The sequence below is a fragment of the Nyctibius grandis genome, chromosome 3 (assembly GCF_013368605.1).
Source record: "Nyctibius grandis isolate bNycGra1 chromosome 3, bNycGra1.pri, whole genome shotgun sequence".
Taxonomy (NCBI): Eukaryota; Metazoa; Chordata; class Aves; order Nyctibiiformes; family Nyctibiidae; genus Nyctibius; species Nyctibius grandis.
The window spans coordinates 98649651-98758817 of NC_090660.1; the positions used below are offsets into that span (position 1 = coordinate 98649651).

Below are 109167 nucleotides of genomic sequence, written 5' to 3' on the forward strand. Positions count from 1 at the left end.
TCTTCTACTTGGAATATTTCTTTCTTCTCTTACGAAGATATTCCACTTGTCTCAACTCTTCTGCTGGAGTCCGAGCAGAATAAACCAAAATTCTCCAAAAGGCCGGGGAAAAAACAAACCAGAGAACAAATCAAAAACTGATATACACAATAAATGAAACCGGGTACTCCTTTGAATTTTACAGTACGGAAAACAACAATTTCAGGAAAACACGTCTGTGTTAATACTGCCATTAAATAGAATGCAAAGGTCGAATGACTCATAACTCATACACCAGATGCAAGACTTAAACATTCCCACTTTTCTCAGCAATAAATCTGGTCCGAGGATCAGCCTGATCAACAGCCTTTTTTTTTTTTTGGTCTGGATTTTTACGATCTACTAGATGTATTCTGTGACATTAAAACATAAGCAAGTAGACATAAAATGAAAAGCGTACAAAAGTATATCACAATGGAATTCTCAGTATTAGGCCACATCATTTATTCAGTAGTGTTTATGTTCCCAAATTACAATTATGTCTATCCATGTAAGACTACAAAAGTTACCATTAGAATTGTCTGTGCTTATAAAATACCAACATTTTCTTTTACTGTTATATACTCATTAACACCAGTCTGCAACGACTTACATATAATCATAGGCACTTCAAAGGCTTTAAAAGACGTTTACAACTTAAATGCATTTTTAAAGAACAAAAATTTAAACCCCTACTTGTACCTTCAAATTGCAAATAATTAACAAATACAGTGGCCATAGAAATCTGCAGCAACTTCTCAAAATACTGTTAGAGTCTTTGGGTTTGCTTAGGTTTGTCAGTAGCTTACTCCAAATCTTCCTTACAGGAGATTTGTTTAGTAAGAATACGACTATACAGTTTGTAGTAATAATCCAATTTCACACATTAATTTGCTGTTATGAATCTCACTGAAGCTACAGGTACGCTGAGAAACAATGCAAAGTGTAAAATTGATATTCTGACACTTAAATTTATACAAAGTGGAGGTTAAAGTTTACATAGCTGAAAAATTACATTTACACTAAAAGTTACTGTTATCTGAATTATCTGAAGACAAATTGCACAATGACAACTACAAAAAGGCATTATTTGGAAACAGATAAATTAATGAAATAAAAACTAACTTGTAAGATCAATCCGAGACATGCTGACAAAAATTAAACAACTTTCATTGAACCATAGGATAAAACAATCATTTTCATTATTTTAGATTTATGCATAAAGTTTTAAAAATGAGTCAGTGAACATCAATGGTTTTATAAAATAATGCTTTGCCACTGTTATTCACAGAACACTGCAAATGTTAAGTTTTAATTTTACATTTTTAAAGGAATACATGAAAAGTTTTAAATACAATGGGATTTTATCATAAAGGTGCCGTAATGGCTCTTTAATGAAAAAAAAAAAAAAAATCTTCATTATTCTATGCAAAAGCTTTATTTAAAAAAGTTCAGTGATCTCATAAATAGAGACACTAAATAGGAATTTTATGCATAAAACTCCTTAGTAGGTGCTTTTTGATAGGCAGCACAGGATGGTTTACGTTCACCAAGGTCGTAACTGCCTTCATCCTTCTTTCTCATGCGATATACCAGCAGCAGGATAAGGAAGATTGCGAAAAGAAAACCGATAACTCCTCCAGCAATAACAGCTGTAATCAAAGAAACAGAGATTCACAATATGCCGGAAAAACAAGTTTAGCACCGTCTTTCTTTTTCATCTCACACAATGAGTTTGCCATTGCTTTCAAATTACAGAAAAAGGCTCCCACTATGCAACTGACTTGATAATTAGTATCCTGAAATATATTCTCAGGAAGCCTGTTTGTGCTTATGAAGGCAATCATTTAAAAGGACATTCCACCTACAAGTGAGTGATCCAACAACTCACAGTTCTAAAAAAGTTATTAAAAATTTTCCAAAACCTCAATTAAGAAAGCCACCCATACTGCCAGAGCATAAAGTTGTCTTAATTTATAATAATAACATTTAAATTTCTTTCAAACTCACTTTTCAACAGTTAACATTTTCAGCCTTAAAACAACTATTTTGTTACACTAGCTAAGAAATGGGTTTTCCCTTTTCTCCACCAGTTTTCACTCTGGTGGAGTGAACAAATTTCCTAATGATGAGTAATAGGAGAGAACATTTCATGGAGCTGTAGGAACAGAGGCATTACATTTATCACACACTTGCGAGAGTGTAAAAGTATCAACTGGAACTAGGCTTCAAGAGCAAACACGCATGCTTCCACTGATGTGGATATTAAGGCTATTTCACGTTTTGGTGCTCAGAGGAAGATGTGGTCCAAAACTGTGTGACCTTCATGTCTCCCAACACCTCCTCCAAGGACACAGGGGAAAAGTATACCTGTAACACTGTTCTTATGCCAAAAAAAAGCCTCACATGTAGGAAAGCCATGTGAAAACACTGGTGGCCAGCCTGTGCCTGCCTTGGGTTGTGAGAGGGAAACAGACCCTCTGCATCCTAAGGACAGTGCTCATCCACCCTTCTCCGTCCACCCACCCCTGCTGTGAGCTCCTCCCAGGCAGTGTCCATCTGCACCAGCCAGACCAGACAGCGATGTGCTCTCGGAAGTGTGGGTGAGAAATACATTTCTGCACCGCAAGCTTCAATCCAAATTGCAACTCCCTTTCCGAGCTGTGGAAGCTCCAGATATTAAGCAGGCAGTATTCAACTTGTGGGCATCAAATCAATTAGCAAGACTTCACTATTAAATAACTCCAGAAGATCCCCATCTCATTCTCATCAAATCAACCACTGCTACCCCATTAATGTGTTTAAGAATCTACCAAGAAAACACAAATGTTGAGTTTGCATTCTTCAATATGGAACCCCTCTGTTTTCTGTGGCATTTCTGGCGCAATGGACCTTGGCAAATGATGCCTCACCTGCCAGAACTTCTGTTCTCTGGAAGAGGTTTTCTGAATGCTTCTCGGTGAACACGTCAGTGTCGTCCCCTGGCTCATCACTCTTTTTCTTGGCATCCGTCTCGGGCCGTTCCTCTTTATCAATTTCTTCAGGTGACTGTGGCACAAAAAGGAAAACAGAGCGTCGCTTACAGACAGGGCGCACTGCAAGCCTGCACAGTCACTGCCCGTCACGGGCAGCCACGAAGCTGTGGCTCCACACACATACCCCACAATACCCACAAACACAACACATGGGAAGCTTTTTCACCGCAGAAAGCTGTGCTAGACATTGTAACTGGATATATTTGTCATCATGATGTCAGAATGAAAAAAAAAATCAAACCTGTCCACAAGTTTAAAACCCCCAGAAGTATATTTAGCAAACAGCTGTTAAATATTGCCCATGTTTATCAGAATAATGGCCTCTGAATGAAATAACAATTCTGAAATTAACATATCAGGTACGTTATATTCAGAATGCCGTTGAGAGTAACTTAGACACTATTACCTATGGTGGTAGAACGAAATACTGAAATAGTAGATGGAACCTGGCAAGTGTTCAAACCACACAGCATTCTCCTTTGAGAAGTGAAGTTTCATGCAGAATTTTTGAATAACAGTTCGAGAGATGTAAAAAAGGTACAGCTCGGACTCAAAGGTATCATGAGAAACTGTCTTGTGTATAATGAGATATTCTTTTTTGCACCTCTTTTCTTTCATGTGAAATCCAGAAGTCCCTACATAGACTTTCTAGTAGGAATGAAACCGAGCAACTCTGTATGCATTTAACAGGCTGCATGAGCGTTAAGTAAAGTTTGGGGGGGGGGCTTTTTAATCCATATAAATCAAACAAAGTTAACATCAAGCCATCAACGGGGTACAGCAGAACCATTTTAAACGGCATTGCTCTCCAGCCATGTACCTTTGTTTGTGCAGGCACCTTGGTCTGCATTTTCACCGTGGTGGTCTCAGCCCTAGATGTATCACTAGTTGGCGGTAACTTTGGAAGTGTTCTGGATGTTGTTATCACTGCGCTATCTTCATCTTCTTCAGCACCTGCAGACAAAAAAGGTGACATTTCATTGACCTGTGAAATTCTTCCAGACCAATCACATTTTTTATTACAACACCAAGGTAGGGGTGACTGCACAGCCCACCCTAAGCAAATGGCCTAGATGACAAGGCCTGCTAAGATAAAGATGCGAGAGCAAACAGTGTGCCCTAAACTGTGAGGGGGATATTTGCCCCAAGTGATCCCATGAACGAGAAAGGGGGGCCCATCAGCCGGATTAAGCAGTAACCAGGAAATTACCATGATATTCCTGAAACAGAAGAAGTATGAAAAAAGCATAAACACCTGTAACAGGAGAGAAACCCTGGAGTGGAAGCAAAAGCCGTCAGGGCTGGCGTGACCCTGTCTGACGTGGCACCGGGGGCTCCACTGGGGCTTTGCAGCGCCACCCCCCACCCCATGGGTGCCCCCAGCAGCCACCTCCAGCTCTTCCACATCCACCACAGGGGCACCCCTGGAACCTGCACCCTGGGGGTGCAGGGTCACCTCCTGGGGGTGGCAGGAGGTGGTGGGGACCCAGAATCACATGGGGCTGGGGGCACCTGCATCTCCCACAGCACAGGTGTGTGGGCAGAGTGTCCTGCACACCCAGGTGAGGGGAGCTTGCACACCCCATGGCCTGTGAGAGGAGCGTGTGTGTGCACACGGATCTGTGTGTGCGTGTAGCACATGTTGGGATCAGTTACAGAAGGGGGGCTGGAAATTTGTAGTTGCACGTTACAATTTTTTAAGTGGCTGGTATTGTGTTTATCTGATGTATTGCTGATATTAAGCCCAAAAGTAGAGTCCAATGATTGCCAGTTAATTGCATATCATAAATAAATTGATCAATAAACTACTTTATCCTGACTTGACTAGAACAGTTTTTCCCTGTAAAACACTGCTTCAACAACAAAATCTCTCCTCTACAGCAAATCTGTTAAGCCCTCCAACACAAAAAAAACAAGTAGTTTCTATCTGCAGGAAGACTGCTATTGCTTTATGTTTCAGTCACTAGGAATTCACATGTTTTTAAACTCCACATAATACAGAAGCCTTTTTATTTTGAAATAAAGAGTAAAAGGACAAAAAACTCCCTAAAGATAACCTTAAATTTAATTTCCTCCTCATTCAAAGCCCTGCTGGAGTATTAAGGCTCCTTTAGAATAAGATAATGGACATGTATAATAAATATCCTTTAGTGATACGGGAAGGAAGAAGACACAGACAAGAGACTAAATTATTGCAAGGCCTGAAAGAGGAAAAGAATCAACCTATTCTTGGACCACTCCTTAGGAATCTCAATGTGTTCTGCTCATTACAGACACTGGTTACCCAAGTAACTATTGGGTAATAAATCCAGCAAATGTACATAAGAGTAATTCCTAACAAATAAAAATACATCCTCTTATAACAGAATAGTATGAGCCACTCATTCCTAAATGACTTTTTATCTTATTTTTGTAGAGAAAGAAAACAGGCTGAAAATACAAGCGCAATAATGAAGTTTTGAACTCACGATCAAGAATTATATACATTTGGCATTGAAAGGAAGGGCATTAAAAAGCCAATAACTAAACTAACTTCTGTACTGTAGAAAAGAAAATTTGGAATCGTTTAAGAAAGTACTACATTAAAGCTACCAGCACAGAATAATACTGGAAAAACCTTCAGAGGTAGCAGAATTACAGCGCAACCTCCAGAATAAAGACCTCACAAAAAGAATCAGGTCTTTTCCTGAAATGCTACTCAAAGATCAAAAAAACAACACCCTGCTTCAAAACAGAGGTGAAGAAAGGCATCCAACAAGAAAACTTTTCTGGCTTTGCCTCAAGAGTTTTCTTTGAGAAATAAAGGCCCAATGGATAGCTCAGCCTCCTTTACCTTCCACAGTTCCTCCAAATTACACAAGACTTACACAGGCAAGGAAATTAAAATTGATGATCAGATTAAAGATATGATAAAACACACTTTGAGAGTACAGAACTTTATTTTCTTCTTTTTTTATGAAACGATAAGTCCCATTTAATCACAATTGCTCCTCCAAATCCTTAAATGCCACCTTTGCTTCAGGCAATAGTTGTGTCTGCCAGATAAAATGGGGAGTGTTACAGGTCTGAACCTCTCTGGAGACAGAGGATGCAGATCTCTGGTCTCTCAACAAACGGATGACTAGTCTAATTCCTGGACTAGTTACTAGATTTGCATTAAAGGTACCCAACTCCTTTTCTATATGGCCTCAGGGGAATCCTGACAATCCCAAAAACATCAGGGCACCTATCATTTAGGCCTGACTCAGGTACCGGCTCAGACACATCCTCATGGTTCCTGCTTTCTAGTTAGCTTTATCTAGACAAGTCTCTGCTTGGCTGGCATGGAGTAGGTCTAAACAAGGGGAAGGCATTTTCCTTGCTAAACTGACAGTAGTATTGTCAGAATCACCTGTAAATAGGACTGAGGGATAAAAAAAGCAAAAAAACTCTCTAATGCTCTGCAGAACATAGCAATAACATTTTACACAGTATCATGTTCCCTAAAAGGCAAAAAAAGAGAACTACTCTACTCCCTGCATCCAAATAGGATTGGAAAGAAAAAAACCTACAGAATGTCATGAGTGTAACTTCCAACTAGGTTGTTAAGAGGAATACTGTGAAATGTTTGGAGTATAAGAGCCTACTTCTTCCTCTTGAAAGTATCACTTTCTCTTTAGATGGTTCCTGGATTTGGCCAGCTTGGGTAACAATTCTAGGTATTAACTGCCTTGAGTCCCTCTACAAATAGACACTGCCCTCTTAGTGAGGGCAACACAAAAACCCTGCAGCAATTAAACCCATAGCCATCTCTATGGTAAAGAGTTGAGAGCTCTCAACGACCACACACTGTCTTTTATTCCCCTTCAGCTTCTTCAGGATGCCCAACTGCTGTCTTCATAGTGGTCAAAATAGCTCTAAATTGTGCTGTAGTATTGGAAATATCTAATATAGCCCTCAGTCTGTTAGCTGCCCCTTGGATGACAGGAACACAAATGCTCTTTCACACTCTTGGTGCTTGAGGAAACTTGTCAGGAAATCAAGACTGTGCCAGCTTAAATCATTGTATACTACAAAAAGCCCATGGTAGTTAAGACTCTTACTTGCAAAGCAGCCAGTGATTAACTCTTCCTACCAAACAAATCCAATAATTTCACCCTATCTTTTGGCATCATGTTTCTTTGCTGTTGCACATCGCGCACTGGGAGTACTACCACCACAAGTAAAATTGTCATAAGGTGGGCACACACATACCCACCATCTCTTTCACACCTTCTATCTCTATCATCGATGTGGCACATACCACAATGACATATTTTTAGCTGCTTTATCTCACCCCCATTCACATGAAAAGCACCCAACACGACCCTTAATCAACACAGCATTAGGCAACCAGAGATGACACTATAAACATGATACTAGTGCCCTATCAGGGAACTGCAGCTGAAATAATTGGGGACAGTGCAAGGACGTTGTGTCTCTGGTAATTCTCATCTGAGAAGGGGAAAAAAAAACAACAAAACTTGAATAAAAGGAAGAGTCCTAACTATACTGAAGCATACCCAAGATTCTGTCCAGCACAACAACAAAAACACACTTTCAAACAGTATCACAGTAGGCTTTTACATTAAAGGACCTGGAGAACCAGGAAGTCAATGTCATGAAGCATGCTTGGGGTTGCTGTAGCAGGTGGACAGAACAATCTTTTGCTCCAAGCCAGTCTGAAAGGCACACAGGAATGGGACCTTAGGAAGCAGAAAAATGAATATTTGCTGTGTTGCCTGCACTACAGGAGGGGAAGTACACCAGGAGAGGGTGTGTCGCCCCACCTGGAGTGCCTGCCGGGCACACTGCCACCAGGGCCAGCAGCACCCAGCGTCAGCCATGGCCCCTGTGCCAGCTCCTGCTCAGCACCTGGGAGAGTGCCCGTGGCTCCTCCATCCAGAACCACGGCCCCCGGCCCAGCCACCACCTCTCACCCAGCCCCACCCCACACTCCACGGGACTCCTAAACTGCCTTCTGGCCTTGGAGCGTAACTTTGGCTTCTTGTTAGGTCAAGAGCCAAAGAAGATCTGCTCTTGTGTTTCTTGGAGGAGCTCCAGTCCCACCACCACTTTCCTCCAAGAACAGTCCCCCGTCACAATGCCAGTCTAGACGTAGTTCATCCTGAGCTAACCTTCTCAACTTCAGCTGCTATTAACTGAGAAATATTAGGTTGGGGGAACAGAAGAAGGGGCAGGAAAATCTGCATCAGATTCTGATATGTATTGCATAGACTTGTCTACCAGGAGTAACTTAAGAGATGCAAGAATCAGACAGTTTTCTAATGAATGCGTAGATAAATCTAATAGAGACGGTGGCTTTCCTTAACACAAGGGTAGTCCTGCTGCTCAGCAGCTACTTCCAGGTACCTGCAAGACCAGGGCTCAGTTAAGATCTTTTATGCCAGAGGAAAAAGCAACAGTAGTTATAAAAGCATTCCAAGTTGTATATAGGCAGGAAAACTTATTTTTACTCTTTTTTTATTATGCGATATACAAACACCTACACTAAAAAGAGTGATGACAGACTGAGGCACCTCCTCAGAGATGGAGACTGCAAGAAGGAAACAATGGGCTAATGAATTCACTATGGACTTTCTGCTGTTGATACAGGACGATCACGGAGCAGGCATGGCTCCTTCGGAAACTGTTGACCAATGGATTTGGACTGAACACTTGGGCAAACATGCAACAGTAGCTGAATGTACACGAAGACTAAAGAGGAAAGGGAAAGGGAAAGGGAAAGAAAAAAGCAGAACACCATCATCTTTTTTTTTCCTTAGAAAAAGCCCTCAGCCAGTTTCTAGTTTGAGATGTGTCATGCTTGCAGTGACTTTTGTCCATGTTAATGCTGCTTGCAGACCTGCAAAAGCATTAATGGTGGTGCTGACAATTCCCGTTTATCTCCATAGGCCTGGTGGCAGCTAACAATTTTCATACCAAGGGAAGGAGTCAGCATGTTGTCATCTTGGATCTGTTTGCTTGGAGTGGAATTACATAGCAAGAAAGCCACTCTGGAGTGGGAAGGCTCTTCCTGCTAGGAACACTACATCACTGAGTATCAAGTAAAGAGAGACACATTCAACATAATATGAGGAAAATTGATCATTGGTATATCTGCAGGACACTTTCTACGTCATAAAATGGAGACAGCAGTAAGTATAGGATGAGTAGGGTGAAAGGGATGCGAATTTGCTTCCCTCTTCAGATTTTTTCCTTAAGTGAATAAAACTGGGCTCACAGATTGCTTGGAAGATTATTTAAACTTAGAGTTCTTCCTCTGTTCAAAAGTATTAGATTTTGGTACTGTCACATGCGCTCTCTGGAGGGGCATCTAGCTCGTCTCAGTCTACAATGAGACTTTTCATGCTTTCTTGTAGGAAAGAAACAGAGATTGCCAGAGGTAGCAGGAGTGCCTGTTATACACTCCATCTTCCACCCATGGCTCAAGGCTGAGCACAGGAAAAGAGAGAAGAGAAAGCCAAGGTGTTACTGTTGGTGAAGTCCAGAGGTAGTTTCTGTCCTCCTGGATCCACTTTTATGACTGACATGGGTTAATAAAATCTGAAGCCAGTTCTTGTATAGTCCTTTCCACTTCAAAAGCAGGGCTGCATTTTGAACCATGCATATTAGAAACAGCCAAACAAACTCTACAGAGGGATGGAAAAAAAAAAACCAAAACAGACCATTCTCCATATTGCTATTTATTGTCAACCCATCTCCTTTCCTGAAGCTTACAAAGTCACCAGCATCTGAAGACATGACAGAATGGGATGCTGACTGAAAGGGCAATTTTCTCAGACATCAGAATTTTCCTTAGACAGTCCTGGGAACTGGATGAAATCACTGACTTATTTAATTTTTTTTATCAAATGAAATGTTGAATTTCTCCTCAAATAATTCCACAGCAAGGAGGCTTGATTAAGCTGCCCCTATGAAGGACTCCCAAAATGCAGGGTATTACCCAGGTGCCAATGAGGGATGGGCCTGAATTTGCCTGGCAGCACCTCTGCTGACTTCATTTTAACATATCTTTGAACCTCCAAAAGAAAGGAAAACCAAAAATCCGTCTGAAAAATCTCAGCTGTGGCTTACAAGGTAACAAAGACAAGGTGCTACGAGAAGGGCTCACCCTTTAAAAATTCACAAGTATATACAAACATCACAAGACAGATTACAAAAAGTGCAATAACAAACAATTAAGTAACACACTCAGAAAATAAATAGAATTTCCACAAATGCTCACAAGAATAAGGAAATTTATCTTCCAGAACTACCATAAAATCCTGCACTTAACTTTTAATGGCTGTAGCCTCCCAGTGAGTCTAGAAGATATTCCACAAAGAGGCTTTCTAAGAGAAATGATTAATGAGGTTTCACTGACAGTTTTTTGAAAAATGATGAGCTAGCTACATGTCTCTAATAAGTGCTTAAGTCTGAGAACTCAGTATGTTATGTTTAACAATTTCCTTATTCACTATATGGATGTAATTACCTCAGAGAAAACCATCAAGTTTTTGGCAGTATCTAGACTTCTAAATTTAAAAGAACACAACAGAAAAGGAACAGACACCATGTTTACGTGAACCTGAATGCATATAAGAGAAAAAAAGTTTGCTGCTGCTATGTTTTCTTACAGACTACTAAATTAGCATTATGCTATGGGAGAACTAAGCCTTTTCTAATCCTTCTATACTCCAGAGAGATCTACAGAGAAACCAGAGGGACAGCAGAGAGATGCAGTGAAATGATGCAACTAAGGAGGAAGAGAAAAGAGCAGAAAGTTACCATTTAAAACTCAGCCCATAGTGATACTCAGTGCTCTGTAAGTAGAGAGCCAAGCACTCATGGTACTCACTGAAAGTATCATCTCCAGCTTATAAAGGAAAACTGCACAGCTTTTCCTCAAATAATTACATTACTTCTTACACTTTTACGAGTAAATTGTGACATGTTGTCTCACCTGAACCTGACCCAGAAGAATAATCATCATCATCAATTGGATAGACGCCTGATGCTTCTTCAACAGAGCTGTTGTCAAGGTATAAATCTTTATCAGAGGTCAAATCTGTTCTCTGGAAAACAGATAAGAGGGAATGGTTAAAAAGGTAACAGTTCTCCAGCGTAGCACTCTCTTAATCTTCACTCCTGTTTCTGAAGTTGATGATGGCACAGTAAACAGTTTATACTTTCTGCTTATGCAATGCATTCATTTAAGATGTTAAAGAAATTTGTAAAAAATATAGCATTAAAAAAAATCCAAGGCTGCACAATGAAAACTAAGAAACCACCCAATCTTCAGGAAGCAAGCCCCTTTCAAATCACACTTCATCTCAATAAATGCATGAATGAATAAATAGGATTTGCAATATACTCTGCAGAGCTTCTGAAACAAGAAAGAAGCAAATCCCAAGACTGAAGCCCTCTGTCAAGATCTCAAATATACAGACCTATAGGCTGTCAAGTGAAGTCTGTCATTTGATCCCAAATGGGAAGCAACAAGAGCACGTACTAAAAACCATCTCATAGGTATATCAAGCCAAACCTCATGAAACTCTTTATAAGTTAGAATGAACAGCTGGGACTACAGAACACAAATGTTTCCAAGACAGTGCTGTTCATTAAGGATTATGGTATTTCCAGTCAGATCAGACAGCACATCTCCAAAATTCTGGTCAGGCAAGATGCTCCAATTCCTAAATGAATGCATCTCTCCTAAAATTTAGCTTCAACGGGCTAAAAGTTGGCTTCCTGTGACTTTCACCACATTTTTACGTCTGCAAGTATTTCCCCACTGAAGAGAGATTCTGCTACAACAATCTGATAATAGAACAAGTTATCAGTCATCCTTTTAGATTGACAATTCAGGCTTTGAAAGACTAGAAATTGTCTTCTTCCACAGCAGCTTGCACTTTCTCAACAGAGCACAAGTCACCTTATGGGAGCCATGTATCTTTGCTGACTGAGAAGGTACCTGCTGCTATTGCTACTATCACTTTTACCAGCATCTCTGTGAACGCCCATTTGCCATGACTTGTTGAAAAAGGTATGACAGCTGCAAATGGAGTTTTAAGTCAAAAAGTCAAACACCAAAATGCTATACCAAAATGCATCTGTTCTGTATTTAATATAAGTGCCCAAACCTGCTGCTCTGAGTCCCAAGGGTTTCCACCTTACTTTTTACTGCACAGCACTGATGACCCATTTTATTCAACCCAACATTCACTGTAGCTTTTGTGAAGGGGTACTAAACTGTGAAAGGGGTAACTCCTGTATGCAAAGACCCACATCTGGCTTGGCATGGTAAATTTTTTCCCAGAGGTCCAAAAACTATTGTTGAAGACATTTGTGACTTTTTTTAGGAGGTTTTTGGCAACGGATTCCTATTCTAAGCTTCTTCACAGCAGAAAACTGCTCTTCAGTTTGATCTACAATAAAAAATGATTCTTCATGAGAAGCAGAAAAGCCATCCTGATTATTAGAGTATTTCAGAGTAAAAGACCTTTGCACTGAGGGTACCTAACATTTCTCTGAACAGCTCTGAACTAAAACAGTATTACCCTGTTTTTCTTCTACACAGGAAAAGAAAAACAACATGATACTTGATCAAAGTCTACTTTTGCTACAGCAGCTTTTACCTGTGGGATGTGTGAGGGGGAAAAAGGTCTTAAGATAGGTTTACAAAAGGCCTGCTCTCATCTGCTGCTGCTAGTTCACATGGTCTGCCTGGAACTGGCTGCAGTCCAAAGCAGAAATTCAAGATGATGTCTGGTCACCATCAAATGACTTAATCACTTTAAAAGATGTCTCCAAAGGAAGGCCTGAAGTACCTCAGTAGGTGTATAGGTGGTATTGTAATTAAGACGCAGCTGAGACTGTTTCCGTATAGGAAAACAACTCCCTGTCACAGGACAAATATCCTGCTGTTGATCAGGCTGCCACAATGGATCAAGCCACTTCGCCCCATTTTACTTTCAGCCATAATCGTGGTACAAAACAGCCCACTCCTCAACATCAGGCAGGAAAAAAACAAAACATATTTAAAAGGAAACGCAGGTGGCTGCCCATGAGTATAGAAAAGGCATACAATACACAAAAGGTATCAGAGGTAGTAAATATTACCCAATGCCAAGCTGGGAAAAAAATTTTAAGACCTACCTGGACAAATTTCCTAACAATGGAAATTGCCAATAGCATTTGGTAACAGCTGAGAAACAGCCTGAGTTTGCAGATGTTAGTAAATGAAAATTAGTTTGCGTAGAGAACAGAAGCATCACACGTCCATGCCCAGAATTTTTAGTGTTGAATAAAAATATGAACTTAGCAATCAATTTATTCCCTAGGCCATTTCCCACTTCTGTCTATATCTGAAGCAAACTTAGTACAATTCAAAAAATGAACAAAAACCCAAAACACCCCCCCCTCTAAAACAAACAACCCTGTTTTTTTGTTCTTTCCAGACTCACAGGAGTCAGAGAAGACAGAAATGATCCCTGACAGTTCTCCTAAGGATTCAGTTTTTGTAAGACAGCTGAGCAGCTAACCCAACCCAGCCCAAGCTGCAAGCGCCCGGTCAGCCAGGCTCCCCACCATCATATTCACTCCCTTTATTTCAATGAATTATGGCTTTTCAGCTGCCAAAAGCTTTCATTTCTAGCTATGTTGAGATGTTCTGAAGATTTAAACCAGCTGAAAACAGAGGAACAGAAATGGAAGAAAAGCCTGGGTAGTTTTCAGCAGCAATTTGAGCATCCATTGTATTTTTTTCTGGGGATGTAAAGGATACAATGTGAAACATTATTTAATATCTAGTATTGTGGATGGCACAACTCCATCAGAATGAGAAAACTATTCCCCATGGTCTTATAGATCCAGTACAACATTTACTATAGGGAGAAATATATGGTCTAGTGAACCCCAATTGCATTCAGAGTAGATATCAAGCTCTATCTGAGGAAGATGCTCTGCAGCTTCTCTGGCCACAGCCCCTTGCTTCAGACCATTTCCAGTACGAATGATTCTCGTCTAGTGGAACTCGGGCAGGACACAAGAACCCTTTCAAACCACAGGCACGAAGAAGCATACTCTATCTTAAAAATCACCAGGTATTTGCACAGATAAATGCATTGCACTGTCCCCAAACAGACTCTCTTTGCAAGATAGCTAGAAGACTTGGGTTAGGGGCACCCCCTCTACACCCACAGCTTTGTACCTCTTTTCCCAGTTGGTCAGAGGCATGTAGCTGCCTTAGGCCACTGGGAATGAAAACTGCCTTAAGGGTAAGAATAAAAAGAAAAGTCCAACAGTTAACAAAAAATGCACAGCCATTAAAAATAATTCCGTGAAGATTAAGCTTAGGAAAATGAGAGATGGTTAATGAAAATAAAAGAGTATTTCATGGTGCTTAAGTGAGTATCAAGCACTGAAGCCACGCTTTGCAATTTTATGCTACGTAAAAATAAATTTGATTTAATGTTTGCTCTAGAAATGTTTTCTCTCTTGTCAGATGGGAATCCATGGGGGCCCATGGACTAATCCCAGGGTGTTCACAAAAGATAAGTTGGAAAAACAAGTCTCTTGTCAGTAGGCTCAGACAGAGAAAGATCTGTACTAAGACTTCAATATGCTTAGGAGGAAAAATAAAAAAGTTTGCAAATTCTAACTCCATAAGTCTATTTCTAGGTATTATGAAGGCCAAATATTTAAAAGACTATTTCCTATGGCTAAAAATTGAAATGAGGGCCCTCATGTCACTTTTATGTAACAGCCTTACATTCAGATCTATTAAAACGGCAGGAACACCAGGCAAGGATGTCTCTGTTATCAGTCCTTTAATCTGGCCCTGAAGCCACAAAAACCGCTCATTACCTCTTGACAGAGATTGCATTCTCGTCCATCATTGTTATCCCACTTATTTTTATTCCAAGAATATAATGCTGCAAAATCCTGTGACCTAAATACTTCACATGCTACATGCCAATGATCACCGACTCCTGCCTGGTTATTGACTACACTGGCATAAATCTAAATCTCATGGATGTAGTGTAGATTAGCACCCATTAAGTACTAGATAAAAGATATTCCCATACCAGTTATATGTTGAATTGGAAATCTCAGTGTCTTTATTTTACTAAAGCTTACATTTTAAATTATTTTTAATTTAATAAATTTAGATCATCCAGGACATATTTTAAAAAATCCCTCATTCTGACACTAAATGAGAAAGGAAACAAAGCAAAAAAGCTTCTTCTAACTCATCATCTCATAAAAGGCATAAATCAATCATCAAAATTACAATGGCAAAAAATTGAAAACAATCTTCAGACAATAGAAGGGCTAGGAAAGGATGGCGCACTTCATTTAAAAAAAAAAGTACAAAGTGCCCTGTAATAGCCATTCCCTTTTCCAGCGCCGCTGTTACAGTCAGTCCTCCCATTACGTGGGGATGATTTAGGATTAAGGCATTAAAGACTTCTATGCCATGTGGATGAAACCAAGAAAGCTGGTGTGAGGAGCAGTGAAGAAGTTAACGTCTACCATGGCTGTCGTGGCTGTTCAAAACTCAGATGGAAGAGCGATGAGTAACTGACATATGGAAGGAAACATTTTATTACTCACAGATGCACTCAAATTTCTGTTCTCTGCGGTTTTGGGTATATGCATAGGACAGAGAATTTGAGGTTTGCAGCTGGGTTATTAATGGTACCTTGCCTCCCTTTTTCCCCAGATGGAAGTCTTTTATATGTAACCCATTTAGTATGCACAGAACCAGAGACTAATATTTTAAAACTGATGTTATATCCCAAATACCTAAGCCAGAAGGCTCTGAAAATTTGCTAGCATTACATCTGTTGATTAGGCAGAGATCTTACACGTAAGAAGGAGAAAGAAAACAGATTTTCCTCTTCCATTAACAGATCGTGCTGTTCTATTAGTGCTTGTATAAAAGCATGTTCAGCTGGTGAGTCTGAGCTCACTGAAGTGATGCATTCTTCATATACACTACATTTTTGGAAAGCTAACTGCCTGAATGCATTCCTCTAAAGCTCAAGGGCCATTGCAGAGACTCCCACTGAAGGCAGGAGAAAAGACAGTTGTAGTTGTAATTTGCCCTAGGCTTCCTGCAAAAGGAACTATGATCTGCCAACCAACAGGAGTTAGTCCTAACAGACCTCAGCACTGCCGACCCCGAAGCTGGCAGGCGTTTTGCTATCATTGCTCACCATTTCTTTGTTTTCCCTCACCACACCAGGAAAGCTATTTCACCAGTGAGACTGTCCCATTAAGAGTTCCTTAACCTTGTCCAGGAATAAGAATCGCGGACTTTAAAACAAAAAAACTCTACAGTGCAAAACTTGAAAATCAGATTTACACCTCAAAGCACTAGTTTTTTCCAGAGAAATGTGCTACCCAGAAAAGCATCCACCTTCCATTTCTCATTGTGTTACTGGTTCTCAGAGATGAGCTTCTGCTGGCTCTGACAGCGCTCATCAACCTCCTTCAGCCTGCGCATCCTTACACTGCCTGCGTGTACCCTGCTACAAACACCTAATTTTGAAGTAGGATTTTATGTTACAAGGTATGTTTACCACTAGTTGTCTTATTATAGACGTCTTCCTTTCCTTTCACTGTTACATCCTACAGCTGGGCACAGAAGAAAAGGGAAGGAAAGAAGTAGCCCCCACTATTTTCTTTCAAGGTGGTGGTGGCCACTTTTAAGGACTCGCAGGCCAAACTCTTCCCAGCAAACCCTACTTCATTGCATTGTGCCAACTGTGGTGGGGCCTTCGGCAGAGGTGGCGGTGGGAGGCATGGTTGTGGGCAGCTGTGGGATTTTTTGAGAAAAAAAGATGTTAATAATCAGTGACACAGTTTAAGGACAACACTCTAAGGTCTCCCCGTTTTCTTCCCTGGAGAAGTCGTACTGCCTGCACAACAGTGCTGTTAGTGGAGTGGGTACTGGCAGCAGGAAAGCTGCCCTACACCATGGTCTGGGTAACTGTGATCATAGCAAAAATATTCTTTCCATAACAGGCCCCAGATTGAATTTTGCAAGTTTGAGAACAAGGGTTTCATACAGGAGCCAACATCTGCATTGTTCATTTCCCCCAAATAATTTTGCCATTGTTACCATCTCCCATTTTTACCTCGGAACAGCTTAAAACCCTCCAAGCACTCCCCATGGCTGCTGCCTTTCCGTGCCAGCCCTCCTGCTCATCTGCATGTCCCATGTGAAAAACAGCCTTACGATGGAAACTGCCTGGGCTGAATTTGCAAAGCCACCGCCTCCTCCACCGCTGGCTTTGGCCAATTAAATAACAAGCTTTGATTGCCGTGACTCATTCTGGATGGCTCATTTCCAAAGGTATTTTTAAAAATACCTTAAAAGACGTTTGCTGCCCTTTGTCAGGTAAGGGTGGAAAAGGAAATCAGCTTTGTACAGGTGTCCCTAGCAGCGTTATAAGTCAGGTGTTCGCCTGTGAGGACAGCGCCGGTGATGGCAGCAGAGCGGCAGGCTGAGACCCTGTCTGGTGTGGCGCAGAGCCACTACCGTGGCTGGAGCACACACCAGAAAGATTATTCATGCTCCTTGTACCTCATGTAGAAGAACTTCCTGATGCTGCACAAAACTATAGCTTTAGGCCTCCAATCTCTCACGACAGATAAAGAAAGGGTTTGACCACTCATGGCTGCCGAGGAAAGGCAGAGAGCCCAAAATAAACACAAGCACTGCAAACTGCTTCTACTACTGCTAGCATCAACAATAGAGGAGTCTACCAAGAGAGCTGATTTACAGAGATCGCCTCATGTCAGAGCCAAGAGTCAAAATATGCTGGCTTTTAAGATGCACACAGTCTGTTACGCCAGACTAATTACCAAAACAGAGGCATATCTGACAGGGATGGCATTAATAAAACAACTCTTGCCAGTGTCAGGCATTTCAGCACTCTATGTCATGGCTCACACTAAAGAAAATACACTGCATCCATGGTGCTCACAGGGAAATGCTCCAAGGCAAAGAGCCCCCTGGGGTAAGGAGACACCAACAAGCCACTACCACGTCAGCTACTGTTCACTTACGGCCATGCACCAAAGAAATGACTGTGCTGCCGTTGATTGATTCAAGTTCAGACTTCATGAAGTCATAGAAACACACATGCCTGTTTTCTAACAGTCATCTGTACCTTCAGAAATATTCCCTAATGTGTAATTACATGCCATATGGTACATTGTGTGATAACAGAACTTAAAATGATAACAGGAGAACTTGTTCAAGCTTATTTGAAAATGTTTTTCTTCCCATTACAAAGGCTCACAGATCTGTATAGCGGGTCACTGGCCTGCTTACAGTTTTGGAGCTGAGGCTTGTCCTGCCTTGAGGAGAAAGATAAACATCCTATAAAGTTCTCACCTGTTTGAGGTAAAGTCCAATGGAATTAGCTTCTATTTTTCCACTTCTTTTCATGAGTCTGATTTCCAGTTGTGCATCATTTATGTACTAGATGCACACAGAGACCAAACTTGAGTCTATTAACTAATCCCTTGTCCAGAAACTGTGCTGCCCAGTGTGGGACAGAGGTTGCTGTATGAAGATGCAGGACGGAGGCGAGCAGCATGGCAGCAATTGCGATCAGGCAGAGCTTTCTATCCTTATGCACAAGTACCAACAGCATGATTTGTGATGAAGGGCAGATCAAACAACTTGCACCATGCTTTCCAGCTACAACAGATATTTAGTAAATGAAGAAAAAGAGATCCTCATCAGTTACCCAACAGCCCTCCTAGGCTACCCAGCCTAGGCTCAAGCCCATGTGAGGTAGTATTAAAGGACTGCTAGCTAACCGAGACCATAGTTGGGTCTGCCCCTACAAAAGATGCCTTCACCATCTACCCTGCAGGAGATACCTCTATCTTCATTCAGTCATGCAGAATTTTCTGGAACAACAAACCTTTACCTCTGTGGATCCCTGCCACCACCACACCCCAGTGAAGAGCAGTTCTTCACCTGGGCAGAGTCTCCTCAGAAGTCCCACAGCCTCATCTCACAACTCAGCAAGTAAAATCTACCTGGATCACAGGATATGAAACTGCAGCATTTTATATTCTTTCTCCAGCAATGAAAGCTTCCTGCAGTTCTACAGCAATTCATGCTGAAAGCCCATGCTCTAGAGGGGACCAGCCCTGTTTGTCCTTCCCTAGGCCTACAGCTGGAGATCTGCGTGGTCAGATCACCCCCACACAGGCTACAGGTTAGGACCTCCTAACCCAATGATTACATAAACTTACTCCAGCTCAAAAATGGTTACGTAGGATGACAGACAAGCAGGGCAAATCTGATAGACCAGCCCAAGCGAACAGTGCTGCTGTGTTGTTTACGTGAACCCCTTGATTTGACAGTATGTCACATTCCCTGACTCCACACCAATAGGTCTTTCTCTCCTCATACACGAAACCCGGAACTGAATGCTGCAGTTTATTCATCTCCTTTACCTTGAAAGCCTCAAGACTGCTTAACAGTCAGAGTACAGTACACAGCAATTCTCCTTTCCCATATAAAACTAGAAGTTTAAAACCAAAGTTTCTCTGGGAATCCCAAAATTAAAAGATTCAAAGCCCTTTCAGCTTTCATGCCAAGCCATCAATTGGTGCAAAGAACAGTTTATTCTTCAACTCTGCCTTTGACGTAGGCACGATACGACAAGGAAACTATTTTAGAAGGGCTACAGCTGAATCAGCTTCCAAAACGCCACTCTAGACTGAAATATTAAAGGGCAATGTGCAGGCGAAACAGCATCAGAAGCCAACAGCCAGCAATGTGCATCACAGACTGATTTATCTCAGTTAGCATAGCAATCTTCTGCACGTTTTCAAAAAAGCACCCATCGGTTTCACCAAAAATAGGATCAAAACCACCATGCAAACCATCGTCACAGTTCAAAACGCTAATCAGTTTTTTAAGGACACATCAGCCCATGTGCAGACAGGTTAAATTTAAGGCATAGCTGTGACCAAGAAGCTAAATGTCCTCCTTTGAAAATGCTGAATGAAGAGGTTAGCCTGTCTTTGAATCACCAGTCACAAGCCTGACAGTAACAGAAGACGCAGGTAGCTTTTGGTACAGAGGTCACAACTACACACACCTGCCCCAGTCAGTGCTTTTAAATCTAACACGCAATGGCTCTTCCAAGCACACCTCCCCTCTCCTTTCATGCTTTACTGATCCTTTTTCCTAATCAATCACAAGAACTAACACTTATATTCTCCTCCCTCCTCTTGAGAATGTGGATGAATGATTAAAGCTGCCAGGGTAACCTCTTTGGCATGCATGCCAATAACTCCCCACCTAATAGCCTTTCCTCTGCCTCGCTGCCCTGGCCCACTGGTGATTACTGCAATCCCTTCAAGTGGTCAAATTGCAGGGCAGCCCCCATGGAAACCTATTTGGAGCTGTTCGAGTTCATACCAAAGAATGATGTTTTTAATACAGATTGTTCTTTTTTAAGCCCTACAAAAGCAGCTGTAATCAATCGTAGTGGGAGCACTGCAAACCCCCACCAGTTTCAAAAGCCCCATATTGATTCCTTTCCAGTCCCTGGATTTCAACAAAATAACCCCATGTGAGGAACCCAGAATCAACTAACATGAAATCATTTAAATTAAGATATTTTTGCCATTAGTAGCAAGAATTGGCAATAAGCTATCTCAATTACATTCCTTTCACATAAACAGGGAAATTACATATAAAACAACTATATTATTAAAGTTACGTTAAGCACCAATTAAATATTACCAGCAAAGGTCATGTATGGCAACTGAAGTCTGTCAAAGGAGAAACCAGACTTCACAGCTCAAGGAGTGAGCATTTCCAATTCTTGAATGCATAATCTATTATTCAATAGGGACTTAATTGTTGAACAACAAGGTCCGCGAATCTCTCAGTGGACACTTCTGTTTGCCACCCACAGCCAGCAGACTCTTGGTGACGTCTCACCAAAGCTCCCCACAGGTGGAAAAACAGCCAGTGATAGATCTGAAATCTGTCTGATCCTTCCAAAATTGTGTGCTATTGCAGCAATTAGCTGAAGGAACTTCCTTCCCTCCAACCAATACATACAACCTATTTCAGAAGATGGTCATAAACTGCTCTAAATGAAGAGAAATCCTGGATCCTCTAGAACTGAGATGAATGGTGTTGGTAACACATTCATATCCCAGGTTTGCTAGATTCTTACTTAAGGGAAGTAAAGCTCAAGTAAGTTTTAAGTATGCTTAAATGAAACATCTTTGTACCAGGACTCCCAGTTTCATTACAACAGAATATGCAGGCTGTGCACTCAACACGAGAGGAAAGAATCACCCTTTAAACAAATATCTTAAAAACACCCCAACAAATAAACAAACAACTCCAAATCATCATCTTTATACTACTTCGGGTGCTGACAGAGATGATTTTCTGCTCAAAACTGGTACTGTCTAATGATGCAAAATGCAAAGTGAACTGCAGATCAATGTGAACTTTGCATTAGCTGGCAGAACGTGCTGTATGTGCCAACTTCGTTTTCCAGTGCATGAAAATGATCACAACTTCATTTATTCAGGTAACTACTTCCAACTTGTTAGGTGGTGGCTGGAAGCACAGAGCTTGGGGATCAGTTTGTTCTCTGGCAGGAAAAGCACTGGTAAATCCAAAACTTGCTTAAATTAGGCCAGAAGCCATAATCTCTCAGCCAAAAGGATAAATGGTATCACTGCTACTCTTCACACTGGTACAGTCTTCTCAGACAGACACAGTAAACTCAGAAAGCATTGAGAGACCAAGTACATGCTTGTGAGATACCTCTTCGTATCCCAGATCCCCAAACAGTCAGACAACAAAGATGACTTTATTGCTGTTTCCAGGTGCCAACTAGTCTAACACCCACTCATCTCACCAGTCTATAAGATTAAGTTGTTGGTTTCGGCACTCTGATCCTGTCTTACTTAACTGAATCTTTGCTACAAAGCCTTGGTGTTCATATCCTCTTTGATGCATACAAAGATAAGAAATGAGTTTACTTCAGATGGGATAAAACATCACTCTAATAACTTCTGCTATAAAAGCAGCTGAGTGAAATCAGAGATACGGCAACTTGTACAGGCTATGTGGCTTGAGAAGCAGTCTTCTGTCTGGTATGCTGCCCTTCAGGCACAACTCCCCTCCTTCACCAGGGAGAAGGAATGGGTGCATCACCGACACAAGCCCGCCTGACTCCCAGGCCAAAGACGACAGACAGGTTGGGCTGGGGGGGACACAGCACCCTGCCTGCAGTGTCAGCCAACTTCCTAGCCAGGTGGGGCTGTGGCAGGAAGGAAGGATTTTCCCTCCTGCCCTCCCCCTGCCTTTGACTCTCCTGACAGCTCCCTGGGGCTTGCAGTGAAGCATCACAGAATCACAGAATGTTAGGGATTGGAAGGGACCTCGAAAGATCATCTAGTCCAATCCCCCTGCCGGAGCAGGATTGCCTAGACCATATCACACAGGAATGCGTCCAGGCGGGTTTTGAATGTCTCCAGAGAAGGAGACTCCACAACCTCTCTGGGCAGCCTGTTCCAGTGTTCGGTCACCCTCACCGTAAAGAAGTTTTTCCTCATATTTATGTGGAACCTCCTGTGTTCCAGCTTGCACCCATTGCCCCTTGTCCTGTCAATGGAGGTCACTGAGAAGAGCCTGGCTCCATCCTCATGACACTTGCCCTTTACATATTTATAAACTTTAATGAGGTCACCCCTCAGTCTCCTCTTCTCTAAGCTAAAGAGACCCAGCTCCCTCAGCCTCTCCTCATAAGGGAGATGTTCCACTCCCTTAATCATCTTCGTGGCTCTGCACTGGACTCTCTCTAGCAGTTCCCTGTCCTTCTTGAACTGAGGGGCCCAGAACTGGACACAATATTCCAGATGCGGCCTCACCAGGGCAGAGTAGAGGGGGAGGAGAACCTCTCTCGACCTGCTAACCACACCCCTTCTAATACACCCCAGGATGCCATTGGCCTTCTTGGCCACAAGGGCACACTGCTGGCTCATGGTCATCCTGTTGTCCACTAGGACCCCCAGGTCCCTTTCCCCTACGCTGGTCTCCAACAGCTCTGCGCCCAACTTGTACTGGTACATGGGGTTGTTCTTGCCCAGATGCAGGACTCTACACTTGCCCTTGTTATATTTCATTAAATTTCTCCCCGCCCAACTCTCCAGCCTGTCCAGGTCTCTCTGAATGGCTGCGCAGCCTTCCGGCGCGTCAGCCATTCCTCCCAGTTTTGTGTCATCAGCGAACTTGCTGACAGTACACTCTATTCCCTCATCCAAGTCATTAATGAATATATTGAATAGTACTGGTCCCAGTACTGACCCTTGAGGGACTCCACTAGACACAGACCTCCAACTGGACTCAGTCCCATTGACCACCACTCTCTGGCTTCTTTCCTTCAGCCAGTTCACAGTCCACCTCACTACCCGATCATCCAGACCGCACTTCCTCAGTTTAGCTGCGAGGATGCTGTGGGAGACCGTGTCAAACGCTTTACTGAAATCAAGACAGACCACATCCACAGCTTTACCATCATCTATCCACCGGGTTACGTCCTCATAAAAGGCTATCAAGTTGGTTGAGCATGACTTCCCCTTGGTGAAGCCATGCTGAGTGCCCCTAATGATCCCCCTATCCTTGATGTGCCTAGAGACAGCACCAAGGACAAGTTGTTCCATCACCTTTCCGGGGATGGAGGTGAGGCTGACCGGTCTATAGTTACCCGGGTCCTCCTTCTTGCCCTTTTTGAAGACTGGAGTGACATTCGCTTTCCTCCAGTCCTCAGGCACCTCTCCCGTTGCCCACGACTTAGCAAACATGATGGAGAGTGGCCTAGCAATGACTTCCGCCAGCTCCCTCAGCACCCGCGGGTGCATCCCATCAGGGCCCATGGATTTATGGACGTCCAGGTTGCTTAATTGGTCCCTGACCCAGCCCTCATCTACCAAGACAGATTCCTCCTCTATCCTACTTCTTCTGGGGCCTCAGGGGTCCGGGGCTCCTCAGGACAGCCTCCAGCAGTATAGACAGAGGCAAAGAAGGCATTCAGTAACTCCGCCTTCTTTTTATCCTCTGTCTCCAGGACCCCCACCTCATTCATCAGTGGGCCTACATTGCCTCTAGTGTTGGCTTTACCTGCAGTGTATTTGAAGAAGCCCTTTCTGTTGTCCTTGACCTCTCTTGCAAGGTTTAATTCCAAGGAGGCCTTAGCTTTCCTAGTTGCCTCCCTACATCCTCTGACAACAGACTTATATTCCTCCCAAGTGGCCAGCCCCTCCTTCCATGATCTGTACACCCTCTTCTTCCACTTGGGTTTGCCCAGCAGTTCCCTGTTTAACCATGCAGGTCTCCTGCTACCCTTCCTTGACTTCCTACCTGCTGGGATGCTCTGATCTTGAGCTCGGAAGAAGCAGTCCTTGAATGCTAACCAACTATCTTGGGCCCCCTTACCTTCTAGTACCCTGTCCCATGGGATTTCCCCTAGCAATTGCTTGAAAAGGCCAAAGTTGGCCCTCCTGAAGTCCAGGGTTGTGATTCTGCTAGATATTCTGTTCCTGCCACATGAGATCCTGAACTCTACCATCTCATGGTCACTACAACCAAGGCTGCCCTCAACCTTCACCTCTTCAACCAGACCCTCCTTGTTAGTAAGGATAAGATCCAGCAGCGCTCCTCTCCTAGTTGGCTCATCCACCATTTGCATCAGAAAGTTATCATCAATGCACTGGAGGAACCTCCTGGACTGAGGATGGCTGGCTGAGTAGGCCTCCCAGCAAATATCAGGGTAGTTGAAATCCCCCACGACAACCAGGCCCTGTAATTGCGAGACTGCTCTCAGCTGCCTGTAGAAGGCCTCATCACCCTCCTCATCCTGATCCGGTGGCCTGTAATAGACACCCACAACAGTATCACCCCTGCCAGCCTGCCCCTTAATTCGCACCCACAAACTCTCAACTCGCTGTGTTGAGAGTGTGCCCATCAGACTGGGCAAGGGAACCAAGGGGACAATTTCTTCTGAAGGCAAGTACAGACCAGGGCTGCATTTGGCAACTAGGATATACTGAGCACAACCACTAAACAAGAATTTGAACCATATCGTTAGGAATTTCTCCCCACATGGTTCTGCAGCTTGGTGACCCCATATCAACTGCACAGCAAGAGAAACCGAGGCAGAGCCTTGGTGAGGCAGTCTGCTGTGAGCCTCCATACCTGCTGCAAGACATTGCCGCACACCGTAACAATTAACATGCATTCATATTCCTGAGAAGAACCATCTAACATATGGCTGCTCTTAAAAAGCCCCACTGAAAGCATCAAGCTGAAACTGCATAGTATAAGGTACACTAAAATAAAAGAGTTACTCCATGAGCAGTGGAAAGGCCAACACCTGATCTTCCATGGAGGTTCTCCTCCCCTTCCCACCACAACATCAGCCCCTGCCCCTTTCCCCTGTGCTACTCCCTCCCTATGAGCTGTACATGTGGATGTGGTAGAACACGCATCAAACAACTCTGAAGATGAACATATAGAAATTTCTCAAAATAAAAGTTTCAACTGGAATTACATAAGGGACCACCTTCAAACAGCACGTTACAATTTTTTGGTTTAAAGCATGGTCAAGAAAGCTGCTGCTGTAATTGAAGGATTAGTGAACTGATAACATAATCTCTCCCAGTTAGCATGAGTGGCTACCTTTAATGAAAACTGGCTGAAATAATCTTCATATGGATTACCTTCAGCTGATGTTTTAAAAATAATAATGCTACATAAAACTAGAACCAAAACAATTACATTCATAATGAAGGTAGGGATAAATGACACTGTATTTGATGAATTAGCTTCCCTTGATTTAAAGGAAAGCAAGACAGGTAAGTTGTTTGACAGCATTTTTAACAGTCATAGATCTGACTGAAGGGTAAAATACAACAAAGACTCCAAATGGTATTAAATACCAGTTAACAAAGAACAACCCTTTCTTTCTAGCATTTGTACTTTAGATCAGAGTTCTGCTGAAGGGAACAAAGATTTCAGTATTTCTACAGCCAAACTCCAAATCTTCATAAAACTGTCCCAGCACCATCAATACAAGGTTAGCAGCATTCTACAATCTTTACCGCCTTCTCAACGGTCTAAAGCTTTTAAAAATCCATATGCCTACAAAACCTCCCGGAGCTGTTACACACGGAGGATTTCACAGCATTATTGACCTGGGCAGCCTCTTTATCCTCAGTAAGTTATTTTAAGCAACTTTCTGCCAGCAAGCAAGTCTCTTTGTTAGGCTTTGCCTGTATTACTGCTAAAGCACTGCTTACAATACAGCACAAAACAGGGAGGTACTAAACAGAAACCAGAAAGCAGTCTGTCAAGTTCCCTTTATATTTCTTCTTTTCTCTACTTTCCTGATATGCTTTTAATACCCTACAGATCACTGCCCTGCTGCCAGGAATCTGGCTACGCATCTAAGTCACCTCCTGAGAGGGAGCAACGTGAACGCACCGCAGACAAAACAGACCAAATCCACATATTTTTGGGACCATGCTATTTAACCTGCACACTTTCTTCTGCCTTGTTGGCACTTTTTATATGTCTATATATATCTCCCTCTATATATAGAGAGAATATATATCTCCAAGAAACACAAGCTAGCAAGTGTATTTACCTGCTGAGTAAGAAAACACATCATCTGGCTTGGGACGTGAAGAAGGGAAGAAGAAAAAGAAAGGCAAGTTTCTCATACTTCAAACTCAAAAACCAAACACTGCTTTATTCCTAAATCCCTTATCAGATAAAGATCTCCACCTTGAGGACCACATTTCTGTGGCATGGTAGGAAAAGCAAACCTCAACCTGACACATATCATCACACATTAAAAAGCAATCTCATGGTCTTCTGCAGGCTTGTGCCTGAAGGTATCAACCGAGAAGGCCAGTGCTAACACAGCAGTCTTCCTTGGATTGAAATTTACAGAATGGCCGCCGTCAAGCAGCTACATCCATGCTGCTTCTACTTTCCTACTTACCAAAAATATTTATGGGATGATCCTGTTTGGTGAAGCAACCCTTGCTCATCCTTTTACTTTGAAGTTTCATATCTTGAAAGCTTGTGTGGCCAGTGACCCATACTACTCCTTGGTGTCACCAGAACTACTAAAACCTACCCTGTTTTAATCCAAGGGCACACTATAAAATGTACTCAACTGACAGCCCACTGAGGCACAGAGATATTCAGATTTGATACCAACTTCTGTATCACACTTGATAACTAGACTCTCAGCTGAGGGCCAAGACATACAGAGGAAGCTGCCCAGGGAGAAGGGTAAAAGAAAGAGATCTGAAGTGATAATTTAAATTGAGTCCACAAAATCTCTGCTAGTGATATTTTATTTCTGGATGTCCGATCAACTTTCCTATTTCTTTGTTAAGCCTGTACCTTGTAGAGTGAACGGACATAACAGATGTTTTCTAACTTATCAATTCAGTAGTTTTCCAGTATTACAAGAACACCTTTTAAGTAATGTTTTGCCGAAGCAATTAATTCAGCACTGGCATCTTTATGCTACTTAACATGGTTGAGTGTTAGCAAAAATAGGGGATACAATGGATAAGTAATCTGTCAACCCTGAGTTATTCTAAATAAAGCAGGAATGTATTCCAATTATCTGCACCTTATTTCTGACAGTTCTGCTTCAAAAATATAGCACATAAGCTGTATCCATATAGCTGTCAATCAAATGGACAAATTCTCTTAAGGTTTCATTGCGGATAAATCCAAAGCAATTGCACTTTACAAGGCTAACCCCAGATTAATAACAAAAGTTTAATTCAAACCACAGGTTTTTCTCTGCAAGCAATAAGAGGTTGCTACACTGATGGCATTAAAAAGCTTCTTAGTTCCTGTTCGTGTTTGCTTCAGCAAAAGGGTCACTCGGAAATGGAACAAGCAAAAAGCGGTTTCATCAGCCCAAGTGTTACGGATGTCGGCTGCTTAATAGACCTGACCTCGCACAAACCTGCTCGCCTCCCTAGGTTCTGGGAGCTTAAAAAAAAATCCGAGGACAAAGAGGGGAGGTGTAAAGACTCTGCTTAGGGAGACCATACGGCAAGACATTCAGATCTGCCACAGCAAGACAACACAGAATAGTTTTGTAACATTACTAGTACACTTGCATATGTATATCTAAGAAAACAGAGCAGTCAAGAACTGCGTTTCAAATGACAGCAATGCAATGCAAAGGAGCATTTTAACACATGCATCTGTACAGCTAGATAGAAGTATGCGCCCGTAATGTGGTTTCTGTAGAAAGCATAGAGGAGGTTTCCATCACAAAACAATACTGTATTTAAGTTCTTCTCAAATTAGACACTTTGATCAAGAATAAACCTCTTTATTCTTGATCAGGCATGAAGTATATAAACAAGGTTTTCTGATAAACATACTTGAACAAATTACATCAAGAACATGTTGATAAATACAATTATTTAAATAATATAAATGAAGGATGCTTTTTATGGCATGTTGGCGAAGATGACTGCAAGGAGGTAAATGCAACATGTTATACCACAGCAAGCAGCATTTGTTTACTCACTTTGAACAGACTGGAGATTTTCTAGAAAGATACTTTCATATGCGGTTTTCTGGGACAATAATTGAAAGAAGGCAGACAACAACCAGGAAGCATTTGAGAAACGAGAAGGTGAAGATCATTTCTGCTAAAAACTCAATTCATGTCAGTAGCTGACTCTTCTTAAAAGTCACTCAGAAGTTCATTCAACTTCATAACGACATGATAAACAAACCATTAGGCAGAAGAATGCAACAGCTACTGGCGTTCTGATAAAGCAGAATCATCAGCTCATTTAATTTCTTTAAAAACATGAGTCCAGATCAGACACATCCCACAAAAAACTAGTGATACTCATCCAGTGAAACACACAGCTGCACTTCCCTTGCAGAAAAATTGACTTATCGAGATAAACTGGCACCCCAAGAGTTTGCTGTGCTAAAACTGCTCGCTTAGCAGCCTGACAGAGCACGGGCCCTTCTGCACAGCGAAGGCCTTGGTCCAGCTCCTGGCTGGGGCTGTCCTTCCTCCATTAATTACGTGTCTGCACACGTAGGCCCATGCTGCAGTCCCCCGGGGAAGCCTCTAATGGGCTGGGAGAGCAGATTACTACCGGCTTATGGCTCAGATACAGCACGTTATGCAACCGAAAGGCTTAACAAGCCTCCATTTCATTCTTTTAAAATTAGTTTGAAGGGGAAAAAATAAGCGGGCACGAGGAAGAACACCAAAAAAGTGACATAAACCCCCCAAAACCCAGTGCAACACTGTAGGATAATGCCTCAGTTTTCAATTACCGGGGGTGAGGGCAGAGTCAGGAGGCTCTGCCAGCAGCCCCATCCGCCACAAAGCCTGCCAGGAAGCCTGGACTCGCTCTTCATTTTCTGCTCAAACGCCATCTCCTTCATGAGCCTATTCAATTTTTAAAAAAAAAGGCCAGGCCATGCTCTGCAAGTCTAATATTCTTGAAATCTGTTTTGGAGGTCACTCCATCTTCCACCACAGGCCGCGGAGGCACAGGGAGAGGGACGGGTCTGTCCCATCTGCCCCGCGGCCTGTGGTGCCAGCAGCCATGGGGCGCCGGGGACGCTGCCTGTCATCACACCCATCGGTGTCAGGCAGGCAGCAAATGGTGCCGGGAGCCAAAGGTGACCCTCTGGGCAAGCCACAGCCTGCCTTTACATACAGTGTGGCGTTTTCTTCATCGCTTTCCCAGTAGGGCTGGTTTGAAGTGGCACACCATTTGCATTCACAATGAAAAACCTCATTTTGTGATCAGAAAGCTGGGGAGAAGTTTCCAGCAAGCCGTCCCCAGACACGTGCCCACTGGATGTTAACCTGTCCCAGCCCACTTTGTGCCGGCTCTGCAGCAAGTCCAGCGAGCACTGACTACCCAACAGGGCCCCGTTTTTCAAAACCCCATTTTGTGGGGATAAAAGAGGGTTGTGCTATTCCCCTCTCTGTGCTCATTACAGCCGTGATTCAGAAGCAACACAAAATGGAAAGTGCTTCGGTTTGTAGCAGCCAACTGCAGTCCTTCAGCATTTGCTGAAGCAAGGTATAAAAGTGGCACTTAAAGATCTGACCAGAAAACCTCGGTACTTATAGCCTGTATGCTGAGGGACAGGCTGCAGTAGTACTGTTTTTGTCTTTTCTTTCTTAAACCAATACACAAGATTCAAATAAAGGGACAGTTTAGAATACCTCACACCACTTCTCCACCATACACTATCTTAGGAAATCAACTTAATATCCTATTGTTGATTTATAACCAGGATACACAGTATCCTATATATCCTAGGATATATCATATCCTATTATCAATTTATAATCAGCTCTATCATCTGAAAGTTAAAGCTCACGTTCACCAAAGGAGCCACTAAGAGGAGAAAGCTTCTGCCTCACTTCCAAGCCTGCTTCACTGGATCAGGCAGCTGAAGGTTTCCATTTTGCTGACGAAGGTTGTCATGACATTATGCAGCGCTGAAGCAGCCAAACAGATTAAATGGACATCTGCCTTTCCAGTCTGCTATAAAAGTGGCTTAATACCAAGCAGTGTTTCAACAGTAAAACTGTCTGCAATTGCTGCTCTATAATCTGTGAGTAATCAATCAATCTCTACACTGAGCTTCCATTACTGCTTCTCTGCAAGCAGCTAGAAAAATTTCCAGGGCACATACTCCTTGTTTATACCCCAACGTTAAAGAGGCATTAAACACAGATTCAGTCTGCATTCACAGTGATCCGGGCACACGTCAAGTCTCAGGCTTATATTTTCAAAGCAACGCACAGAAGATATTATGAAACCTCCAGTTATGGCAGCTATTTGCCATGTTACTTCCCCTCTGAATGCATTATTACAATAAATATTCCGAGGGCTTGCCAAAGGAAAGCGGAGTTTCCCATCAGAGCCCTCATCCTTCTGCTCTTTGACACCTCAGCACCTCAGAAGAGAGCGCAGGACACAGCTGTGGTCCCATGCCACCCATGGAGCTCGGCTGCTCCGGCTTGAAGCCGTCCCAAGCAACAGCATCAAACTCGACATCTTTTTCAGACTTGTTGCTTGATGTTGTAATGACTGTGAGATTACAACTGTCGTGTTGGGGATTCAAAGGCTTACTTCTTTTAACAACATAATCTCTGTTGACACGTTTTAGTTAAGATGTAAGTGCCCCTCTCTCTCAGAGCTACATGGACCCTGCCAGCAGAAGCTACACACACCAGCGGCTGACATCCCTGCTCAAGAAAACTAAAGGCATTTCCATTTAAGCAGTGGAAGGCTGAGAAGGAGATATGGCACTCCAGCCTAGCCATGGGATCCGGGCTGGAGTGAGGCCAGAGCTAAAGACAGGTAGCTCCCGGAGGCTGGGCACACCTTGTGACAGGGTCACACCCGGATTACCCCGCTTCCCCAGCTGGACGTCAACAGGCCCAGGCCATCCCTCTCACGCAAGAGATGGCTTCTAGGGTGGATTAATGCTGAACCTTTTCATGTTCCTTTATTCTGTTGCGCATAGGTTGTTGCACAGTGCTCTCTGACATGGTATATAAAGCATGAGACTAACATCCATCACCTGTTCCCCCCTTCATCCCCTCCCCAAAGCCAGGATTTCAAGTGGCAGAGCCCCTTGCTTCATTTGGAGTGGGCGGACAGGTTGTCCCACAAATGCACAAGTCACGTCATTCGATTTAGATGCAGCAAAAGAAAAATCAGTTCACCGTAACAGGGTTATAAGTCACTGATTTCACATCTCTCAACGGACAACTAGTTTAAAGGCAGCTCCTGCCCCACATATTTATTCATCCATAAATTCTGAGTTTCCAGCAAGCACTCGGCTCAGCAGCTGGTCAGGACAAGTAGTCCAGCAGAAGGGCACCCCTCCTTGCAGTGCCGGTGCTCACTGCTGGTGCCATCTGCAGCCACCCAAGCTCAATGGTGCCTGCTGCATGGGCTGAGGGTTTCAGCTGGCCTGGTGAAAAGTGCTACGGCCTAAAATGTAACATTGGCCTTAGATGATACCTAAAGTATTCTTCCAATGTTATCTGCATCAACTCCTACTCTTTGCGTCCCTCTGCTTGGCACAGGGATGCAAAGGACCAAAGTGAGTTCCCAGTCACGTGCACATTCCTTTCCCTCTCAATATCTCTATACAGTTAGCATAATCACTACAAATAGACTTCACTTGCAATTTTGAACCCATTGGACTCATACTGGATTATCCAATTCAGGGCTTTAATACAGCAGCTCTCAGATGAGACTACAGAGATGAGGAGTCAGAAAGTCACTCTGTATTTTGGGTACCTAACTTTACTTCAGTTCAGAGTAGCTAAGTTTAGGACCAAAAGGTCCTTCTACAGATCAATGGAAAGAAGTATGCTTCTCCAGAGGGCTGGTCACAGTCCTGATTTTATAATGTCTGAATTCAGACTCCTCAGTTAACAGCTGAATAGTCCTTCCAACACATGTTAAGCAAGGCAGTCAATCTCTGACTGAAATGGCACCTATAACGTCAGGTTCCAGTAGGTCTGAATGAGTTTTGGAATCAAACAGTAAAGACAAACATTGCAAAGCCAGCAGATCTTCTGCATTTTCCAAGGGAACAATTACTGTGACAACACCATATTTACAAGACTCGGAAAGAAACCTCAGTATCTCAGTGCTGCCATAAGCTGCACTGAAAAAAAACCCAAACCCCAGACCTTCAGGCTGCAGACCCATACTTTTGCAGCTGACAGTTCCAATAAGAGACCTCTGTTTATCTGTAATGACATAGTATAACCCAATCAAGTAGGTGACTTGTCCCTGGACTGGGACAGTAGGTACTCATTTCTCTGGATGCTTTAAAAGGAAGAAAACAAAAAAGCAACCGCAGCATATTCCTGACTGCAGAGCTCTTTCAGCAAGAAGCAGCTGTATTTCTCTGGCCATGTACAACGGCAGCTATTTCAGCTCTGAAGTATACAAGCACCCAGACATCACTGTCACACAACTAAATGCATGGACCCTGCTGTATAGAAAACCAATTCTGCTGGCTAATTAGCACAATACTATGTGCAAAAAAAATTCTTCCAGGTAAACTTTTTACCTCTTCTTATGCTGCTTATAGTCGCTTGATGACTGCTATGGAAGTTATATTGTTCCACACTTGGAGCACTTCAACTCTCCTCCAGTTGTTAATTCTATCCTGTACAGACATTAAATGAATGGCAACATATATCAGGTCCTTTCTTAATACCATCCAGTATCTACAGGAGAACGCACACTGAACATAATGCTTTAGAAAAAAGATTTTCCACATGCCACTTTGAGGAATGGAAACAATAGAAGTAGCTGCATTGTGATACAGTAATCAAAATCCACAAGATACAAACCATTAAATCCTCCCGAGATAGTGCAGGTCTGAAGAGTTGTGTAAAACCTGCAGACTCTGTATTTTACTTTATTTTCTCACACACAATTAGAATGAAGTGTAATCTACTAAGGCTTAAAATTAAACATCCCATATCGATCATGCAATGAGACAGAAACCAGTCAAACCAGTTCAAAATTCACAGTTCTTTTCTATGTAAATTCAGCTTCGTTCCTAAAATCAACAGAGGTAGTAAGACCAGCATCCAAACACAAGTGAGACAGCCTCTTGAAATTCTGCAACACAGTTAGGATCAGAAATCTCCCAGGTGTGAAATGAGAAACTAATGGAGTTTGCTAGCAGTGAAAAGAATCAACCTCAAATTGCATAGCAGGAAACATGCTGATTATCATTTTAGCAACATTTCACCTACCAAATCCTTCATGGGCCATAAGTATATGTAATGCTCTTCAGTAAGAGCATTGTATACCTATCAATTACAGAACAGCAGAAAAATTGACCTAAGGCCAACTTGTAAATGTGAGGTGTGCCTGTGTTAAAAAGTGCTTGACATTTCTGGTAATTATACACCTGTTCTACCTATGGACAATAAGGATCTATTCTGTCAGCGTACGACAGCACTCCCATTCCTATTCCTGTGTCACCTTCTTCTCTTTCGAGACAGGCTATTCATAAATGCCCACACAGTATGAAAACTCCCTAAGGATACCCGCATATAATGCACTTACAGACAATGGTGTCCTGGTCAGCAAGATGAAATTACCTTACAGTGCCTTAGAAAACCTTCCGAGAGGGACATATTGTCCTAATGTAATAGGAGGCTGTGGGAACAAACAAGCTGAGAACAAAACAAGACAATTATCAAAAGCAACTTCCCCGCTAACTCTGAGAGGCAATTACAGGATATCAGCGTGCTTCCTGGCCCCAAGCTGAAGTACCATCACTGTTCGTCAGCGATAGGGGAAAAGGAAAAGAGAAAAAGCACAAACAAGCATGGAGAATTTAAATCTCATTCCTGGAGAGCCCCAACTGCCCAGAGGGACAGGCTTAAAGTGAGGGATTCAGCTCCAAAGACATCTACGTTTAGGCAGGCATTTGTCTTGAGCTCAAGTGTCCAAAATCCTATTTTAATCAGTGGAAATCTAGTCACTGCAGCCAAGGATGCCCTGTTGAGCTTCCTAAACACAGGCACGTGGCACTGCTTGGGATGCCTCACGCACCCGCCTTGTCCCCAGCTCCTCTCCAGATAGACATGTGCCTCCTGCAGGTCCTATCGCACCTTCCAGGGCTGTGTGGACCTCCCCAGAGCTGGAGGTATCTCAAATGGCACAAAAAGTTAAGATCATTTGTCTTCTCTGTCCCACACTGGGAGGGCAGGAGTTGCAGGCAGGAAGAGGAGGCTGTCTCCAAACTGGGGACTGGTCCATAGCATACAAGACAAAGGACCCTGAATGAAGGTTGCGCAGATGTCTGAAACACTTCTGGAATGCTCAGCACACACTCTCTATACACAGGTATTGAATATAACATGAGCGAAGCCTGGCTTATCCCTTATCAGCAACTCCTGCACAGCAGGGCAAGCTTTGGAGAGCACTCCAGGGTGTCACCCAACAGGTCTTCTAGAGCCCACTTACACCACCTAGAAACTCCTCAGATGACGAGGTCTGGGCCAAACCCCTGGATGCTCCTCACAACCGCAGATGTCAATGCAGACTTCTGTATCCCATGTGTGCAAGATGATTGCACCAGATACAAGAACTACGCTCAAAGAATTTTTTTCTCTCAGGTTGCCTTTTCTAACTAAAAATCATAGAATCATAGAATTATTTAAGTTGGAAAAGACCTTTAAGGTCATCGAGTCCAACCGTAAACTGAACACTGCCAAATCCACCACTAAAAATGCCAAGCACAGAAAAAGTTTCCAAACCTTCAAAGATAATTTAAATAACCTGTTGCTTATAGAAGTGAGAAGAACACTAATGTCTTTGTAACACAAATCTATTAGACAATTTTGCTAATAACTAGAAAACCAAGAACCCAAATCTTTGCCTTCCTCACCACAACTCAGAGTTGCTTAAACTGGTTCCCCTTGCTGCTGTGGGAAAGACCCTGAGAATCAGCAATAGCTCCCGCACCAGTGAAGGAGCATGTCTAAGCTGTGCAGTACCCTGTTGAGCTCTCCTACAGATCACCAAGTCCCCCTAATCCCCTGCCTCCTCCAACACATCTATGTCAGAGTCTGTGGGAGTGCAGGGTGCTACAGCAGCCACAGCTCCTTCTGGAAGGAACAATCCTCCCCCCCTCTTTGCCATGGCGAAAAGCTAAAGAGGGCATGGTGGGAAAGAGGAGGGCATCCTTCTCACCAGGCTTGTGCTGTCCTGGCTCCACAGTCAGAAATCAGTGTTTTCATCAGCCCTGGGCTCCACAACTACACAGCAAATCATTTTCAGTCTTATGCCTGTAGACACAGGCATGGAATTAGAAAATGTCACATTAGTCGTACCTACAGCATAAAATCTGGAGAATATATTGTGATTTGGAGCAAACTTTACTATCATTTCAGTGCACATAGCTACAAGTTGATTTGCACAGATTTACATGTAGCTTTTCAGCAGTTCTCAGCCACATGGTAGTCCCTTTGCAAAACCAAGCCAAGTCTTCAAAGGACTTTAAAAAGGACTTGCAGGTTACAATCCTGAACTGGATCCTGAACTCAGCAGCTGAAGACAACAAAGTGAAGCACTACCAGCTGGCTTTGTTAAAACACCTGTAGACCTCCGACTTCCAGAGTTTCTCACTGTACAGATCACCAGCAATATCTATACAGAGATTAGTAGAAAATCTTGGTGAACATCTCATTCCTTCTTCAAGGCCAGAAAGACAGGTCCAGGCAGGATTTGCAAAGGCTGATGCATTATTAATGATGTTTCCCTCTCGGCTGGATGAAGCCACAATTTGGCCAGGCAGGGGAGTTCATGGTAGCTCTCCCCTCCTCATCAAGGTGTTGATGAAAGCTCCAAATAAAGCTTCCAAAATAAATGCTATTACAGCATTTTTAAGGTGTAGGCACACCCCAAAACCTCATAAACCAACACGAGGGTTTTTGTTCTCTTGACTGAAGGCCAAGCATTTCCTTCCTTCCCAGGCTCTCAAAAACACTAGCAAAGGTATTTTTCTTCAACCATAAATCAGACTGCATACTAACACGCTGCAGCATGGTATGTAGAATGTAATTTGTACAGGCAGTCAAAGAAAAAAAAAGAAAAGCATGACTGTACTCCGTACTGCACTCACTTCATTAAAAATAGGCATTTTGCTTTATTGCAATAATTCTGAAGGGGATAAAAGGATAATTTTAGAAAAAAATAAAGCTCTATACATAAGACACACAGACACAAAAATCCCTCACAAAATCCAGCCACCACCGAGGAAGGACAAGTCCCAGATTTTAATTCCTTTATATGCTTGAGGTTTGTGATTAAGTTAAACGTAAGAGCAATTACCTTTTGTGCAAGTAACACATAAGCTTTACTGCACATACAACTAGAAAGCCTTGACAGCTTCCTACAGAACAGGCATTCCCACAGGGGCTCTTAATTTCTTTTAAATACAAGTACCTCCTGTGCGGAACAGAAAACAATACACAAACTCCTCACGACTGCTTGAGGATGAGAACATGGCCTGCGGGGACAGAGATTTTTTAAAAATCTTTATCTGGTTTAGAAAACTTGCAGATGCTTCTGCATTTCCTTGATTTTCACACAAAGCATAGCTGCTGCAATAACAACAGTCACCGCTAACTAGAAGTCACCGCTAACTAGAAGTCATTAGCAAGCTGCATACTCCATGCATGTTCTGTCATTTTCAAGCAGAAAACACGTTCCCAGCTAAAACTTGCTCAATGAACTCTATTTTCTGGGGCTAAAATTTTTCCTGTGTGAAGCGAGACACCATCTAAATGTTTCTACTCCTTTCAAATACACAGGCAGGACTTGTCTGTGTCTTGCTGATAAAGACAATATACCTTGAACCAGTACTATTAAATCGAATGTCTCTTACTTTAGGAAGGAACGAGCATTATTTTCAGAATTGATACAGCATAAGCGTAAATTTAGACTTAGTTATTTTAGGGCAACTTTCCCCAATAGAAAAATCCTAAGGCTGCTTCTGACAACAGGAAAAAAAGACCTTTATTTTATTGGAACTACTGACTGAGACATGTTCCCTCTTTAGCATCTGTAATGAAACCCACCTTGTGTGGGTTGAACCCACAGCACAGGTAATGTTACTGCCCTTGGAAGGAGCCTTAAATTATGGAAATTTGCTCCTGATCATTACCGATGAGAGAGGAAAAATAAAAGCTTAGCCAAATTCAGGCTTTAGCATATTCCTCTAAGATTATAGGTTGCTGAAACACTGAAGCTAAACCAGACAGGTTTTTTTCCCCCTCAGAAATAATTAAATCACATTAGGGGGAAAAAAAATGAGAGCAGAGGTAGCCTACAAACCTATCTTTTATATTGGACACTAATTGAAAAAGATACAAAACCAAATAAGTTTAGGAAAACATTAACCTTAATTATACTGTGAAAATCCATGGCCATTAAACAATCATCTATATCTGATACTTACCTTATTATGTGCCTTAAGTAAAACTGAGTACCTAGCTCAAGGGAATCCCTGCTTAAAAATTAAACATAAGTAAACTGAAGCACAATAAGCCTCCATGATTTAAAGGCAATAGTCTTAAGTACAGTCATGAAACAAAAGTTGTACTACAGCATCTCATTTCAGATTGCGTTTAGAAACACACAGCATTAGAGGACCGAACCTGCTAGCAGAGAATGCAGCAATTCCTGCCAAGCTGTTTGATAGAAACCAGGCACTGATATAACCTAATCTGTACAACTTCCCATTAGCAATACCACTTCCTAAAAGGAAGGCATTAAGGTTGAAGGGCTCTCACAGCATCTCCCGCAATTCACTATATAGAGCAAAGCAAATCCAGCAGAATTACTTTTCTAAAACGTAAAATGGTCATCCCGAGATGTCTTTCCAAATCAGAATTATTTAACGCTCCCTACCAGAGACGGACTTGTAGCATACTATAGAATTGCAAGTAATGTAGTTATTTACTTTTTACAGGCACTCAGATGGGACTTGTTATCCAGTCACCCTCCTTCTACCTTAGCTCTTGGCCGTGCTGAAAGCAACACTGCTGTCACTTCTGGTTTAGATAGAGACCTCAGTGTTCACCCTGTGCTGTGGCAAGAAATACTCTGACACAGCGCAGATCTGTATTTTTATCTCTCCGCAATCTCATCGAAGACTACAGCTTTCTTTTATACAGCTGGAGTATCAAGTTTTAGCAAGGAGGCTGTAACACTGAGCTCTTAGTACTCACCTCTCTTGAAACTCAGATTACCAGGAAAAAAATGCTCCCCTCTTATTAGCCTTTTATTACGAAATAGCTATTCAGAGATTCCTGAAATACCTGCAATTCTTTTCATTCACTAAGAAGAAACTCTTAAAAATCTTAATGAATTGCAGAAACATTATACGCTAACAAAGGCAAGATGCTTCAAGAAATAGGAGGAACATTCATTCAGTATCAAACAACATTGAAGAACATGACATAGGAAGTTAGTAACGAAAATAAAAGTATATTTTTATAAAAACTTCGCACAGAATGTAAAAGATATAAAACCAGAAAAAATAACTTTATAATGCATACACTTTCTAAAATTAAGCAGTTCAAGGTGAGTTACAGGAAGACAAAAATACTGTTCTATGGTAATATGTTGTTTCCATATAAACGTGTCATAAACTACAAATTATACTTTTCTTGTCAATTTCTTCAAAAGGCTGGAGAAGCAGGGTGAGGTGACATGCTAGCAGAAACCCCACATGCAGATTATACTGTGCTTTCAAACTCATACAACGCCTTTTCTGAGGTGTGCTCCCTCGATGTATCTGAGGGGAGAGAGGTCCGAAGCTGAAGCTTCACTTGGAGAAGGGGAGGGGGAAAAACTTCTTCTGCATATTTTGCTTTTATGACCATTACACAAGCAGGTGTCGCACACTTGAGGGACAAGTACGGGTCATATTGACTGCTGGCACCAGCCAAGTCACCTCACCAATATGATTTGGAAACTTGCTTCCCCAAAAGCCACGCACGAAGCACGACTGCTAGAATTTCAGTCAAATAAAACAGAGCTGGCAAAGTGGTTTTTCTTTTTGGCATGCAGCCCACATCAGTTTCTGCTACTTTCCAAGACACCAGTCTCCCTTTGCCCCTGGTGAGGCAGCCTCAGGAGGGGACCAGCCCTCCAACACCAGACAGACCTGCCCACGGGAGAAGCAGACACCACAGCGAGCACCTCACACACCCAGGCCAAGGTTTGCTGTGCAACGTGTAGCATCCTGGTGCAGCTCGCTGCCTGCTGGCTACTCCACAAACGGGCGGAAGGACTCACTAACAGCGAGCAAAGGAGGTCTCATCATCTGAGCTCTGAGGCCAAAGTGGTATGAGAAAGATGGAGAGAGAAAGAAAGGAAGGAAAGGATATACTGGGGCAAGTGTACTAAAGGTATAATTTCTTCTTAATCACTTCTTAAAGGTGTATAGCTTCTCTTCAATAGAGTACCTCCAATTTTACAGCAGCAAAAGCCACCTACTAGCAAAGATGAGCAACATAAAGGCTGAGCAACTGCAGAAACAAAACATGATGAATAAAACTGTGACCACAGAAGGGTGGCTTTTCATCGCTAATACACCCCAAGCGGATAAATTATGGTGGAAGTCCTATTACATGGAAATTCAGCCACCTGGGAATTCAAACAGTTAGCGGCTAGATCTATTTTTAAACACATTCATCTGCCAGGCCTAACAGGAATGATTTGGCGAAGCCAAATCCTCAGCAATGGAGCAGAACTGACTACAGGCTTCGGAGGTACGATCTCACTGCACTCACCACCGGGTATGTGCCTACAAATCCTGCCAGCTCCCCACTCCAGGGGCAGAGCAACCAGCTTCGGAGGGACATAGGAGTGAGCACAGTTTCAAGCGAAGAACCCCACCCCAATAAACTAGACCTCATCTGTGCCTGATCTATATGGGACACGACACCAAAGCTTCTCTGGCAGGAAACAAAGAACAGAATCAGAAATACAAACGACTTCCAGGAATGGTGAGTATGTAAGAGCAGAATAAAGGCCTCAGTCCACATCTGACATGGCATCCACTTCAGAGAACACACAGAGCAATGTCGCTGAGGTTCATGTGCACAACCTCTGCTAGACCAGTGCCTACACCTGGTACGAGTCGGCCAACTCAACACTACACCAAAGTCTACACCTGGAGATTCCAAGGTGCTACAGCGCAATTCCAGCCCTTGCAAACACCCACTTCTTGTGCTGTACGGAGTATCCTCACGTGGTGGCCATCCAACAGCCTGGGCTTCAGCCAGGCTTGGGCTGCAGCTCCAGAGACAGTCAAGATGCTATGGGTTTATTCCTCCACTGCTTAGTAGTTTGAGTTTAGGGCAGGGGGAGGATTCAGGAGGAGAAGAGAGCAGGCCAGTTATCAAGTAAGAAAAACAAGAGTATTTCACAAATAAGTCTGCAAGGAGACCTTGGGATGGAAAACATTACTTAACCGAAATGGGGACATCCCACACCTGTTGTGCTTCACTCACACTCAGAAACGATGGGTAACAGAATTACACAGGCAATGACGACGACTGCTTTCCTTCACATAAGGCACAGAAGAAACACCCTTTCTTCCAGTTAGGATGGCAGAAACTTGTCAAGACTCACAGGCTTCTGTCATTTCAATTGCCTTTCTGAAGGGTTAACTAAAATAAGTGAGCCACTTGTACAAGACTCTCTTCTGGAGTTACTCATCTTTTCCACTGAGACAATTCCATGCTCGTCTGCAGCGATCTGCATCCCCCCTCTGAGCTGCATTCCTAACTTTAATTGCCAAACACAGCACATAAACTGCCTTTGGTATATATAATTTGATTCATTCTTTATTTTTTAAAAGAAGCCACAGCTCCTAGGACAACCTTGCAAGGCAGCCAGCTGCCTCTTTGCCTTTCTCAGCTCCTCCTGCTCAGCCTGGGCTACGCAGGCTGCTCCTCCCAACACAACAACTGGTGGGGTTTGCTTCCTCCTCAGTCTTTTCACCGAGATACAATGCAAGAGTAACAAAGAATAACACGTGGGATCCATCTAACCTGAACATCACCACCAGCCTCCCCAGAGAGCATCTACTGCAGATATCTAACACATGAGGCCCAGCTGGAGCCCAGCTTATAGCTGTCACAACACAATCTGTATCACAGTCACACAAAGTTTTATTTAAAGGTTGACAATCACCAGAAGCTGAAGAGAGCCAAGCGAGGCGATGGATCAACCACTATTTAGTGTTATGCAACCAAAACACATCCTTCAGCAGCATCTAGTCATAAGTAAAGTAGAGACTGGGGTTGTTCTAAATCCCAGCAAAATAAAGACCATCATCCAGCAGAGAAAAGCACACGCACTAACTGATACTGACTCCTGCAACAAGGAATGGCTGCCAGCTTGACCTCTCTCCCTTGATGACTGAAATCCTCAAGCCTCCTGATTTAGCTTGGCTTCAGCTACTAGGCCACACGGCCAAGTCATGGCCCCTGGCCCATAGGCAGACCCCAGGCAGTGCTCATCCCGCATGGCCATCACGCACCAAAGGCAAGGCAGCCCAGACCCTCAGCCACAGGAGAAGGAAAGGGTTGGTGCGGCAACCAAGCAGGGACACGGTCCCACATGGCAGTGCGGGGCACCCAGCTGTGTGCCCAGCCCACCTGCTCCCCATCAAGGACACAGCCGTCAGCAGAGCCGGGGAGCCTCCGAGCCACCCCAGGCCTCCTCCACCTCTGCAGACACGCCACAGGGGGCTTGGGGCACCAGCCCCATAGGGAGCTGGCAGCAGGGCTCAGGAAGGAGGGCTGCCCACCCCACTGCTGGCACCAGGGACATAATCGGGAAATTAAGACAGCCACATTTCTCTGAATGCCATTCTACTCCAGTCTCATGAGACCCCACCTAGAGTACTGTGTCCAGCTCTGGGGCCCCCAACATAAGAAGGACATGGAGCTGTAGGAAAGAGTCCAGAGGAGGGCCACGAAGATGATCAGAGGGCTGTAGCACCTCTCCTATGAGGAAAGGCTGAGAGAGTTGGGGATCTTCAGCCTGGAGAAGAGAAGGCTCTGTGGAGACCTTCCTGCAGCCTTCCAGTACCTGAAGGGGCCTACAGGAAAGCGGGAGAGGAGCTTTTTACAAGGGCAGGTAGTGACAGGACGAGGGGTAATGGTTTTAAACTGCAAGAGGGTAGATTTAGATTAGATATTAGGAAGAAATTCTTTACTGTGAGGATGATGAGACATTGGAACAGGTTACACAGAAAAGTTGTTGCTGCCCCCTTCCTGGCAGTGTTCAAGGCCAGGTTGGATGGGGCTTTACGCAACCTGGTCTAGTGGAAAGGTGTCCCTGCCTGTGGCAGGGGTTTGGAACTAGGTGGTCTTTAAGGTTCCTGCCAACCCAAACCTTTCAGTGATTCTAAGATTCTAGGATTCTCTGATTCAAGCATCCACTTAATTTGGGGATTAATTTCCTTAAGCCATAACCATGAAACAGTCAACACTCCTCTGCATCCACCAGAGTCACTGCTGGATACCTAGCACGACCGAAGCACTTTCCTAAATAAATGAAATTCTGTGAAATCTACGTCCTATGGGCACACAGAGATACAGTAAGAAAAATGGCTTGGAAGAGGGGTGAAGAGAGCTGTGAACAAGTAAGGCACTACTTTTGTTGTTTCTTTTTTTCCAAAGAATCACTTTGGTGTAGCCTATTAAAAAAAATCCTTTTTGAAAGGCATAGTAATGAATGAAAAGTTTTGCATGCTTGTCACTCTGCACCTGTACAGGACAGACTTCAAAGCATTTCCTCTCTTGCACCTAAACCTTTCTCTGACATACTGTATTTATTTTCATTGCTCAAAGTTTATTCCTCTAAAAATCAAAAGAGTAGAGAAATAGCTGTGTATGTATCCATTATCAAAACAAGTAACAGTAAGAAAAACACCACCACCATTCTGTATTTCCCTTTCTACCTGAGATTATTCCATCCTTCAGTGTCTCCAAAACCACAGCTTTTTTTTTTTTGTTTGTTTGCTGGAGTAAGATCTCCAATTACTACAACACAAACTTCACAAGTCCATGGCACTTGCTCAGATATAACCAAGAATAAAAGCAAGAGTATCCCAAATTTCTTAATGGAAATTAAGAAATGCTCTAGAAAATTTTGCTCAGAAGCAGACAAGGAAAAGTTTTCTATTAACATTAGCTACTTTATGCTGCCCTTCGTGAATATCCAACAGTGAACACATCTTGATCCCAACTCTCCATTTTTGGTGGCAGTAACAAGTAACACTGATGTGATGGAGAGGAAGGAACAAGTACTGGTTTGTGGGAAAGAGGAAAGGAAGAAAAATACATCACGTAACAGTTATATAGTTTACAAAACTGCTTTCTCCTATACAAATTCAGAACATAATCATTTTCTATAAAGCTTGAAGCAATATATTTTCATCCATTTGTTCATTTCTACTCTTTGCTTTGCATTCAACCAAGACAACATCAGTTAAGTTTCCCCATGACTTAAGTGTCTGCAAGGTCAGCCTTTACTTCGCCAAAAGCAGAGGGGTCCGTGGGTGCCCCGATGAGGCTGCCAAGCTGCCCGTGTCATCCTTAGGGCACCTTTCCCACCAGGCACAGGACAGAAGAGGCTGAGCTGGCAATGGGCACGCGAGCGCAGGCACCGCAGCCCCAGAGCTGCCGTTTCATCCGCAGCATGCTCAAAGGAGCCATTGCCATTTACTGTATTGCATGAATGCCTGCTAGCTATGGGATGAATTATGCATTTGGGATAGCACCAGTTTCTATTTTCACGGCACTGAGACGGCCATGTACAGCTGGAGGACTGAAGTGTATTTTCTTCAGAGCAAGAGACTTAAAATAAGTTTGCTGCCTGAGGGTGGGAAAGCGACTCATGCTATAAAACAAGAACCTTTTCACTTTCTTACCAGAGTTTCTAATTTAATGTAACTGGGGTAATGGGTAGCCAATTTTAAGCATATGGTTTGGTTTAAATATTAACTCTGGTGGTACATAAGGCTTCATTCAAGGGGTAAATTCAGCTGCATAGCGACAGTTTACAAAACAAGTGTAATGCGGCAGAGCGCTGCATTGTAATTACACCCTTGAAAGTTACTTTTAATCCTCAAAGTTCCATATGCTGTGGTCTCTTTAAAAAAAAATAAATAAAACCTCACACAGAACACACTGACTGAAAAGGAAATTAATACAGTATCTACTGTTCCTTATACAAAATTGCTAAGAAGTGTTGACTTTTTAAATGGTAAAAGCATATAACTAAATCCGGCTTCATAATCCAGGCAGATCATGCTGATGCATGGAAATCCCTGAACTGCTACGCAATAGAAACTTCACATTTGCAAAAGTAAAGTCCCTAACTCGTTTTGATTCCCCAAGGCTGTTCTGCAGCCAACCACCACTTAATGCATCAGCAAAATACCACTTACCAATCATTTATTTTTAAAAGACCCAGCAGCATATCCCAAGCTGTTGTTTGAGGCTAGCCTGCTAGGCCGTCACTGATCATGGTAAAATCAGTTAAGACTTTGGGGTGGATATCTCCTTTTGGTGGGTTTTTACCTAGGCTGTTGTTTCTTAACAAACCAAGCAATACAATTTTGGCCAATTCTTTTTAGCTCCCCCTTGTCCTGCCTTTTTTCCCCCCTTGTAACATATGATGCTTTCATATATAAATGGAGTTTTGCCCTTGCCACCAAACAGCCATAATGCATACAGATGAATTATTGCTTTCCTGTTCTGTATAAAATCCTGCCCTTCCCACCTTGAACTTAACACGCATTTGTACAGAACCATGGTGTCCTGGAAAATGGCATCCATAGTACTCCCAGACTTGTCATCCCCCAATGCTAAAGCTGAACCAGCAATTCCTAATAGCCTGACGTTTTATTTTAGTACTGCCTTCCTACTTGCCTCTCCACAGACAGTCTAGTACTAAAAAAACATCTGTCAATTCTGGATGCTTAAGCTTCAGAGATGAGTTTATTGACATTTAAAAGCAGATTTTAAAAAGAAAAATGTGTTCAGAAACTCAGCTGTGTGACATGCATAATATCCACCTAAATTCCCAAGGAGAAATCACAGCATCGCTTGAGTAATGATCCATTTCAATCCTCCCTGCGAAGCAAACCAATTCACATCTCTAAGAGGATTTGTCCTGGAGAACTGGCCCCTTTCTGAGTGCTGGGAAGTGCAAGACACCCACATCTCCATCCAGACTCGGTGACAAGCACTGAAAAGGGACGTTCCAGCTGCAGGCAAAAAGCAGCAGGTGGGAAAGACATCGCTTAATGCAGAACTGTGCAGAGAGGGCAGGAGAGAGATGCCTTCCCAGCTGAAGCTGCCTCCTGGAGAACCTCATTTATTGGGCATGAATGACTGATATTTAGCAGCTAATAAATATTTATTAGGTAAAAGTTAAATAAGTTTTAATAGCTCATATAAAATATTAGCTAATTTTCATCATATAAGTAAGAACATTATAACCATATGCACTGCGATGCATAACCTTTAACCTGGTTAATTCATATGCTGAAAGCCCTGAATGATACAGATTGCCAAAGATTAACCGATAAAATACAGGTACTTCACTTTATACATGAGGGTAACAAAGCAGTAACTGATTTGCTGGCGTTGCAACAGGAGCTAGAAATTTCTTACGTTATGCTGAATTATTGCCATAACAGCCATATCAGTTTGTGTATTTTCACATCAGTTCAGATGTGAAATACCACAAGGGGTATTTGTTTTTTTCCCACCAAAATAGTCTGCTCCAACCTGCCACTCTGTCCCGCTTCTCCTAGTGAAAGCAGTCCTCTGCTTTCCACAAGAGCAGCTACAGTAGCAGACACACCTTGAATTCCCCAGATCTTTTTTTTTTTTGGAATCCCACAAATAAATCCACCATCATCTTTGCCCTCACCTCTCACAACATTACTTACAACACTGTCATGCTTCCCTGACGAACCACCAGTTTGAAGGAAGTGAGCGGCTCAGGGACTGGTGAGACAATGCAACTCCTTCACCTTCAGGCACCTCTGCTGGGAGCAACGGTGCTGGGTATCCACTCACCCTCCATCAGCGCTTCGCTTGGCTCTTGGGCAGAGTACAGCAAGGAACTGACTGTAGTCACATTCTCCATGTAACGAAAGAAAACCAAAAACCAACAAAAACAACAGTAAAAGGAATCAAAAGTTACAGCAAGTGGGTTTTCTTGGGGTTTTTTCCCCCCTTTTCAGGGAAAGCTGCCTCTCTCCCGTTGCTGCAGCCACTTCCAAAGCATGCATAACTGTCTGGAATGGTGCTAGTTGGTTGTGAGCAGTCACAGGATGACTTTTCAGCATGTGAAGTCACACTGTGGCTCTTCTCTCCTCTTGCCCTGTGTCTCTCTGACTTTCTCTATGCCCTCCATACCCACAAGAGATCAGCAGCAGCCGTGCAGCATTACTCCATCCCCTCTACCAAATTTTCAGCAAAGTTTGTCATTTTTCATTACTTGAGGGCAGAGCCCTCCACGTCGGAAATACAAATGCCCGAATAAACTCTGTTAGCAACAGTTTCAGCTGAGAGATAAAAAATGAAGTTGGTACTCAGCTACCTCTTCCTCCATAGAAAAGTGCCGAGACACCACTACTGGAGTTCCAGGCTACTTCATCCCTAACTTGTGCTAATTATACTAGAAATCCAGTGTATTTACTGTGCAGCAATCCAGACCTTTATCACAGAATTAAAAAGTAATTTTAAATTCATGAAATATTAAAAAAAACACAAACATGTTGGATTTGACATCTGTGGTGTTTCCAAGACTGCCTGGAATTACAAACACACTAAGGAGGGTATGACAGGACAGATCCATAGATATTTTCAAAATTAGGCTCCTTACCAAAATACATATTTACTTGTTTGACCATGACACTGCCAAAAGAGACATGCTGTCCTTTTGGAAAATGTCATCCATTTCACAACTTTCCCAAAAATACACTGTCTTATGCTTTTGTGGACACCTTAGCATACAAACACAAGCATCAAAAACACAAGAAAACAAACTAAGAGTCACAAACCGCCAGAGTTTCTTAATCATGAGCTGCTTCTTCCAGCATCGGAAAAAATAAATCCTGCTCTGCTTGGCATGTCAGCATATTATTTTAAATAAGTAGGAGGGCTGAAAGAAAGTTCCCCTTCATCTCCCAAACCCCAAAAGAAAATGAAGGAGTTATTTCCAGAGCATGTACTCAAGACCATCCTATTCATTTTGGTCAGGCTTCACAAGTCCTGCACCACACCTAATGAACACACTGCTGCCTTCTGATGCCTCTTACGCTGCCAGCAGCAGCAGATTAAAAATAATTATGGAAAAAGAAAACAAAATAGCCCTAAAAAATTCTTATTGGAATACTTTTCCCATTCATTTCCTTGGTGTTTGTTCCTTCTCCCTCAGAAGAAGCCGTCACCTCATGCAAGAGGTCAGCCTTACAGTTTCACCTTCTACTTGCATTGTAAGGAAAAAAAACCTCAAGAATTTTGAAAACGGAGCCGTGCAGGATCTGTGTTGCACAAGCGGGGACTTGGCACATCCCAGCCATCCTCTTGCAAGGGTTCAGGTTAACTAGTCCCCCTGGGAAAGCCTGGATGCAACCATGGCTGTTGTGGCCTACACCGCTTAGCCTTCTGCTCGTAGAATTGTTATTGGGCACCTAGTGCTCCAGATCTTCTAAGAGTAAAAATCATGAGGTACCAAAGCTGTTTGTCAGATATTCATGCTTCCTCACTACTGAGCAGTTTCTCCACTTCAAAATGCATGTCCTCCAACAAGGTCTCCACACAGCTTCGCCCCAGTTAGGTGCGACTGAGAAAAGATAAAAGGCTAAACTAGGTGCTTTGAAATAATCAAGCAGCTGCAAGCCAGGAAACACGGAGTTCGTGCTCTACCAATACCTTAACTCTCACCTCATTTCTTTGCCCTGACGGGAGCATCAGCGCTGCTCAGGGCATACTCTCAGCTCTGGAAACATTCCACGTCATTGACCACAAATGAAGTGATACAGACGTGCTTTTCCATAAGCTGGAGAAGGCTCTGTGGCCAGGGAAAGAGGAGGTTTCCATTTGCACCGGCAGCCTGGTGGAACGGGAGGGCTGTGTGGAGGGAGCTCGTGGTGGGGAAGGAGCCTCCTGCAAACCCTGCAGCTGGACACTGCCCACCTTCCCTCCTGCTGCGGCTCCGCCTGCCTCAGGCTTCTACAGCCATCTCTAAAAACGCACTCAGTGACAGTCCTGGTGCATTTTATCAGACCTGTGAGTCAAGTTTAATCAAGATGATTTTCTCAGAGTCCTTTCACTCCTTGTTCTTGCCTGTCCTAACCAGAAGCGGGATGTGGCAGTGGGCACATAACAGCTAAAGCTACACTTGCCGTACAGTGAGGCTCAGCAATTAGAAGACAAAAATTGCGGAGGGGGAAAGGCAAGAGCAAAGCCTCTCATCCCTGCTGTCTTTACAGATTCAGGCTTCCCAGTTCAACCACCCTTTTTCTGATGCTGTCTGTTGCAGCAGACCCTTCTGCAGGTGCCTGGGAAAAGGTCCCTCTGCCTTGAAGGAAACCAGGGCTTACAGCCCTCTGCCTGCTCTGGGAGAAAGCCTCTGGCAGTCCAACAACTAAGCCCAAGACCAGTTTTCTACAAAAAGGAGCCTATTAAGAAAAGGCTTTGTACCAGAGAACGATTCCCAAAACTTTAGCCACAGTCCCACAATAAAGCCCAGGACTAATCATTTCTTGTGATCTTCATTTATCTTATTCTTTCACATAAACCTCTTCCCCACACATGCATGCCCTTCATCACTGGAAACAAACTGCACCCCAAACCCAGCAAGGTATTTTTGTATTTTTTCTGTGGCTAAGACACCCACAGGAGTTCTTGTTTAAAAGAAAATAAAATAAAATCAACTGGTATTATTAGAAAGGAGGCATAAATAGAGCTCAGAGAGGACTCTCACAGCCTGCTCCTCAAACATGCTTCTCCCAAGCAGCACATCAAGGCTGTTTCAAGTAGAACCTCCTTTTTTTTGCTCCTGAGTATCTCTAAGTGTGTCAGCTTAAGTAGCCAAAGAAAAAAATAGTTACTTAAGGGCAAGTGTAAATACCTCAGAAGTGGTGGGAGGGAGAAAGAGTTGTGTTAACAGGTTGCTCACCACGAAGGGTATGGAGAAGCGAGCATCCAGACAGCAGCTGCCGAGCCACAGATAATCCCCCGGCCATGCTGGAGCCCACCCTTCCTCTGCCCCTCCATGCTACGCTCAGCACCTACTGTGGGCGCACAAGCACCCCAGGGAGAAAACGCTCCCCTCCCTGCACCATTTGCCTTGAAAACATTCATGGGTGCAAGCACACATCACTGCTCCCGGGGCAGCAATACTCAACATTTTCCCCTCTGGTATCCATGGAAAGAGATTAGCACTCCAGTATTTCAGCAGCCAACAGTGCTAAGTATTCCACCAACTTGTGGAAAGAGTAAAAGCACTGAGGTGAATGTATTTGGTAAGGCTCTGTAGAGGGGTTTGGGATATTTTGTTTCAGTATAGCATAAGGAAAGCAGCTGTCACCTTGATCTCAGTGCCCCCAGTAACCTGACACTTCTCCAACTAATCCCAACTTCAGCCGGCTCCCAGTCCATTTCAGCAAGCATAGTTACTGGTCACTTAAACAGTCAAACGGTCATTTGCACAAAAATAAGTTCCGAAGTGATGCTGTAGGTCACAGGAGGAGCACCGGCTTCATCAGCACCTTGCACCCACCATTCCCCAATCTGAGAGGACAATACAAAGGCTTCCAAGAAAATCTGAAGAGCAGAGGGAAATGCCAAGCTGCAAAGTTTGGCTCCACACATTCACTTTCCAAAAACCAAAGGGGATGAGGGATGCAGTGCTCAAATCATCCACGTCTGCTTAAACACTTGGTTCGCGTGCTCAGCGCTGTCAAAGAGACACAGCTGACAAGTCAAAGATGGAGCCGGTATCCCTAACGCAGGGACTCTTTTCCACCCCAGACCAGTCACCTCCAGGTTTTTCCTTGAATGACGCTCTGGCCAAGATGTGCCAGCAGTACAGCATCCCCTCACCGCCAAGAGTTCTGCCAGTACCTCGGTCACGCCCAACCGTCCCCTCTCCACTCCCCCCTTTTCACTGCCGCGAGCTGAGTGAGCAGAAGGATTCCTCAGGGTGGGCAAAGGACCAGAGCAGGCCCAGTTTTTCATGTACCTTTTCTTCTGCTCTTGGATCTTGCACTTGCAACACGAGACTGAAGCGTGGTGCCAACGCTAACAGTTAACCTGGCTTGCCTGACAGCACAAAAGCAGCAGGGAGGGGAAAAAAAAAGAAATCAGTCTAATGAGGTTGGAAGCACAAGAGATTGCAGAGAAAAAGAGCAAATAAAGAACTTACTTAAGATACAAACTACGATTAAGTGCACTATAGTTACCATGTGCTGTGCAGTATTGCTCAGAAATACCATTAGCACAAGTCAAAAAACCCACACTGAACAAAAAGCAACATTTCTGGTAGGAAACCGGTAGTCTTACACCACCACTGCGGTGATAATGGCATGAGAAAACGTACAAGTGACAGGTTAGACAGAATTTAAAAGCCATCAGTTCAGATTGCTTTGTTTGTTTTTATCTTATGATAAAAACAGCCTACCCCTACACAGGCAATAACACTGAGCACTACCCATCGCTGCAGTACGCTCTATCGTACCACTGCTGAAAACAGACTCCTTTTTTCCCCGTTTTCTTCTGAAGACAAAAGCCCATTAAGACATAATATCATTATATTTGCTTTGATTTATCCAAAGGAAAGTCAAAGCACTTATGCTATATGCTTTAACTGATAAATTTACATAGCTCCATGGACAATGTTTTGTAATTTAATGAATTATTTCCCTGGAAAAGAAAGCAAACTTTTATTTATAAGCTGCTTCACATTTTTGAGATGTTCACTGAAATAGGAGTTCAGTGTAACATGAAGTCTTTACTCGCACACTCATAGCCAGCACTGCACTTCAGGCTTTGCAATTAGTCACAAAAAGACACAGCAAATAAAAAAAAAAGTCTTAAGGAAAGCTAATTGACAACTGCAAAGTGCAGGAGAAGGGCCTGCCTCTGCTTAATTGAAGGTCATTTCTGCTAAGCTGCATGCTATATTTACCACCTGGCTCGTAATGGCTTCGTTTATTCAAATGCTCTGCGGTAAAATATATGCACATGTAGGGGATGAAGACTTTGTCATTGAAAGCTATTGCAAGAAATTAGGGGAATGAGGAAGGCTCGCAACACTGTCGCAGCAAAATTAGGTCAGGACGCCTTTGAACGGGCTCCATCTGAAGGCTGTGCCAGACTTCAGAACAAATACTTTTTAGTGCATTAGACCCAACAGCTTAAGAGATGAACTTCTATACTGCTGATAATTCTTGCTAGTATTGTGCATTGCTGCCTCCCTCTCCACCTGTGGATAATTATAAATAGCCTACATTTTCCACTCCCCGACATATGCCACTCAGTTAATAGCACTTCCAAAAACCATCCTTTATAACCATGGGTCACACATTTCAGATATGATGACCACATAATTCCGCACAGATTGGGAAATTATGACTTGCCCCACACATACTCTTAGCTAAACGCTCCCTGAATATACATGTATGGCTAAATGATGTTACCATCACAGTAATTAATCATGTGAAGCTGGAAAGTGCCAAGCTGGCGATTCAAATGCAAACCTGTCTTTGCCCTGTAGTACCTACGTACAGCCCTGAACCGCGTGGCCACGGAGCATCACTGCCATAGGCTCCATCACCTCCTGTCCTGCTTGGCCATGGTCAGCCCCAGGGACAGTGCTCTCTTCCATGCCAGCTCCTGCTCTTAACAGGCTTCAGGGCTATCCCCGAATAAAGCACACTCCAGTAGCCAAGCTGGGAGGGCAAAGGCCAAAGAACTGTCCCCAGATATATAAAGCAGTTAATTATACACCTCTTCCCCATGCAGCTTGACTGCTCACACCCCGAGGAATGGTCAGTAGAGCCCAACAGCCCCCATATCCAGTCAAGTTTGTGTAAAATTTCATTAATAAATTAATCTGTAAATTAACTACAACAATGCCCAAACCCCAAAATTGAATGCTTCAAGGAGTAAGAGGGGGCTATATAGCCAAAAGAGTAACTCTGAGGACAAACACCCCTTCTGTGGAATCTAACAGCATAACAAGACTGGCTGGAAGAAAATCGAGGCATTCAGAATTTTACGTCTTCAGACTTTTCCTTTTTTTTTTTTTAAGCTCTTAGAATTCACAGCTGAGTTCACTCTAGCAAGCTTGGCTGTTGGGAGGGTTGTTAACGTACACAGAAACATCCACCTCCAGTTTCCTACAGCTCCTTGTTTTGTTCTCCCATTAGGTGACACTACTAATTGTACAGCTGCTCCAGCTAGCTGCCAGAGATTGGTCTAAGGAGGTTTTCCAATTAGGTTAGCTGAATTAAGTAACGAGAGAGAAAGAGAGATTAGCTTTTTCTATGCATCTCTAGGAAGCCACAGAGAAATTCCAAAAAATATTCCTGCTAATCCTCCCTTAGGACCCCCTCATCTATGATCACAAATACAGAAATGCCATATGAGCTACTCTACTACACGGGAACTGTGCCAGCTCTAACTGTCTGTACAGCCACAATCTTCATGACAAGGGATCCTACCTACTTTTTTTGAGACTGACTGCATCTGCCAGAAGAAGTTTTCTCCTCAGTCTTCCTCAGGTTCCTGATGTCAAATACCTTTACACATTTAAATCCGTGCAGATAAGATCCTCAGATGTTACATGAAACAGCAAGAAGTACCATGGTGAAGAAGTATCACGGAGACTCCTGTATATTCTATATATAAGAACCACATTTTTTCCCAAACTAAGATTTTTTTTCTGCCATAACCCAAAGCTGCCTAATTCTTCCAGGGCAAATAGACAAGGTCAGAAAAACAAAAAATAAGACAATAGGCACGTGACCTTGGTAGCATTACTAAATATTCACAAACACAGAAGACTTCTTTAACCCACAGACAAGAGTAATGGTTCTCAAAAAAAAGTATCAGGAAAACTTCATGACTATTAAGTTTATCTGAATTTTGCTATATGACAATTTATGCCACCAGGTAGAAGACCAATTACAGGTGTCCACCAGAAGAGACCTACATCAAGATACCAAGTCATCAGCTCTTGGTTAAGTGGGAGAGATACAATCAAGAAAGCAGCATTAGTGAAAGCACAAAACCCCAAACCAGCCAAGGGTAGAATAAGCTTTTCAAGATTTGAATCACAGTAAGAACAGGAACAAAAGGAAAGAAAGGTCATTTCCCCTTTCTAATGCCCTACAGTTACAAAACAGACAAGAAGTTTCAGCACAGCAATACTATTGAGTACTGTCTCCATCCATTTTAGACCCAATGCTCTTGTGTTATCAGGAGCTCAGAGGTTCCCTCCACCCAGTGAGGCCCAGCATGGTGGCATGGGCACACCTCTGCCTCTGGACCCCAGCAGAAAGGCTGTTCATTACCGAGGCTCAGCCTCAGCAAAGGCACAGAGATCCCCACTTGCAGAACATAACCCTGCTCTTCAACTGTGCATGGGTGCTTGGGCTAAACACCACCAGAGAGAAAAGCATTTCTGATATACAACACGACTGGAGACACAGACAGTCATACTCAGCTTTAACATTCTGTCTCCTCCAGTAACTATTGTTACCTGCGTGCTTTAAGGAGGTGAGTCTGTTTTTAACAGGTGGCCACAGTATGTACTTTCCTCACCCCTCAAACCCTGCACAGCCAGGCCACTAAGCCACAATGGTTTCCAATCATTATTGAGTATGTTGGAGATAAGGCTGTTAAATGGTATCAATTCATCTTTTTATAGTCAGTTTTCAGAGTTGCTGCTTCTTCAACACCCTCATGTCATCCCTCCCCTCTGCACCCCAAGGGATGCCCTATGCCACCCCGCAGGAAAGACCACAGCTCCTACCAGGAGAGCAGAACCTATCTCAAGATTTGCCACAGGGCTTCCTCACCCACCTCCTGCTCACTGCCAAACTCTCTGGAAACTTCTGGAGACCTCTGCCATGTTTTCATGCAGCAGACAGATGTGTCCACCAAAGCGTTTTGGTCAAAAGGGATGAAAAGACAAACTCCATCAGCCCAAGCTGCAACATGGACAGACAATTCCAGCTGACCCAGGAGTCCCTTCGGGCCACAACAGTTCTGGTGTGACCTCCCAGCCTGGCCAGGTCAGGTACAGACCTATGCTAGCCATTAGTCCCAGATTTTCTCTTTAGAACAATATTTTTCCAACTCATTCACATTTTGTAGCGATGAACGTGCCTGTCCCCTTACCAGGGCTTTGAGGGCAGAGGGAAGGCTGTGCTGGAGATTTACACCAATTATTATTAGCCTTCCCCTGCAGACACCAGTCCAAAAAGCAAACAAGAGTCAGCTCTTAAAGCCTAAAGAGATCAAGCACACGGGGCTTGGCTGGTCACAGCTGTGCCCTCCAGCTGCTGTGTCCAACCAGTTGTTCCTGCAGGTACTGCAGAGTCACCACAGCTGGAATTAATGCAGCTCAGCCCAGAGAAAGAGGAAAGTTCGCTTCTACTTATATAGCTAACAGAGGGACAGGAGCAGACATACCAGAGAGGATCCTGGGGAAGGCAAGAGACATGGTAGACCTAGTTAGGTTATTCATTCATGTGGCAGCAAGTACATTACATTTTTTCTTCTCTCTCAAAATATCCTTAGCCTTGAGGCCGCACTAGGCACACACCCAACTGCTCCCCAAGAAGTTCTTCACCCCCCAGGCTATATCACTTTAGCATCACTGTTTCCTACAGCTCTGCGAGACCATTACAGTCACACTTCCGAAATACACTTCAAAAAATAAGGATGGGCCACTTCACACTGTTCTGAAAGCTGACAAGTGACCTCCATTGGTGTGGAAGCACCTCTAGAGAAAATTCTGCTTTATTACAGTTAATCAAGCAGGAACAAAACACGTCTGACAACATAATGTTTAAATACAGACAATACATTCTGGTTGTTAATCACAATGCTGGTTTATAAACATTTTGATTCAGTTCCTGCATATACCACAGGCCATTTGACCTTCTGCAAGTCCCTTTGTCTCCTTACCATTAACAAGAGTACAAAGTATGTATTTATCTTCATGCTCACAACTCAAACACAGCCAAACAGGTTTTTATTTGAACTTTCCCAAATCAATTCACCTTTGGAACAAAACAATTCAGCTTAGAAGGGAGATTTCTGAAGAAGCTGTTTATATATAAACTAAAAATAGTGATTTCAGATGGAGTGTCCAGCTCAGGCTTTAGTTAAGCACAGTTTACGTGACACACTAATAGCATATCTACAGACAAGGCCAAGTTCTGCAGATTCATCCCCGCCCTATTAGTCATTATTTCACTTTAAATGAACCCCCTACTTGAGACATCAACAAAAATCATTTGTTCAGCGCAAAAGTACTTGTTGCAAACAGTTGTTAAATGCTACGTTTTCTCCTACTGCAGTTTTCCAATACTTTTGAGGATTACACGTATTTTGTATTTCTGCCTAAATATCTAGTATGCTTTTGAAAGCATCCCTGAGGGCTGAGCTAATCAAGAAAACAACATACATACAGAGAACTGTCATTATTACAGGGTCAAACACTAACGCAGGCTTTACTCGAGAGATTGCAAATTATACTTCAATGTGAGCGAGAGAAATCTTGTTCCCAAATCACTTAATAGTGCCATGTAACCTATGAATAAATTACTAGTCCTGAAAACATTATAGACAGTGGTTTATTATCGTCTTGTAAGCATGAACTGAAGATAACCAAACAAGCTGTTCGCAGAAAAGCCTAGAGTAGTTCTCATGCTGGCTACAACACGGAGAGCAAAGGAACTTGAACGTGGACCAAATCGCTTGCTCATGACTCATGCATCCTCTCTCAAATGTGGCAGCACAGAGGGCATCTTTATGACTTACATTCAAGTAGGGTCTTACATGGGGCTTTGAATAAGCTTGCCAGTCTCAAACACAACATTTCTGTTAAAAATCATAGTCAGTCAAATCTATTGAGAACAGAAAAGAGTACTTTTCCGTAACTAGACAAGAGCCCTTTGTTCAGCCGCTGAGCCTTACTAAAGCCTGTAATTCTTTGCCATAAGGAAAATGTTTAAACTGGTCAATGGCAAAAGTCAATTTGGTGAGATAATGTAATTAATAAATGCCATCCATATGCCTCTGCTTGACGTTTTATAAAGACAATTGGCCATGAAGAGCAGGGTAAACTGAGAGCTCTACAAATGACTGGCTGCTCCGTGGGGAGCTCAGCGGCTGCAGGGAGAACAAGCTCTTCTGCAGGCTTAGGATTCCCTGCCAAACGCCGTGTTCCCCACCCAGCACGGCAGGTAGCTCTCCACCATCCTCTCTGGAGGCATTAGGTCATAGCTGTGTGTTTGAAATTGGGCTTTTTCATAACTCGCACCTCTGCTAGCCAAAAAATTAGGCTTTGACCTCTGCTGGTCAAGAAATTAGGCCTTGATATGGTCATCCTGAGATTACACTTAAGATTAGGACCACAGAGATCCACCACAACTTCAAACAAACCTGAGGCTTACAGCTCATTCTCCAAAGTCCACTATCTTTATCCCATTAGCTGCAGCAATTGCCTCAAACCTACCACAGAGGTATCATCTGCCCAAGAACCACAATCCCAGCACCCGACTTCAAACCCCAAGATATTTGTCCCGACTTGTTCCTGAAGATGAGGCTCTCATCTACTTTCTCGATAAGGATCTAAAAAAAAAAATGCAGAGAAAACATCTCTGCACTTTAGGCCTGAATATTAAGTCAGTTCCAATGCAGACCTAGGGGCTAAGATATTAAAAAGAGAAACTGCTTGAGTGTTTGATCTCAGGTCAAGAATCATCTGCTCTTTAATTTTTAAAAGATAAGCTAACCTGGGAGGGAAACCTCTTCCCAGAAAGTGGCTCCTGAGAACATCCAGATAAGGGGCGGCTTCATTGCAGCACCAGACTCTTAATAGCTGAGACTGCTGGCAAAACCCAGAATTCCCCCGAATTTCCAGTGCACAGCAGCGCTGGCAGCTGTTGGATGGGAGCACCCAGATGTTCAGCCAGAGCAAGGGAAGCAGCCATGGCAGATGCTGCTGGCTGATTCCAGGTGCTGCCAAGCCACAAAAAGCAATGGACGGATATTTATTAGTTCTACAGTGAGAGGAAAAAGCTCACGTGAGTTGAGGAAGGGTGGAAATAAATCAAGACTAAAAAATGTCTTACCTTTCTTTGGAACTTACTTGGCAATGCAGATTTAACAAGCTTAGGAGAGACACACGCGGCATATAAATCTGAAACACCACCTATCTCTTCAGCCCTTCTTCTCTCTTCTAATTACCATCTCCAAAATCTAGCTGCATTTTTCAAAAAAACATTCCTCCTCTCCGATACACTATTAATTTTCCAAATTCCAAAAGCAAAGTAACCATTGGAAACAAACTATAATTATAGCTTCGTGCTTCTAAAATACTAAATATTTCTGAAAAATATACCAAATATTACTCTTGGATCATCCTTCAATAACTACATTTATGCCAACAAATGAGCGCTCAGACGCTTACAGAGAGAGAACCAGAAAGACCACCCAGTTGATGTTGATGCCCCAGTGCTCTGTTTTACTGAAAGCCTAAAAAACAACCCCATACGTGCACTGCTGATGTGAAGCAACATTTCCAGACTCCAGAAACATGAGGAAGAGGAGAGCCGCGATTAACCCTTCTGTTAGGAGGGCAGCACTATAACGCTGCTGTATGCAGAACAACCTGCTAGCCAGCAGAGTTTCCCAACACGCACTTGGGCTTGCAGAGAGGATCAGACCATCACACAAGCTCTGGAAAACTATTCGTCCCACGGCTGCGAACCAGGATGAAATGGAAAGGTTCATCAGCCTCTTCCGAATGGGAGCTGACAAGTACAGCTGGATACTTGGTGCTGCTCTCTGGTGCTATTAAAATCAGCAAGAGCTGACTGCCGCTATCATCAGGACTGGACCCAACCTCTTAAAAGGCACATCAGGCCTCTCACAAAGGGTTTGCATTTTCTTTCCAGCTGTTTTACGTCACGCTCTTTCCCTCTCCTAAAAGCAAACCAGGAAACCTTGAAGGTACCTAAAAAGCACATTTTTTGCTATTCAGCCAAGCCTGGGTGAACCCCGCACGTCCTTCCAGGCCCACTGTGGTTACCGGACCCCACACTAATCTGGCATCTCACCACGCACTGCGCTGATGGCAGCAATCCACCCCACAAGCCCTGGCTGCGATCCACCAGCTTTGATGTGGGCAACGCTTGCCACCACGCGCAGGTTGGCATGAACAGGTCAGGCTCCTCCTCACTCTCTGCGTCCCGTGTCCCCAAACGGCTGCTCCCCCAGGGCAGCTGGCACAGCACACCGGAGCGCATCCGTGGCATGACAGCCCACGTCAGGGCACACAAGCATGCACCCAGCATGGACAAACCACTCCCAGGTTCAACAGCAGGTCTCATTTCCAGTATATTTTTAACATGGCTCTGACATCTACTTGGCCCACCCCAATAAAGAGGTTTGTTGGTTACAAGAAGCAAACACAGGGAACTCACTGCTTTAGGAAATAAAATCTCCTGCTGCCTTCACCTCCCCCGCTCAAAAAACTCCTGGGTAATTTGCTTCATCAGGAACGAGATTTTTACCTTACAGCTTTGCCTAGATAATAATAATAAATAGCAGAATCAAACAAAGGGGAAGAAATTTAGACCTAAAACCACTTGACAGTGCTCCGGAGAGCCAGCGGGTTTTTTTCAGGCATCCATATAAAATTCCTCTTATGACCAGGACAGCCTTCTGCAGAGACGACAGATTTGGCATCTCTCTTTTCCCAGAGACCAGTCTACAAAATCCTACCTTAAGGGACCAGGTAGCTGCTGGTACAGTGAAAGAAAAAAAAAAAAGGGGGGGGGAGAAAAAAAAAGAAAAGGAAAAAAAACACCCTCCCTTTACTTTTCCACTCTCTCCACAACTTTCTGGCAGCAGTGAGAGTGCTGCACCAGGGCCAGGCAGGCTCCCCCCCGCCTCGCTCTCCCCTCTGCCCCCCGAACCGCACTGCCCCACTACGCCCCGACAACCCGCCTCACGCTGCCGCACCGCGTTCATCCTAAGGCAAAAAACCATAAAACTTAATGCTTTACTAATTACTGTGACAGTTTAATAGTTACTACACCAGAGAACTTCGTGATAACAGCATTTCTACAAAATTAAAGTATATTGTCCCTCATTAGGCAAGGGTGTTTCTGCAGCCCAGTTACACTGAGCGGAAACAGGAGTCGGCGTTCTCTACACAACCCTTTTTTAATTAGTCCTTAAGAAAAGCCTTTTGCAATTCTATCCTTAGAAATCCCTAATGACGAGCCAGATCTCACGAAGGCTGTGACTGGGCTAATTTATACAATAGCTAGACAACTTCAAAAGTTAACCCAAGCTAGTGACATTACTTAGTTCAGTGAAGCGGCTCATTTTAATTGGATTAAATTGTCACGGTTTTTTAATTTCATACTGAAACCTCAATTTATTATTTCCTCATATTTGCCCGAACACTGCAACCGTGCTATCTGCATGCCCCCTTCCCTCAAGACACGGAGGGAAAGGACTAAAACCCTCTCGCCAGCCTTCACCGGCTCCGTGCCGCGAAAGGGCGGGAGCGCTGCGCCGGGGAGCGCCTCTTCCAGAGGCACAAATCCCGGCAACCGAGTTAATTGCATTAAGCGGAGGTCCCCGGTTAACGAACACACTTGTGGCTCGGTAAAAGTGTAAACAGCGGCATTATCCCGAGCATCTCGCAGCGAGCCCGTAGGGGAAGGGCTGGCGGGGCCCGGGACAGGCGGCTGGCCGGGAGGCGCGCAGCGCTGCGCACCCGCGCAAGGAGAGGCGCGGGCAGCACGGCGTACCCGAAGGTTTTGGGGGGTCCTGAGCCGCGCAGCCAAGGCTCGTTACAGCTTTTTTTTTTTTGCCTTTTTTGTTTTCCTTCTCTTTGAAGCAACCGGCCGGGACGGGTTGACGTTGCAAGGACAGGCTCCCACCTCGCCGCCCGCGGAGCCGGGGGGAGGTGGCGTTTTCCTCGGCCGGTGCTCGGACACGGTGCGTCCCAGCGGCTCCGAGTGCTATGCCGGGACGGGCACAAAGCCCCGCGCGACGCAGCGCCCCGAGGGCTCCCGCACCCAACCCCGCGCCGCCGCCGCCCCTCGGGCGCCCCACGGCCGCCGGGCAGCCCCCCTCCCCGGGGCGGCAGAGAAAGAGGCACCGGTGGGGCTTCGGGGCTGGCAGGCGGCTGGGTCGCCGCGGCAAACTTCGGATGAGCCTCGCTGGAGGGCGGCAGGGTGCTCCGCTTGGCTTTTTTGGGGGGGTGCCTGCTGTTTGCAGAGTGCTCAGCTATTCAACAGATGCTCCCGGCGGGCGTCGATGCCTCGGGGCAGAGCCGGGGCTGCGCGCCCCGCGCTCGGCAGACGGAGCCGAGGCGGCCCCACCGTCCCGTTCCGTTCCGTCCCGTCCCGACTCGCCGCGCGGGGCTGCCGCCCCCCCCTCCCCTCCCCTCCGCCCCGGCACTCACCGGCTGCCCGGAGGCGCAGGCCACGAAGCTGACGGTGAGCGCTAGCCACACGCCCCGCATTATTCCCGCGGAGCCGGCACGGCGGCGGCGGCCGCCTGGGGCCGGGCACAAAGGAGAAACCGGGGAGCGGCGCCGGCGCTCGGCAGCGCGCGGGGGGGCGCGGGGCAGGGCCGCGGGCGCCCTCCGGGCCGCCGCGCTCCTTCCGCTCCTTTCCGCGCTCCGCTCCGGCGGGCCCGATGCTGCGCGGCGCTGGGGCTCCCGGGCTGCGCGCTGCCGGCTCCGCTGTGCGCCCGCTCGCCTGCCTGCACGCCCGCCCTCCGTCCGTCCCTCCACTCCGCCCCGAGTGCGCGGCGGCGGCGGCGCGGCTCCCAGTTAAACCCCGCAGAAATTCCTGCAGGATTACAACACAGATTGGCAGCTCCCCCAGCCAGTGGCAGGAGGCGGTGCGCCGCCGCCGCCGGCTCTCCCCCTCGCAAATTCAAGCAACTTTCTCCTCTCCACCCTCCTCCTGCTCCTGCTCCTCCGCCCCGGTCTCCCCTCTCTCGTCCTCCCCCCCAGTGGAAAACATGAGCAGTGCCGCGGGCCGACCGAGCGAGCGAGGGCTGGCCCGGTATAAAAGGGGGGACGTGGAAAGGCCCCCTCTTGTCCAGGGAAATCTGGCCGCTGCCGCGTGTTTTCAGCGCTCTGCCGCCGGATTTCGCACCGCTGCTCCCTCCACCCTCCCGAGTTAGCCCGGCTGGCAGCATCAAGTGTCAGAAAAAACAGGACAGAGGGGTTAAAAATCACGGGGAATATCCCAAAATGACAGCCCATTTTGGATCCCCACTTGGCTTTCTGCCCCAAGAGTCAATTTTTTGGACTTTTCTCCCTCAATAAGAAGACTAGAAACTTTTAGGGGTGAGGGGGTGGCGAGTGAGAGACAGCTGTGATTTGCACGCAGTTACATGGATCCAGGAGCTCTGTCTTCAAAATAAGTATTGCAGGAATTGACAGCCCCAAGAATGTACGCTCCAGAAGCCAAAACAAGAAGTCTTGCTATGACTAGTCCCTGGTATTTCTAAACTGGGGAAAATGGTGGTATTGCAGAGTTTAGGAGCCTCAGTCCGATATGCTCGCCTATGCCAGCACGTTTCCACTGCTGAACTTCTCCATATATTACATCAGCCATTGGACATGGGAAAGGACCAATAACCAGGAAAGCAAAATATATCAGTCTCGCTTACAAACTACCACTTGTGATTTCATTCAGAAGGCTGCAGGCAGTGTTTTATAGCCCGAGTCAAATGGTCACAAGGACTGTAATGGTCTTATTTGTTTTAGCAAAACCTATCCCTCCTAGAGGACCCCAGCCCTGGAGGGGGTAAAAAGAGCCCAGGCAGATCCCCTAGGCAGGTGTTTTTCCCGCACAGATGTTTTTCCACGCCCTTTGACTCACTTGCCGTGTGCTCTGTGGCACGCTTTTGGCTGATGGGCGGTGTTGAGATCCCAACTGCCTTCGGTTCCCATTCTGGTTGCCTTCCTATCAAAACAGGAATGCTATGTAAGAAAATAAAATAAAGTTAATTTGGCATAAGCAATCACCCACCCCACTCATCACCTTCCCGACCTCTCCCAGGCAAACGCACGCCCCTGGAGATCCCTGTGTGGTGTGGGTGCAGCGGCTGGCTCTGTGCTGGGAAGCAGCAGGACCCTTGTCCGCAGAGGAGTAGGTGGCCATGTCTGTAGCGCTCTCACTGCATGCGACCCAGTCCCAGGAACGTGATACCTCTCAACAGTTACCACGCTCGCTATTTCTAGATACATCTTCCGGACATTCCATGTCATTGATTTTTAGGCTGCATTCCCCACTGAAATCTCATCAGATTTTCAGCGGTGTGCTCCTCATGGGTGTCACACATGTATTGTATAATATATGCCTTATAATATTAATATATTCCTTATCCTATATATTAATATTATAATATAATATATTATAATATATATTATAATATATTAATATTATAATATTAATATATTCCTTATATTAAACAGATATTTTTTAATATAATCCTTTTCCTTCAAAGTATGTTGCAAATACTTAGGACCCAATTCTGTGTATCCTCTTCCTTGGTAGGCAGGAGGATTTTAATCCAACTAAGCAACAATTTCAGTGCTGTTTGATGTGGGTGAGTGAAGTGCAGTGAAGCAAAGTGAGGAAAACTCCGGCTGGGCTAAATCTGTAGGACCTCACATAGGCACGGGGTCTTACAGGCATCCCCGTCTGCGGGGATGGGAGAGATAAAGAGGTTGCGACTTGCCCCAAGTCAAAGCGGAAACCAGAAATAGCATTCCTCATGCTGGCAGGATCCTTAACAGCAGGAAAACAGAACACCACATTAGAAACAAATAACATAAAAGAGTGAGTGTGAAGACAGAGAAGCTGAGTACAGGAAGCATCCTAAGAGTTGTGAGACACCAAGGGGCAGGTGATTTACTACAGTAGGGTAGTTTTTTAGCATTCAGACCTTCCAGGAGCGTCTTTAACAAATAAACCCAGCTCACCCTTTCTTTCATGTTACAATCCATGATTATCAGGGATTATCAGGGGTTTATGTACTTGGTAGAATCCATCAAAGACCAAAAATATCATCTGCAAACAGTGAAGGGAAGGCCTTCCTTAGGCAAAGGCAACAGCAGCTAATGGGCTCCTCATGGGCCACGAGTGTCCATATGGGCAGTGCCCGTGAAGGACTCGGGGCTAAGAGTTGCAAAACCTCCAAATGCCTACACACATCCTTAAACCTGTGTAGGGGCAATCTCTGATACCAAGCATGAAGGTAAGCACACGCACTAATACTAGGAGCAGAACTGAAGACCAGAAGCCAGATGGATGATTTGGAAAGATAGAAATGAGCATGAGGAGGAAAGAAGTGAAAAGAAGTTACACTTATAGGTCACAGAAATAACAAAAGATTGTCTTGGGACCCACTTGCTGCCTCCCCACACTCCTGAGCCCTCCGGCCCGGAGCACTGTACTGCGGTAGGAGCATTTCCACGTGTGGTCCCACGGAGAATGGCTGTGCTACCTAATCACAGCCAAGTGCTCTGGCACCTGCTCCTCTTGTTGCCCTGATTTTATAGGGACAGAGGCAAGTGGAAAGCCCAGCAGGAAGCTGAAACCAAGTGCTTTTAACCCAAAGGAATTACGTAATAAGAACTGCAATGAGAGGGTAATAGGAGCCAGGCGATGAGACAGAGCTGCCAAGAGAAAATGCAGGCCTGGCCCTTTCTGATGCAGACTGTCAGGCAGCGATCACCACACTGCCTTTGTGCCACCCCGAGTCCCCCCAGCCCTCCGATGGGCACAAGCCACCCGATCACAACCTGACATTGAGTCAAACCCGGCTGGAGTGGGATTAAGGGACAAACTGCACCAAAGGCCTTTTTTTTTTAACAAAATGTGTTACATGCTGGAAGGGTGCTAGAGGACCTCACGTGTAGCATGTTCAATGTGGTTATCAGCTACAGAAAAGCCACAACTATATCCCAGATGTCCACCAAATTTGAAAATTCAGCTCTGGGTCTCTCCTAGAGGGAAATAAACCGTCTGGATTTGTAGCCTGTTCCCGGCTCTGGCTCATTTGCGCTGTGCAGTCAAAGCACCAAGTGACTTCACACAAACAAACACAAACATTTCTAAAGCTGGGAGTAACACAGAGGACAGATAGGGTTTTGCAGGACCTTTTTAGTGGGATGTGCCATGCAGTTACTGGAATTTTACGGAAGAGTTGTGGTTAGAAAGAGATGGGAGCTGTGCAAAAAGCAGCTTTGGAAATCTTGGGAAAAAGATTTCCAGCCTATGGCTGCCAAGGCACCTTTAGGGACAAGTGTGCTTAACAAGTTCCCAAGGGCTTCCCAAGCATTCATTTCTGCATGGCCAAGTCCTCCAGATGACTTGCACAAACAGCAGGACTAAGGAAAGAGATCTACACGGGAAGGAGAGTGCCTAATAATGCCATTTCTCCATTAAGATTTGGCCAATAATGCAAGGCGTGATTGAGAACGCTTGGCCCAAAGCACTGGCGAACACCGCAAAACCCTGAGCCTCACACTGCAGTCAAGTGGGTGATGAGGTGGCGTTGGCTGGAGCTCATGTTTGTTGTATAACTGATCAGTGGCTGTATTTGTGCCCAGGATGGGATAGCCTTGGCATCACATTCAAAGGTCGTAAGAGGTGGCAAATTTTCCCAGATATCTTATTCAAAGAGGAGCAGAACCTGTGAGAAGGAAGGAAGAAGCTGACATTAATTCTGTTTGAACCCATGCCGGCAATGATCTGAAATAAACTTGCTAAAATATGTTGGTAAGACAGTTCAGAGTGAGATTTATTACTACATTCCCAGACTCCCAAATGTTATGCTTCTAATTTAAGAACAATAGAACTACCCATCTCTTCTATAAAAATGTCTCACTAAATATTTGCAAGTGTAGTCGTGTTCATTTCTGTATTAAAATCTGAATTCAGGGATGTGGTAGGTGCTCATGGGACCATTGAACCACAGAAGAGGTGGCAGCAGTTTTTGGTAACATCACTGAATGGTTCTTTTCTACATCAGTTCTTACCAGTGTAATTATAGGAACACGCATCCTCCTTCAACAGGCTCTTGTTCCAAGGGTACCTCTTCTAAGCATCCCCAAAATACCTTGTGACATCCTCAATGATGTGACATGCTCAAGATCAGAGCATCCCAACAGGTAGGAAGTCAAGGAAGGGTACCAGGAGACCTGCATGGTTGAACAGGGAACTGCTGGGCAAACTCAAGTGGAAGAAGAAGGTGTACAGATCGTGGAAGGAGGGGCTGGCCACTTGGGAGGAATATAAGTCTGTTGTCAGAGGATGTAGGGAGGCAACTAGGAAAGCTAAGGCCTCCTTGGAATTAAACCTTGCAAGAGAGGTCAAGGACAACAGAAAGGGCTTCTTCAAATACATTGCAGGTAAAGCCAACACTAGAGGCAATGTAGGCCCACTGATGAATGAGGTGGGGGCCCTGGAGACAGAGGATAAAAAGAAGGCGGAGTTACTGAATGCCTTCTTTGCCTCTGTCTATACTGTTGGAGGCTGTCCTGAGGAGCCCTGGACCCCTGCGGCCTCAGAAGAAGTCAGGATAGAGGAGGAATCTGTCTTGGTTGATGAGGGCTGGGTCAGGGACCAATTAAGCAACCTGGATGTCCATAAATCCATGGGCCCTGATGGGATGCACCCGCGGGTGCTGAGGGAGCTGGCGGAAGTCATTGCTAGGCCACTCTCCATCATCTTTGCTAAGTCGTGGGCAACAGGAGAGGTGCCTGAGGACTGGAGGAAAGCAAATGTCACTCCAGTCTTCAAAAAGGGCAGGAAGGAGGACCCGGGTAACTATAGACCGGTCAGCCTCACCTCCATCCCCGGAAAGGTGATGGAGCAACTTGTTCTTGGTGCTGTCTCTAGGCACATCAAGGATAGGGGGATCATTAGGGGCAGTCAACATGGCTTCACCAACGGGAAGTCTTGCTCAACCAACTTGATAGCCTTTTATGAGGATGTTACCCGGTGGATAGATGATGGTAAAGCTGTGGATGTGGTCTATCTCGATTTCAGTAAAGCGTTTGACACGGTCTCCCACAGCATCCTCGCAGCTAAACTGAGGAAGTGTGGTCTGGATGATCGGGTAGTGAGGTGGATTGTGAACTGGCTGAAGGAAAGAAGCCAGAGAGTAGTGGTCAGCGGGACAGAGTCCAGTTGGAGGTCTGTGTCTAGCGGAGTTCCGCAAGGGTCGGTTCTGGGACCAGTTCTATTCAATATATTCATTAATGACTTGGATGAGGGATTAGAGTGCGCTGTCAGCAAGTTCGCTGATGACACAAAACTGGGAGGAGTGGCTGACACACCGGAAGGCTGCGCAGCCATTCAGAGGGACCTGGACAGGCTGGAGAGTTGGGCGGGGAGAAATTTAATGAAATATAACAAGGGCAAGTGTAGAGTCCTGCATCTGGGCAAGAACAACCCCATGTACCAGTACAAGTTGGGGACAGAGCTGTTGGAGACCAGCGTAGGGGAAAGGGACCTGGGGGTCCTAGTGGACAACAGGATGACCATGAGCCAGCAGTGTGCTCTTGTGGCCAAGAAGGCCAATGGCATCCTGGGCTGTATTAGAAGGGGTGTGGTTAGCAGGTCGAGAGAGGTTCTCCTCCCCCTCTACTCTGCCCTGGTGAGGCCGCATCTGGAGTATTGTGTCCAGTTCTGGGCCCCTCAGTTCAAGAAGGACAGGGAACTGCTAGAGAGAGTCCAGCGCAGAGCCACAAAGATGATTAAGGGGGTGGAACATCTCCCTTATGAGGAGAGGCTGAGGGAGCTGGGTCTCTTTAGCTTAGAGAAGAGGAGACTGAGGGGTGACCTCATTAATGTTTATAAATATGTAAAGGGCAAGTGTCAAGAGGATGGAGCCAGGCTCTTCTCAGTGACATCCCTTGACAGGACAAGGGGCAATGGGTGCAAGCTGGAGCACAGGAGGTTCCACTTAAATTTGAGGAAAAACTTCTTTACTGTAAGGGTGACTGAACACTGGAACAGGCTGCCCAGAGAAGTTGTGGAGTCTCCTTCTCTGGAGACATTCAAAACCCGCCTGGACGCGTTCCTGTGTGATATGGTCTAGGCAATCCTGCCCCGGCAGGGGGATTGGACTAGATGATCTTTCGAGGTCCCTTCCAATCCCTAACATTCTGTGATTCTGTGATTCTGTGATCCTTGTTTCTCTTTGATTCAAAGGCCTCTTCTGCTATGCAGCTTCTGAGTCATAGACTTATGCAGGTTATTTATTTTTTATTCCATCTATGTGTTTATTTTGGTTAGATATGAAATACAAAATATGTCTGCACAGAACTGGGTGCTCCCTGATAGCTGAAACAACAGCATGGTAGGAGCTAAGGGCACCATTAAGCAACCAGTGCTTGTTGTGTCTGCTGTGGCACTGCCGGGGCTATAGTTGGACTGTGTGTGGTTTATAAGGTGGTTTATAATGCTGGGCTTTGTATGAACTCAACAGAAAGTCTGAGCTTGGCCTGCAACTTAGCTGGGCAACAACTGACAACAGCAAACAAAACTTTTTTGTTCATTTTCTGTGGAAAAGAAGAGTGGTAGGGAGGCCCAATAAAGAAGAAAATAAAAGGCTGGCGTTATGGGCAGAGCACAAGCAGCAGCCTCCTAAGAGATGGTGGGTTGGGTGAAGCAGTCCAGAAGCAGACGGAAAATGGAGCTGGTTTGTGTTTGTTGTTGTGCAACAAAAGGAGTGAGTATCGATGCAAAGAGACAGGGAGATAAACCTAGGCTGGGGGCTTTGCTCCAGTGATGGCTGTAGAGTGGGATGCTGCAGGTGGGGCGGGCAGGGGGGGGATCTGGAGTAACCTCCTGCGCAGCGAGAATGGCGTTAGCCGGCTGTCCGGAAGAGTTACGTTCAGAAAGTTGTGACCCCCACCTAAAAGGGGACATCTGAACCAGTCACTCATCCAGACTCAAAGATGGCCTTTACACCTGGCATCAAAGCCCAGCTTTGGCAGCGCTCTTAGAGCAGGTCTCATTCCCTGCTATTCAGCATGTCACTGAAGATTTTAAATGTAAAATACGTGCCTCTAGTGCCTTGCTGATTTGGGGGGTCTCTTTTCCAGGAGAGAAGCCTACCAAGCACCAAAAGCAAAGCAAATGACACAATACTGACAGTGAGGGCCACAAAAAAACTATGAAACTTGGCCAAAGAAACATTATATTTCTCTCTTTGGCTCTGGATAGTAACTGCCTTAAGAAATTCAGTATCACTTTCTGCTGGCTGTCTGAACAGGGTAAAATTTACTATTCTGCCATTCTAGCCAAGGCTATTACACTTTATTTTTTTTTGTATTAGGACAAAATGTACCTTTAAAATACAAAAGATAATTTTTTATCTCTGAAGGTTTCATTTAGAGCCATGGCTCAATATTTGCCTGAGACATTTGCATACCTGGAAGCATCTCATGTATGATGATCCCTGCAAATGAAATGCATTGTTGATTTAGTTTATTATCCCAAAAGATGGTATTGTGGTTAAGGTTTGTATGTGGTACATCAGGAGAAAAATACAGAAGGACTGAATTGAAATAGCTTTTAACTCTGCCAGGTATACTGCTGAAGTTAATGAAAGTCAGTTAGACATACATTTGGCTGCTGTTGCTAACTGAATAATACAAGTAATAACAGAGACATCTATTCAATTCCTGATGAACATGAGTAATTTCCATTATCTTAAAATGTGTAGGAGTTATGAATTATAGGTGCAGAGATTGCCCAACACTTTTTCATTATTATCTCTTGTTGTCAGTTGCTTATACATTTGCCAAAGTTTAATGCATCAAGCTGAAATTTCCTATGCTGAGTATCAGCCTCCGGCTGACTTTGTTTGTTTCATTTTATTTTTGCTTTGCAAGTTTTATCAAGAATGGTGCATCTGTATCCAAGAGCAAGGTTAGAAGCAAGCATGTTATTTTGTCTACGGTAAGCCAAATTCCTTCAAACATTTCTCTGAGAAGATGTTTTACCTCTATGCATGGAAGCAAAGAGCAAAAATGTGGCAAAAGGAGTCAATCAAACACCAGAAATTTGCTTTTCAACACATCTGGGAAATTATTCCCAAATTTGGACCATGTCTAAGCATTACTGTATTTGCAGTTTGTACAGGCTCGGTAGAGACTTGTTAAATTCTAACATCTAAAAATCCCATCTAGGCCAGGCATGTTCCAGCTCAGAGCCGCAGAAATGTCTCTGTGGTTGGTCTCCAAATAGAAGGGCTGGCTGTAGATTTCCCCTCAGCACTTGCGAGACAAGGTCTGCTGTGTGTGTCTGCGCAGTGAGGGGGAGGAGAAGGGAATTTGATTTACTCGTGGAGGAATAGAGAGGCAGTGGTTGTAAGAGCTGGAGAGTGAGGAGGAAGAGGGGGGATATGGGGAGGGAGCAGTGTGGTGGGAGAAGGACAAGAGCGAGGGCGGAGGAAGGTGTTGTCACAGAGGGGCGAGTGCAGGGCATCAGACCCACAGTAGATGATACCCGCAGGGGCAGCGAGGGAGGAAAGCAGGGCGATGCAGTGCCTGGGGTGGCTGGGCAAAGAAGGCGGGGGGAGGGGGTCTTGCCAAAGACAAGATGATAACTGCCCATCATTGAGCAACTGCGTTCTCCTCCAAACCTCAAAATTACACTGCTGGACGTAAGGCTCCATGTTCCTTTGCTGTCAGCAAATAGTGATGGGAAGATGTCTGTCTGCCCCAACACTCTGCATTGGCTGATCAGCATAAATAATAGGCTGTGTCGTGAGAGATAACGTTGTCAGTAAGATCCATGCAGCGTTTTGTTGCAGAAAGTGAAAGCTATGGAGACAATGACAAAGATGACTGTAATTAAAGATGGTATCATAGGGCATTAGCTGCAAGGACAACCTTAATTATGATGTTTCTCAACACTTTGCTTTGTAGTTTAAATGTTTTTATGGGAGAGGTTTTCTTAATGTTACTCAAAATATAATGCACATGTCACACTTGGGTTAACTGATTTCTGTTGTCTGGCCCTGGAAATGTGTACCCATATGAATAATGCTTACACACATTAAAAAATCACCAGAATTAATTGACACCACTTATCACCTCCTAACTTATGGGAGTAAACAGATATACTGCAGGACTTGCCCACATAATATACTGGGCACGCTAAAGTCAGTCCAGATTTGTGTATAATTGATGAAAGTATTTTAAAACAGTATCTGCTGCATCTTGCCTGCTCATACTTTATTGTTCAGATATAAATATATTTAAAATAAACATATATTCCAACAGCAAGTGACCATCTGTCTATGTCAAGCCTTATCAAAGCTATTTGGGTTTTTCGCATTTCAGTTTCTCTCTCTGTTGGTGTTGTTTTCACCTTCTCAGGATGGAACTGGATCCAGAGCCAAAAGAATAAAATAAAGATGTGTCCAGGTCATAAATGTTTCAACATATTTATTCCAATCTCAGGATATACATCCTGTAAGCATCAAAACAAATTAGTCTGCAGTACAAGAAGAGTCTATGGTCTGACTGTTTCTAAGAGAAAATGCAGCTGGACTTTTCATGCTAGAGAAAAAGCTTCATTTTCATATTCCAAGCTTTTATTTTTTTGAGTGTAATTGAAAACTCATCAGGTATGTAGGAAAGACTGCTTATTAGGGGTGAAATGAAATAATGACCAATGTCCCTCAGTGCTTGTAGAGCAGGCCTCGGGGGAAGTCTGACACCCAGGTGAGAAGAACCTGCCACCATGACACGACGCGGTGTGGGGCTTCCCCTGGCTGGAGCATCCCTCATTTGGTGTTTCTGAAATGAAAGGGTAGTACACACATTCTCGATAATGACCAGCTTCCTAATGATAGTAAAATGGGAATTATGTGGTGCTGCAAGCAAAGGACAAATTCCGAATGAGAGAAAATGAGTTCAAAGCATGTGATTAAATAGTGGTAGACTTAAGGTCTTAATTCTCCTCTCACGCTATGCAAGGCAGGAGTAACTCATTTGTAGTCAGTGAAGCTACAGAGATGTAAAATGGCATCAGAGGAGAATCAGGCCATTGTTCTCTGCAAAACTCACAGATAAGACATTAATTACTAAAGAGAAAATGCCATCAAAAGGATTTTAAATGCTTTGCAGAACTCAGGAGACAAACTCATTAAATGCTATGTCGTACAGGGAATTAGTTCCAAATTTGTGAATGCAGAGAAGGCGAATGCTGCACCTCAGATAAATGGATGATAGTTTTGAAAGCCTTCTTCAGAAGGCCTACTTTCTTTCGGAGAGGGAGCCAACCCCACACATTACATCCAGAGATGTGAAATAATTCCAGAAAAAATAAATCACCCTGAACCTTGGTCCACTCACACACTGAATCCCAGCCAACTGCAGTTGTTTAAGGTTTGTAAAAGTTCACTGGACTCTGCTTCCTGACCAGCCTGTCTCCCCTTCCTCCCCTCCACTCCCAGCTCTCGTCTTAGGTCAAGCCAGGATTGGAAGCAGAAAAGCTAAACACCAGTCCAGCAGCATCATGTGCGGTCCTTTCTAACAGAACACCCAGTTAAAGTGCTAGAAATCTCACTGGGGAAATCCCAGCTCCAGAGGAATGATAAAATCTATGGTAAAATTCTCATTTGACCTCTTCAAGGGCAAGATTTTACCCTCATCCTTGGGACAATCCCCAGATATTTTGCAGATCCCAGCTGCTGAGATAGGGTGACCAAGTATTTGAAGATTCTGATGTCTTTTTAACAAAAGCCTTGAGCAGTTAACCCTCCATTAAATCCACCGCGGAGGGGATGAAGCTTATTAATAGACAAGAAAGGACAGCAGAGGAGTTATCGGTGAGAAGTGACAACATGATCATGTCACAGGGGACAGTGCTGCATGCCCCAGCCACCGCACGTGTTGTGTCCTGCTGGGGGACCCTGGATACTGAGGCTCTCAGTCCAGCATCCTAGAGGTCTTGAAGGCACATTTTTGCCCCATGCTTTAGCAGTGATGAACAGAGTGAGTGATTGTCCCAGCTGCCTTTTGCTTTTGTCATGGGCAAAAGCCCTGCAGCAAGACACCAGGAGTCAGGCTTCTCGGGGCTGAGGTCCGCATCTGGCTATGTGATGGAATGTGGGAAGCAGGACAAGAAGATGCGCTTGTCACATGAGCCAGGGGCAAAGTGGGGATGCCAGGACAATATGTCCCTAATGCATGACTTGTGTGCAACATTGTCCTGTGATCTGATGGGGTAACTGCATTCCTGTCACAGGATCTGTGTGAAGGAGAGAACCTTTTTGAATATCCCCTACATCCCAGCTCTTTCTTGTCGCTGTTGTTCAAACCCAGCCACTCGAAGAAGGAGAAAGTTCAGACTATGCCATTGGCATCATTGCGTACTGATCACACTTTGGGACTGGTGGCAGGAGCTCAAAAGGATTATTCACAGTCCCTCGAGCTGCCAAAGCGGCCATCCACTGCAGAGCAGCAGGAGTGCTTCCCTGGCTCGTGGGAGGACGTGTCTGTTAGGACAGCGATGGCCTCGACTGTAGGATGTGTCTGCTAAGACAGCAATGTCCTCAGCTGCAGGACTTGCCTTGTCATCCCCATCTATCCCTGAGCACTTGCAGTTCAGATTCCTGGGTGCCAAGAAGATTGACAGGTACCTAGCCATGGTCAAAGTGGTCATGATAACAGTCTCACTCCTCAAAACAGGAACAACTTGTGCATTGGCCAGAGACTGCCCCAATTATGTCTCTCAGTGGATGGTGCTGCAGCCTCACAGATGTCATTTCCAGCTTGAGTGGCACAGCAAGGCTGTCACCTTTTTCTTGCACATTGGGCTGGATGCTCTTCTGCTACCAGATAGTTCAGACTTCTCCTGCCCCATGTAGTCTTTGTGTTTCCATGGTCTGGCTGCACTTGGTTGGAGTGTTGTGTTGTCAATCCTGTGGTACAATTCTGGACAACAGTGCGGATGATACACCCACGATTTTTTTTGATCTGTCCTCCTCCAGTCAAGGAGATTGAGTCTGATAAAGTGAGTGTGACCACAGAAGCATGTGGGCAGAGTCACCAGAGGTGCGAAGTCTTAAACACAAAATAGGGAATGACCTGGAGGGTGTTCAGCTGCAAAGTTAGAGGAGGGTAGAGATTTGGATTGTCCTATTACAATGGTGGCATTAGCTGTGAGCGCCCCTGTGCCAGCCTGCGTTGCTCACTGGGGTGGCACATGCCCAGGCTGGCTGACTGCAGGTACTTGAGACCATGGGTGGCAGGGAGGTGTGTGCCATTGGCTAGAGAGATGCACAGCATGAGGTCCTTCAATGCAGGTAGCCACTGGCTACCTGGGCACGTCTGACCTGCGCTGTGCTGTGTATGATCATCTGGAGGCAGCAAAAATACATGGTCATGGATCAGGGAAGAACCCAGAGAAGGTGTGAGCCAGAGGAACCACCCAATGGTTCTAGGCAGGACCAGAAGTCAAGACATATATCAAAGGACAGGAAAAGGCTTAGAAGCAGCTGCAAAGGGTTCATATCATTAACAGGTGGATTAATTGCAAGCACTGCTTGGAGCAGGCAATCATCGTTCAACCCTCAGCTCCAAGGCTAGCCAGGGGAGTGTCCTTATTTAGCAGCAGGTCACAGATGCGGAGAGCCCTAGCAGAATGAGTGTCTTTTTTTTTGTGAGTGATATATTTTGAATCCAAATTTACAAGGGACCTCTTTTAGTAATAAATACATACTAAATCAGGGAAAATCTTAGAGATCTCCTTTTACTGTGTTTGCAAAGGCATCTTTTCATATCAGGCCAAAAAGTGGATTAATAGTACAAAATAAAAAAGAGCTAAAGCAGCCAACATCAAAGTCATGGCTGCACTGCTGCAGTGTCCCATCACTGGGCATCAGCTTGCTGGAACTGTGTCCATTCCAGTGTTTTGTTAAAATACTGCATTGGGAACAGTAATTAAACAGATTCTGATGATGGTTTTTAACACATGCCAGCTGGCTCCTAGCCAGTGTCAAAGCAGAAACATTGTGCAAACTCATGGTCAATGATGACTTTGATCTTTGAAGGGCTTTGTAGTGGTGGAAGGAAATGGGAGGATAGGAGGGAGGGAGAAGGGTGCAAGCAGTGGGGAGAAAAAAGTAATATGCACTGGAGTGGAAATTATCTCCTGCACCTTGACAAAGGCGGTGGGTGCTTTCTTCCTTCCCCTCTTTCTTTATGTGGGGCAGTGGGCACAGTCATAAACTTTATCATAAAGGCACAGTTTTGTTAATGGCAACCCATATGAGTAACAGAAGTCCCTTGAATATTCCCATGTGTGTGCCATTGGGATTTCTCTGTGAGTGACTTCATCTGCACTCTGGCTTGCAGTAGCTGGCCCTGCCAGCGTATTAATGTGCAATGGACACTGGATGGTGTTGGGGTCCTTCAGGACAGAACCTGGGACAAAGGTGGAGAAGAGATCTTCTGTGGCCAAGAAAATCATAAGCACACATGCTATTCAAATTATCTGCTTAGACATTGTCTGAAACACTACAAGAGCCCTTTAGACACAATGAAGATTGTTGCTACTGTCCCACAAGGTTCTCTGTTTAGGTGTTGCATGAAGAAGGATCAGGGGTAAAGGACAACCACAACTGGCAAGAACGAGCAGAGAGGGATGTCTCTACAGTTCTGAACACTTAGTTTAAATTTTATATGAATTTCCTATGTTACCAGTTAGCAATGGGCATGAAGAAGGAGAATTACAGTGTCCTTTTTAAGCCTTAGAAATATGCAGATGGTTTAGGTAGATGATAGTGCTGATTTCCAGGCGTAATGCTAGCTGTGCCATGGTTAGCAATGAACCCGTGTTCCCAGGCTGTGCTGGAGGGCTCTGAATATTGGTGTGCTCTCTCTCAAGTGAACCTCACTTCAGAGATTGCAGCTGCTTTTCATCATAGAATCATAGAATGGTTTGGGTTGGAAGGGAACTTGAAGATATCTAGTTCCAACCCCCCTGCCATGGGAAGGGACACCTGCCATTACACCAGGTTGCTCGAAGCCCCATCCAACCTGGCCTTGAACACTGCCAGGGAAGGGGCATCCACAACTGCTCTGAGCAACATGTTGCAGTGTCTCACCACCCTCACAGGAAAGAATTTCTTCCTAAAACCTAATCTAAATCTACCCTCTTGCAGTTTAAAGCTGTTACCCCTTGTCCTATCACTACATGCCCTTGTAAAAAGTCTCTCTCCAGCTTTCCTGTAGGCCCCGTTCAGGTACTGGACAGCTGCTATAAGGTCTTCCCGGAGCCTTCTCTTCTCCAGGTTGAACAGCCCCAACTCTCTCAGCCTGTCCTCATGAGAGGTGCTCCAGCCCTCTGATCATCTTCGTGGCCCTCCTCTGGACTCGTTCCAACAGCTCCATGTCCTTCTTCTGTTGGGGGCCCCAGAGCTGGATGCAGTACTCCAGGTGGGGTCTCACGAGAGTGGAGTAGAGGGGCAGAATCACCTCCCTTGACCTGCTGGCCACACTGCTTTTGATGCAGCCCAGGATACGGTTGGCCTTCTGGGCTGCAAGTGCACATTGCTGGCTCATGTTGAGCTTCTCATCAGCCATCACCCCCAAGTCCTTCTCCTCAGGGCTGCTGTCAGTCCATTCTCTGCCCAGCCTGTATTTGTGCTTGGAATTGCCCCGACCCATGTGCAGGACCTTGCACGTGCCCTCACTGAACTTCATGCAGTTCGCATGGACCCACCTCTCAAGCCTGTCAAGGTCCCTCTGGATGGCATCCTTTCCCTCCAGCATGTTGACCGCACCACACAGCTTGGTGTTGTCAGCAAACTTGCTGAGGGTGCACTCAATTCCACTGTCCATGTTGCCGACGAAGATGTTAAATAGCCCCAGGCCCAATAGGGACCGCTGAGGAACACCACTCGTCACTAGTCTCCACTTGGACATTGAGCCATTGACATCTTTCTTGGACATCTTTGAGTGCGACCATCCAGCCAATTCTTTATCCACCGAGTGGTCCATCCACCGAGTCCATGTCTCTCCAATTTAGAGAGAAGGATGTAATGTGGGACAGTGTCAAATGCTTTGCACAAGTCCAGGTAGATGACATCAGTTGCTCTTCCCTTATCCACCAATGCTGTTAGCCCATCATAGAAGGCCACCAAGTTTGTCAGGCACGATTTGCCCTTTGTGAAGCCATGTTGGCTGTCACCCATCACCTCCTTGATTTCCATCTGCCTTAGTATATTTTCCAGGAGGATCTGCTCCATGATCTTGCTGGGCACAGAGGTGAGACTGACTGGCTTGTAGCTCCCCAGGTCTTCCTTTTTTACCTTCTTGAAGATGGGGGTTATGTTTCCCCTTTCCAGTCAGTGGGGACTTCACCAGACTGCCACGACTTCTCAAAAATGATGGATGGCAGCTTAGCAACTTCATCTGCCCGTTCCCTCAGGACCCGCGGATACACCTCATCATGTCCCATGGACTTGTGGTACCTTCAGGTTCCTTAGATGGTCTCGAACCTGACCTCATCCTGCAGTGGGTGGTTCTTCGTTCTCCCAGTCCCTGCCTTTGCTTTCTGCAACTTGGGCAGTGTGACTAGAGCACTTGCCGGTGAAGACTGAGGCAAAAAAGTCCTTTACTCTAATATTCTTATGAAATTCTTCACAGAAGTAGGATTGGCTTGACAGTGCAATGCTTCTGTAGTAGCACAGGAAAGCTGGAAAATGTTACAAATATCTTCACATTGAAAAAAAAATCTTCATTTCCTTTCCAAATTCTTCTCTAGTGTTAGATGATGACACTCATGATTTTTCCCTCTTTCTTCTTTTCTGTAATGAATGACATTTTAAATTCATTAAATTCCAACTCTGGAAGGACACATTCAGCAGCCATGGGGTTTTGGTGTCACTCCTAAGAATTTCAAATAATAAAGTCCTTAATGAGTTCTACTGTGCTTTTGCTTGCACAAAAGATGCTGTTAGTGAGAAAAACCTTTATTTTAGTTCAAGGGCTCTAGCAGACAGCTGAGTTAAGTAACTAACCTTGCATCAGCTGAGCTCCCGTACATGTCAATAATCATCTGTGTGCACTCCTCACCCGCTCTAATCGCGAGGTAAGGCAACTCAGCATGAACTCTGGTGGGAGAGTTTTAAGCTAAATCATTTCCTCCACAACTGAATGACAGTAGTTCAGTTTTGTGTCTGAGCCACAAGAAAACAATAAGCTGGAAAAGATAAGAGTGTTGTTTACAGGATAGCGCCTGGCCCCACTACGAAGAGACCTTGAACTGGAATGTAAGTACAAGCAATCTGTGAATCAGTCTTGCATTTTATACCAGTCAGGTCCTCTGTGTGGACGTATTTAATTGATTTACAACTGAATAATAGCGAAGAAATTTATGTAAATCAATTCTAAAGCAATTTAAGTGTGCACAATGTAGCTCATCCTCTTAATTAAAATCCTATTAATTACTGCAGGTTTTTTGTTTATACAAAACATATTGCAAAGTTCTTCGGATGATGGTACATCTTGAGCTCTGACAGCAAAAATGGCCATGGCATTGAATCCCCCAGCAATACACAGGTGTACAAATGCCATGTCCAGAAAAAAGATCCTGGCAACTGTGTCCACCATGGACTTAAGGTAAGATAATTTCCCATGTGCTTCTCCGATGTGCCTCACATAATTTGAGCATTCTTGCTTTCTAAGTTTGTTTGGATACTGAGGCAGACTTGCAGAGACGTGCTAATGGAGGGCAGCAGGAACTCGGAGGTTCTCCCTCAACATAATGGAGACCCTCCTGCATGTACCCACTTGGTTTCCCTGTTGACTTCCAGGAAAGAGACCCGAAATCACAGCAGGCCTAACTAAAAAGCACAGTCCTTTGGTCATTATTTTAGTGCTATGACAAAATCCTTGTTCAAAAGCCTGGGAAGGAAGAGCAGCTCTTGCTGCTGCAGCAGGAAGGACCAAAGCAGGTCAGCAGCCACTGCTGGAGGAGCAGCCTCTTCCCACAGGGCTCTCAGCCACCCCCGCTCCCAGGTCAGCAGTCCTCCAACATAGGACAACACGTCTGAATTGTCCCCACCCCACGAGAAGCCAGGAACCAGGCCTGCAGCCCAACCAAAGGAGTTACTCTGCTTCAGAGGGTGCGCTGGTGCCTCTGTTCCGGCGCTGCCTGCCCGGGACGCTGCTCCGAGCGCTGTGGGGAGCTGCTGGCACTGCAAGGCTGCGCTGCAGCTGGAATATTCACCACCTGCATTTTTAATTGGATTTTTCCCAGATGATGGATAAACACATGTGCACACACAGAGATCATAATGCTAAATAACCACCTCACAGGTCATTGATTAACCTCACCTTTCACAGATACACATAGAACTTACAGCTTTTACAGTAACAACAGGAGCCAATAATAAATGCTATGTCCTGTAATGGGCACCTGCTCTAACTGCAGTAACATGGCTGCCATCATCAGTACTTACTGCACACGCTCTTTTGGGAATGACCCTCCACCTAAAAATAAAGGGATCGCATCCAACTCCTAGAGACACCAATGGCAGCTTTGTTGGCTTGGGACTGCAAGCGGCTCAGTCATGGCATGGAAAGGCATTTGTAGCCATTTATCCATCCAGAGCTCTTTTTCTACAGCAAGGTGTATTTTTGCTAAGTGAAGGTAGTAAGTCGGGAGATCCTGCTTGGAATCAAGGACTTGTTCACTGCAAGTGCAAAGGGAAATAAGGTGAAGATAACTGATTTTCTACAGCCATGTCCAGTGAAGTCACTCTCATGCCAGCCAGCCCTGGGGACAGATGGAGGGAGGACCTCATACCTGAGCAGAAGTACTGGTGTAGTTGTGCTGCTCCCAGGCAGCCGAGGCGATGTGTCACCCTGGAAGAGTGTGCATGGCACAGGCAAGGGAGTGACAGGCACACGGGATTTAAAATAGTCTTGTGCAAGACCTCAGCACCAGACTGGGAGCTCTGACCTCAGGCCTCTTCTCTGCCAGCAGCACCTAGTATGAGGTTGAGCCTTCGGGTAGCTCTGTTGCAGGTAGAGAGAACAGGGGTGGGGGCATTTCTCCACCATATGGGAAGAAATTTGGACAGCTCACTGAAGACTGGGAGGCTGTCATGTAGCAGTAGCAATTCAGACACAATAAATATAGCCATGCTTTGCTGGAAGGCCCAATACGTAGGGTTCTTGAAAATGTTGTCCCAGTGGAGAGCTAGACAAAGCCCAATGAGAGCAGCATTTCATTATGAGCTTTCCTTAGTTAAGTATTATTTTCCAAAATACTTGATGAAACTAGTCACCATTTTCCTTGGAAAACCAGATTACTGCTACCCTTATTCTTCTGGAGTGCTGCTGTGTCCATGTGAAAGGTGAAAGGGAGTTCCTGGGAGATATTTAGTCACAGCTTAAACAGACCTTGTTTTTTCAGTTGAGTTTGATGGCTTGCAAAAAGTTACTCCTCCCTTAATGAGCCCCTGGGGATCCAGTCGTGTATTTTTTCAAGATCTGTGATGCACATATGTATCTATCTGGCAACCTCACAAATCTTTTCAAAGATAAAATGTGAGATGAACATCTGGTTCACACTATTACAATCTTTATTAAACACTAATGTCTTCTCCAGAAAAGCACCATCTGCCACAGCTCCAGCCCTTGTTTTCTAACATGGATTTCTCTTCAGAAGTACACAATGAAATAAATCTTCACCAGTTATAGTCCCCAGAATTTCCTGAGATGAAAAAGCACAGTGACAGTAGTAGGCTCCAGGAGTTAATTTGCTTCAAAAATCCTACACTATTACTTAATGTGGTAAGAAGCCGTATTATCAAGGATACTAGCTCTGCTTCACATTATGAAGACTTCACTTAAACATTTTGATAAATCCATTGTTGAAGGGTTTGATACTTTTTCAGCAGCTTAGAGCGCTGCATCTTCAAGCCATGATAGTTGAGGTGCAGATTTTGCAAAATCTCCCTTGCTTCTCACAAAATTTTTGGAAAAGGGAGACAGCTTATTATAGATATGTAGAAAGTTAATTCTCACAGCAGTTCAGTCCCTGTCTTTATGACCCCTGTTCTTAAGCCCAGTAGTACCCAAAAGCCAGGTCTGAGCCATCATCCACTCATCTCCTACAGAGGCAACAGGATTACATACATTTCCCATGGTCGTGACACAGTCCCAAGTCACTCATGTCTTTTACATGACATTTGGAGATTCACCTCACTCTGCTTGGGATTTTGAGTGTTTAAAAGGATCGTAGTCTCCTGGGCTCTTAGGCCCTTGTTCTTGCCCATTACTAAAGCAAATCTAAATAAATGCTATTAAGAGGCTAAATTCAATTTTCTGTCTCTTGGTGTTCCAGCATCACTTCAATAAGAAGCTGTGTGCACATTGCTCTGCGCCCAAGGAGAGCCGTATAACCGATGCCTTCAAAGGGCTTCGTGAAGTGCCAAGTCCTTAATGTCACGGCGTTCAACAGTGGCAGTGCATGACTCCAACCCCTGCAGTCAGTCCGGCCTGGAGAAGACAAGGCTGAATGAGCACATTTAGCCTGATTTTAAACACCCTCAGGTACTGGCAGCTGAAGAGTTTTGCACAGAATGAGCTGCTGCCAGGATCAATGTTGGTTTTAGGCTACAGGGAAGGAGGGAGACCAAGATGGACTCGGTCCCTCTGCCTGTAGCTGGCTGAGGATCTGACTTGATGTGCAATGGTCAGGCAAGCCCTGCAGGGAGTCCTCTGCTACAGGCTAGTACGGGTCCTTTCTGTTTAATGACACTCCCAAACCCTGAATTTGTGCCTGCTGAATGGTTGGTGTCAATGACAGGATAGAGGACAGACGGACTCCACGAACGCCATACGAGGCTTTCATTCACAGCAACTTCTGAGAGCAGCACCCCGCACCCCTGGCTCTCTGCAACAGCAACATGCAGCTACGCTTGTGTTCATAAATTCTTGCTGTAAAATGTATTTTGCTGCCCCTGTACCTGCACTTTTGATGCCTAGGCATCAGCGGTGCAGCACAATATGAAAACAGACAGGAAGGCTGGGTCTCCTGCCCTTCTGTGCCAGCCTGCTCTTCTGGGGTGTGCTCCCTGCCTGCATACCACTTGCAAGAGTTTGCTGGGGTTTATGGTCACAACAGCAACAAAAAGGAGTAAAGAACAATAACCCCACTATGATACAACTCCCTGGTGAAACCGTTGAAGGGTATTCTACATACTGTGCTTCAAAAATTACATATTTCTGGTCTGGACCTGCTCTTTGAGGAGTATTCAATGTACCAAGTAGTGACAATATACTAGATAAGGAGTGAGCCTTTTTAATGGAAATCTGAGATTGATCTCAAATGTGCTGTTGACAACATAAGAGTGCTTAAAGAAAAACCGTTGGGAGGTATAAATGGTGTAGGAGATTCCAATCAGAGTTATGACCTAGCGGATGGAGGTCCACATCTGTATTAGCTTCACAGTAAGTTTCCCAAAGTGAGGAAGAAACTGGTAGAAACTGAGATTAAAGAGAGTGAGCAAGCACCACTGAGAGCGAGAAATGCTAGCTCACACCACGGTGGACATGGGGAAGGTACAAGTGATCGCACACTGACTTAAGGGAAACTGGAGGTTTTCCTGCAGATGTTCCCAAAATCTGTACACTGAGGGGAGGGAAAGGTTCAGCCTCCCATGGAAAGGGACACCAGAAAAATGATTCAAAGGAGACCCAGGCAGCCCACGGCCACAGCTATCCCAGGGAAGAATGACCTTTTTCTAGTGATTTCTGGATTTCAGTGGTGTTCCAGCTCAGTTAGTCCTCACTCACCCTCTAGTACCAAAACCAGACCCTGAATATCTTCAAGAGGGCACCTGAAACCACCACATCTCTCCTGTTGGACATTCCCTGGCCCTTGGAGCTGCCCCTCCAGACATCGTGCAGGTACAGAGCATTCTCAGAAGCTCTGTTAATTATTCCAGCTGGAAATGGGGCTGAAACAACAGTGGGAACAGTGCAGGGGTGTCTTGTCCAGCTGCATCCATTGCCTCAAAAAGCCTCCTGTTGCTCCTCTGGTGATGCATCCTTGCCAAACTGCCGGGGGTCTCAGGCAGTGCTGGGGGAAAGGGCTGGCCTGCATCAGTGTATCTATCTGCTACTAAAACTGAAGCATAGGAAAGTGGGAAAATTTTCTTCAAGATCACTGTGCTCGAGGGCGGCACTCGCAGAGCAGCCCAGGGTTGATGGGCGGCTGCTCCGACCATCACCCAGCTGGGTCCTTTGGAGGAAGGGAGGTCAGAGGTAGAGGTCGCTTCTGTGTTGTCCTCCAGGTCAGAGATCAATCCTGTGGCATCCCTTAAAAAAAGAGAGAATGTGTAACCCCAGCGATGTCACCAGCATTCCTTCTGGCCGTTAAACAAGCTGAAATAGGCATCCAGTGCCATCAGAGCTGCTGTGCCTGTGAATTACCTATGCTACATGGTTGTATGGTTGCTACCAGCTGATGAATTTCCACCGCAGTTTCCATACCCCACGTGTGAAAAATGCAATAAAAGCCAGAATCCTCAGGACTTATTCACAGCAATTTTAATTTTAAACATCTCTCGCACACAGGCAGGGCAGGTACAGAAGGCAAACTCAAGGCACGGGACATGCAGTCACATAAAAGAGACTTCCAACGAGCAGAGTTTGTCCAGAACAGATACCTATTGCCAAGCACGTGCACAGGCTGATGAAACCCAAAGTGACAAACTCTGAACATGTGCACTGAGTCGGTGGTGTGAGCCGCGTCCATGCACTGAGCCCAGGAGATTACGGGAACTTGCTGCACTGGATAATTCCAGCGGGGTACAAGGAGTTTCATCCTGTTGCCCGAGGGCAGTTTGATGATTCCGTACAGCGTGTTGCAATCCTCAATCAAAACGTTTCACTATGTTCAGTACACCGCATGGGAACATCTGGCAATTTACGGCAGAATGTCTTGCAGCATTTAATGCCTGAGTATCTCTTTCCTACAACCTATTTTCATTTTACTGAATAAAGACCCAATTTCCTGAATTTTTAAACAGTCTTGCTAACATAATCAAATTACCATGATTACTCGGCAACGATTTCAAAAAGTCCTAAAAGCACTGTTCTGATTTTCCAGTGAATTCCTATTACATGTAGAAGATTTTGTAAACTCTTTAAATAAAATGCTTTTAATTCAATCACAAGAGTAAACAGTGTTTGTTTTTAGCTATTCAATGCATTTGAGCCACAAGCATTTTTCCAAGTGAGTGACGATGGGCGTTTGTAATGCAACACAAAGCAAACATAGAGAATATAAAATCACACTTGTTCAAACAGGATTAGAGAGTTTATTCTAGCAGAGTTTCCAAGGATTTCAAAGAGAAAATAGCAAATTTTTTTTTTTCCCTGGTTAGGGAGGTGGAAAATATGTGATGCCTGATCAGTGATTGTACTTGGTAGAATCCCAGTGGTACCGTGCAGCCTGCACTCACGCTGGGTAGCAGGGCAGGGATGCCATTCATTTTTCAGTCTCTCAGCCCTCTGTGGCTCGCTCCAGTTCTGCCTTTGCTCAGCAATCGTTTCCACTGTATTTTTTTTAACATGACCTGGAAGGCAGCAAAGAACTAAAGCCTATTTCTGGCATGCATGCAGCAACTGATGAAAAACATAACTACTCCGTGCTTTTTCGTGTATGTTTTTTGCAGGCCGTGTATAAGACACAATGATAAGAAAGAGAGAGGGAGCAGTTTCCTTGCCCTGGGGTGTGGGTTAGAGCCACACAGAAGGCACAGTGCCTCAGCCCTTGCTTGGGCGGTAGCTCTCACTCACACGGCCACGTCGCTGAATCTCTCTCTGCATCCCTCCTCCCACGCCATCCCTCCCTGTGCCTCCTGCAAAGGTCTCCAGTACATTTTGCCAGAATTTCCCAGCAAAACTTCCCTCCCAGTGCTGGAAACATCTAAAAGCAAGGGGTGAGCATCATTCTTCCTCTGCTTTCAGCCATGTTGAAGTGCGTAGTGGCTGGCCGTCCTCTCCCTTGCAGCACTGCTCCCCAAGGCAGGGGCACATCAGGGAGGTATCAGAGCTTTGTAGGAGATGATCGCAAAAACCTTGCCCAATTCAAAATATTAGGTAACCCAGAGAGGTCACTGCAGACTTCCTAGGTACTACACTCCAGTTTTTCCACCATAATAAAATAGTAGTTGCTGGGGGCTGTGAACACCTTGTGCTGGATGGTGGTTAGCAGGTCAGTTTGTGAGTCCCAACCCATTTCTTCAAATGTATTTGTTATTTGTAAGCGGTCACTGAATTTCTTGGACAGATGATTTGCAGATTACGGGTTGTGCACAAACTTTTTTTGTTTCAGCCGCTCCCTATTCAGGACTTGTTTTGTGTGATTGGCAATTTAAGTGACACAGTGTCATTTCTGATCCCGGATTAGATGGCTGAAGTATTTTAAAGAGAAGAGGCGAGGACGGCAGACAGCAAAAAATGCCGTTCTGCTGCGAAGACACATTTCTTCTACAGTTCATCAAACTTCCACGGGATTTTTGTAGGCTTCGACAGTGGTCCAAATACTGTCAAAATGTCAGTAAGATAATTCCACTGTTTGTACCACACTGAACCCAGGGTATGAAAAAATATATTAAAAATCCAGATTTCTTTTACGAACTAGCCTTGTGTGTGTGCATACACGTGTGCACATTTGTGTAGGCACGCATGTGGACGCACAAACAGAAAAAGAAAATATTAACCTTGTGCAAATACTGTATGCACGAACAATTTCTAGGCTTTTACTGTGAAAATATCTCCTTTTGCAACCCCACTGCAAAGTTTGAAGAAATGTTTAGTGTCACCCATTATGGTATCAAATCTCTTAATGCTGCCTTCATTTAGCACTCAGTTAGCAACTTAAAGTCCTTGGCAGAAAAAATCAGAGGGCTGAATTTTTATTTGTCATTGATTTCCTTAAAGTCGGTGTTCAAAATCAAATAACATTTAGACACTGCGATGGTACCTAATTATTTCTGCTTTAATTCAGGATGTTGGGGTGTTCTAGAGAGCTTGGCTAATACGAGTGAAAATTTATGTTGTCATTTGAAGTACTACCATCAACAGAAGCACTGATATAACATAAAACCAGCCATCCACATGGCTATTTCAAAAAAAAGGGTGATATTGATCCCAGTCATTTTGGGGCAGGACAGAAACGTACTGTGCCCCCTCTTCCCACCAAGGGCTGGGCAGCTCCAGTGCCCAGCAAGATTTCAAGGCTGTGGAAAAGCAGAGCTTGGCAGTGAGTTCTCCCCGTGAATCCTCCCTGCATTGCAGGAGCCCCCAGAGTATTTTGGGGCTAATAAAAAGTGAGGGTTTGGGTGTGTTTTCTTTGCAGCGTTCCTTTTCACCTCGTTGATGAGCTAATGGTCATATTCTTTTGTCCAGACTAAAAAGGTTGTGTTGAAAATAGGCAAAGTGAATGCTGGAAAATTTAGATTCTGAAGAGTTATCAAATATTTTTGTCACATGGGTGGGAGGATTTCCCCATGCAGCTTGCAAGATGATGTTGCAGAAAGAGTACATATAAGGGTAATATTAAGCAATAGTCATATTTTTAGCAACTTTTTAAGCAATTGAGCAGCTGGAAGTAAGGAGAGAAAATCACTCCCACTTGATTCACGCCGTAGGATCTGCTTTGTAGGCCAGAGTTTGGGATGCTCTCTGCTACCAGTAGCTATTTCTGCAGCAGACTCCAGTGTGATACTGTGAATCATTCAGCACCAGTGTGTAGTGCTTTCTCATCAGCATGTAGCATTGTCACAACTTCCTTAGAAACCAACCACAATGGCAAAGCTTTCACAATAGGATTTTGGCACATGAGACTAGAAAATATCCTTGTCCATGTATCTAATGGCGAGGAATTCCTTAACAACAGCTATTTCGCATCTGGCTGCGTGGCGTTCCTGTGGCACTGGGGGGACACGAGAAGGGCTGTGGCCCTAAACAACGATGACAGAGTGAGTTAAACTGAGATAACTTCTCCCCCTGGAAGCCCTCTTGCAGTTTTTCAATTCCTCTTCCTTGGCTATTTTTATTTAAGTAAGTGCAATCTAAATTAACAAACAAATTACTGAGCATTTTGGAAACAGATTTCAAAACTTTGTAACCAGCTGATATAGTCAGTTATTTACAAAATATTGAAGCAATGAGATTCTCACTGCGTTTATTGAGAAATGGAGGGCTAAGATATTTATGGAATTTAGTTTTGTCTTACCAAAACCATGAGTCCTCTATGCCAGTTCCCGCAGTGCTGCCCCACAGACTCTGTCCTCACTATGCAGGGCTTCGAGCAAGAGCTGCTGTCATGGTTTAAGGCTGGGCTGGCTACTAAACCAGTGGCAGATGCTCTCTATTAACTCCTTCCCCCCCAACAGAAGAGGAAGGAAAAGAGAAAAGGGAGAGAGACTTATGGGTTGGAAAGCTAAAACAGTTTTAATAAACAATAACAATGGAAAAGAGTATAATAATAATGATGGAAATAATCAAATATATACAAATATATAAAAAACCAAGATCGAGCTCCCCCAGTGTCGGTCACGTCATCCCCGGCACTGCAGGGCAGGCTCCGGGAAGGCCCAGACTGGGCCCAGCAACAGACGGGAACCGGATTCAAGAACGCAGGTATTGGGATTGAAGACAGGAGAAAAACGGACAGAGTCCTCTTCAGACGCCAGCCATAGAAGAAGAGAGTGAGACCCTTGTGAACCCCCAGCTTTATACCGAGAATGGTGTGTATGGGATGGAATACCTCGGTGGTCAGTTTTGGGTCACCTGTTCTGTCTGCTCCTCCCTGCAGGTGCGACCCCCCTTTGTCTCTTCACTCGTAAGCAGTGAGAAATTTAGCAGTGACCTTGGTTTCTCTAAGACTAAGTACAGCAAGAGCCTTTCTGCATAACATCCCTACCGGTGCCTCAGGGATAATTATAAACTTCGAGCATTATCAGTCCTAGAAGCAGACACTGTCTGCAAAACATGCAGTTAGTTTCAGAAAGTGCAGTTACTTAGAAGAAGCTTAGCTGAAAGTAAAAATCTCTGAAATGAAAATTGGTTCTGTTCTAGTCCAAACCAGGAAAGCTGCAAGTGGGGCCACGAGCCAAATTCAGCTCCTGTTAGACCCATCCCTGGCCACATCCAGGTCCTGTCTCTGCTTCTTTCCATGCATCCCCCTTGCCAAGCCTCCAGCCAGAAACCCTCACGTAGCAGCAGGGATCTTGGCACGACTCTGGGTGTCATGGTGGAGAGCACCGGGTGGTGGGCAGGGGGAAACCCTCTTTGGTGGCCACATGCTTTGCCTGTGCAGCAGGATGAAGCCTGCATGTGCCCCCCATCATGGCAGAGCAGCTACCATATGGTACGTTGATGTGCTGACAGGCAAGGAGGACAGGTGGAGAAGGACCTGTTGGACTCCAGCAGGTGCTTTGGCTGCCCATGCACAAGGTCCAGCCTGCTACCATGACATGGGGAATTACCATCCCACATCCTTTTTCATGTGCAAATATTACACCCCTTGCATTCAGCTATTGCTCATGTATTTTTTTAGATGAAAGCCCTGGTGGGGTAGGGATTATACCGTATCAAGAGCACATAAAATAAATGAAACCCTCCTCTTCCGCAGCTGGATGTTCCAGCGTACGTGGTGCCCACCACTGGGGCCTCCAGCCAAGCCCAGCAGTTCACTGACGCTACAGATCAGTTGTGGACACTGGCAGCTAGTTAGGCACAGCATGAAAGCTTCTAATTCCTGCCTTTTATCATTTTATCTCATCACCTTGACATCATTGAGGCAACATTTTATTGGTAAGCTTTGGAAGCTGGTAAATAACACGGTGTATAAAAGTGGTATGACTGAAGCGCGGATAATGCGAGTCGGCTGAGATTTCAAATACCTCTGCAGATGGTAGAGAGAGGCAGGAGATGGGCACTGGGATGTTTGCTCTTTTTTTTTGTTGTTGTTTAAACTGCTGCAGGTTGTGTAGTTCATTTGCAATTAAAATACCAAAGATCAAGTGGCCCCAGGAATACACTCATTTTCAGCTGTGGCAGTGAAAGACAAGAATGTTGAAATTTCAGTGACTGTTACTCACATATTCACAGTCACTTATCAAAAGAACCGTGCTATTTAAAGGTAACTAATGGATAAAATATGGATAAAGATTAAACTACAAAGGCTAAAAAGGATTATTTAGAGCACTTACATTATGCAGGGTCCTGACATTAATATTTAGACACTCATGAACACTTACATAACCACAGCTTATTTTTAATGGTCTTCACTCTTGCTTTGTTAGCAGGCTGACAAAGTGTAATTTAGGACTATAAGCTGTGAGCCCCACATGAGGAAGAAAAGCCTATAATTCACATCGTGATCTGGCTTTTAAGACTTAGGAGACGATGGCGATGGTATGGAATAATGCAGCTTGCAGGGCAATATCCATTTACATGCCATTCGAGACCCTCAGGCTACGTGAAGCACCGCAGAGTGCATCATTAAAAAGACAGGAAGAAAAGAAGCTGGTTTAGTTATAATTGAATTGACATGATGGCAAATTAATTCATAAGGTAAAGGGAAGAAAAGAAGCCTCAGTTCTGTGGCGTGGCTGCGTACCTGCTGACTTGGGCACGTCTCTGACTTCACTTTGCATCATTGATTCATCACTCCAGATTTTCTTTCTCTCAGTATAAAACCGCAGGAAGGGGGCAAAGCGTTGGATAGGTGTTTCCCAGGCAAATAGAAAGCCAAGCAGAGCCAATGTTAAAAAAACCCCACCTCGTTTTATGTATATTAGGAAATCAAGGTTATTAGTTAACATTTGTTTTCTCCTTATCCAGCCTGAAGTTAATAATTATTAAGCCTGTTTTGAGAAAGGCAGGGCTAGGGCTTGACCCATGTTAAGTGCAGATGTCACCAGTAATTAGCCAGGACTGTACCTGACATGCTCCCTGGGGACTCGGTGTGGGTGATAAGCCCCAGAGGTGAAGCTGCAGCACCTTAGTGGCTGATCCATCTCTAATTTGCATTGCTGCAGCTGTTTTCCACTTGGAGGAACTTCTTGCCCATTGATGTCGTTAGCAGTTCCCTGAGGGAGACCCTCGACACCTCCTTTGCACTCGGGCTCTGAAGTGTGAAGGCAAAGTCCTGCTCCTGCTGCTTGTGCTCAGGTGCAAGGAGCTCGGCACGTGGGGCTGAGGACACTGAGGCCAGGTGGCTGCTGCAAGGAGAGGAGTCCTGCCAGCCTGGGGTGAGGGCCGATGCTGCCACTGGTCCTGGGGCACGTCCAGAGGGTGGCTGGAGGGACGTGCCCCTTCCCTCTCATTTAGTCCCCTCGGGAACCAGTGGTGTCTGAGGAGTTGAGTGGGGGTCCTGTCTCTTTGTTTGCGATGGTTTGTCCTGTTCATCTCCAATTTCATGGCCACACTCCTTGGCCTTGAATTTACATGCATAAAAACATGTGTTTATATTCCTGGTCTAGCAAAGGTTGGCTCTATTCAGGGATTACAAGCAAGAGAGAGTGAATATAAAAGTAAGATGAAGACAGAAGAGATGACAACGCTTTATGCACAGTCAACATATCTGCCATCAGAGTCAGGGTCTATCACTGCACCACATCCTAGTTTCCCATCTCCTTCTCCACTAAATTGCCAATGGAGACCCATGTTGGCATGCAGGTTTGGCTCTTGGATACCATCTCTCAGGGAGACCTCAGACGTTGCTGCTTTCATCCTCCTCCTGGAGCTCCTCAGGGAACAGAGCAAGGCTCTGGTTCAGTACCAGCCTCTCCTTAGCCAAGCCCCAGAGCCTGAACTGCTGGGACAGCCTCTGCTTGATGGACCGCCATCAGTGGCCAGCACCTTCTCCTCCTCATCCCATTTCACAGGTGTTCTCAGATGGGCAGTTTGCTTTGTTGGTTTTGCAATAACTGCTTTAGTCAACATCTTCTCCCTCCACTGTGGCTGGTTCCCAGGAGGTCACAGGCATGATTATAAGCCCTCTGTGTGATCTCCCAGGCTTGCCTACCTCCTAGCACCTCCCAGCCAGGCATAGGTATCCCAAGCTCGGCTGAGGCCTGGCTACATCCCTCCTTTGATGGAGCTTTTCTTAGGAAAACAGCTTTCTAGAAGGTGTTTTGTGGTCCCATAGATTTGCCAAATCAGTAACTGTGAAGGTATCACCCATCTCCATAGGTACAAGAGGCCTGCTAGCAGTGGTGGCATGCTAAAGATAGAGGGTAGTGGCCTCAGGGTCCCTGTGAATTGTGGAGGGATTCGGAAAAATCTTGGTGGATTATTCTGGGAGAGAGATGGGCACCCACGCTGCCTGCTGGAGCTCATGGAGAATACTCTTCCCATGAAGATGTACTTGAGTTTTCCTAGGAGTGCATCACTTGGGTCATCCTAAACCTTGCCTATGGGTCATTCAGGCAGTCAGCCCAAGGATTTGCTCTTAAGAGACAATGTGAGTTGCCAGGTTGCCTCCCTCAGCTCCTGCTGTCAGCAGGTAACATGGGCATCTCCTGGAGGACTGATCCTCCCCCTGATCCACACTGCTACAGAGAAGACCATGGGCTGATGGCTCTTTGGTGGTGTTAACACAATAGTGTGATGGTGTACGTACACAAGTCTCAACATGTCACTGAGTTAGTGTATAAAAGTGGCTGTGAGAAAAAGCCTCTTCAGCTCTGACAAGTATAATTTCTTTTTTCAGTCCTTGTTATAAAGATAAAACCTACCACCCCCACGGCTCTGTCAGAAAAGAGGCACCAGGCAGAAAAGTCTGGGGAACCTGAAGTGGGACGGCAGACAGAAATGGCACCAAACCGTACACCCTGGGAAAAACCTCATTGCCCTACACGGAGCTGTAGGAAACAGAAGGGACACAACAGGTTCTCCACAGATCAAGGGCACAGTGAAGAGCATGACATGAGCCTGAGGGATGGCTGTCGTGTGTCTACTCAGAGGGCTGCTGGCTTGAAGCAACAGAGAATGATGCAAGACAGGATGAACAAACCATCGTATGGAAAGAAGATGGAGAAAGTGCTTGGGGGACCTTACTCAGACTGTATGAGTATGTCACCTTGGGTGGACAAAGTATCAACTTCTCCAGTCCCCAAGAGGGGGAGGAAATGCTGCTGAGACAGCCACTCTGCCTGAGAAGGCTTCAGAGATGGCTGTGGCTGCTGGTGTCCCTGTGCCTGGGAACACGATGCGATGTGACATTTCAGAACTGACCTAACGAACTCCCTCCCCAATGGTATGGGGGAAATCTCACAGGTCCAAGCCATAATGGAGGACTGTGGATGGCAGTAGCACTGCTGAGGGACTGGGGCTGCTGCCTGCTCTTGGGCAAGGAGCCTGTGTCCCACCAGAAATGTGGATGGAGGGGAGGAAGAAGCAAGAAACTCCTGAGCCCCCATTGACATCTGGGGCAAATATGGCAAATTATAAGTTTTTCGTATGTGCTAGGACTTCTGTTGTGCTAACAGCAATGTTAGTGGCCTTCTAGCTAGGCTGGGAAGGGCAAGGAAGAGGATGGTAACAGCCCTACAAGAGTCATGCCAGAGCTAGTTGCTGTTTTGTGCAGCGGCTTGTGTTCACCCTTGCTGAGTAGTTTTTGACTGAGAGTCAGCAGAAGCAAATCTCTGCCGATTCTGTTGCTAAAAGAGGTTTCTAAGCAACACCTCTACAACCTGCCTATATTTTTATATACAGAATACATAAATGTATCACTCCAGCTCAGGACAAACTATGCAAAAATCACAGGTAAAGTAACTCTTAGCCCAAGCGCTTCAACTGAGAGCTGGAAACGGGATGTGACAAGAGATGCTGAGGACTCCACTCATTTTGCACAGGCTTTTAGGAAGCTGACTGTCAGTGCTATTTGTGAAGCAAAGCTTGCTCATTAAAAGCTTGATGCTGCTGTTAATAGGTAAAACTAAAATTTCTTTCCAATTTACTGATGTCCAAAGAAGCAATACAAGTTAGCTGATGTAGGGGGGTCATCCTTTTAACATGGCAAGACCCTGTTCTTGCCAGATAAATTCAGCTGAGGAATTCTCTAAACTGAACATTTCTGTTGCTTGGGTAGTATTAAACAGGAGACTTGTTTAGGCTTTGTAAGGAAACAGTTATGAAGAACATCAGAAAACTTGCTGCAGCTCTTTTCCTGTGGTTCTCTGGGGCTCTTGAAATCCATAGTAAATAATAATATTTGTTAATAATATTTAACATTTACCACATGGTAAATAATAGCAATGTGTTAGGCGTGCTGTTCAATAATGTTCTGCTGCTGCTTTGTATTCTCATACTATTGCATGCTCCCAGACTTTTGAAGTAACATCATTTTAAAGAAATGCCTGCTCGTGCCTTGCTGTGGATGGAGGCTTTGCTGTGCAGGCTCGTACCAAAGCCAGCAGATGCCAATGGAAACAACCCCGTATGCTGGCTAATCAACTTTGGAACTGCCAAGGCATAGCTGGAACAAACACCTTTGGTCAGTGCGGAGACTAATTCTGCCCTAGTAGCAGGTACTGGATGGTGTCATTCATGTAATTTCACTTTTTGTCTCCACATTCTTGATGCAAGGTAGTCCATTAAATACCAGACGACAGATCAATGATTTGTAAATGCTGTGTGCCACAGAGAGACTTCTGCTCATTTCCTGTGAGAAAATGTTTATTTATTTCCTACAAAACCTGTAGACTGGAAATTCAGGCTTTTAAATTGAACATAATTCTTCCAACACAGCAGGATAACCACCATGTTCCACACAAAACCATCTGTAGTAATAAAAATATAACATAAAACCATAATGAAAAAGTCCTTTTCATTTTTTAAACCTCCTTCTTCACAATAGTGATACTCTTCACTTCCATCTTGCTTTACTGATACTGTGAGCCCAGATGGGTCTGCCAACACTGGTTTAATTTTCTTCTTAGAATATGATAAAAAATCACTACCAGATATGTAGTTATCAACCTGCCAAAGAAAGACTTTTCCATGGTTAAATTGAAATTTTCTTCTCAGAGTCATTAGACATTGGAATGTGCTGCCCAGGGAGGTGGTGGAGTCACCATCTCTGGATGTGTTTAAGAAAAGACTGGACATGGCACTTAGTGCCATGGTCTAGTTGACATGGTGGTGTCAGGGCAATGGTTGGACTCGATGATCCCAGAGGTCTCTTCCAACCTGATTGATTCTGTGATTCTGTAATGGCTGCTGCTTTCTTCTGTCAATCTCAATTTTTAACCTCTCTCTTCATGATGAACTGGGCACAAAAGGATGGGGATTATTTTGGGGTGCTGCTGCAGAGTTAGACATTTCAAGGATATTTGGTTGTAAATGTTCTTTTCCTTGATGTCTCCTCAGCTCCCAGGCCACAGGGCAGCGTGCGGAGCGAGGAAGCCCCGCATGACTCTTGTCCTGACTGTGGACTGCAGAGCAGCCCAAGCGACCCCTCAAAGGTGAGAGCCCACACTGTCCACAGGTGGCCCAAATGCCTGAAATCTCCCTCCTCCTCAGGGCCTGAACCCAGCTGGGGCATCCTCACAGCACAGGCTTGAAGCTTCACTGTGTGTCAACGGGAAGTGAGTCTTTGGGGAATAAAAAACTTGGGTTTGGGTCCATGAACATCCTCTGAGTCCAGTTCTTTAGGCTTCTGGTAGGCAATTTTGCCTCGGATTTCATCAGGGGTTTGTCTTGATGCTCTTTGGGTCATTTCCTTGGCTTTATCTTTGGCGTCAGGACTGTGGCTAGAGGCAAATTGATTGTCTGACGTCCTGGCAAATGAACTAAAAAATCATTTCAAATACAGTTGAGAAAGGTTTTTCAGGCTCCTGTGAACAGCCACTTTTCAATGCTAGATTATTCTGCCTCTAGATCTCTTCCTTGAAAATATCTTGAAAACAAAAACTCAGAATCCCATAAAATCAGTTAACTTGAGTAAGACTGAATGCATAGTTGCTGTTCATAATAAATGATGACTCTAATGATGGAAATTTTAGCATTAGCACTGTTTTAATTTCCAAAATAGAAAATTAAATCGAAGAAGAGAATGGAATGACTTTTCTAACACAGAAATTGCAGGAATGGATTTCCCCCTCCTTTGCACACACGTGGAGTTCCCCCGAGGGAGTGCGGTATCAATAAGAGGAGAGCCTAACTTACAGATTCGAGTGCAACCAGATCCAGGACCGTTGCAGTCAGTAGGACATTGCCATTTGCTTTGGGCTCTGACTTTTAAATGCATGTTTTCCTTTAAAGTAATTGCACGCAGCTAATTGTTTGTGTGTGTATGTATGTGTATGTGGACCAGATGATCAGATTTGTGGACCCTCGAGAATTCCAGTGCTTTCAAAGGATGTGATGTAAAATTCTGTACACTAAATTTATTTCTTCCCATGCAACTGTGTACAATCAGTTCTAATAGGAACTAGACACTTCCTGCACGTCTGTTTTTTAATGGAATCCGCTACATTTTATAAGGGCCATATTTAGCTGTACATCCTCTCAACTGTTAACTGCATTATCCTTTTAAGGAAGTCATTAACTGTTCACTGAACACTCTTCCTATAGTGGTTTTACAATGCATGCACATTGAAATGTAGTTCTCTGTGGGCTAAATAGCTCTTCAGAGTAAAAAAAAATCAGTGCATATATATGTGACTAGAATAAATGAGGAGAACCTCTAAAATGTATGGCAAGATTAGCAAATAATTTCTTCTTGTCTGCCCTCCAACAGCTCCTAACACCAACTTCATCTATTTAAACAATTTCCTTTTTTTACAGCTGATCCTGGGACTATTGCTCACACTGCCCAGAAATGATATATTCAATTACTTTTTTTTTGTTTCAGCTTGAAGGAGAGAAATTATTTTCACATCCTGGCTGGTTCAGCATTTGCAGCTGAAGCTGTTTTCTTCCTTGAGTCATTTTGGACTAGCTCCTACATTTCATCTCACACTGTTCTGTTATGCTTTCCATGTACAAAGTGGAACCATCAACTTTCAGCCTAAAAGATCTATTTTAAGACAAAGGGGAAATAAAATGAGGAAGATAGTAAGTGAAGTCTCCATGAAGAAGTTCACTGCACTTCCTCTTTATGAAAACAAACTGGAGGCTGCCCCTGGCAAATACGAGGTTTGTTTTAATGTAAATGTACAGTAAAGACCTTAATCCTTGAACCTGCCACAGTCCTGCTCTGTGAAGTCTGTGTAGATTTTACATGGGAGTTATAAATCAGAAAGAGATAGCACGGAAATAAACTGTACTTCCTATGGGATAACAGCATTGTACTCTGCTAAACTGCAGGTTAGTTTTTTGCTGTACTTCTTATGCACTTGAATAATGTCAAGAAATTAGAAACTCCATTCCTTTCTTCACTTACCTGCATCTGCTTCCTTTGCAACAGCAAAACCTCCCCCAGCAATTCTTACTTTCCAATGTATATGTTTTCTTCCTGTGGTTTGTGGTTCTTTCTCCCCCTAACCAAGACTCATGGAAGTACGCGAACAGGTGCCCAAACAATTTCAGGCATTCCCACATCAGAAAAACTTCCCTTTCCAACTCTGCAGGACTCTGCAGCCCCCGGAGGTAGGTCAGCAGTAATGGGAACTGCATAATCCACCTATTCTACTGTCCTCTTCCATGGGCTTCTCCTCCCACAGCAGTGGTAGACTGGAGACAAAAATAAACAGCAGAAAAATAGTTATTCCACCTTATATTCTTGAGAATTTTGATGTTTGGGCTCTTTTCTCCTTTCTGATTCTGTCATGGGAAGGGCAAGAATGGATGGGGTCACAACACCAGTGCAGTAGCAAAATGCTGAGGTATGGACACAGAAATAAGACCCACTATCCCAGCTGGCTGCCAACATGTACTTCAAGAGAAAGAAACAATGGGATGGCTGGGAAGGATGAAACCTTGACAATGTGTGTGCTCAGAACAGGCTAGTAATGAGCCTTGGGAAGGTATTCGCATGTGTCTACACAAGGCTGAGGAAAAGAAGAGAATCATGAGCAACCACATCAACTGAGACCAGCCCAGCAGGACCACATTTCCCAGCCAGTTCCGTGGCCCAGGCACATGAGTACTTACAGTCAGCACCAGAGTTTCTTGACTCACCCCGGGATGCTGGCAGCATCGTGACCTGAGCCTGACTTGTGATGGCTCTGCTGTGCTCTGCCCAGCAGAGGGGATGGGGAGATGGGAAGGAGGTGGTAGGTCTTGTCTTCAGTCTGGCAAAAGGACACCTTGTGCGCTCTCAGGCTCTGCGAAGCCAAGGGGCCACACCACATCCTTCTTCCCAAAACTACAAATCCCAAGAGTCTGATAACTGGGAAAATCCAGAGTAAAACATGGAGAAACTTCTTAGAGAGTTTTCCCTTCATCTGCATTTTTAGGAGGCATGACCAAGTGCTCAAGGTTATTAGATATTTGGCATCCATTTAAAAAATGTTTATTTTCCATGTCCACATAAACAGAATCTTTTGTTTTTCCTGCCTTCTGAAAGAAAAAAAATCTTGGTTTCCAGGAAGATAACAGAGAGTAAAAGTGTGGACAAAGCTGTATGTGTCCGCTCCCCATAAAGCTCTGCCGTGCTCGGGTGTTTGTAGGACTTGGGCCTTTATGAATGAAAACAAGAGAAATTCATTGAATCCAACATGCTTCAAAACAAAGATTCCTGGAGGAATAATGTAAGAACAATGAAAAGAAAATATTTCAATTTTTACAGAAAATAATGGAAAAAGAACTACTTTTCAAAAAAATCCCCAACCTGCTTTTTCAGAAATAGTCAGAGCTGAATTTTTCAAAAAAATTCATACATTTTGTTTTGTTACTTGGGGAATACATCCCTCGATGCAGCAAGGAAACTGTCAGGATGGCAATGTGTGCACTAGACACCATCTGAGTCGCACAGAAAGGCTGTCATCTGCACCTTAGGCTTTCAGGGGGATCCCAGAGGCCTCATTCACAGCTCGGACTCCGCTGAACAAGGCCCTGCGTAAACTCCCTGAGACGCGCACAGCCAATTTACTTTTAAGAGCAGAAGTATACAATGAGTAGTTATTGCTATACAATAGGAAATGGATGCAGAGGGTACGGTTTTGATTAAGGAGCAGTTTACCTCTCTTACGTGCAGGAATAAGTGACTACTCAGAGAGTGGGGCAATGGGAAGAACAGTCTTTTTGATGGAGAATTTCAGTCTAAAAGCCAAAGTCTGGTGTTTGGGGTAAAGGCAGATGCCTGCATCGTGGAGCTGGCGGAGGAACCGCTGTGCACTGACTCTTGGCAGATGCAGAGAATCAGACTGCCTTGCCAGGGCTCCTTGACCAAAGGCTTCTGACAAAACTCCTCACTAGAGCCCTGGGGAAACTGCAGGCTTGGTTACAAGAGAGGAAACAAAACATAACTTTTTGCAACAGAGGAAGGTCACCAAGAGACTTTTGCAGTTTGTGCTGGGACCTGCTGTTCAATAGACTTGTAAATGGCCTAGACAAAGAGGTGGACAGCAAGGTGAGAATAATATTTTTTCTGATGATAGCAAGTATTCAGGATAGCAATGCACCCTGCATGCCCCGGGCAGAGTTATAAAGTTCAACCTGATGCATAAAAAACATGAGATAAACTCCTGAACGTACACCTCCTGGTGGCAATGCTGGTAGCTCTAGAATGCCAATGGCATGTTGTATGCATAACCACACTGTAAATAGATTTATTTCATTTTATCTTTTAATTAAATTTGTGTCTGTAAGCTGCAAAAACCAAGCATTTCCTGGGGACTCAGAAGGGCTGTGCCAGATGGAATGACGTTCTTCAGCTTTGAATCAGATCTCGCTGCTAGTGAGAAAGTATGATTAAGAAAGACTAAAACATCTGGAAAACAGCTGATGATGATGTCTCCCCAAGGGACATAATCAAAATATCCTGAAAGAATATTTTTGTTGCAGAAGCAAGGCCAGTATTGCACACAGAGAAGTAATTTTTCTTGGGAAAATAAAAAAGTGTCCTTGTACAAAAGGCTTTTTTTTCCTCTCCCCATTAAAATTTGGGAAAAAACGGAAACAGTAATTCCTCCTTTTTCGGACAATGAAAATAAATGCTTACTAATGTCTCCATATTTAGACAAGCCAGCATACTTGGGGGATATAGTCACTCCTTTGGTATCAAAGGCTCCTTTGTTTGCAGAAGCAAAAATAGCATTTGAACAACCCTCATGGACGCTTCTGCCTTCAAGCGTAACGTGTCCGTAATACAGAATTGCCAGTGATTCAAACCCCCATTGAAATCAAAGTCAAGATCTGAAAAAAGATCAAAATCAAATCAAGATCTTTAAAAAGCTGTGGGAGAGGCTGGCTCCGGCAGGGTCTGTGGGGTGTTTAGGTGAACGTCAGACATGTCCCATTGGGTTCATCCCCAGATCTGCACTTCTGGGCTCTGCAGCGGCTCAGGCGGTGGCCAGCAGCCTGCCAGCAGGACAGCCCTCATTAGCCTTGCTTCTTAATTGGACAGAGAGATAGCTACACTTCAGAGCTCCTTTCCACGAAGGAAGAGTGACCTGCCACTGCCATCTTTAAGGCCTGAACTCTTTTTCTTCCTGGCATAGCCAGAGACTCGCTCTCATTCGGCATCACAGGGCTTGGCTCTGCCCTCCACGGCCACGTGCTGCATGGGACGACACAGAGCCAGGCACGTTGGTCTCCAGCACAGCTCAGCCCAGGTTGACAAGCAGAAGTGGTGGATGCTTGAAGGTGACCTGGGACAGCCTCTCAGCTGGCACCATGCCACCCTGACAGAGCCATGCCCTTTCCCACCCACTTTGGCAGCACTGTGCCTTGTCTTCTCCCTGTAGGGTGTACACATCCCCTCCAAGTTTTGATCTCAGATGCTCAGTCCATTCACATTTTGCATCATTTAGCCACCCGCGTTATCATCAAATACCGTGATGTATCAGGGGAGAAGTAAAACTCGGAGAGCTCAGTCTGCTCAAGTTTTCCTCCAAGACCTGCTCTGCAAAAGTGAAGATTTGATAGCGATGAGTTGTAGTAAATCCCTCACATCAGGAACAGCACTGGACAGCTTGAGAATTAAGAGAATGAAGGCCGTATATCTATGAAGGGAGCAGAGAGGAAAACAATCTAGGTAATCCCCAGACTGTTTCCCTAACCCCCATAAAGTCCAGTTCTGGAAGGCTCTGCACGATTTAAAATATATTTTGTGGGGAAAGGTATTTATAAGCATGGAGGAAACTGGAAAATGGGATAAAATGGTAGATGCAGAGATTTTTCTTTAATAAGGAGCTGATCATATGGATGATGGAAATTTTACGGATCACAGATCTCATCTGTCTGGACTTCAGTGAACCAACTGATGGCAGGACACGAGCAATTATTTCTTGAAACGGGAAAGAGGGTATCTCAATGAGAAATCTCAATGAGAAAGAAAAAGAAATAGGTAATGGAAAAGTATGAATGGTGAATTAAGAGATTAGACTGAGAACTGATTTTTTTTTTTTAGTATCTTCATAAATGGTCTTGACACAAAACACAGAAGTGGTTTTATAAAGTCTGGTTGTGACATAGAGCTCCAGAATATTGCCCGGTTGGAATGGGATATTGGATGGGGAGAACAAGGTGACTCTTCTGAAGGCACAGGTAACAGATGGGACTTAAAGAAGTGGAATGAGAAGTGGGAATTCAGGATTTCAGGGATAACAAATGAGAATTCCTACAATAAACTGGGAATTAAAAGGGATAGAAGAAGGGAAAGATGTAGGTGCCTCATTTGTTATCAGGCTATAAATCATCAATGCAATGTGACAGACAGTGCAGTAAATAGTGAGACATTTCCAGTAGAAATGGGAATTGTCGGCACTATTTTTCAAGCCGCTGGTAAGACGTAACCCAGAGGTATGTGTTCAATTCTAGCTACCAGCAATGGGAAAGGAAGAACTAAGCCTGGAACAAGTGCGAGGAAGAAGCAGCAGACCACATCTAACTTGTCCAAACCAGGAGGACTTCAGTTCCTGGGCCTCAGTGCATGTGCCAGGCGCATCCTGACCTGCAGCAAGGCAGGAGCTGGCAGCACGCACCCCTCCTGTCCCCACTGTGGATTTTGGAGGAGTGAACCCAGGACCACAGTCGAGGTAGATGCAGCACAGCTCCTTGACCTGCATAATGAGGGGAATGACACCTCAAGAGCTTCCTGAAGAGCATTGCCACCCCTCTGGCTTTCTGGCTGCTCCAGTCTCCTCTTACTAGACAGGACCACATGGGTCTGGCTCCTCCAGCCTACCAAGGCAAGGCCTGGGCAACTGCTGTCTGTAAGTGCCTTTCAAGCCACCCAAGGGCATGGAGGCTGTGAGTCAGCTTCCTAGTCAGGGCAGTGGGGACACAAGAAGCTGATGAGTTTTAAGATCCGTTTAGTAAAGGACTTTAATGAGTTGTTGGACCACTTCTCAGTGACCTGGGAGCCCCAAGTTCCTAGGAAGCTATAGGCTCCGTATTTTTCCATCTGTACAGTACCAGCTGTGCTCCTAGAGGACCACTGGCAGCATCAAACAGCTGATTTCTGGAGTGCTGTGCAGAGCTACAGAAATGCTGGCCAGGACTGTTTTCAGATATTAACCTTTGATGATGGCATTTAGTCCATCCTTGCTCTCACTATGGTAGCAAAAGTTTCCTTCTTATTCCTGAACTTGAGTATTGCCTGCTTCTGTTCTGTTTCTAGGGTATTTTTCTCCACTTCTTTTACATTTCCAAGGAGGAAACTAATGAATGAAATGGCTTTAAAACAACATTTTTTCAGCATGATATTTTTCCAATATGTCTTGTGGGCAGCAGTTGCTATTACCAGCCTCTTGTGCCTGTCTCCCTGGGATAATTTTTCCCCTCATGGCAGTACTAAGTTGATACAATCCTGCCATTACCTGCAGTGTTTCCAAGGTGAGTCAAGTCATTTCGGTGGGATCTCAGAAGCAGGCATGCTTGGCTGCAGCAATTTCTGGCACATGACAAGCACCACATTCCAACATGCCAGCAGCAATTAGCTCCGCAGTGTGAAGTTAGCCTCAGTAACAAGGTAAGGGAAGCAAGAAAATGACATGGAAATGGGAGAGCTGCAGTCCAAAATTTCGGGTAGTCAGAGCCAGCTGAGATCCCACGCTGTGAAGGTTGGGCGAGATATCTATTAGTAAGGCTGCATGTCTCAATGCTTCGGTCCCTCTTCACGTCCTCGTGCAGCTGTGCTGAAGTCAGGTACAGTTCACGTGGCTCCAGCTACTTGGAGCTTCAGGATTTTTGCCTGAGTTTCAAACAGTTACCAGAATGGAATGGGAAATGTGATCACAAGAAGTCTGGACTTGGTAGCTTTCCTATTTAGTTAATAACCCCATTTATTTAAACTTAGTAATTTCCTGTGATCTACAGTGTATTTCCAGAGAGGAAACTCAAGTGCTGCTGTACAACTGCTGTCTCTAAGTACCACCAAAGAAAGACAATATACAAGCCACTTTCTTTTATTTCACAACTCAGAAGTAATCACCCTCCTTTGTAGTCATGTGCCTTTTACTCAAAGCTTTCTGTGTACTTCCCCTTAAAACAAAGCCACTTTCTATTGCTAAAATTAATGCTTCCTAGATGCTGATCTCATGCCAGAAGAGCAGGTAACACCACTGACTCAATACCACCTGCATATATTGCTCTCTCCAGGCAACACCTTGCCAGAAGGAGTCAAACCTGCCCCTGTGTGCAAGCTGGCCTGGCACAGAGTCCATTCCCCAGCACCCTACACATGGCTCCTAATGACTTGCTTTGCCTCCAGCTCCTTAGTGCTGCGCTCGCACTGTCTTATTCCACATAGAGGTACTCGAAAGAACTGACTCAGCCTGTCCAGACAAGCTGGGTGTAGGACTGATGGCCTCTTGACTTCCAAACATGAGTTAAATTCCCATCTGGCACTACAGTGATGTTTATTAAAAACAATAACAAACTCTCAAAACTGTGTAGCATCCTGTTGCTGTCCAAAAACAATTCACTTATGAAGATCATCATCACTCAACACTACAAAAATAAATAGAAAAGGAAAATTAAGCGGGGTACATTACAACTGGTTGCCAGCTCCACGCAGCTCACGCTATGCCATCAGACCCTCTCAGACTTCATCCCTATAACACCGGTCAAATCAGTTGTCAGTAATCTGGCTAAAGACAGCTGGTGGGGCCAAATTAAAACAGAGGAAAGAAAATCACAGCAATAAAGGAAAGTGAATCTAAGATAACATGCATAACAGCAAACAGTAAGAAACCTGGCTCCTCTTTTCAACACTATTAATGGTTATTAAATTTCTGTGCGATCATTACAGGTGTGTGTGCAGGATGCATCAAATAGTTGTGATCCAAGTTCTTGCAGAAGGTTTCAGCTGTTAATGCAGGGACGGTGAGAGTAACCCAAAAGGCTGTGCTGTCCTCCCAAACTGCTGGCCCTGCGCAAGCCTACTCCCTCCAAAGTACTGGGTGGTTTGGCGTGGGTAAGTAGAGTCTGGGAAGGGACCTGGAAAACATGTTCACAAAGATTTTATTTAAGGGACAAAAATTCTAACCAGCAAATTTGTGGCTGGATTTTATCATAACGTGTATTTATTGTTTACGCAGAAAATTGACTAATTAACAGTTCTTCTTATAGCCACAGCAACTGAAAGTATTTGTACTGCCCAGGGTATGCACAGGGGCTCTGAAGCCAAGCTACAGTTTGCATTTCTAGCCAAGACTCTTTGCCAAGTCCTTCGCCAATGGGGCTTTTGGATTGAAACAATCTCCCCATCCTTCCTTTGGAAAGACTGTCATCTCATAAGCCCTCAAAATCCCCTACCCTCCCCTCTTTATCCTCTTGTTCCCACACTATCTCTGCACATGCTGCCACCAAGACCGGTGGTCCCTTGCCCGTGGCAGCCAGTGCTGACGGGGAACCGATGGGAGTGAGCAGAGCAGTCCCCAACTGATGGCGAAAATATCGCCCAGGTCCAAGCACCTGAGGCCAGCCCCAGCCTTACCCACACCATTATAAACACACACGATGCCTCATTCAGGTTCGTTAGCAGTGGGGCAGGAGTGGTTTAGCCACCCAGAAACTTCAGTGGGCTGGTGGGGATGGTGCCCAGCCCAGCAGGTCCTGCTTCCGTCCATCCCGGCAGCCACAGACAGCATGTGCTCGCCCGCGGCAGCTGGCATGGCTCAGAGCTGGGGATAAGCAAGCACGCCGGTGGCCTAAGAACTGAAGAAATATTGACAGATGGCTGGACTTTAATTTGCGCAGGTGAACTCTCATGTCGCTGTATTGAGGGTGATTGCGTACTGTTCCCGCTCTTCCAGTTAGCCTGAGGTCGTTTCGTTGGAAAGCGCTTGTTTTCTCACGTGTGGTTTTTTGAGATTTTCTTTGAAGCGTGGACTGGGGGTGACTTTTAACCGGCTTTTAAGGGTTTCCCATCCCAAAGGGACCTCCATGGGCGGAGAGTCCAAAGGCTGTTGAGCAGTGCTGTACGGACGCTGGTTTACACACACGTGGTGTTAGCAATGCTATCCCACCACATGCAACAGAGCAGGCTGTCTTTCATCTGCCCTTCCAAGCCATCACAGCATTTTCTTTCTGCTTTTAGCCAAGGAAAAGAGTGGAATAGTTCCTCCTGGGAGCAGCTGGTGGGCCTGGAAGCTGAGCTACAGAACAAAACCTAAAGCTTCATTCAGTGCAGAAGTCCAACCACAAGGAAAGTGGTATTAGAAGAAACTCGTCATGATACTATCATTGCTGTTTCCTTTTCCTCCCAGTCAAGGATTTGTATTTAACTCAACTCTACATTTCTAACTGGCTTTTTGATTTCATAGGGCTGGCAGGGGAGGGAAAAGATGTTATAAATTGTTTCCCCACCCTTTTTATTTTTTTAAAATCAAACTCTGGAGGAAACTGTTTTACAAACAAAGAATAATCTCCAATGAAACTTGGAGAATCTAGTCCCAGTTTCACACTGATTTCTGGAGCACTCGCACACATAAAAATATGGGTGTCAAATGCTGCAGAGAATCTGATTCTGGAAAACTTTATCTAACATATGTCAGGAAAAGTATGTTTATATTAGGAATGCTAAAAATATATATACTTATATATACAAGTTTTTCAGGCCAATATTAGTGCCCAGAATGTTAAAATGTGGGTCACTGTGTCTATTTTATGCAACAGAAAAACTAACTAGTGATTGCTACCAGCTTCCTCACGCTCAGGTCTGAAATCACCTCCTCTCTGTTTGCGAATGCCTTGGGACACATTACTTGAGAAGAAAAGGCATGAAGCAAAACCTGGCTTGTAAGACATTAGCACGTATTGGCTCCAGAAGAGGAACTACAATGACAATTAGATTTGGCCATTGACAATGGAGCAGCTAATCACTGAAGCTAAAATCAGATTACCCGAAATGAAAGCCTGTTGCCTGGCTGCAGCTGAGTTTCACATGTTCTTATTGTAAGTGTACAGAGAGGAATTGCAATCCCGTTATCCAAATAAGGACCAAAAGCCCAAATGCCAGACAGATTAAATGGTGAATTCCCACATCCCCTCTGCCACACGTGCCCATCTCGCTGCTGAGCCCAGAGCCGGACACTGCCCCTCTTCGATCACCTCCTGCCAGGCACTGCCTTCGCCTCCCCACCAGCAGCGTCCAAGACCATTCACAGCACTCAACCTTCAGCTCCAGTTTAAAAGACGATGTAGATGTAAACTGGGAAGTCTCGGTGTTTTGTCTCGTTGGTCTCTTGAGCTTTCCCACTCTTTGCGTTCACACATTGTCTGCAGGATTGCACTTAAATTGAACAACAAATTTTATCCTCTGCTGGACACGCGGGCCGTGGTCAGAGGCGGTGCAATGTCAAGTTGGCAAACATTTGAGCTCCTTGGTATCTTTGTAAATTTACTAATATTCAGCCAAAGTTTGCAGAAGGATTTCACTGAAAGGTCAATGAAAGAATATCTGCATATTGTAAATCTAATAATCAGGAAAGATGTAATTTGTTTAAATTTAGGAAAAAGCCAAAGTTAACTCTTTAAATAAATCTCTCATATATTTGAGGCTAGCAGTGGGGTAATAAAAATAGAAATTATGTACACAGGATCTATTGTGGTATAGAAACTTAACCTCAAAGTATTGATTGAGGCTGTTCTTGTCCCTGAATTAATAAATGCCTATGAATGAGTATTTGTTTTAGGAAAGTTAAATAGAAAGGCCATGAATAAATATGAAGGCTGAGACTACAGCCCATCTGGACTACATTAGACCAAAACGCGTAATTGAAGTGAAGAGAGCATACATCCTTTGATCCAGTCACGCACTGCTGAAATGAAAGTAAAGGGGCAATTCCTCTTATCTCATCATCGGAGAAGGGTTTGCAGCACATGTCAGTGAGAAGGACTACTGGAGGCCTGCAGCTGGGGCCACCTCTGCGGCAGGAGGACCCCAAGTGTGCCAGCCACAGGTGTCCTTGTGTCGGATGCTATGTCAGGGCTGGGACTTCAGCGTAAGCCCCTAGCTGGGCTTATGTTTAAACTGCTAAAACCACATGTCCAGTCTCAGCGTCTCTTCCTTTGCCATGAGATTAGCAGCAGAGCCATATGGCAGGGCAAGCTTGAGCTCAGCTCGTTGTGCATCTGAAGAGATGGGGTGGCTTTGCAGTGCCCTGCTCTGCCACAGTGGGGACACCCACTCAGCGAGCCAGGGCAGGCAGCCAACCAGGAAAACACCAGTCCCTTTTAATCCAGATTGGTCTTGCAAGAAATGGCACAGAGAGGGGACACACATTGTCATCCTGCTGCCTTGACATGTCCTGCATTTGATTAGAGGTGAGGACATGGGGATGGGATTGCCAGAAAATGCTAATGGGAGTAATAGTCCATACTTCAAGAGCCTGAATTCTGCCTAGCCTTTGAACCCAGGGCTGCCTTGGGGCTGGTGCTGGTCTTTGGGGTATGTAGCCTTACTTAACCCTAAGGCAAAGGAGTGGGCAGAATTGAAGTCTTCTGAATAGGTTTTGTAACCTACTGTTGAAATTCCCATCAGCTCCTGAACGAGATAAAAACTAATCAGAAACTGCCTTCAGCAAGCTCTGCTTTCCTGAGCACTGCCGCCTCCTCGCCCAGGCAATATGCTGCCCATTATCAAATCAAAGCCTGGAGTAGGTGGGTCTGCCTCCTGGCCCCTTGGTCTCTTGGTCAAAGAGGTACTGTTGGTCAGGTCTGCAAACAGCCCTGGTCGTAGATCAATAGTGTTGTGCTGGCAGAGATCTAGTGGGTAAACCAAGGAACATCAGAAACTTTTCCCTGATGTAGATGACTTGGCTCACATTCATGTGACCACCAAGCTTTTCCAATAGAGCTGTACCAATATCAGGAGAGCTTCCCTGGCTGAATAAAGGTAGTCCTGGAGAGGCACCCTCAGAGTAGAATTCTCCAGCTTTCCAGCTGAGCCCCTTGCATCTGTGGTGCTTTTGAAAATGGTGCCCTAGCCCTGACATGCACCCTAAAGATGCTCTGCTGCAACAGAACATCAAGAATTGACCTGCTGAAGTCTGATACAATGCTGATACAAAACCCCCAACATCCCTTGATCATCCATCTCAAACAGGGCTCATCAAACACGTAGACATGATTCTACCAGCATGGTAAGATCCCTATGCCAAGGGACCACCACATTTGGAGACATGGGTGTGCTGCTGAATGAGTGGGGGGGGCCTTGCAAAAAGGGCATAGCATGGGGCCAGGAGGCAGAGGCACCTGCTCAAGGCCCAAGGAGGAATAAACTGCCTGTGGGTTTGGTGATGGGCAGCACGTTGCCTGGGTAAGGAGGCAGCAGTGCTCAGGAAAGCAGAGATTGGTGAAAGCAGCTTCTGATTAGTTTTTCACTCACTCAGGAGCTGTCTGGGATTTCAACAGCTGGTTCAACCACAGTGGACCAAGCTGTCTCCTAGCAAAGCCCTGTCTGGAGCAGGGGAAGAAGAAATTCTGTTGAATCCAAGGAAATAATTTTTCAAGATCCCGTTGTCAACTGCCAGCTTCTTGAATAGCTTTTCCATTTCTCCTGTGCTCCTCAGTTCTGTGCTTGTGGTTTAGTCCTGTGTATAACGTGATGGGTTTTGGAACAGGCAGAATGTAAAGTCAGCTCTTCTGTGCCGAGGGCAACAGGCTGGATAATAACCTCAAAACCGCTCTGTGGACAAACAGCATAATATTATCTAATAATTTTTCTTCATTATTTTCCCAGGTCACAGAGCAAGGGGAAAGATTTGCAAATGTTCATATATATACACACACATATATATGTACATTATGTATGTATGTATCTGTTTTCTGACATTGCAACATAAAATACTCACGTGGAGAGTTTTTCCATTATTTCCCAAGATCAAGCAGAAATTTCTTGGAACAGTTTGTCTGACTGACATTATGTAGGTCATTTCATAGTTTTTACAGGATAGAGATGATAATTCCAGAAAAAGAGGGTGCCAGAGTCTGCCAATTTGGGGAGAGAGTGGGAAGCTTTTAAAAATTAAATTTTCAAATCCTTGAAAAATTCTTCATTGAGTGACTTCCAGACTGAGACAGACCCATTTCAACTAGCTCTGTCACGCAGTGGCAAAGCTGGCTGAGTAACTGAGAGATGTGTCCAATACGCCTCACTTAATGCTACCAAAGATTGTAGGATGAGTGCTGTGACATGTTGGTCATGATTGATGCTCTTTGTAACAACCATCAGTTGAGTGAAGGTGGGTCCTTCCTTCCAGTTAGTGAGGAATGCCTGGGTGCCAGGCCCTTACATCCAGAGCAAAGACACAGCAATACAGGGAGGGCAGCTGAAGAAATACACTACGCTTTTGAATAACAGCTCTGAGTCCTGACAGCTCCCGTATTTAAACCCAATCTCCAAGCTGGAAAACAACTTGAAACAAGTTTTCTGTCATGGGCCGTATCCACCACTGTC

At 44.7% G+C, this 109167-nt stretch overlaps 1 protein-coding gene across 1 annotated transcript; it reads right to left on the minus strand.

The window, feature by feature from the left end:
- Nucleotides 1–459: 459 nt before the first annotated feature.
- SDC2 (syndecan 2) lies at nt 460–61863 on the minus strand. The gene is made up of 5 exons (XM_068396498.1): nt 61518–61863; nt 11038–11149; nt 3874–4007; nt 2931–3066; nt 460–1670 (listed from the first exon to the last, which is right to left on the minus strand). The coding sequence occupies exons 1-5, from the start codon at nt 61575–61577 to the stop codon at nt 1507–1509; spliced, it is 606 nt and encodes a 201-aa protein (XP_068252599.1). The 5' UTR covers nt 61578–61863; the 3' UTR covers nt 460–1506.
- Nucleotides 61864–109167: the final 47304 nt, after the last annotated feature.

Excerpts from the sequence above, each read along its gene's own strand:
- SDC2 (XM_068396498.1), bottom strand. The coding sequence starts at position 61,577 with ATGCGGGGCGTGTGGCTAGCGCTCACCGTCAGCTTCGTGGCCTGCGCC. Across the intron at positions 4,008-11,037 it reads TTCTTCTGGGTCAGGTTCAG|GTGCTGAAGAAGATGAAGAT; the intron begins GTGAGACAACAT and ends TTTTGTCTGCAG. Across the intron at positions 1,671-2,930 it reads GAGAACAGAAGTTCTGGCAG|CTGTTATTGCTGGAGGAGTT; the intron begins GTGAGGCATCAT and ends CTTTGATTACAG.